This window comes from Bemisia tabaci, chromosome 2 (assembly GCF_918797505.1).
Source record: "Bemisia tabaci chromosome 2, PGI_BMITA_v3".
Lineage (NCBI taxonomy): Eukaryota > Metazoa > Arthropoda > Insecta > Hemiptera > Aleyrodidae > Bemisia > Bemisia tabaci.
In genome coordinates this window covers 45,080,502-45,223,105 of record NC_092794.1, presented here as the reverse complement: position 1 = coordinate 45,223,105, position 142,604 = coordinate 45,080,502, and the positions used below count along the sequence as shown (strand labels likewise).

General features: G+C 37.3%; 9 protein-coding genes across 22 annotated transcripts in view; 5 read left to right on the top strand and 4 right to left on the bottom strand.

The window, feature by feature from the left end:
• The window catches only part of ChT (choline transporter), a 70,732-nt gene extending 34,972 nt beyond the window's left edge, over positions 1–35,760 (bottom strand). For 2 of the 3 annotated variants that reach the window (XR_011899378.1, XM_072297394.1), the window contains exons 1-6: positions 35,625–35,760; positions 22,707–23,224; positions 16,514–16,682; positions 8,404–8,511; positions 2,934–3,089; positions 688–836 (exon numbers count right to left, since the gene is read on the bottom strand). Coding sequence is in view for 2 of the 3 variants with exons in the window: in XM_072297394.1 (XP_072153495.1) it covers positions 688–836; positions 2,934–3,089; positions 8,404–8,511; positions 16,514–16,679 (579 nt within the window). In the remaining variant the exon portion in view is untranslated. The remainder of the gene's footprint in view (positions 1–687; positions 837–2,933; positions 3,090–8,403; positions 8,512–16,513; positions 16,683–22,706; positions 23,225–35,624) is intronic. The other variant, XM_019055842.2, reaches the window with a different exon arrangement.
• A 3,640-nt stretch (positions 35,761–39,400) lies between these two features.
• LOC109039989 (uncharacterized) lies at positions 39,401–49,055 on the top strand. Of its 3 annotated transcripts, none has more exons than XM_019055736.2 (4): positions 39,401–39,658; positions 43,597–43,821; positions 46,006–46,088; positions 48,749–49,055. In XM_019055736.2, the coding sequence occupies exons 1-4, from the start codon at positions 39,566–39,568 to the stop codon at positions 48,909–48,911; spliced, it is 564 nt and encodes a 187-aa protein (XP_018911281.1). In that variant the 5' UTR covers positions 39,401–39,565; the 3' UTR covers positions 48,912–49,055. The 3 variants fall into 3 exon arrangements, with proteins under 3 accessions (XP_018911281.1, XP_018911282.1, XP_018911280.1); XM_019055737.2 differs by having other exon boundaries at positions 39,409–39,658; positions 46,006–46,179; positions 48,749–49,000; XM_019055735.2 differs by having other exon boundaries at positions 39,424–39,658; positions 46,006–46,238.
• A 3,541-nt stretch (positions 49,056–52,596) lies between these two features.
• On the top strand, positions 52,597–76,785 carry sqd (RNA-binding protein squid). Of its 4 annotated transcripts, XR_002009786.2 has the most exons (9): positions 52,597–52,828; positions 61,960–62,000; positions 62,482–62,609; positions 63,261–63,407; positions 65,144–65,420; positions 68,169–68,267; positions 70,103–70,174; positions 73,431–73,558; positions 76,303–76,785. XR_002009786.2 is itself a non-coding variant. In XM_019055831.2 (8 exons), exons 1-8 carry the CDS (start codon positions 52,704–52,706, stop codon positions 76,323–76,325), a joined length of 912 nt encoding a protein of 303 aa, XP_018911376.1. In that variant the 5' UTR covers positions 52,597–52,703; the 3' UTR covers positions 76,326–76,785. The 4 variants fall into 4 exon arrangements, 2 of the variants coding, with proteins under 2 accessions (XP_018911376.1, XP_018911378.1); XR_002009787.2 differs by lacking the exon at positions 70,103–70,174; XM_019055831.2 differs by lacking the exon at positions 73,431–73,558.
• Positions 76,786–80,100: 3,315 nt separating this feature from the next.
• On the top strand, positions 80,101–96,662 carry Gart (trifunctional purine biosynthetic protein adenosine-3 Gart). 2 transcript variants are annotated; one of them, XM_072297391.1, is made up of 17 exons: positions 80,101–80,125; positions 81,070–81,225; positions 82,323–82,412; positions 82,914–83,161; positions 84,026–84,209; positions 84,924–85,134; positions 85,648–85,902; positions 86,846–87,065; positions 87,592–87,814; positions 88,458–88,656; positions 89,629–89,877; positions 91,001–91,204; positions 91,612–91,752; positions 92,497–92,642; positions 93,971–94,087; positions 95,018–95,275; positions 96,187–96,662. In XM_072297391.1, exons 2-17 carry the CDS (start codon positions 81,127–81,129, stop codon positions 96,370–96,372), a joined length of 3,030 nt encoding a protein of 1,009 aa, XP_072153492.1. In that variant the 5' UTR covers positions 80,101–80,125; positions 81,070–81,126; the 3' UTR covers positions 96,373–96,662. The 2 variants fall into 2 exon arrangements, with proteins under 2 accessions (XP_072153492.1, XP_018911336.1); XM_019055791.2 differs by lacking the exon at positions 80,101–80,125 and adding an exon at positions 80,246–80,515.
• Positions 95,929–102,481, bottom strand: LOC109040030 (dnaJ homolog subfamily C member 28). 2 transcript variants are annotated; one of them, XM_019055793.2, is made up of 7 exons: positions 102,216–102,481; positions 100,867–101,255; positions 99,657–99,874; positions 98,752–98,899; positions 97,484–97,685; positions 96,695–96,914; positions 95,929–96,090 (listed from the first exon to the last, which is right to left on the bottom strand). In XM_019055793.2, exons 2-6 carry the CDS (start codon positions 101,239–101,241, stop codon positions 96,703–96,705), a joined length of 1,155 nt encoding a protein of 384 aa, XP_018911338.1. In that variant the 5' UTR covers positions 101,242–101,255; positions 102,216–102,481; the 3' UTR covers positions 95,929–96,090; positions 96,695–96,702. The 2 variants fall into 2 exon arrangements, with proteins under 2 accessions (XP_018911338.1, XP_018911337.1); XM_019055792.2 differs by lacking the exon at positions 95,929–96,090 and having other exon boundaries at positions 96,522–96,914.
• A 187-nt stretch (positions 102,482–102,668) lies between these two features.
• Positions 102,669–113,222, top strand: Trp1 (translocation protein 1). Of its 2 annotated transcripts, none has more exons than XM_019055794.2 (9): positions 102,669–102,829; positions 104,611–104,743; positions 105,222–105,327; positions 106,330–106,498; positions 107,339–107,529; positions 108,166–108,352; positions 109,445–109,569; positions 110,397–110,558; positions 111,037–113,222. In XM_019055794.2, the coding sequence occupies exons 1-8, from the start codon at positions 102,791–102,793 to the stop codon at positions 110,533–110,535; spliced, it is 1,089 nt and encodes a 362-aa protein (XP_018911339.1). In that variant the 5' UTR covers positions 102,669–102,790; the 3' UTR covers positions 110,536–110,558; positions 111,037–113,222. The 2 variants fall into 2 exon arrangements, with proteins under 2 accessions (XP_018911339.1, XP_072153494.1); XM_072297393.1 differs by lacking the exon at positions 102,669–102,829 and adding an exon at positions 103,063–103,083.
• Positions 113,223–113,576: 354 nt separating this feature from the next.
• LOC109040118 (tetratricopeptide repeat protein 36 homolog) lies at positions 113,577–116,874 on the bottom strand. Its single transcript, XM_019055927.2, has 4 exons — positions 116,590–116,874; positions 115,624–115,812; positions 114,587–114,759; positions 113,577–114,100 (listed from the first exon to the last, which is right to left on the bottom strand). The coding sequence occupies exons 1-4, from the start codon at positions 116,696–116,698 to the stop codon at positions 114,011–114,013; spliced, it is 561 nt and encodes a 186-aa protein (XP_018911472.2). The 5' UTR covers positions 116,699–116,874; the 3' UTR covers positions 113,577–114,010.
• Positions 116,875–118,084: 1,210 nt separating this feature from the next.
• On the top strand, positions 118,085–123,717 carry LOC109040117 (SUZ RNA-binding domain-containing). Of its 4 annotated transcripts, none has more exons than XM_019055922.2 (5): positions 118,085–118,238; positions 118,925–118,989; positions 120,379–120,580; positions 121,913–121,998; positions 123,146–123,717. In XM_019055922.2, exons 1-5 carry the CDS (start codon positions 118,182–118,184, stop codon positions 123,483–123,485), a joined length of 750 nt encoding a protein of 249 aa, XP_018911467.2. In that variant the 5' UTR covers positions 118,085–118,181; the 3' UTR covers positions 123,486–123,717. The 4 variants fall into 4 exon arrangements, with proteins under 4 accessions (XP_018911467.2, XP_018911471.2, XP_018911469.2 ...); XM_019055926.2 differs by lacking the exon at positions 118,085–118,238 and adding an exon at positions 118,310–118,397; XM_019055924.2 differs by lacking the exon at positions 118,085–118,238 and adding an exon at positions 118,424–118,641.
• A 346-nt stretch (positions 123,718–124,063) lies between these two features.
• LOC109040116 (neurobeachin-like protein 1) lies at positions 124,064–142,388 on the bottom strand. The gene is made up of 17 exons (XM_072297392.1): positions 142,239–142,388; positions 140,535–140,661; positions 139,405–139,585; positions 137,561–137,674; positions 136,485–136,637; positions 135,991–136,192; positions 135,295–135,409; positions 134,772–134,903; positions 134,042–134,150; positions 133,540–133,649; positions 132,398–132,620; positions 131,140–131,339; positions 129,789–129,961; positions 128,791–128,990; positions 127,788–127,931; positions 126,480–126,631; positions 124,064–125,829 (listed from the first exon to the last, which is right to left on the bottom strand). Exons 1-17 carry the CDS (start codon positions 142,309–142,311, stop codon positions 125,688–125,690), a joined length of 2,550 nt encoding a protein of 849 aa, XP_072153493.1. The 5' UTR covers positions 142,312–142,388; the 3' UTR covers positions 124,064–125,687.
• Positions 142,389–142,604: the final 216 nt, after the last annotated feature.

Here is a 142,604-nt window from a genome sequence, read left to right as displayed (position 1 = left end):
AACGTCTAGAAATGATGAAATTTCAACTTTTTTTTTTTTTTTTTTTTGGAGGATGACAATACTTCCTCTCTACCCTATGGGAGCGAGAAAGTAAAATGCGACCCTTTTACTTTTCTTCAGATATATTGAAAATTAAAGCTTACTGATACGTTGGGGTTGATGAGTAACATATGTATAGATCAGTATATAGGTGAGTACCTAAGATCTATACCTTCTCCGTGGGAAAAATAATTATGATAATCACCCCATATCCCCTTTTAATTCTGGTTTTTTCATCTCAAAGAGAGTGTCATTTTGAAAGTCTGAAAAACAAATGTCAGCGAGAGACGAAATTGAGACCGAAGAAGCAGTCATGGTTAGTGCTTTTTCTTGGAGGGATGGGGTGAGAATAGTTAAAAAACTTAGCAAGGAGGAGGATCCTATATAGGAGAAAACTTTTCAAAATCATAAAAAATTACGTTTATTGAAAAAAAATGTCGGGCATGGGCGGAGATTCTAGACCCCAGTCCTTCCCTCTGCCTCCCTCCTGGGGTTGAAAAATCGTTCTCATAGAAGAGAGAAGTCATTTTGCATTAACTTATTCTACTTTTGCTTAAAATGTTGATTAACTAGAGTTGCTTAGAATTTCTGTTTCCTTCAATCAGATAGTATAAAACTGACGTCTTAAGGGTGAAAATAGCCACTTACCAAACCTATAAAAATGCAAAATAGTTGAATGACGTCTGTGTAGGCGACGCTGTACAAGCCACCGAAAAGAGTGTAGAATACTGCGATGCAGGCTGAGAGTATGACGCTGGTTTTCTGATCCATGTCGATAATAACGCTCAACGTCGCTCCTGCAATATAAAGAAATGTGTCTCTCAGGTAAGTAAATTAACTGCACTTGAGAGGTGTTTGACATGCGAACCTTTGGAGGGAGACAGCACCTTTAATTAGTCGAGTCAAGAGAGAAACCAAACACACAATTTGGCCTGGAACGGCGCGACTTAGGGAGAAATGATGACGAGGACTTGAGATGAAAAGGAGAAGCCCTCGGCGCGGCAATCGGCAAGTAACACATATTGGCGCCTACAAGACTGCACGAATACTTCACGCATTGCATCAAACACAGTGCGGTCAGCGTGAAACGCATAGCGCCTACAACTGCGTGAAAACTACACGCATTGCGCCAAACACAGTGCGGTCGGCGCGGCGGCGGAAGTTAAAATCATTAAACCAAATGTTGTGTTTGTTCTTTCATAATTTTTTCGTTCATTTTTTATGAATGGAGGGCCTTGTCTATTAGAGATAGGTTTACGAAACTTGACTTTCGCGCAAAGTTCCGTGACTTTTGCTAGTAGTGTTGACAGGGCTTTCCCAAATAATGTGTTCAACACGAGTAAACGCGTCTTATGCACCCCTCCCCCGCTGGCACGTTCACGTGATGGTTTTTATTGATGTTTCAAAACGAATGAGAAGGGGGCGGCAAAATACAGGCGGCCCTTGGGCGGCAAGTAGGAAAATCCGGCCCTGTTCTCTGTAATATTTTTTAGAAATATTAATACATATAAGTTACTAGTTTAGTTAGGTACTTCACATTTTTCCTCTCGCTCTCCATTCACAACACTCTCATTCATATATTGCAGATATCTACTTACAAACTAAATATTAATGGGAGTTCAAAAGTCTCCCCCTTTTTAAACTTTTCCACAGAAATTGTACCATCCAAGACGTTTAAAATCTCTTCTTCCATAATATCGTGTTATTTTACATACATTTCAGACGTCGGATTGTGATGTTAGGGTCACTCACTCCGCTTCGGTGAAGGAGTCAGAGTTTCGATCGAACCGCATCCAACTCCTACCGATGGAATACATGCACGCCTTTGCTTCAGGAAGATCAATAGGACGACGACGGTGGAAGGAAAGGCGTAAGTCACCCTCCGCGTTATCCTAATGGGAGACGTTTGGTTTTACACCGCCCACGATCGGATATAACTTTTTTCCGCCCGACATGACCGCTCTCGTTATTTTTATCCCAATCAAGTCGCCCACTCAATCTCCTTTCAAAACCACCCCCTTCCTCATCCCCTATCGCTCCTTCCCCCGCTTCTCCTATCCTTACCTGCCTCCTCCGACGAGCCTCATAAATTACCCGCGGCTTAATTTGTTTGCACTTGATTTCGAGTCACGTAGTCAGTCTCCGAATTTTCGCCCGGGCGAGAATTCAATGAACCACAATGAACACATTTTCGGGCCGTTCTTATAATACATAACGCTTAAAATCAATTTTTTTTTTTTTTTTTTTTTTTTTTTTTTTTTTTTTTTTTTTTTTTAACCTTTTACTCTTCCTCTCCTTTGTATTGAGCCCTAAACACAGTTCTGCACTCTCCTAAAAAAAATTCCGTAACACTTTGCTCGACATCTCTCCTCAAATTAGTGTTTTGTGATTAATTTTGGATGAAAATTTAACACTCCGCGTTGATTTTTCACCTTCAACTCTCTGAACGAAAATTGGTTTTATGCAACTCTGACCGAACAAGGTGGAGAAATGGTGCTGGGTTCGCACCATTTCGTGGGGAAAACAAAGCCAAGACGGAGTCTCAAGAACTCTGACCCGATTTATGATGTTTCAATTGGATGTCTTTATGCTGAAAGGAACTATTTCGCAGTCCCTATAAACATAGTTCCTTTTAGCATAAGTAGATTCAATTATCCCTCTCTTCTTAGAAGGACTTCTTTTTCTGTTTTTTCAGAAAAATTGAAAACAAATAGCTTTCAAACTATTTGTATATAGACGCGCATCGACTCAAAATGTAAAACTTTCAGATTTCTGGGTTTGTAACTGACATTTAACTCTGCTGTAATAATTTCCTGAGTCAGCCAAGTACCATATTTCCCACGATATTTTGGGATAATTTTTCTTTTTTTCTGGAAGAATGGAAGCATATTTACCAAGAGCGGCGAGGATGCCAGCAGCCCAAAAAACTTCACCGCAAAGAGCTGGCAGGAACAAAAGCCCTCCCATCCTTTCTCCGAAGGAATTTTGTAGAGGATCCAGCATCGTTACGTAGCCTTGCTTCCTCATAGGACTGGCGAAGAAGATGCCACCTGTAATTGAAATTAGTTGATATTTTAGTATTTAACACATTGCTTTAAGACGTTTGCATTTTGTATAAAGTAGTGCCTTCCCTCGCGAAAATTATTGCACCCTGCTGTTGCATTAATATTGATGAAAAACTCAAAAATAATAATGATGAAAAAAAAAATTGTGAAATTTAAAAAATAACGTTACACCTAACTCAGACATTGAAAATTTACCGTTAGTTATCATCTGATTCATTTCTCTTATCTTTTTTTTTAGCTAAAAACAACAACATTATCGCACTAATGAAAAATAATTGTTTTTTGGTCTTGTATAAGTACTCCCCAGTAAAGTAAATAAAGCTTTAAAGTCTGGAGAGGTTGACATATTCACCATTAAAATTTGAGTATGTATAGTAGCCATTTGATTTTTATGTACGAATAATTCCCTCTGGTGAATATGATTCGAATCTTGAGAGATTCGCCAAAAAAAAAGGATCTCTCTCAAGTGTACAGGATTAGGACGTTTTTTGACTTTGCTCAGGAAATACGTATGTGCAAAAACGTCAGAATTCTGTCACGCGATCGGCACTGATTGACATGAGCGTGTTCGTGTAGTGATGACGGTAGCTGTTCAAATTTTACGTATGACTCACGCTCGATTCCATGATCGAGACTAAAAAGTAAAGAAAAAAAGGCGCCGAAAAAAGATATTTTGAAAAATATATAAGTCGAATATTTCATTAAATATTCCATTGCCCCAGTTTGTAACTGACTAAGTTTGAGACTATGCAACTGTCTGATCAAAGGGTGAAAAAAAGGTCGGTCTCAATAATTGATCCACGAACACGTAATTCTAATTGAACAGCAATCACTGTTACGCGGACGAGCTAGAGAGGGGAGGGGTGGGGGCAGAGTTGCATAAACTCATAACAATAATTAGGCTGGCGGGAGAATCGATCGCGTGACACAAAACAACCCCAAGTCGATCCAACGACCCGGTCAGGGAAGGCATTCCCTATTCGTCCTCGTACTTGTCCTGATTTCCTAGTCGACGTTCGCCTTAAGATGTTCCGAGTTTTTTAAGCGAATGAACCGATGCGTGAAATCACAGTGCTCTTCGGCAGGAGTACGATAAAATTCTTTTACGAAAACGTATTTTTATTTAGAGCTCCCGAATAGAATTTGTGTCTGCGTTCGGGGGCGGATTTGAATGAAGGTAGGAAAGAGGGGCTGTTCAAGTATTAAGTAAGTTTGACTACGTAAGTTTAGTAAGTTGAAAAGTAATTTTTGACCCTCTCTTCCCCTTCTTCTTTTTGAAGTATTCGTAAGATAGCCTTTCAATCCCTGTCCTTTTGAATTCCGAAAGATTGGGCCTTTTAAAATACGATGTTTGTATCCCCGCATAGTGGGTGTGGAAACTTGCAAGGTGTATGTATCTCCGTTAATTTTTGCAAATTAAAAAATAAAAAGGGATTGAGGGTCATATTCATTGTTGATCCTTAAGCAGTTTATTTCCTTAGGATACTTCGTCTGGTTTAAATTGTGCTCAAGAAAGGTTTGAGGAAATATTTTTTTGCCAAACGCGAGTTAATTACCTCAGGAGTACAACTTTGGAAATGGATGTTTGCAATTGATTACAATGGTACTTCTGTAGTATCGTCACCTTCCGGCCAAAGTAACACATGCGCCATGCAACGTTTCAAAATTTCCGCCGCCATTTCATTTTTTACAGAGAAATTTTTGGTTGAATCTGTTTGAAAATTTCACTGAATTTTATCGATAGTACAAAGGAAATTCAGTGAAATATTTGGACAGCTTCGTTGAACAACTTCTCTGTAAAAAAATACAATGGCGGCGAAAATTTTGAAACGTCGCATGGCGCTTGTGATACTTTGGTTAGGTGGAGACTATGTACCGTTTGTTTGCTCCATTTAAATCCAATAATACTGAATGAAATTCGCATACGACCATAATTTATGATACTGCGTTTTTGCACATTAAAACTCGTCTAATTATTCTTAACGCATTTCTGATCAACTCAAGCCTCATTTACTTCCATTCCTCTTTTGTTCCTCGCGTGCGCGTTAAATATTTTGGGAATGCATTTCTTGCCCGACAACTGCTTTTACTCATCATTAGCGAAGTGTATGCAATGGAAAAACACGGGTTTTGCCCGCTTAATTTGTGGCACTAGGGCATCGGAGCTGCTGTACGAGTTTATTGCGTGTAGTGCGGTAATCACTGCGACCTCAGTCACCCATTTTTCTTCCCTAATTTTTTATTTGCAAGGCACTTACTTACACATAAATCGTGTGCTCCTCTAACTTTGACCGTTAAAATTAAGGCGATATGGCGTATAACTTCCGTATGAAAGAGTATCGCTCTTACCTCGAAGCGGAATTGGATGGGAGGGAGAGGGGAATCTAAGCGGTCGTTGACATTAAAGCCTAAAAAAGGAACCGTACGTCAACTCAGAAAAACTTTATTCGTTTTATGAAGCTTGTATGGCGGTCCTTTGTGAACTACTGTGATATTATAATAGTTTTACCGAAAAAAATTAATTATTTCACCATGTCCCTCTGGAGGTGAAGAAATGCTCAAGAAATGACTAGAATATAGCAGTAATATAACTTCTTGAATATGTTAAAATCAGTAATATAACCATGAGATAACAACACTGTGCCGTTCAGCCATAAACATAAGTATTGGTATATTGATAATTTTACCATATCAATGGCTAAAATAAGAGGGAAGAAATAGTATAAGAAGAAAAGAAGTAAAGGAAAGAAGAAGAAGAATAAGAAGAGAAAATGAGGAAGTGAAGAATTTATTTTTTCTCGGCTTTCACCGCTTGTTCCGCTTTTTCTATACCTATTTTTCCTCTTCTTCCAATTCTCCTTCATTTTCTTCTTCCTCCACTTATCCTTCTTATTGAGAAGGAAGATCATCTGAAGGAGAAAAACAAGAGGAGGAAGAAGAAGACGAGGAAGAATAAGAGGCTGAAAGGTAACACTATTAATTTATTCTGCTTCGTATATCCTCCCTCTTCCCCCTCTTTCTCTTTCTTCTCTGATCCGTCTTTTTTCACATCCTCCTGCTGTACTTTTCCCCCATTTCTTTGAATTTCTATGTTTAATGAGACCCAATCTAACTTATGCTAGGGATCCTAAGCTATTTCACACATGTGTTTTTCCCCCTTTTTTTATGCCAAACATCTCATGCACCTGGGTATGACCCTATTGCAATTTTCCATCATCTCATGGGAAGACTCGGGTATGAAAGACTTCAGTCTATGGTAATAGGTCACCGATAAAATTTCACCAATTTATATGATTAAGGATTCTACAAGAGGCGATGTATCCGAGATTCGGAAGTATGAGTGAAAATTCCTGCTCCTTAGACTGAAGTAAGGTCCGATTCCGGTCTCTCACGCTGAGAGCCATACTAACGCATTACAGCACAGGTGATAAAACCCATCGGAGTGGAAAGAGCGTGGGCCTATTGTCGCTGCGATCAATTCGGTAATCATTTCGGGATTACACCACCGATTCAATGAGCGAGAGCCAGTGCGCGGGATTAAAGACAAACAGGATTCAATAATCATGCGTGAGACAGGCGTAAAAACATCCGCGGAGTATAGTGCGGCCAAGAAGTCCATTTCCCACTTCCGTCCCCAAAAATCTCAATAATTGAATCGGTTTCTAGTAGGAGAGTGCAAGTTCAAGCTTTTCTATTCCTTTCATTTGTTTTTTAAAGCATTTTTGTCCCTCTTAACGGTATTATCTACGCATTGTCTAAGATTTTTTTATTGATTTATATAATTTGGGAAAGAGGAGCGATGCCTTCAAATTTCTGCCCTCGCCTCAGGGTTATACCTACGCAAGGGGTAATAATGTTTCTTCAATGTATCTTCCTCAAAATCTCAAAAAAGATATGAAAATGTGTTTATGATGAGACCTAGATCTGAGGGGACTGGGAGAGGAGGAGGATTTGGAGGGGGATTTGGAGGGGAAGGGGGGCAGTTTATGGATGGAAAGAGAATTTGGGACCTTAGATATAGGAGACGAAGTATGAAAATCATAAAATTCTTAACAAAAAACACAGAAAAAAGCATCGCAGCTATCAAATAGCCATATATTCTCAATATGAGCCTCGCAGGCCCAGGATAGGCATTCGTGTAGGTAAAAACGGTTAGTCATCTAAGGGTTGTGTGGAACACTCAATCAAAGAAAGGGACGACTCCTATATTCCACATCCATCTATGAGTTTATTTAATAATACTAGGTTAGGAATACATCAGCTGATGAGTTAACATACTCCCCCTCCTTGAGGTTTCCTCAATTGAACACATTACATTAGGACATTAGCATTATCTTAATTATGACATTATTTTGTTATTTTATTATTATTTTAACCAATTTTAAACTTTAATTTGTTAGTTCTTGTTTTCCTTCGTAATAAAGTGTATAAAATAGTGCATCCTAATTGTTCACTTGGCTGTGATCTTGAAGCCACGTCCCTAGGGTAAACGCCGTATTGATTCTTCTTGTCTGCAGGAACTTGCAAGCATTTTCGAGAGGAGTCAGAAGCGCTGCCGTTACGCAATGAGGTTCTTAAGGGTCAAATTGAAATTCCATTAAAAAGTAGACAAATTCCAGTTGTCGTTACATCTGTTGACGTTTAAAAATTTGATGAATTTGGGACGCATCATTTGCTGTATTTTTCTCAATACTTCAAGTAAAATGAGACTTTGAATTGGACTTCACGAATCACGTCGGGGTCACCATTATGTGGAACACTCAATCAAAGAAAGGGACGACTCCTATATTCCACATTCATCTATGAGTTTATTTAATAATACTAGGTTAGGAATACATCAGCTGATGAGTTAACAGGTTGAATTATATAATAAGGGGTTTACTTAAATTTTACTTAAAATAAAAAACTCAAACGGGTTTCCGGTGAAATAACTTTTGAACAGTTCTTCGGCAAGACCATTACTACTAGGGCACTGAAATACTTAATAATTTCGCCACCTTCCGGCCAAAGTATCACAAGCGCCATGCAACGTCTCAGAACTTCCGCCGCCATTTTTTGTCGGTTGAGTCTGTTTGGAAATTTCACGGAATTCAATTGGCAGAACAAAGAAAATTTAGTAAATTTTTCGGACAGCTTCGCCGAAAAATTTCTCTGAAAAAAAGTAAAATGGAGGCGGAAATTTTGAAACATCGCATGGCGCTTGTGATACTTCTGCCGGAAGATGACGCCTTGCTGGTTTTTCTGAAATATTTCAATTAGACGTATTTGATGGGCACACAGTGAATGCATGTATACGCACCGAAAACCAAGCTGAGCGCGTAGCCGAACGGCGCTTGACACCAGATTAGTCCGGACGTGTAAATTGCCTCTGCCGTGCCGTTGATGTAGCCGCCTCCGACCCAAGTGGCTGCAAACAGAAGAGAAAGATATGGAAATCCGTTCGCTAAACCTGAGGAAGTGGCCGAGCTTGTTTCAAGAAGTTTCTATTGATAGAATTGGCACTTCTGAAGCGAGTGCTGTGCTGAGTCACTGTCCTCACCCAACATGCGTATGAGCCGAGTTGAATGAGACGCCAGCTATGATTATTATTGATGAATCTAGTTTTTATCGTCCGAGTTGCGTCCCTCCTGTATCCTCATGCGTTTCGAGGTGGATGCCCTGACGAATTCCTTACGATAAACTGTCAGTGAAGCACCGTAGCATGAAGGCCTGCAATGCCGCAGTACTAAGGAAAAACGCCGTATGAACCTTTAGACGTTGCTAAATTTCATTTGATAAAACACGAATTTTTTGGTAAATTTGTGAATATTTTTCTTCCAATTTTTCGGATAATTTTGCTCGCAATTTCACCTAAGTTTCCAAAAAAAATCAAGGAAAATATTCTTTACTTCCTAAACAATAAAGTTTTTATCGGAGGAAATTTGGCAACTCTCGAATTTTAGAACGGCGTTATTCCTTAGCACGGTAGAATGGAACTTTTGCACGATTCATAATATCGTGTGTTGACTGTCGAATCAAAAACATTTGCAAAAAGTTATTAGATCTGACGAAACACCTTTCTACGATCAAGACATCGTAGTAAAATTGCGTACATCATACGCAAACGCGTCAAGAGATGTCATCCTTCACGTTGGTGCAACATGAACAAATTTAATAAGAATCAGCCTAACGATATCCGACGTTGTCAAATTTTTTCCGTCGGCAATCAGCATCGCCTGCAATTTTCAAGAGACAGTTCATAAATTGCGTAACATTGTAAAGCGGAAGGTCGAGGAAAATGTTACGTCATTTTGTTTTTCGGGACCAGGACCGGGTTTAGGGGGTGGCCAAATGGGCCGCGGCCCAGGGCGGCAAATTTAGGGAGCGGCGAATTTTGCAATGTTTTTAAAATGTAGATATAACAAAAATCGGATTCAGAAGAAAATTAAAAACAAGAAAAGGCGACAAAATATCTCATTTCCTGGGAGCATAGTAATTTCTAATATTGTCGTCTTTCGGTGATACAAAAGACTGCGCACCTTTAATTAGTTGAGTTAAGAGAGAAACCAAACACGTGATTGGGCCTGGAGCGGCGCGGCGGCGCGGCGCAGAGAGCAATGATGACGAGGACTTGAGAAGAAAAGGAGAAGCCCTCGGCGCGGCGATCGGCATGTAACACATATTAGCGCCTACAAGACTGCACGAATACTTCACGCATTGCATCAAACACGGTGCGTTCATTGCGGACGGCGTGAAACGGATAGCGCCTACAAGCCTGCATGAATACTTCACGCATTGCGTCAAACACAGTGCGGTCAGCGTGAAACGCGAGGCACTTACAAGACTGCATGAATATTGCACGCATTGCGGTCAATGCGGCGCGGCGGCGGAAGTTAAAATTATTGAACCACATTTATGTTTGTTCTTTCATAATTTTTTGGTTCATTTCTTCCAAATGAAAGGCCTTGTCCGTACAGAAATAGGTTTGCGAAACTGAACTTTCGCTAGTAGTGTTGACAGGGCTTACGCAAAAAATTGTCCAACACTAGTGAACGCATCTTATGTACCCTTCCCCTTCCGGCACGTTCCCTTGATGGTTTTTTTGGATGTTTCAAAACGAATAAGAAGGGGGCGGCAAAATACAGGCGGCCCATGGGCGGAAAGTTGGTAAATGCGGCCCTGTTCGTTACGTAGGGTGCATTAATTCTTCCTCGCTAAATCAAAAGTCTGTGAGAATTAAGAATCGCTAACTCTCGAATTCACAAAACGACCGTTTCGGTAAAACTTATTTTTCCCGGGGATTCCGTGATTTGCACTTATCATCGAACAAAAATAACAGCTAGATTCCACGAAGGAAATGTTGGTATTTAGAAAGGTTTCTTCCCCGATGCAATTAAAGAGAGAGGTTGCAATGCTTATCGAATTAGTGATCCTTCGAGGGAAGCAAGCTTTTGCGGAACTTTAAATGTCTGAACAGCGAACTTAACTGGAAAGTGCAGGATTGCTTGGTTTTCTTTCCGTATACTGGAATCAGAGGCTCTTTCTTGTTCCTCACACAAGCGCATAAAAGTGCCTGTGCAATTCGGATTTCCTAAACCTAAAGTTGTGCTTTTTATACGCCAAGATTTTGCTCTCAAAGAGAGAGAGAGATATCAGTCTAGTACAGAACGCTCTTGACTGAATGGCTGTAATTGTTGTTAGGCAGTGAACGCTCCTTAATTTCGGTGACTATGCAATTTGAGCTACTGCAGCGTTGATATAATTGTATCACGCCTGCTGCTTCGCTCTGTACCCAATGTCTATGATGGATGACCTCATAGACCGTGTTTTTCGATCAGCGATGAAATAAAAAATAAAAGGGCATCAACAAAAAAGCTCAACTTGTCGCTGCCATTCGATTCACATCAGAGTCAGATTTCATTAAATATAGGTATAACTACCTCCTTTTCATACAGACTGTCAGTGAAGCTTATATGGAACTAGACACTTGATTGGGGGTGGAGGGAGGTCCGGGGAACCTTTCCCAGAAAATTTTCGGAATTTTAGAGCATGTAATGTGCAGTTTGAGATAATTCTGTCATGAATAAGACGCAAATATAAGCGTTCTTCCTTCATCTTTCTTCCGTTCCGTATTTCTTGCTTGCTTCCTTTTTTCATCCTCCTTATTTCTTCCTCCTTTTTCCTTCCTCTTTTGTTCTTCCTCATTTTTTCTTCCTCCTTTAATCTTCCTTCCTTTTTCCTTTTCCTCTTACTCCTTATTTCTTCTTCATTTCTCCTTCTTCATTTCTTCCTCCTCTTTTTTCCTCCGTTTTTCTTCCTCCGTTTTTTTCCTTCGTTTTCTTCCTCCTTTTTTCCTCCTTTTTTTGAGAGTGGGGCGTACGTCCCTCACACCCTCTCCCATGATCCGCCTATTAATTGGGGGCTATTTTCCCCTCATATCTTAAATTTTATTCCTCCCGCTTTGTATCTGATCTCTGGATGTAGATTATGCCCATTCTGAAATATGCGATTCATCTCTCACTGGAAAAAAAAACACATTGGATCTAGCGTCCAGACTCTCAAAAACATCGACAAGAAAATATACTCTTGATTCAATCAGATTTAAGCTGAAATCAAGAACCAAGCCTCTTAATTTGAGCGGATTTCCTTTCGATTTAAGCTTGAAGCTGATTGAATCAAGAGTCCTTTTTCTTGTCAATGTTTTCAAGAGTCTGGGCTCTAGATCCAATGTGTTTTTTTTTTCCCAGTGCTGCGTGAGTACGTCCTTTAGTCCAAAATTAAGTCTATCAGGTAACCGAGGTGTCAAAAACTTCTGAGGGACCCGGAGAAGAGGATGATCTCATCGAGGCGAGACCGAGTGAGCGCGACTGCGTGGACCCGATCGGTCGCGTAACCGCGCGAATATGCGTCCGTGCATGGATGCTGCATGTGTCCGTGATGATGGCACGATGTGTGAATGTGTGAATGTGACTGTGTCTGTTGCGATTGGGTGCCCCGGTCACACCTGTCTCAAATCACCCGTCACGTCGACGTCCATCCGACGTCCCCGTCCCACGGCGGAGGACATAACTCAGCCGATCAAATAGAAAGTACACGATGTTTGATGTTGGTGCTGCAACGTCGGAAAACTTTCAAACGCCATTGTTCGCCGTTCATTTGTATGAATCTAATTTAAAATGATCTCTCTCGCGTCTGCGCGCTGCCGTTGCTCTTGCTCCTGCCGCTGCCCCGCGCCCGCCGCGATGGGCCCTCCCCCGCGTACCGTACCCGCGGACCGCGACGCATCTTCCTTTCGCCGTTGCCACGTTACTGGTGGCTAGATTACTTTGCAGAAAAAAAGTTACCGGCTGTATAGATATATACAGTCCGTTCTGGGCTCAGAGGCTGAAGGTTCAATTGCTCCGGGTGCTACGACCGGAACTTTCGGACTCTGAGTCCGGGACGCGGATGGTATGTCTATACAGCCCGTAAGTACGGCTTCCATGGCCGGAGTTTTTTTTTTTTTTTTTTTTCTTTCTTTTCAGTGTATCTGGATAGGAAATGTGTGAGCCACGCAAATTGTGCGTTGAGGGGTGGATTTTGTACTCTTTTTTTGTGTTCATCATAAAATCCAGACGATTGGACATGTACGTGATTTTGAAGGTTATGTTTGATCAGGTCTTCAGACCAAAAAAGGCAGCCGACTTATGAGCTCAAATTAGCCAGAATTTCATATTGTTACACTTTTTTCTATAGTTAGTTAGTTAGTATAATTTTAAGACATTCAGCGTCTCAGGACCGTCGTTTCAAAAATTATAAGGGCATGTATTTGACTTTGCCTTTTGCCTAAATTTCCTCAGCTTTGTTGAAGGACGCTCACGCTGGAAAAAAACCTCCGTACGTGAAAACCGTACAAAGTACTTACAGAGTGTATTGGTGCACCGGGTCTGTTCCAGGTTCAGAAGTCGAAAGTTGCGGATGTAGCACCCGTTACAACGAATTCTGAGTCTGAAGCAGTCGAAGCTACGGCTCCAGCATCCAAAACTTGCGGTCTCCGTAAGTGCGACCTCCACCCCTGGAGGTTTTTTTCAGTGCATTTATTAACAGAATTAGCCATTTTGGTTTGACGTTCAAATAAGAAGGTTGGCAGCCAAAATTTTCGAGGGATTTTCTTGTGGGCAGATTGGCTGCCATTTTGGCCGATGAGCTCCATGTTTTGACGTGTACAATTGTACATACTCTTCAGTATCCGGGTACTCTATTCGTGGCGAGTTTTCTTCAGAGTACCTAAATTGGAAGAGTATGGAAGGGTTAACCGCTCTTTTGAAACCTGCTCTTTTTTCACTATTTTGGGCCTCCACGAAAAAGTCCGTCCATACTTGCCCAATTCAGGTTCTTCAACTCAGCTCCTCTCCGAATCAATAGACTAACTTTACAGGCAGAGTAAGGCTATTAGAGCGCAATAGTAGCGCAAGCCCACCCCCCTCCTCTCTTTTGAGTGTTACATATTTTATGAACGGCCCTTAATGGGCCTCTACACGAGGTACATGAATAGAGCACCGCGCAACTTGTTTACTCTCCAAAATTTTACGAGAAACACAACGAGAAGTCTGGAGATCAACTCCTGAACAAGATATGAGAATGTATACGGTTGGAATTCATTTTGCAATTAAGATCAACAGTTTCTGGCTCAGTTCAAAAACAACTTATGTGCCATTAGTTTCCTTATAGACACATGAGACCTTATATGTAACAATGGCGGAGGCGAAAAATTACCTTTTCGAAACACGCTTATAAAAATGTTTTGTTCACACAAAAATTTAATATGTTTGACTCTAGCATAATGTACAGATCTCGAAGATCACATCTCAAGTATTTTCTAAAATTTTCTCGATGCCAAAACAGTTTTTTGAATGTGTTTCGAGAGGGCAATTTTTCACATCCGCCTTTGTTACGTATAAGTCCTCATATGTGTTTTTAAGCCGGAAACCATAGTTCCTTATCGGAAAATGTATGAACCAACTAACATTGGTTAAAAGGCAAACGCACTAATGACGCCAATGAGGCTTCTAATTTCCGTTTAATCTGTGATAAAACTCATATTTTATAATATTAAATCATAAGAATAACGCATAACGCCTCAGGCGCGAAGCGGTTGGGGGGGAGGGGGGAGGTTAGACCGCGCAGCGGTCAGGGGGCGTACCCCCCAGTAATTGTTAATGTCTCATTTAGGATTTTAGGAGTCTAATTCAGGATAATTTCCGAGCATCCCGTTGTGTGAATCGGCTCCTACGTAAGGTTTTGAAGAGAAACCACGTGATGAATCTTCCTAGTTAAGACCTTCTTCAGCGGCCCATTGAGGCCGCGTGGGAGAAGAACCAGCATCTCGGCAACATCGATTGTACAATTGCTTCAATCGTGACTCCGATGGACCGTAAATCAAATTTTGTCTCGCGTCTCCCTTTGACACTTGGCGCACTCTTTGAGGACGAGGTGCTAATTCTCATTTCCGACTGGTAATCCATTTCCTTGCTTATGGCTCTGGGCAAGTGTCTTATCCCCGGCCTTTCTTCTCCCTGTGCGCTATTGTAGTGCGGCTAAGTTAGTGTGTCAGCCATTTCGTAATCCGATGAGACGGAGACCATGATGACCGCCGCGCCTCGCGAGTCAGACTTCGATATGGACATCAATCGTTCCACATAATCCCTCTTCTAGAGTCGATCGTTTTAACCTATTTTCTCGATCCGCGTCCCTATATATCGATGGGCAAAGTACAAAATTACGTATCTCCCTTTGCGACGTTGCAGATTTTCTGTCATACTTTACTTTTTCTTTAGAAAACCAGTCCCTGGAATTTCTTGAAAAGTTCCAACTTGATTTTTCTTCTCTATCAGCGGAGAGATCTGTATAAGGGCCGATTGTAAGACCTCAGCGGGGCGATTATTGAAATTTTTTGTTTGTCGGATCGACATAGATGACATAGGTTAAAAGGCGGAGCGTGTTTGGTCGGCTATGTCTTATCGCTGCTTTATCGTGCCTTTGTCAGGTGGAATGATCGACAAGCTAATGGCACCTCTTAAGTTTCCGACAGTATGTCGATCATTCCACCTGACAAAGGCACGACAAAGCAGCGATGAGACATAGCCGACCAAACACGCTCCGCCTTTTAACCTATGTCATCTATGTCGATCCGACAAACAAAACATTTCAATAATCGCCCCGCTGGTCAGGTGCTTGTTAAAGTGGTGATTTGAGCTGACCAGAGTTTGACCAGAGGTAGGTGTGTATGACTCTCGGTTTTCTTCAGGTCAAGTCCCGGTCAGCCTTTGTTCCTTCTAGCAAACCAGTAGTTACGCTGATAAGCAGATTGGTTGCTGCTCAAGTCTGACCACTGGTTTGGTAACCAGACATTAACAAGAAATCCTAGAAACAAACCTAAACAAGCTATGAAACGAGAAAGCAACATTATATAAAGTAACGCATAACGTCTAAGGCGCAAAACGTCTCGGAAAGCTGGACCGCAAAGGGGTCAAAAAGCGTACCCCTAAAAGTTATTTAAATACAAACCTTTTACAACCTTTTCTAGTTATAAATAGCTTGGCCCTGAGGATGGGGCAAATCTGCCGCGAAACGTCGGCCATAGTTACCTAACTCACAAGTTTCTTAAATGTAAATAAAATTGTTGAAACAACTCGTGAATTTGTGTTCAGTTACCTATTACAAACCTTTCGTGCGTCGGAAAGAGTTCTAAGATTATAATACAAACTTTCTGGCACAACAACATTCACCGAACTGTGTTTAGAAACAGAGGACCGTTGGCAAGCATCGCGAGCTTTAAAAGGACATCTGGTCGCTACATATATATAGATTTTTAGCTGATTCAACGACAATTTCTGTGGGAAAATTTCTGAGAGTCATGATGGTTGCATTCTAAAAGTATACAGGGGAACTTTTAAGACTACAGGTAGATACCAGGGTAGATTATAGAGAGAAACGTGGCATTTTATTTTCATGTAAGATCAATATTATTTTAGCCTCATTCGACATAGAGACTGTCCATTGGATCTCTTCTTTTCTTATCGAGACGCAATCATGCAAACATGCTATTATGCCTAAAATGTAAAATAATATGAAAAAGGCCTTTTTTGTAGTTGCGACTAAAATTCGAACAAAATCTATTTTTTTTTTTTTTTTTTTTTTTTTTTTTTTTTTTTTTTGGATGATATTTGACAGTTTCCCAAGGGACGGAAGATGTGTTCCATAAAATTCACTCTGAAGCTGCTCGGTCCATTTTTTCCTCTTTTATGCATGTAATTTCCTTTTTAGGTACACATACAATGCTGTCAGAATACAGTGCCTGTTTCACGAGTCTTTTATCGGTAGATCGTTGAATTCAACCAAGGGTTTTCTTGACTAAAACTGTGAAAAGACTTATAGCGGAGTGGAATTACCTGTCATGGTGAAAATGCCGACGAAGAGCCCGATGTTCCTGCCGGCGAGCATGACCTCCTCCTCGGAGTCGTTGCCCTCCTCCTTCTTGCGCCCGGCCCATATTCCGACGGCCAAGATTAAAAGGTAGAACAGCACGATCGATATCACGCCCCATAGGTTCAGCATCTTCTGCCAACATACGAAAATACCCCCAAATCAGCACATGCCATCAAATAGACTCGTATCATGAAATGGGTCTCTGGCATAGAGTACATAGAGTCGTAATGTAAATGGGAGAGCTGGCGCCATGTTCTGCTCGACGAATTCCGAGCCCGGTGCGCGCCGAGTTCGGGTCGCTTTTTCGATACATTTTCGATCCCAAATGGCGGTGTGGAATACGTGGTAATTCCTATCTCCGTTGTTGTTGTTGTTGTTGTTCTTGTCATCGGATGGCCGGGTACCCGTGTATCGCAAACAATCGATTATGTATCGAAAAAGTGACCCGGCGTCACACAGGAGTCTCGGAATTCGGGACATGGAAAATGCTTAAAAGTGGCGCCAGCTCTCCCAATTACATTACGACTCTATGTACTCTATGGTCTCTGGCGCACCGAAGATACATCCAACTGAATACCTTCACTCTTTATCAATAAAATTCCAAGAAAAGCGAAGTAGACGGATTTTACCGAAATCAGCCTCCAGACTCATTGTTAAAATTGGATTGCATTTGCAAAAAGGAACCAAGAGTATTCCAATGTTGCTAAGATTGGGCAACTTTTTTTAACTTGCAAATATGAACTGATCATCTAAACAAGTTACATCTGTTCTCCCAAGTAATTATGACTTCAAGACGAAAATTACCTTTATAAATTTAATTTTGTCCATGATTTCAGTACTTTTATGCAAAGAATGTAAGTTTCAAAATTGTAGCAACGCTGGAATGCTCTTGGTTCCTTTTGGCAAAATGCAATCCAATTGATAGGCAAATCGATAGACAAAGAAGACATACGGAAAATGGAGCTATCATTTTACTAGAAGCGGGTGGTTGCAATTCATAGAGAGAAAAAAGGAGGTGTTTGCATTTTGAGGATTTTTTACCTCGTGACGTAGGTCGGTGCATGTACTCAAGCCAAATTTGCAATTCGAAGTATGAAAAATGGACCATAATGTCCGATTTTTTTGCTTGAATTAACTCATGATATAATTTCAAGCACTTTATGTAGAATGATTTTTTTCCATAAACTACACCATTTCCAAGAAAATAGATGGTAAAAATCATCCACACCTACCTACGTCATCAACAAAATCCAAGATGCCCGAAATGCAAACACCTCCTTTTTTTCTCAATGGTTCTCTGGCACATCAAAGATACACCCACCTGAATGCCCCCACATGCTTTATGAGTAAAATTCCAAGGAATGCGAATTAGACGGATTTTACCAAAATCAGCTTGCAGAGTGTTTGTTAAAATTGATAGACAAATCTATAGACAAAGAAGACATAGGAAAAATGAAGCGATCCTATTAGTAGAAGCGGGTGGTTGCAATTGACAAAGAAGGTAAGTAATAGACTATTTAATAGCAGCTCATGAGAGACATTATGGTTTCTGTCATTTTGTCTCAAGTTCATGATTTCCCTCTTAGTCTATGACAACCAACCGTTTCAACTAAAAGGATCACTTGATTTTCTTTTTGTCTATTGTTTTGTCTATCAATTTAAAAAATCAACCCGCAGTCCGCGAAACTCAATACTTTGCCGGAAGAACGTTGGCAAGCCTCAAATGGACTATACATATTTTGCTACATCAGGAACTACAATTTCTGTCTCAGCTTAGAAACATCATATCTATCATTAGTCTCCCTATGCATATAAGTATTTTTACATATGAGCTAAATTGTAAATTGTAAATAGTTCTCAATTGCGAAAGGTAGTCCAAATGTTCACGGCGCGACTGCAACTATTCGAGCCTAGTGGATATGCGTGATGCCTATACAATAAATGAAGGCGCTATAGCTTTCGTGTGCCGTCCGCAACATTCCCGTGACGGATCTTCGACACACAACTCGGCGGGTTTGTGTTCTTATTAAGGTTAGGTCTATTCGCGTCCTTCTCTGACATCGAATCCGTGATCTCCTGCCACACTGAAAAAAAAGCTCGATGTATTTACTAAGAAAAAGGTAAAATTACCAAGAATTCAGGGTTCTATTTGATCCCAGTTTTTTCTTGGTAAAATTACCATTCATGGAATTAGTAATTTTACCAAGAAATCTCGGTAAAATTATTGAACTTTCTCGGTAATTTTACTGAACCTTGGTAAAAACGCCAATATTTTTTATCGACTGTGGTAGAATTACCGAGATAAAATGGCAAAGTTACCGGGAATTGATTATCAATGAAAGTGGTATTTTTACCTGAAAAAAACAGTAAAAATACCGATTTTTAGGTAATCTTACCAGTCTCTCTTGATAAAATTACCAATAATTGGTAAAAAAAAGTGAGATGGTAAAGGTACCAACGGATCTTGGTAAAAACACCGAGAATTTTTTTTCAGTGCATCGAAAAATTACTCATTTGAACCGAAAATTTAACGACTCACAGTTTAAAAATTATTGCTCCGCGTCATTGATTTTCTGGGCTGCACATTGGCACACGCAACTGGACTGTCCTCTCTGACCCGAATAAAAGAGATTTTGCTCTGGATCGAGGGGAATTTGGCGCACTTTCATAAAAATTCGAAGTTTGGCACAGCGGACCCTAGAATTTCACCTGAAGTTAAAAAGTTGGAAGCTTTTCACTAATCTCCGAGACGTGCCCATAAAACTTTCATCGACAATGCTCTATATAAAAGTTAAAGTTACTGTAAGTCGATCATCCGTCCCATCCTCCCTGCTTTCTATCTCGAAGTCTCCCTTCTATGCAATGACACTGGAATATTGAGTTTCGGACTAGTTTGCGCTTCAAAATAGGACAATTTTCGTCCAGGAGACATTTATACGATTTTCTCACGCAAAAAAAAAGAAGCAGCACATTCTCTTGCTAACGAGGCACGAAATAGTATTTTTCCTTGTAATTGAAACTGAATAGTTGAAATTTTGATGTGTGGGTACAAAGTATAAAAACGGAGGCTATTCTTGGTTTTATTCAAACTGTAAAATTATCAACGATGGAACTCCCAAACCACGTATCTCATTTGCGATGTTTAAAATTGTCTTCTCTCGTTTTATTTTTTCAAAGGAGGAAAAATCAAAATCATTCCTCGCAGTTCTCAGAAAATTTTCTTCGTGCAGAGAAGAAAAGTCGGAGAAGTTTTTAAGAATTGACATTGGGTAGTTTTCCTTAAAAAAAAATTAAGAATGACAGGAAGTCCAAGAACCGAGATACGTGTTTTGGAAGGTCTACCGTCGATTTATAAAATATCCCCAACATCTAAGCTTACTCCTTTTAGCTTGTTCGTGAATGATCAGCTTTTGTGATCACTCTTCAAATCTTTGATCTAATCAGTATTTACAACAGTTAGCAGCTTGGAGCTCTGCGGTTTACCCCCAGAAAGTATTCATTTGGGTGTTGTAACCTGCAATTTTGTGAATAAGGCTACAGAAGCAAGTCTCGCCTTGTGAAAGAAAAGTAGAAGAAAATTTGTCAGTCCAAAAAAATTGTATGAATGAACAGGATCTGTTTGCTCGAATGAGATACCTATCACTAAGTCCCACTTTTTTATATCTTTCGCGCGGCTCTATCATTTGGACGTATTTCTATCAAATGGAACTATGTGCATTAAGACATGAGCCTTGAGACCCATAAGAATATGTGCATAACAGGGCTCACGTCATAATGCACATAGTTCCGTTTGATAGAAATCCGTCCATTTCAAGACCTGGGGCCACTGAAATGCTAATACTCTTTTTGTCACATTCTGGAGGAAGTCAGTGAGAATACAACGTCTTGAAGCTGCAGCTTTCTCTAGCTGAGATCTCGGCAAAGTTTCTGCACTCGTATTTATCTTATCTCCTCATAAAAGTTTTTGAACTGACATTTTCAAAATGGTCATAGTGACGGCGGAAATAGATAGGACAAGTTTTCGCTCGCCGAGTAAAATGTTTAGAAAAAGTTCATACAGAGGGGAAAGCGAGGGATGGAACCCTCCAAAGGCGAACCGCAACATTATGAACACTTTTCATGTGCTCTTGAATAGAAACTCACAAAACCGAGTTTGAAAATCAAGAATGGAATCACCACAAACTAATACATCACTTTCTCTGACTTTCGAATCACTTTGGACAAATCATTCAGAGTCCTGACCTATCTCCTTGTTGGCTGTTGAGTGACGTACTGAGCAGTTTCTTTTTTGCAAAAATCCTGTTTTAATTATTTCTTGCGATCAAAATGAGCCTATTCACCCCCACCTCTCCAACGTCTTAAAATAATGAAAAATAGAATATTTTAAATCTTACTTTTAGTCCCGTTTACTTTCCCAATTTATTCCAAACATTTTCCTTTTAGCTGTTTTACTTACTCCTTTACTTGAGTTCTAATAAAAAAACTAATTCATTTAGTATAATACAACATGCTCTCTATTTCGTTTAAATTTCCCTATAGTAAATACGTTGCCAAACAGTGAATTGAGCGCAAACTTTATCTGTACGCAAATGACATCCGCGGTGGACGTGCGCAAGCGTTGTACGGAAAATGTGCGGAAACGTTATGTTGACGCTCCGCCATGACTGCTCATAAGGAATATTAAATCCTTGTGAGCAGGAATTTTTAACTATAGCCAAGAGGTGAGGTTAGTGGAACAGGAACTCTAGTTGTCGAATCGTCTTTGGAGAGGATGGGCCTGGTTCACTTGAGCTCTCCATTGCAGAGCCTTCAAACTAAATGGAAACCATTTGCAATACACCTTTACTCCCAGAAACCAAAATAATAGCGTTAATACTCAATGGACCGTATGTGGCTTTAAATACATGTTTTCTGGTACGAGTAGTTACATGTATCCGTTGTGCATCTCTGGATCAGGTCCACGCTAAGCTTGATTCCAGACAGCACAAGATTAAATTAATTTTACAAAATGATTGGTCCTATTAATTGAGATAAATGAATGTCATGGAGCCAGCAACGAAGGCCCTTCAAGTGGAAACTCAAATATTGGACAACATTTTGCGAAGACTAAACATACTAGTATTACTAGTTTCCCTATGTAGATAGATAATTGAATGGATAAGCCAGGAAATTTGGTCCCTTGATTTATTAATCAGTTTCTGTTTTTCTTTTTAACATCATATATCTTCACCCTCATTTACCTCAGAGCTTTCCGGAGACTATAAGATTAAAACGAAGTATAGTTGATGAGATGTTTCAAAAGGAGGATGAAATCTTGAACGTTGATACCTCTTCACCTCAAAGGGCTATTTGTTTTATATAGCACTCTAATTTTTTCTAAAAACAGGTCAAAATAATGAAAATTTCCAGATTTACAAAATTATTGCTAAGCCAGTGCTATTCTCGGGACACATAAACAATCAAAACTAACATTGTCTAATTGTTTAAATTACAAAACCAATCTCCTCATTAATAACTAGGAATACCCTCCGTAAAAGAAACGGTAGCTCAAAAATTTTGACCAGTAAATGCTTTCATCTAAAAGCTAGAGAATATTTTCCTCTGCCGTGATAAATTATTGCAGATCCATATGGGATGGCAGTGTTTTTTCATTAGACCAGTCCGCAGCGACACAACGGAGCTATCGGAAGCTTGCCGCCATTTGTCTCAATAAAGTTGAGGGTCCATGGAAAAATGTCTCATGTTGTCAAACAAATGCCTAAATTATTGCGATCGTCTGTGAACATTTCTCAATGATGAAATGAAAAATAACCCCTAAAAGGGGAGCCACACTCTGATATTACTGAATAATTCTTCTTGAAGCAATATCACCGGACACTAACATCATTTCACCAAAACCGGGGGGGGGGGGGGGGGGGGGCAACAAGTGACCTTCCATGACCCTTATCATGAAACCTAAGTAAAGAAAAAACAATAAGTTTTTAGCAATGCGATCAATTTTTTTTCGTTTATTTTAGCTTTTTGAACAAGGGAGGGGGGGGGGCAACAGTTTCCCCCCATGCTCCCACCAAATGACCAAATGACGCTACTGTCACCGGACGATAGGAAAAGGCTAAAGTGTGGCTAAGGTTAAGAGCATTTAGAAAAAATAAAAACTTACTTGTTCTGAGATGCTGATCCGACTGATGAACTTGTTGTTGCGGAGGGCGCCTTATTTAATCAAAGTAAAAAAAGCTTAATTTTAATAGACAACAATTAACAACAATAAAAAACGGATAACGTCTCACTAGGGAACATTCTCTACCGTGATTATAAATGTAAACATTGTAGAAAACAAAATATTTGATAACAAATTTCCTAAGGTAGTAGTGTAACAAATTACGTTTTGCCCTTGTTTAAAAATCGTAGGTAACAAAAAATTCAACTATGGAAAGTGTTGGAATCGCCCGACGCGGTGTGGATTATAATCGGGAGTTGGCGCGGGTCAAACAGCAGTCCCCCCAACGAAGGGAAGTTTTTTGTGAAGGACTATTGCGTGTTCTAAAGCCTAGGCTGCACATGAGGTCCGAATTTTGGTAAAACCATCAAAATGTCGATATGACGCCCAGATTTGGAGGTGTTGTTCTCTCGGATTCCGGTTTCTTTTCACGCCACTGCTCGAATCATCTGGTCATCTGGAAAAAAGAGAAACAGAAAATAAAGCATTACTTTCTATATTGCGAAGTAATACCATACAATATTAGAATCCGTTTCAGATACTTGCCCTCTTTCGCTGTATGTGCGGAATAGGAAATTTCCTGTTTTCCGCATACAGGGGTCGTGTATTGCAAATTACGTAGCTCTCAGGGGCCGTCCCGAAAATTACGTGACGGTCAGGGGACGTTTGAAGGGACTCGACCCTCAAACTGGCAACAGCACGGGAAAATTTCAACAGCGATTTTCCCAACTTTTCTGCGTTTTTCGTTCTTAAACTTTAAATCGTTCTCAATATGGCAATTTTAAGGTGTTTATTGAGTCAAATTGTGCAGAAATGAATCCTCACCGTGGTGCAATCATCTTATGTCCCCTTGCTCTTTATGGCCCATTTTGCCCCAGCACAGGGGAGAATAAATCATGTAGCTGTCTCGTAGCATTGTTGCAACGGTCCGGTAATTCAATTTCAAAGCAGTGTAGATTTTGTAAATCAATGGCATCGTCGAATTTTAGTAAATACCCATGTAGCGGAATTTCGAGATTGACAGTGATGAATGAGCTATTTATAGTCATTTAATTATCTGTTTATTGCTATGGAACTTCTACTAAATAGCAATGTTAACATACATGTGAAATACAAACTTGCTATAAATATTCATGTTCGATTTTTGAATACGAAATAGCTATAAAATCGCAATTTATCCCTAATTTATTGTGATATTAGTATGGGCAGATCTAATTGTGTTTCACTGACCTATGATATGAAATCATAAAGATATTATTACTACGGGTTCCTCAAACAAGGAACAGAAGCTAGAAATAGTCTTAAATAGAAAAAAAAACATGATTCTGTGACTTGGGAAACGGAATCATTCTTCAGAGGAAGCCTTTTTAAAACGAGATCGTTAGAACCTCGGCCGTATAAAAAAGAATTACGCAATGTTGTCATAGAACATCTACATTTTCCCTCTTTCTACTAATCCTTTTTTTTTCTTTTCTTTTTTTTCTTTGTGCATCAACTGACCGTCAAGCGTAAGCAGTGACGTCAAGGAGTAACCACCTTCCTCTTCTTCCTTCCAAAACGACAGGGAGCGCTGGAGAAAAACTCGGAAATAGAGGGAGGAGAATTGCATACTGCCCTTACTACACGCTAAAGTCTAATGTCACCCCAGATTCAAACAAACTGTTGTTCAGAATACCGTGTGCATTAACATAACTGACTTTTGTCGAGCGGAATAAAGTCTCTCTATCCTCGAAGAGTACACGGAAACCCTTTTTGTGAAGACCGTACAGAAAACTGTGTCAACACTACTAAATAATTCTAACTTGCGCTTTTCCACGATGCGTATAACGGTGAAAAATAATTTCTTTTTTTTTAATGATAATAAATAAATAAATAAAAAGCTTCGCAAGGATGTACCGTCAGTGTTTTTATTTTGTCTTCAAACTCCATTAATTCCTTTTTCCCCGTTCCACCGTCTCTCATCATTAAAGAGCTTCACCTCTTGCAGTCATAATTCAGTAAGTGCTTTGCATCGTTGAGAGACTATGCAACTTTTATTTCAAATTACAGTGAGCTCCGATTAAGGTAGGATCGATCAAATTTTTAAAAATTATACAGATTATACGCGAATGTTGGATACACGGATCGAAATAAACCCCTGTCAACTGGAAGGACAAGAAAAGTCGGAACGCCTTCATGTGTTTGGGTATACGACACGCACATCCCTAAAGCAAGAATAGTTGTATCTCTGCAGGCGTTATTTTCATCGCCGCATCATGGCCAAATCCCATTGATTGAGATACTCGAGTGTTCACTGTGCAACCACATTTTCTCATAGTGGGCGGCAGAGTGAGATAACATTACTGCTATATTGATTTGTATGCATGATTTTAAAGGTAAACTCAAGACGGCCGATCTTTCGTCTCATTCTGAAGGCCGACCAAAACATTAGACAAGAACTCCAAGTAATACGAAACAAATGCACAGTTGGCGACTTGAGACAAAAAAATGTTGGACCATTCTTGCAAAATTGCTATGAATTTAGTCTCTGAAGCATTACTTTTTATCATTTCTGTTCTCCAACTTGAAAAGTTACCATGTAAGTATGACTATGCTCTTAATACAGTTGCTCTCAACTTACTAATACAAAAAAAAGCATACATGTTTGCCATTAAATGTAGCAGAGGTGGATTGCCACGTTGAAAAATATCACTGGAGCACACAAAAAATTGAAAAACCGACCCTGCTCGAATAGAATTGATATCTTCCATTCACACCACGTTTCATCCATTTCCTTGCTTCTCTTTTTTATTATTCTCGGCCTACTCTCGACTTGAATTTTCCCAAGCACGAATTACCAAGGATGGTAGAATTTCTGAAAGTTTTCTCATAAAAAACAATGAGCAAGCCTCGCGATTGAATATCTTGTGCAAACGTTCCTCCGATATCGTGTAGGCGTTCCCGCAAGAAAAACAATGTTGCTCCAAGTGAATCGCCAATAGGGACTGCATTTATGAATCCAAATATGCCCGCTCGAATATATATATTTTTTCACCCTACTTCACGACAATTTATCGAACTAATTGATCTGGAAACCAGAAATAAAAAAATTAAAATGAAACCATTTCAATGTTTGTCCTTCTTTTTCCTGCTTAACTTTTACCCCTTGAAGAGAATCCATCCACTTAATTTTCTCTGCGGTCTGATACACAAACCCTCAAAAGGCGTCAAGAAAAAATCAGCACATTTGAAGAGCCATTCCATCATGAAAATCATACAGAAAATTCTCCTTACTCAGGTTTTAAACTTGAGTGCCAAATCCCCAAATCGTAATGTAAGTTGGTTAACTTGTTATTGTTCCTATTGGCCATCCTCTTCAAGCACTGGGGAAGATGCATCAGTAAAGTGCATACTCTTCTACCAGCTCGGTTCTCAATTCAAGCTCCGTAGATTTACAAAATGACACCGTCAAATTTTTAGTAAACATATCAGGATTAAAACTATGTCCCTGTATATGAACGATAATACTTAAAAAATAAAAAAAAACTGAAAGTGAGTATGTTGCGGGTTTGCGGTAAAATGCCGAAAAATTCGCCTTTTCCGCCGAAATCGACCCTCGGCCTCGGACCCATATTTAGGGCAGTATATTAGAACCAATTAGAGACTGGATATGACCAAATTATGATTCAGTTCGTAAAATATATAGATTTTCAATGAGCAAAAAATGTTAAAGTTGAGGAAATTCAGTCCGGCCGGCCCAAAAACAACCCTTATCGATACCTCTGCCTTGGCCTCACGTCTTTCAACCGAAAACGAATTAAATTGAGATGGGAAGGAAGGAAAAACCTTGGGTAGCCAATTTTGTAGGAAAAATAATCCACTTTACATCCGTTTTGACGAGAAGGTCTTCAGTTTGGCAACGAGGGGAGACTCACTACTCCAGTTTCAGGGTGCTCCGAGCTGCGTCGGTATCCAGTGCGAACTGGAATCGCGGGCCACTCAAAGCCGCCCCTGCGTGCGCGTAACCCGCAACCCGCCACGCACAACTCCACCCTACCGGTGCCCGCCTCCCTCCCTTATTTTCCCTCTTCCGCCCCCCGAAATTCTCACTTTTCCCAGACGAAGGTCAAGCTGTTCGCCGTCCGCTTACCGTGCCCCGCTTTCGGTGGTTGAATGCTTCACAGCGTTGCCAACTTTCCACGCTGGGTCAGTTTCTTTAACGGTCAACCACAATGGTGGAGGTGAGTTCCGATATTGAACACGCTTTTTCGTACGTCGGAGACAGTGACATTATACCGACTCGACCCCAACTTTGACGAGAACCGATTAAAAACTCTCTTTACACCCCAAGTAGCACAATGCAACGGCAACGTACGTATCAGTGGCGTGGCGTGCTTTGCGATATATCGATTGTTATGCCATTTAAACCTATGGAAAAGGATCGATAAACAGGGTGTTCGCAGCGAACACCTTAATAATCGATTCTTTGCCATATGTTTAAATGGCATAACAATCGATACATCGCAATTCACGCCACGCCACTGGTACGTATTGTAGTAATTTTGCAATTCAATGCTGTAATATTTTTGCCGTAGAATGAAATATTTTTACATAATTTTGTCAATAAATGCTGTTTTTTAACGATCAATAAAGTAAGTTCCATGTTTGATTAGGCCTGATAAGCAATTTTTAAGACCAAAAATTGTGACTTACTTTAATTTATTGCAATTAATTACAATTAGAGGAGCCCTTTTACGGGGTGAATAGACAACTTACACAATATTCTGATATAAAAGCAACAATTTTGCCGTGTAATTACAATTTTTCGCACCCTGGCCTACTAGAAATTAAATTTTTTTAGGGAATCGAGGTTTTATCATTTGCATATCTAAGCATTTCAATATGACTGGGATACCGGGAATATTTTAACAGGGCTTTTTTTCTCAATAAAAAACTCCATATCCCGTTTCAATTTTCAAATCAGTCAAAATATTATCAGGTAAATTGGACTAAATTTTGCCATGAGAAACCACTATTTCTGGCTCATTTTTGGAATACCGTATGTGCCATTGGTTTTCTCATACAGATGGGTGCTTTTATGGATGAGCGGAAAAGAGTAGTTCCTTATTGCAAAAGGTAGCTCAGGTGCTCTTGAGGTTTCAAAAAAAAGAAGAAGAAGAAAAAAAATTAAATAACATTTTTAAAAAGACCGTAAATGTGTGTTTACCTTTCCCGACTGTGTTTCCTATTTATCGATGTATTTTTCCTCTTTAATGTTTAATAAAATGGAATAAGTCTCAAGATAATCGACAACACTGTATTGCAGAGAACTCCGATCAGATAAAAGCACTTTTTATCTCGTTCGTTTTTTTGAGTCTTCCTGGCATCTTTCGCTCGTTTACCGCAGCTTTATCCTGCAATTCACAAGTTAGGCAACTGTTCTGTCAAATCGACAGCTTTATCAGTCTCCCGCATGCCGCGAGGCAAGTTCAACCATAACATTTTACCGATGTTTTAAGCTTTGTTGAAATCATCCTTTTGGATAGCACGACCCTCCAGGATAAGAATTGTTGCTTTTGATTATATCTCACCCAAATTTAATCAATGATTGCGCAGCAGGAAATTGCGATCAAAATCCACCATTACACACTGCTGTGTAACCTTGGTTGTTATCGTCAATTTCACACGTGCATTCGGGTGTGGTTAAATTGCTCTGATGAGATTTTGAATTTAATTGATGATCATTTCTGGTGCCTTACATCAACCACCATTTATTTCATTAATTTTTTTTTAACAATTTGTATCCCTAGGGAAAATAGCATTATGCCGAAAAATGTGTCGAAATCGAATTAAATCATTTCATTCTCAACGCTTTGGCTGAATTTATGTCCGATCTTGTAATGAGTATTGCTCTTCTCTGAAAACTTTTGAATCATTATTGAACTTAAAAGACTCCATCCATCAATGTCTTTGAATGATTACCACGAATAAACAGAGGGTGGATGAGTAATCTTACTATTGAAGCTGCACCTTATGTGGCAAAATTACATTAACTATATTTTCTGTATTTAAACTAATTAAAATTAAAAATATTATACGCATTCCATGAGAAAAATAAATTCATTCAGATAACAAACAAATTGTATTAAAAAGAAAAAACAATTGATTTATTTTCGATATGTACGTGATAGAAACGAGACTATTGAAAATAACTACTTGAATGATACATTTTATAATATCCATAAAATGTTTCTTCAATTTCCCAAACAATTTGCCGAAAAGTTGCCGAACGATTTCCATAGGAAAAATGCAAAACTCCATTGGCGCTCCTCTCTTCGTGGATCTTTTTAATTTCGCACCTCAGCTAAATTAAACTCTCACTCGCTCACTCTCCACCATAAAACTTCAAAACGAGAAAAGCTAGAAATAAAACCAACAGTGCTCACTGCGAGCAAGAATGAATTTTTCGCTTTTATGGGCAACAACGGTACCGTGAGCTGCACCAGCAATAAAAATGAAAATGGCGAAAAACACAACATTGAGAGAAACTCATATATTTTCAAGGGGTTTTTCATATCACACCATACCATACAAATTTATTCAGACATTTACTTACAAAACAGCGCAAATGAAAACGACCCTCCAATGCAGCTTAGGCCGGCTTTTTCTTTAGTTTGTGATTTTATCCGTGAAGGGAATCAAGAGTTTCATGAATTTTACAACAACTGGATGGAGAGCTAATCTGTCCCACAATGGTTGCCGAAACGTTACTTTAGGCAGCGGTCAAAACGTTACGTGCTTTGCGATATATAGATTGATCTGTCAGTTAAACTTATGGAAAAGGATCAATAAACAGGGTGTTCGCAACGAACACCTTAATAATCGATTCTTTACCATAGCTTCAAATGGGAGAATATCGGAAATAAATCATTAAGGTCTCGCCACTCGTCACATATAACTTTTCTGCAACCTTTTCAGCAACCAGTGACGGGCGAGAAATCAGCATCGATGACTTTTTCCCTGACAAACGTATGCTCTCCGAGAAATGTAGGTTGCATCTGATAGGAACAAGCTTTCTAATCTATAAGTGAATAGCGCATTTTGAGAGCACCCTCTTGCGCTAAAATATTTATTTCAACCCGACCGGGAATCATATACTCGGTAAAAAAAACTGAAAATTGTCCTTTAAAAAGTGGCAAAGCAGCTACACACACATACACACTCCCACGCAAAAGCTGGAACCTCCGTTCCGACCACAGAGCATGAGCTATAATCCACGGCTTTGTAGAAGTCGCTGACGCGTATTGTGTCCACGACAACCGCAAAAAAATGCCTTCAAAATAGCTGAATACCAACCACACGACAGCGGAAGTGCGGCCGGTGATAAAGCTTCCGCCCCTTTCACCTCTCGTGCTCTCGATGAAGTCAACTCTGGCTGTTCCAGGAAATGGGTCTCGTCTTCCAGGAGAGAGGACATAAAAATAAGATAAAAATAAATATTTCCGGGAATATTATTTTCTTGTTCACTCTCATTGGGAGGTCTTTCATTTTTTGACAAGTGACGAAAGCATAATTATTAGGGTAGTGCTCGTACTAAAAGAGAGTCGAGTGATAAAGACTTAGACAAAAATGGGTGTGATGTTTCATCCTTTCATGGCGATATTGAAAAAGCAGTAGAACTTCATAATAAGGTCTGCATAATGTAAAAAAAAAATAAACTCCAAGACTAAGTTTGGCATATTAAATACTTTCTGCAGTAATTTGATTCTCTGCAGGAAAAGAAAGGGCTCTAGATAAGCTCAGAACTATCTTCTTTTTTGCTATTTTTCTTTTTTTTTAAACCTCGTCATTTTTGCCTTTGATAGAAACCGCCCATTTTGCCCTCTGAAATGGGATTGTGCGTGAGCGATTTTTTGTTATGAATAATTCCATGGAAGAAATTAAGAGCGTCTATCCTAGAATAGAGAGATGTTAGATTAGGTATACTTTCAATGGATTTGAATGAGGGAAAAACAGTGTTGCCATTTTGGAAAATCACCACTGCTTATCAGATGAAGGAGTATTCTGCCGTGCTAAGGAAGAATGCCGTATGAACATTCGAGAGCTGCCAAATTTCCTTCGATAAAATGTTTATTTTTGAGGCATTTTATGAATATTTTCCCTCGGAATTTTCAGAAACTATACGTGAAAATGCGAACAAAATTATATGAAAAATTGGAAGAAAAATATTCATATGTTTATCAGGAAATTCGTGTTTTATTGAAGAAAATTTGGCAACGCCTGAAGGTTCATACGGTGTTTTTTCCTTAGCACGGCAGAATTAAATTAAGCACACGCGAATATAATCGATACCTAACAGATCCGAGGGAAATTGCTGTTACGAAAGATCCAACAAATGTACCGAGGAGTTCAACCGTCTTTCCACCCTAGAGTACCTGTATAGCGAGAGTATGGACACATCGCTTCATGGAGGGCTTAGGGCCCAAAAGTGCAGCCACCCTTCTAACCAACTTCTAACGCACAAAATTTCACTGCCAGTCTGTAGATTCCAATTCTAACGAAGATGGCTAAGAAAGTACATAAATGAGCGTTCTCCACAAAAATGAGTAAATTTATGCAAAAACTAAGTCAAATACGTGCTTTATAAACGATGGTTCGTAACAATTGTATTTATAAATCGCTCTGGATAATTGAAATTCATAGGTTGGCTGCATTTCTGGGCCCTAACTTTATTCGCGGAGGCATTGGTGAAGGCCTGATGGATTTTCGGAGTTTGTCTATACTCTCGCTATACAGGCACTCTATTCCACCCTTGATGTTTCTGATAAACTTGTACTTAGCGGGAAACTCCTCGCTCGTATTAGATACCTAATCAGATTAATGGATCGGCCGTTGATAAAGGTCGGAGAGCAAAGAGGTGTCTCGTCGATTAGGCGTGAAAGTTAGATGAAATCATCATTAATTTCGCTCCTCTCTCGAGACCTAACTGCGTCATAATTTGAGGCCGCTTCATTTCTTTTAAAGTTCATTGTAAGCTCCGTCGGTCTCAAATTACTCCCTTAAAAGACGCGCGCGAAACTCCGATACCCCTGCTCGTCTCGACCGCAGAACTTTAATCGGCGGAAAGTGGATCACAAATGGAGCGCTTTTAACGCTTTAAACATTCATCAAATATTCAAAAATGATGAGTGAATTTTGCAAAATTCTCACGCTTAATGAAAGAGAACTTTTTCTCGAGCATCATGAGTACAGCTTTTTAGGCCGCTAACACACGTACACTCCGAATGTACATTCTGGCCTACTGCGCATGCGCGGGCATCGAGAATGTACACTCATCATTCTCTTGGAAAAGAATGTACAGTAGTTTGACGAGAAAAGAAGAAACCCGTGACGATCTTTTACTCATTCCTTTAACTTATAGTTGATCAAGAGAACAAAATGGGACATTCTCGATGCCGCGCACGCAGGGCCAGAATGTACATTCGGAGTGTACGTGTGTTAGCGACTTTAGAAAAATTCATCCTGTGGAGGTAGGCATAATGGATGTTACAAAAGAGACTCGAGTTTCACTGGGGTTTTTCCTTATACCGACACCGCTAAATGCATGAATCTTTTGAGTTTTTTCGATACTGAATGAATATTGGACCACATTTTGCATTAAAGAACTAGAGAAACAGAATTTGTGCAGTCAGTAATTCGTTTTTCTTGTGATATTGTGATGAAAAAAAGAAAACATGCTGAACTATTTTAAAGGGAAAGAGGGACCCAGAGGAGGATCCTCGAAGAATTTTAAAAATGTAGTGTGGCAGATTGAGTATAATTAGTATACTTTCCGTCCCTTTGCTTATTAAAAATGAAACGGAAAATTGAGGATAAAAGTCACGAATTCCCTCATTTTCCTAAGTCAGAAATGATTCTTTCTACATTCTAGCATTTTAATGGCCGTATTTGATAAACTGTGAAGTAAGCATCACTCCAATGTTCTAAAATAATACATATTGTACTTGCTATTGACGACTGTAAAAACTTAAAAATTCGAACTTTAGGCAGGCTAGTATTGTTCAGATTGTGATTTTTCCAGTTTGAGTGATAAAAATACTACCCATAAATTAAAAGTGGAAATTTGAGGAAGACATATAATTCCAAAGTAAAGGTAAATATGGCACGCAACGGGACCGATATCTATCAACTGGTTGAGAACGTCGTTTAATGGTCGAATTAAATCTCATGGAGCGATATAGTGAGTGTATTACGAAAATATGACGAAGAGCTATCTTCGGTATGTTTTTGCGTATGTAGCGAAATTGAAGGCGAAATTTAGATGGACGGTGCTTACCAATAGCTCAACAATACCGTTCATCGTTTTTGTCAAAGGTCATGGAGCGATACAAATGTATATTTTGCGAATAGGTAACTATTCGTATTTGTTGCCTAAGGCGCAAAATTGATGGCGGACAGAAAAAGGACAATATTTGCCAGTAATTACGCAATGCCTATTTGCTCTTGTAAATTTTATAGAGAGAGTCTCTCCGTTGCTCTTCATTTTTTAAACCCTCATTTTCCTCATCTTTTTTACTTTCCCTCTCGTTTAGCGTCTTTGTTATGATGGCGCCTATGCAATTATTGTTCTTCATGCGTCACACTTATTCGGGCTCTGTGGATTGTAATATTTGTTTGAGCACCAAAGAGTGATTATACCGGAGGGAATCGGCGAGTTAATTAATTGCCTACAACACATATTAGAACAGTCCGAAGCGCCGCGCCGGTACTGTACATTGTCGATTCTTGAAAATTGGCAGCACTGCCTACTTGAATTTGTTTTAAAATAATCGATTTCCATCACCTCAGATCGATCATTTATAATCGAGTTAAATGCGGAAGGATGGACAGGGTTGTCAACGTGCAAGAGGTGCGCAGCCAAGGCACAATTTAAAACGTCCCTCTGCCACGTCGCACGCCTACCGTGCCGGCGCTGTTCTGATGCTACCGTCATACACCCCCTGTCTCTTCCTCCCCCCCGCCATTTTTTTTTTTTTTTTTGGACTCTGCTAATGGTAAAAAGAATGGCTTGATTCAAATAGGGATATTGTTGAACTAGCCACCAAGAGGACATTCGTCTCAAATCCAAAAGAGAATATGCTGAAATCAATTAAGAAGAATGTCTCTTATATTAAGCAGAGACCTGCTTGATTCAAGGGATCCTATTCTCGACTCTGAGGAAAATCCAGCGGTATGTTCAAGTCACTTTGTATTTCACTTGAATGTTTTTTAACCTTCAAGGTTGGCGGATCTTGTCAATAGACAGCATTGGAATCCGTCCCATTTAAATGTATGTAGAACAATCGATTCTACGCGAGCCACGGTCGATGTTTATAATATATTTAAGTGGCGCAAAAACGGCGTTGCAAACTTACATGGATAACCAGGGTAAAAAAAACAGAGGGAGGGATATAGAGCCTTCTCTTTTCCTGAAACTTATTTAACCGACAATTGGCATCGTCAAAGAATAACGCTAAAACTGAAGCTCGAACGCGAAAGGATGTCGAGTTTCAAAAAATCGTTGATTCTTTTTAATGACTTTAACTTTCCCTTCATTTGTTAACCCGTGATTTTAATTTACTTGTGAAAAAATTGATCCGGTTAGACTGGAGGGAACCAACCAAGCCTTCTTTCGGGGGGAAAGGGAGTTATTTTGAGCTTGATTAATGTTACATATTTTCCTCTGCCATGAATTATTCTGAGTCGCAAAATAATATTTCGAATGTGAAAATAGAGGTTCAGCTTCATCCTTGAGATGGGTTTTCAGCATTTTAGATAATTTCTGGATTATAGGAGATGTCTTTAAAATCTCCGAGCATGACATCACTGTGCAGTCCGACGAGTATCTGTAAACAAAATTTGACCGAGACACACTTTGGAATAACTCCGAAAGTATACCCCCAAGAGAATACCGCAAATAGTCTTCCCCATTGATTCGTGTTGTAGTTTAAAAGCTATTTAAAAGTTTTTTTGATGACAAATGCCTGATGGGCTGCAACGTGATGTGATGCGCGAAAAAATCCTCTAAAATACAGAAATTATCAATTAATCGATCGATTATCGATTCCGTTTCCCAAAGTGCTGAAGATCCGCCCTTACATTGAGTCTCATGAAGGAGTAAAACTGCATGCAGACCTCTTTTTCTCTGCTCCAATTGATTGCCACTCGCGATGCCTCTCTGCAGAACTCCGTTCGTGTAATTAATCTCAATTTTGCAAAAAGAATAATAAAAGTAGAGAGTTTACTCAGCCATCAAGAGCTTTATGAGTATAATTTCCTACTCTAGCATGCGTCCTCAATACGCTGAAACTCAAAAAATAAATGGGTTCTTCCTCCAAGCCGAAGACCTGCGGAAATCGATTTTTGTTCTGGAATAAATTAACAACCAAGAATAATAACTATGATATAGCCTCCCTCTCCCCCTCGTAACTTATAATTATCGTCGGTTTCATCTATAAGCAGAATTTTTAACTGAAAGTCCAATTAACTTTAGATCAAAAGTGAGTCATAGCAGCACATTCTTTAAGGAGTTCTTGCATAACCTAGAAATTTCGTTACGTGCAACTATGCAGGTACCGTGCTCGATTTTATTCCCCCCATTTTATTTTGGTTACTCTCGCTCTATCACGTTTCTAAAATACACGCCAGTCGATAAAATTGGATTTGAAGTTAGAAGAAAGTTTCCTTAGCAGATAGCGCTGCGCGCGCTGATTAACCTATAGGCACCGCACGCGACCTCCCTCGATCGAAATCGGATTATTTCTTCCGTGGGCCCATCGATTCACATTTCTGATGATTTTACATCGAATAGGCTTTTTGAATTGACAGAGTGCACCTACCTAGTGTCCTGGCGAATCGAGCCCGAGCGTCACATTCACAGAACCGCGAACAACGCCTTGCATCGTGCCGATAGGTGACCCGCGTCACAGAGAGAGCCCACAACGAGTCTACACTGACGGGCGAAAACACGGCCGAACCGGGCTCTCCCGGTTATTGATCACGCTCTCTCTCCGACCCCCCCGGGAAACCCCCAACTCCCCTCATTCTCTCCGACGCCCCCACCACCGAGGGTTTCCATCCCACCCCCGCACAGAGGCTACAACTCATTCATCGCCCCCCGAGCCCGCTCCTCATTGGCTACAAACGCGCTGACGTCACAGATACATAATATACGCTGTATTGGCCCGGGTAAGGGTCTTAAATTTATAAGTTTTACCAGTCAAGAGTTTCGATTCATGTCTTCTAATCGAGGCTCGGTGCCTTCGTGCACTAATTCATTACGGCTCGAGGCTTGGCGATGTACCACTCCCTCCACTTTTGGAAGTTCAAAGTTCTGTGACTAGAGGAAAAAGGACAGATCCTTCGCCTTAGACAATCACTCTTTCTCTCCTTGGTTTTCTCTTGGAGGCGGAGTGATACGGTTTCATGCATCCAACTAAATCAATCGAAGACATGAAAAAGTGCACTGCGAATGACTAAACTTTTACTCTTTCACTATTTAAAGTGCACTCTGATGAGTAAAAAAGTCATTATGATTTTTGAGCCTACTTCAACACAGCGCCATTGCTCTGTTTGCCCTAATTACTCAATAATCATTGACGGCTGGAAGTATTAATACCACATAGAACTTTGCAAAATGAATTAAATAAGAAGTAAATATATGAGGACTTATATGTAACAATGGCGGATGTGAAAAATTACCTTTTCGTAACACATTCAAAAAGCTGTTTTGGCATCGAGAAAATTTTGAGAAAATACTTGAGATGTGATCTTCGAGATCTGTACATTATGCCAGAGCCAAACATATTAAATTTTTGTGTGAGCAAAACAGTTTTTTAAGCGTGTTTCCCGTTTCGACAAGGTAATTTTTCACATCCGCCATTGTTACATATAAGGCCTCGTGTGCATACACGGCATGCAGAATGGTGTTTTTAACTGATTTAAAGAGACAGAATGCATACTTTTGAGATTCTACAGCATGGATCTTCAGAATTTTAGACAACTACTCGATAATCAAGCCATCGATTGATAATTTTTAAGTTTCATGATTTTTGTTACCAAAAATCCTCGAATTATACAATACGTTGCAGCTTGACAGGTTCGTGTATACAAGATTTAATCGCGAAGTATTTTAAAATAACTTCAAAACCTACGTCCCGAATAAAAATTGCAAATCGAGAGAAAAAACAATTTGAAACATTCGCTTCTTTGCGTACAGCACTACGCATTTTCAGAAGTTTAATACAGAAAGTTTTTCGGTAAAAGTTTTCGTTCGAATACCTAACATACTTCTACGGGATAGACCTTTTTTTTTTTTTTTTTTTTTTTTTTAATGCCCTCCGCCATCTACTCCAGAGATAATCGTTCCATCATCAAATCAACTTCATTTTCCGATTATAGGAACTATATAATTTCTGGCTCATCCGTAAAAAAACCTATGTACGTGGAGAAACTAAAGGTACATACGTTGTTTCTCAACTGGGCCGGAAATTGTGGTCCCAAATTTCGAAATGTAGCCCAAATCGCTCTCTAAAGTGCTATATAACCACCCTCCAATACTAATGCTGTTCAACAATATTGTAGTGCCGCATAATGCCAGTGAAGCTGCAAAAACGCATATTTTGGTTTGCGACGCTGCAGAATTCGTGTTCATAATATTTATTTTTGGAATAGAGAAATAACCTTCGACATTTTTTGAAAATTTCCCTGAACTTCCTCTATGTTTGTGAAGAGAATTTCGTGAAAAGTTCAAGCAATAGCGTTAGCTCGTTCCGTTTTAATTATACATATGGACGCATTTCTACCAAACGGAACTATGTGCATTAAGACATGAGCCCTGAGACCCATAAGAATACATGCAAAACAGGGCTCACGTTATTATGCACATAGTTCCGTTTGGCAGAAATACGTACATATAATAATGAGAGTGGGGATTTTGAAACACTGCAACGGAGACAGGCTTTGAATTTCGATATGTAAATGCATATGTACATCCAATAGATGATCCTGTAGGCATTTCCTGCAATATCATTATAATTATAACTGCACGGGGATTGCGTTACCTATGACCTATACAACGTTTCTGCCGGGGAACCTGTCCCAATTTTCGCTCCCCGTCAGTGGCGTGGCGTGGATTGCGATAAATCGATTGTCATGCCATTTAAATCTATGGAAAAGAATCGATAAACAGGGTTTTCGCAGCGAACACCTTAATAATCGATTCTTTACCATAGGTTTAAATGGCAAAACAATCGATACATCGCAATTCACGCCACGCCACTGCTCCCCGTGCTGGAGCAACCCGAGCGCGCATCACTAATTCAGCACACCTCTTGATATCAGGAACTCCCTCGAACAAAATCGTTCAGAGTTTGAAACCGACAAACTTTTCTACGGGTAGTCGATTTAAACAATCGAAAGAAACCTTGTAAATTCCGGGTATATTCTTCGCGCGAGCATCCCTCAGCGATCGGTAACTTTTTGAGCCTTGCCGTGTTCTGGAGACGGCGTGAAAGAGTGGCAACCAAAAATTGCTTCAATAAAATAAAATCTCTGCGGGTTTCCTTTAATTTCGAAAAAAAATCAATCAAAAGTTGAACTGAGAAATTATGTTTCGTCTCTGGAAAAGAGGGACATTCTAATGGTTTTCTTTCTTGTTTCTTTCCTCTTTCAAATAAATTCTACCGCTAACTACTACTACTACTACTACTACTACTACAAATACTACTATTTACTACTACTTCTGGTGCTAGTGCTGCTAATTCTAGTGCTAGTGCTGCTACTATGTTTTATCTTATTTATATACTACTACCGTCTTTCAGTACCCACTCAAATATCTTAAACTAAAATTAAAATTCAATAAAATAAGGGAGTCTTACTTTCATACGCATGTTGTACACCTTTCCACTTTTTTCAACTTGCTCCGATGTGTACGCTGCCCTCTACTGGACCATCTTGGTATCAAACACAGTATTTTTTAAGATTTAGATAATACCTATATCTCGATAAATATGCGATTATACTTGCTGAGGTTTTGAATTTTTAAGTTTCTAATTGTTTTTATTTGTATTATTTAAACTCTTTCAAATACTATAACAGCGTCGTGATACTTTTTGGCTTAATTTGTGATTTTTCCATAGTATATTATGGTAATGTGTGTTGACGCGATGGGCTTGTAGTTCAAATAGTGCATTTACTGCACTAATAAGCGACAAAAACATGCGTTTACAGACAATATTATTATTTATAACTCGCAAAATGCGCTACTTCGATTATTCCTTGAATTTTATTATTCGATCATTTCCACGTAAATCAGCGAATATTATATCGCCTGCTGCCTCGTATTTATTCTAACGAAATTTTAAAATCCCGACAAATAATTAAAATATAGGGCTCGTATTCTAACGCGCGACCGTTAGGGGACTGCCTAGGCAATATTTTGAAGGCGACTTTTACCTCAAGGAACGATTACTTATAATAATTCGGCAAATGAGTAATTACATGACAGTTTTCTTATTCTTTTACGTGGGGATGCTATCATCTGTAAGATAAGGCACACGTTTGCGCTCTCTCACTTTCTCTTTATTAATTGAACACCTTATCAAAATTGGTTTCGTCGCATCTGCCGCATCGCGTTATCAGCTTTATCTGATAAATTCAGCATCTGCTGTACGAATCTCATAATAAAGAGACTCAGGTGTGGAAATCGTTTGTTTGAATTAGTCATTATTCAACATTTGTGTGAGTTTTTCGATTTCGTTAATTAATTATTGCAGTGGAAATGGCGGATTTCCGTCCTGACATGATCTACTTTGATGAGCGTGGTTACGAAAAACATCTCTATTCCATTGAAAACGTCTACCTTGATGACCTGGTTTGCATTTCCTTATTCTTCTATTTATTCATGTATTTCTTTATTGTTTCTCTTTGGCAACCCGGTCCACTAGAGCTCCAATTCGATGACTTTAAAGCAATCAATATTGTGAGACATTTTTTGCACAAGCTTTACATCCTGCCTCACCCGGTTCTAAACTGACCATAGATTGATGTGCATTTCAATCTGGGCCTTTTTTAAAAAAACAAATGCTGGAATGCTGCTTGAATAATTTACCCGAACTGTCCATGAAGCGACACTGTCGCATTCGTCGTTCGCGCTTAAAATTCAAGTTTTTTTCCAAAAGAAAAAAAAATAGAAAAGTCCAAACTATGCATTTTCAGGGAAACAAACAATGTTGCGATGAAAGTCAGGAACAGTTTAAATAGGTATCATGGGAATTCTCAAGGTTTGAAATAGCAGCAAGCAAAGCGCCTTAGTCTGGCGGCAACTATTCGAGCTCCACGGATGTGCGTGATGCATGCACATGCAAGTGAAGGCGTTTTGACTCTCAAGGCACTCACCTTTTCATCCGCAGCACTGCGCACATAAGGGACCAAGTCAATAGGAAAGGTCGGACAAAATTCGGAAACTTTAAACACTTATAACTCCGTTTATATACACCTTGCGGTTCTAAAAGTGATTCCGTTGGTTTCCTCGTGCAATTTACTGCTACAAGCACCCCTTGAAATTTAAAATGTGACCGATTAAACATCAAAATTTGCGGTTTTAGTCAAAAATGTTATGTCCAACCCTTCTGATTGACTCGATCTACCGTGCGGCTCGGCGGCAGGCAGCACAGCAAGGATCCATAAGACATAGCGCCTTTACTTCGACGTATATACATACTACAAAGACATCTCCGAAATAGGAGTATTTGCTCCACAGATCATGCTCAGCACATCATAGTATCAAAACTGAAGCACAAACACAAAGGATACTCAAATCCTACACCTGTTTGAAATCATTCGTGTCTATGAGATGTCTTTATAGTACAAACGAAAATCAGAAGCGCTTCGTCTTTTCCGATCCTCGCAGTATTGCCCGCCGCCGCGCGCCGCTGGATGAGAGGTGCCTGGAGAGTTAAAACGCCTTTACTTCCGTGCGTATGCAACATGCAACACGGACATCCGTGCCTGGGTCAGTTCATTCCCCAATTATTTTTTCCAGTTTCGCGTTAGGGTAGAAAAGTTGCGTTCATGTTTAAAATGAAAGGTTACCATAAAAAAAAAAATAAAAAAAAAATTATCGAAGGTACCGTTGGGTCGCTCACTAACTGTGTTGCCAAATGGCCCAAATATTGGTCAAAAATCGAGTTTTTTCGGCGTTTCGGCCCATGATTTCGCCCCACATTTAATGTAAAATACTGTAAGTAATTATTTCTTGTGCCTAGTGATATACTTTGACGGTGGAAATGGTTTACAGACGGCTATGAAGCTTTCTTTCAGCAATTTTCCGTGAAAAGACATGGAATTTTTGACAGTTTTGACAGTTTGAAGCAGTGCTGATCGCATTAGGGTGATCCTCAGTTTCAAATTTTTCGATTTTATATCGTTTGACTTCCTGAAAAGTTTTTAGTAGAGAACGGAGAAAGAATATTCTTTTTTTTTTTAAATTTTTATTAGTGGACGCGCCCGAGCTCTTGAGTGATGACGGTAAATCGCGCTTTTTAGCCGATCTCCATGTCTTTTTGAACACAATGCCTTCGCTCCAAATCCCTCATAATGCAGGCTCTAGAACACTTTTTTGCCTATTTTTACATGGTATTAATAGTTGTCCCTCCATATTTTTAGACAAAGATATATCTTTGCCGAAAAAGGGGCGAAAACGCAATTTTGACCGCAGCCGTGCCTGTCGCATTTTTTTCTGTGATGAGACTTCCTTTTCGGTAAGAAGCATGCGGTCTGAACTTGGTAAAATTCTGGTAATATTGGTATAAGAACTGCAATTAAATAATGGCAATAGCCGGTATTCCCCGTTCGTGCTAGCCCAATAGAATGTAACTTTAGAACGTCCTGGAATGTCGCCACAAAATGTCACCTTCACTCCTTCCGAAGGGAATCCGAAACCTGCTACCTACTTCTCCTTGATTAAACTCAATTTCCACTATGTGCGATTTTTGCTATTTTGCTCGTTCGCGTTGCCAGTCTCTACTTTGTGAACGTGTTTTTATTTTTTAAAATGAAAAAAGTGTTAGAGATCCTTCCAAATTGGCATCAATGGCTCAGGGATAAAACTAGAGTCTTGTTGCCTCAACGTATAATCACACAATCTCTCGACTTAAAACTTCTTTTCTTTTGTACATAGTTGCAAGACGGGTATTTTTAGGTTAAGTTCTTAAGTTTGTTTCCATTTTGTGCTCATCATTAAGGTAGATTCCGCCCCCCCCCGCCTCTCTCCCCCCTTTCGCCTGCCACCTTTCTCTTCACTACCAACTTTGAGACTACAGTGGGGCTAACTTCGCAACCCTTATAAATTACGTAAAACTGGTTTGACCCTTTCCCCGAATTTTTCAAGAAACAGCGGAGAGACCTTGAAAGTAGCTGAAAAAAGTATTTTTATTGATTTTTTTCAGTTGAATAAAAAAAAATGTAAATATAAAACATAAAAAAGTTTTCTCAGAGTACCTCGATAATTTGGGAGGAAATTGGGACGATGTGTAAACCTGTTCAATTTTCAAACAGACAGCTTTATTATTTCTCAAAACTCAGATAATTTTTTTCTTCGTCCTCATACTTGCGGTTTTTTTTTTTTGTTATTTTTTTTGTTTTTTGTTTGACTCCGGATTCTTGTGGCTTTTGATCGAATTTTTCAATAGACTTTCATAAGATAAAAAAATCTCTCCCAGTTCCTCCCAGCGATTCGAAGTTCAACAAATCAGGACCACTGCGCAACACAGTCCCAGGTGTACCGTATTTCTCCCTCATTAGACCACACGCCCTTTGCAACTCTGCTTCCTGAAGCTAAAATTGCACTTTAGGTATCATATTTACCGAATGTGCACTAAATACGATTTATCGAGCTAGATAATGGTTTACTTACCTACGTCGTTGCCAGCAAATACTGAGCAAAGATATTAATCTGCATCCTTCGAGTCCTCTTACTAAATGTAAACAATGATTTTTTTTTCTTTTCCTCGCCGCATTATTCCTAGGAAATTATAGGCAATTCTAAGAAATCAACGAGCATCTTCCGATTATTCTGACTCATGATATGCGTTCATTTTCGCTTTCTTTTTCTTTCAAAATTCCTTCTTGTCTTTTTCCTCCTTTAGAAGCATGTATTTTGTCTTTGAAATTTGAGACAAATACATGTTCCATTGCAATTGCACAATCAATGCATACGCAGACGAGGCATAAGTTTTTCGGGGTTCAATGGGTCCGTTGCGTGCGATGGATAAAGCCAAGTGGATATTTTTACCATACGTAAAATTACACAAAACCATTGGCGGATCCAGCAAATTGGCAACACTTTTTTTTTCTCCATTTAAACCTATGGAAATGTATCGATTCTTGGAGGGGTCAGGTGCCCCGACAAGAATCGATTGTTTAACATAGGTTTCAATGGGGAGAATCCGTTGTTGCCAAATTGCCGGATCCGCCCCTGCACAAAAATCACGATGGACACTTCAAATAAGTTTGAAAGATACTTGTCAGCGTCCATTCTGCGCAGTTTGTAAGATGCTTTTTCAAATCTCGAGAAATTTTTCCCCCAGCCTATGACTAACCAGTGGGTACCTCATTCAGGGGCGATTCTTGCAAGTTGACAAAACTATTTGTATTTCCCCCCACATAAATGTATGTAAAACCATCGATTCTAGATGAGGCAAGCTGTCTCGTCTAGAATCGATACTTTTAATTGGATTGAATGGAAGAAAAACAATGTTAGCGCCTTGCGAGGATTGTCAATACCTTGTGCTCTGCTAAATCTGTTGGCAGGATAAATTTCCAGCACTTGTTGATGAGCCGAGAGCCTCAAATGAAGAAGCGGATGAGGAACTGGCGTACGTTTACCGGAATGTTAGAGATGCTATTTATTATTACGAAGTCACGAGCGATTCTCCCTCTTTCTTACTGAAAGAAAAGACCGCGACGGTCAGGAAGGTGGTTTACAAAAATCTTGGAATACCAAAGGATCTTCGAACAACCAATTACAATAGCAGGGTTTGTATGTCATTCTTACAAATACCGATTGTTCTATTCTATTTAAACTTTGAGTCCTAAGGTTTTATTAACCTTTCTCGAGCTGATCTCAAGGTATATAAACCCCCTTCTAGATGACAGGCATTTGAAATTTAGCTAAGAAGCCGGATAGATGGTTTTTTTAAAACATCTTTTGGTCTACTTTAAACTGTCCAAATAGGTACTTTTTCCAACAACAAAAATTGACCCATTTCATGCTGACCAAATTTTTAAAATTTTGAGATTATTTTTTTTTTTTAAAAAAAAGGCATGAAATGGTTCTTCTAAAGAAATCTGAGGCTTTAAATTACTATAAAAGGTTCTTTAGTCCGAATCTTGTCATTCATATTGAAGACGTGTTATGATCAAGATAGGAAAAATGAATTGGATTTATACTTTCGAAACATACTTTTTATCGGTGGCAAAAAACTCGTGAAGCAGCGAAATAACTCCGAAATTTGCGGGGGAAAACGAAGGCATGGACAGCAAGTACAATAACGTGCTGAAAAGGACAACATCAAACAGATGCTGCGCTCTTTCAGTGGAAATTGGCCCAGAGTCTAGTGGAGTCTACAGCCCAGAATAGTGGCTTTAGATGAGCCAAAAATAGGTTCCTTGCCGTAAAATGAAATCCAGTTATATTAAAAAAAAACTTAGCCAGATTTTATAAATATATCTGAATAAATAACGATTAAAATGAAAATTGTGGGAAAGTTTTAAGGTTTCGATGATATTTTCTCTTTCATTTTTCTTTCTCTAGAAAACAATCTTTAAATATACTCAAATCTTTCCTCATGCGCCAGAAAATTGCATATCCCATCATGCATCCGCTAGAATCACTAATCTTAGCTCGCTGCATGGATAAAATATATGCTCTTTAAGATAAAAATAAAAACATAACTACATTTCTTTCAATGAGAACAGGAACGAAAGTTGAGCATCATCAAGCCAAATATTGCCAAACAAGCGGCACAATGCAACAACAACCACTGACGCTACTTAGATGGTAAAGCGAAGTTGCGTAGCGCCTGCATAGATGCAAGATGCAACTATTCGTGTTTGATGGATACGTATATTGCTTCCACTCAAAATGAAGGCGCTCAAGGACGCTCAAGCGTCCCCTTTCAAAGAAACTTGTAATTTGTCACTTTGCTCTGAGACGGCGGCCAAGTTCTTTTTCTACGAGCGAAAAAAGAGTCAGAGCAAGGAGTGATTTTTTTATCATCACTTTATTCTCGTGCGTATAAAAGTTAAACAACTTTATCGACTCAAAAGTATAATTAAAGAACAGCTTGAATCTGGTATTAAGATTGCAAAAATTAAGAGCCAGAAACTGAGATGTTTCGAAAAATGATACATCCATTTTCTTACAAAATGTTGCACAGACTAAGTTATCGAATCAACCCGGATGGAGAAGACTTTATTATTTGTAAAAATCGCATTTTATTTTAAAAATTATATTTTTTTGCTCTTGTCAAAATAATGATGATTTTGAACGTGAAATTTTGAGTGATTTCAACTGATCATTACATTTTTTGAATTTCATGTATACTTTACTATTCGCATTTGAGTATTAATTAATCTAAAATTTAAGTGAAAACGTCAGATCTTGGCATCAGCCTAAATGAAGCGTGTTCGATACATCAAACAGGTGAGACTGTATCGATATCGATTGGTTCAACATGTAAACATAGCTTCAAAATTCAATGTTCCCCTGAGGCTTCTTATCCAACTTCAACTAAATACTGTATCTGTAGATTGTTGTTATTTCACCCAATAAAAAATAAAAAAAAAATAACAAAATAAAAAAAAATTGAGTAATCTGAGGGAACGGGTTTTTTGTGATAGATTTTTAATTCTTATGAGTACAAAATGGCAATGAAAAGTGAAATTGCTAGGAATTTTCGCATTTTCAGCTTTTCCAACTTAAACTCTAAAATTTTTGTTTGAGATTATGTTCTATCGTTTGGTTCACAACAATAGAACATAACCCCAATTAATATTTTAATGGATTGCCAGTCACTAAAAAAAAAAAAAAAAAAAAAAAAAAAAAAAAAAAAAAAAAATCGCAGGAAAAGCTAAAACTGAGAAAATTCTTAAAATCAATACAATCTCACCGGTCGAATACGATCCATTCGAGCATTATCATTGAAACCTCTTTTCCAGGCATTTTTGGCGGCAAAAAAAATCCGCTCCCGTTTGCTTGTGGTGGGATACGTGGAAGCCCGCCCTGTCACCTCAGGCTCTTGGTACGTGCAGGATCCTGATTTCATGAATGACCCTTTACCGTGCGTGAGCGCAGAGCGTGTCGCAGTCAAGTGTGGTATCTCCGCCATTTGGGTAAAGCAAAGCTTCCGCAGGCGAAAAATCGCGACTACCCTTTTAAACTTGGTCAAAGAGTAAGCTGTCAAGTTTAAAATTTTAAATTTAAAATAGATCGTTGGTCAAAGTATGAAAACCACGCACGCTCCATTGCGACGTTTCGAGAAAAAAATATTTACAATTTTTCAAGTAAACTCATTTTTATCGAAGGAAATGTGGCAACGTCTGATGGCTCATACGGCGTTTTTTCATATTGCGACAGATGAAAGCTACACGGTATACAACCAGGCCCGCCACAAGGGGGGGGGGGCATACTGGGTCCCTGGTACCGGGGCCCGTGTTACCCGTGAAAAACCACAACGAATTCACATGCAACCCTTGTTTCGTAAGAAAAAGTGAAAAATTTACCCTAAAAATTTCGCAAAAGGTGAACAGATTTTCAGAAACACGCTGGGGCACTGTAGCTTTCTTCCTATATTTTCAAAGAAGTATACTTCTTGGAAAATTTCTATCTATTTTCAAGACTTTCAGTACAGAGGGATATTTTTAGTAACTGCGTTTCATTTTCTTCCGTCGTCAGATGCTAAGGGTCTCCAGTCTGGGCATCCTCGACTTCAATGGCTCATGGCTCAACTCCCTTGCCATAGACAAACGAAGGGGGAGTCCAGGGGGGCCTGGCCCTCATAGAACTGAAAATAGTATCATATGCCCCCCCCCCCAAAAAAAAATAAAAATTTCCAGATGTTTTGAATGCAACAATTCGCAAGTATTTTGTGCAGAAAGTATAAAAAAAAAACATAATTATTCCGCAGAAATTGATGGAAAAATTCTTTATGGAAGCTTCAAAATGCGTCCAATTAGTCGTATAAATTCTAAAATTTCTCGGGGGATGCCCTCCGGACCCCCCCCCCCTCCGTGCTTGGGGCCCGGACCTTAAAACTGGTACCAGGGCCCGAGATGGGATGTGGCGAGCAATCGAGCATGCATGAAGGCTTTTTCCATTTAAATCTTCCGTCACATTCTTACGGCGCAATGATACAAATATTTGAACTCTCCGGAATGCGTGAGGTATCACGCCCCATTTGAAGGCGTTTTCAAAACAGCCAAGTTCCGTTATCGGAATAATCGTTTTGCATAGTTCATATTATTTCGTTTCCATTTCTAACCACTTGTTAAATTATAATCCTCCCATAAAAACTACCCATTTGCTAAATACAATTCTAGCTGAAGCGCACTCAAGCGCATTCATGACTGTAAAAATGTTAACGGAAATCGAATAGGCCAGCGTTATATTCCGTAACCACTCGTTTCTTTTTGAATCCTCGTATAAAAACCACCCATTTGCTAAATACAACTCTAGCTGGAGCGCACTTCAGCTATGCATTCGTCAGCGCAAAAATGTCAAAGGAAATCGACACGCCCAGCGTGTATGAAGGCTTTTTCAATTGTAATCTTCCGTCGCATTTCTAAGGCGCAATGATACAACTATTCGTACTCTCCGGAATGCGCGAGGTATGACGCCGCATTTGAAGGCGTTTTCAAATCAGCCAAGTTCCGGTACCCGGATTATCGTTTATACTTCATATTCTTTTGTTACATTCCGTGCCACTTGTTTATTTTTAATCCTCGTAGAAAAACCACCCATTTGTAAATACAATTCTAGCTGAAGCGCACTTCAGCTATGCATTCACCACTGCAAAAATTTCAGAGGAAATCGACAAGCACAGCGTGCATGGAGGCTATCTCCATTTAAATCTTCCGTCACATTCTTACGGCGCAATGATACAACTATTTGAACTCTCCGGAATGCGTGAGGTATCACGCAGCATTTGAAGGCGTTTTCAAAACAGCCAAGTTCCGATACCTGGATTATCGTATTGCATAGTTCATATTCTTTTGTTATATTCCGTACCACTCGTTTATTTTTTAATCCTCGTAGAAAAACCACCCATTTGCTAAATACAATTCTAGCTGAAGCGCACTTAAGCGCATTCATGACTGCAAAAATGTTAACGGAAATCGAAAAGGCCAGCGTGCATGAAGGCTTTTTCAATTGTAATCTTCCGTCGCATTTGTAAGGCGCAAGGATACAACCATTCGTACTCTCCGGAATGCGCGAGGTATCACGCCGCATTTGAAGGCGTTTTCAAATCAGCCAAGTTCCGGTACCCGGATTATCGTTTATACTTCATATTCTTTTGTTATATTCCGTGCCACTTGTTTATTTTTAATCCTCGTAGAAAAACCACCCATTTGTAAGTACAATTCTAGCTGAAGCGCACTTCAGCTATGCATTCACCACAGTAAAAATGTCAAATCAATTAATTAAAGTTACTTAATTTTTTATTTACCAAAGAGATCACCCAAACTACCGTGCTAAGGAAAAACGCCGTATGAACATTCCAAGTGTTGCCAAATTTCCTCCAAAAAAATTTTCATTTTTTTGTGAATTATACTTTGTAAAAAATTCGAGCCATTAAAAATGAAGTAAAAGCATAGATTTTGAAACATCACGATCTATTCACGCAATATTGCAGTTTCGCTGTCGATTTGTGACTTCTAAAATTGTCCTTTTGATACCTTGCAGGCGTATGTTTGATGAAGAGCTCACTTGGCAGGACATCGCATTCGCTCACATCCACTTCTCCGGGAAGCGATTTGTCCAAAGTTTCTTCCTTAAACAAATGGATCCTGAAAAGGATGCGGACAAAAGATCGACTCCTGCAGAAAATGCGGAGAGAGAGAATTGATGCGAAATCAGTCGTTGATGGCTCCAGCCCAACGATCATGACAGAAAGAAAGTTTATGAAAAAGTCAAAAATAATGTTGATTTCGTGAATTAGCGACACCAGAGTATGATTATTTCAGTGCAAATAAAACAGTCTAAACCTGTATCAATCTTTAGGCCGCTTTCCATAATCAATACACCGCATAAAAATTTTCAGGTCATATTTTGGCTATCGGACTAAATCAATTTTTTTTCGATACCTACACTGAAATTAAGAAAAAGTTTTGTTCATAGGGCTCCTGTACTATCCTTTCTTACGGCTACAGAAGTTTCCGATATGAGGACAGAGAAATCTGTGTGCTCACGACCGAAGTTCTGTTCTTACAACAGTAAAGTTCTGTAAGTAAGCCAAAGAAAGTGCAGGGAGCCTGTGAACAAAAGGTTCTGTCATCAGTACAGCGACTACAGAATATTAAGTTGCGTGATGTGCTAAAATAGTCCAAAACTGCTCATATCACCTTCAGGAAAATTATCTGGTATACTCGGATGCCGGTATCTGGTAGCCAGCCAACAGCACCATCGCACAAGTAGCTCAATGCAATGAAAATATTGAAATAAAATTTCGATTCGATACCATGAGATTGAAATTTTTTCACCATGAAATTGCAATTTTAGTCAATAAATGCAGATTTTGAACGACCCATAAGACAAGCTACAAGTAACACTGAGGTGGGGATTTGCAATGCAAAGAGAAATTGCAACTTACTTTAATTTTATTGCATTACATTTCTATGCAAGGTGCCCCTTCAATTAGTAGATAGGCAACATACATAACACCCTGAATACTTTGATATTGTGCTTTTCCTCTCCGTCGGGTTTTTTGCGAAATTCAACGTACCTACGAGAGAGCACTTACGACACTTTGCGTGATACGTCCAAAATTCTTAAGGTGTGCAAGAGCTAAGTGCCGATTTTCAACTCGGCGGAGTAAAGATGTAAGTCGAATTTCACAAAAGACGAGAGACTAATTGCAGGTGTTGCAGGACGCATTTGGTTTGGCCAATAAGCGAACCGTCAGGATAAAGTAGGTATACGGTTTTGAGTGCCTATTTAGAATGTGCGACTGGATACATAGTGCCCTGGCTAACAATGTGAATATTAAAAATCGGCCAGATTTTGGCAAATCTCAAGCAAATTTTAGGCTCCGAATTTTTGAGTGCCTAGGTTAAAAGTAGCAGAACCTAGGTACTTAATGTAAAATAGGCTTTAACATTTACTTTCGGCCTAGGGATTGCGGATCCATTGAGATCCCTACTGCGACGGCTGTTAAATTTGTTTGTTTAAAAAAAAAAAAAAAAAAAAAAAAAAAAAAACTCTTATAGAAACTGTTACAACTTATAAAGAGAAAAATCCTTCTTCGGATTTTTTTAACGTATTATTTACGAGAGACAAGATGTAAGTAAAAAAAAGTGAAAAGTGTAATAGAAAAACTCTTTAATAACATTGCAGTTCTAAGAAAAAAAAAGGAAAAAAAAATCGAAGTAAAATTTGCTTAAAAAAGGGTTAAAAAACCAGCGCGAAAATGTTTTACCCTCCACAAACTGGATCCCGCGACTTTGTATGCGCCATTTCCACCTCGGTTTTGCGAGAAACACGCAAATATTCCGTTTTTGTGGAATTTGCGCAATGGTTATGCAATTGTGCACCAGCTTGTCAATTTTTTGAAATCCGTTTTTATGGGGCTGCCTCTCTATTTTTGCACGGGACCGATCGCAGCTTCTTATCCTCAAAATCTCATGCTCCCTCTCAAGGCGTTGCCCGTTTTTACATTATGAATGTAATACTCTTTTTATATTTTACGAATGGATATTTTTCTTGGTAAAATCGGAGCGAAATAATTAAGAAAAGAATATTCAACCATTTTTCATCGCTATAATGGAGGTGTTTATTTTCTAAAATTTAACAGAGGACGACCTTGGGAATATTCCATTACACCCCCCCCCCCCCCCTGCATGGTCGTGGACGGGCCCCGCATCCCCGCGTGTGTTCCGCACATTGGCGGATCCAGCGAATCAGCAACATCGTCTTTTCTCCATTTAAACCTATGGAAATGTATCGATTCTTGGAGGGACCATGTGCTACGACAAAAATCGATTATTTAGCATATATTTAAATGTGGAAATTCGGTGTTGCCAAATTGTTGGATCCGCCTCAAGCTCCGCACGGAATCACGATGAGAACTTACATACCTACAATAGGGAAGTTTTGAAAAAAGGGGGAAAAAAGAAGTCGATAAAAAACAATAACCAGAAAAGTACAGGCTCCTCTTTCCGAAACTATGTGTAGGGGCTACTAATGAATTGATTGACTATGGTTCTCAGAAATCAAATAAGTAACAAGGTGAGCGCATATGGGATCACTAAAATTTGAGCGAATTTCGACATGCGAATATTTTATTCCCACGATAAATGACGCGAAAAAACGATACGTGCATCGTTTTTTCTCGTCATTTATCGAAGTAGTACCGAGTAGTACCAAGAAAGTAACTCTGAAAATGAGAATGACGCAGCACAAATTGCATATCGAGCCCGTTTGAAATTACTCTTTCTCTTTTACTATAATATGCGCAGGATAGGGAATACAGCGCCCTGTCCCGTCCTGTGCATACAGCGAAAGAGGAAAAGTAATCCGAAACGGGCTTTAACTTCTCCGCAAATTTAAGACGCTCCCGTTTCCCGCCGAAACCAGGCACCAATCAGAAGCGAGTACGGGCCTCTGCGACCTCCGTCGAATGTCTTTCTACTCCGCGTAGTCGAAAACAATAGGGGAGCAGAAACTACGTCTTTAAAATCAATAGAATCTAATCTCATTTATGCTATTTGTAAATAACAAATAACAATTCTACATTAAAATTTGTTTTATTTTAAAGAACATTAGTGGAAAATGAGAGGAGATAGCGATTTGACCGCAGCAGTACTTCACTGCCATCATTTTCCCGCCATTCGGGCGCGTTTGAAATTCCTTGGAGGTTTTTGATTTTTCATAAGCGGTTTTCTCCAGGATTTTGGCCCTGAAAATACGCAGTAAATCACCGCAACTCACCCGATACTTACAGAATATTAAATAAAAAACACGAGGTTTAATGACCGCATAGCATACCGTACCTACTTAGTTGAGAAAATCGGAGGGCTGCCATGATATACCTACCTACCCAAAGTCTTGAAAATTCTGCATTATTTTCAGATAATTTAAAAACATGAAGCAACAGAAGTGCTGGAATATATTTCTCCTTACCCATACACATTATTATTCAATATGAATCTTCGTTGGGGAATTACTTATCTCAGCGTGCATATGCCCAACAGAGCTAATTCATGTTAACGGTCACGGTTTTCCCTTCATTATTTTCTCCGAAAAATCATGCTCGGCGCCACACATTTCCGTCTGAAGGCGAGCCTAATTTGAACACCGGCATTTTCTAACGATCTTGAGATCTTGAGAAGAAGGAAGAGAGAAAGACGATAGGTGTAAGTTCAATGGACGGACTTTCCCCGTTTTCTCCACGGTAATACGGGAATGCATCCCAGAGGGGGTCATCAATTTTGGAGGAGGGCTCGCGAACAAGATTTCATCCCTCTTTCGGTGCGCCTCCAAGCTGCGGAGCGAGTCTTGACCCCGGCTCTTAGACCCACAATGCATTGCGTTGCCGGTTTCCCCATGCGCAGCGTCGGTGCGCAGTAGTCTTCTCGCTCGCTAGGCCGGTGCCGTCGATTATTTCTAAGTGCTTCCTTTTTTGTGTGATTTTTAATTTACAATGGCTGATCAAGATCAGGAAATGGGAAATGGAGATGGTCAGCAAGAACAAACTGACTACATGAACGGTGGTGAAGGCGGAAATGGCGAAGCCACGGACGCATCCTCTGGAAAGGATGACGATAGGTAAGTTCTTTCAGACCAGAGCATCTTCTCTTGAGCATTTTCTCACTTTTCCCTCTCTAAGTTTTATCTTTTTCTTTCTTCCAAATTGTAGCATTTGATCATTCAAGACTGTTTTGATCCTATCCGATGAGTTCTAGTCGTTGCCAGGCTAATTTTTAGGTCTTGGTCCTCATTGCCGGCTCATCGATTTTCACAGCATCCATGATGGTGGACGCCGTATTTCCTATTATTTATCCATTTTCATCTCCTCCAGTAGCTTATCGTTAAAAATGTTCTTCATTTCTCGCTCTTCTTCATTCTCTGAGCTGGACTTCTAATGTATTCGGAGTGAAGTCCTTCATCTTTCTGGTTACCGAAATGCTTGTGGCTCTCGACGAGCCGCATTTTAAGCCTATTTTCACGGGTGACCTCGATTTTGTTTTACCTCATTTTCTCTTCCTTGCCGACTTGCGGTTTGATTTTGCATTGTCAGCTCATCTTCGAAATCAGTTCTATTAATATGTACTTCCAGCCGACCTGAGATTTTACACACCATCCCAAGCCCCACTCCGCCTTGCCCCCCGTCCGTAAAGTGCACTCAGTCACTTGAAGTAAGATGATAAACTTTCCTTACTCTGCCGTACAAGGACTTCTACTAGATCTCTCATTCATCTAACACCGCTGCAACAAGACACTGCTGTCTTCCGTTTAAAGTTCTTAAGTACGTAGCTAAATCCCCTCCCTCTGTAGGTGGGTTAGCAGCCTACGATACTCAGGGTTGAATTTTGCTGCTCTTGCATAGTACAAAGGTTCTGCATTTAACACGTCTCTCGTTACGGTATAACCAAAGAATCTCAAACTATGTATTTAGCTGCCAATCCATTGATCGCTGTGTAGACCCAACATACATTCGTTGAAAATTATTGAAAAGCACCTCCCCATGAAGCTCTGTCACTTTTCTATCGTCATGAATTGTAAGTTGCGAAGGCATGCAGGCCTGAATTTTGTTGGTTACCAGCCGCTTACAAATGGTGTAAACTTAACCTATTAGCGCAGAGTTAAATCCATTCCAAGAACTCAAGTGAGTCGTCCGGTTAGCTCTAGTTAGCTGAAACTTGCCTAGCTGGTCTTCAAATTAGACGGATTTAGTGCCCACATCAGAGTTCAATTGTAAACAAACTCATTACCGTGTCTCAAACTTGTGTCATAGTGGTAAAATTTGTGTAAACGTTCCTCCCTATCTATATTTCTCAGATCTAACCAGTCCTTAACCGATCCATGACCTGTCTATGAATAATTTGTAATTAATCAACTCAATTAATTTAGATAGATGTTGTACGTGAGGTCATGTTATCCGTTTCGGTTTGAACCACTGAGTTCTAAATTACATAGCACTTATGACATAGTCGCTCCATTAGTCTTGACCTTTGATTACCGAACTATCAGGCTGTATCCTCAGTCGTGCTTACAGTAAGTAGATAATCTCAGGGAGGCCCCACATGAATTACTTTTTTAATGAAGAAAGCCAATAAACCCAAGATTTTGTTACGGAACCATGATTAAATTATGCTGTTTTATTTTGATCGTTGAACCTGCAGCCTGATAGTTGAAATTTTGTGTTCGTCGAGTTGACATAGGTCAAAAGGAGGAGCGTCATTGGTTGGCTATGACTTACCGCTACTTTGTCGTGCCTATGTCAGGTTGAACTCATGACAAGCTAATGTCACCCATTAAGTTTTCGACAGTATGTCGTCCATTCCACCTGACATAATCACGATAAAGCGGGGATGAGACATAGCCTACCAATCGTGCTCCGCTGTTTAACCTATGTCATATATGTCGACCTGACAAACACAAGATTTCAACAATCAGGCTGCAGGTGAGAGATTCTAATGATAGAAATCGCAGAATATTCAATATGAAACATTTTCAAGAGCCTCAAGTTGAGTACCGAAGAAGGCTGAAGTAATTTGAGTCCTCTACAACCCGAATAGTAGCTTTACCATGCCAAGAAATTTCAAAGTCTGTCATTTTTTTCTTAGATATTTCACGTTTTCTGCACTTGAAAATTATTTTGATCTCTTGCAAGAATCTGTCACCGTAATCCTGCAGTTGGATTATTCTGAGGCTTGGAGATATCGTCTTTTATATGATGCTATGTTATTAAACCACTGAGAATGAAAGTGCACCAGCTTTAAAAAATGTTCCAGAGTCATAAATATAGAGAAACTATCATTTGAGAGAAGCTTATTGGTACCATAAGACAAATGCTTGACCCGTAACGGACCTTATCAAGTGCTCAGTTTTGCTTATGTGTAGATTTATCTACTTGTAAGCATTATTAAATGTTAATATAATGATTCCTTGAAAAGTAAAGGTAGGAGTTCATTCTCCCTGATGCTAGTACCTCCTTTATCACGAAGTAATTCATATGGAACCTCCCTTAGAAGAGGAGTTCTTTAAGGCATGACTATGTGATGTGACCGTAATGATAGTCTGGTGCTACAGCTCAGTTATCTTCCTCAAAAGTTACTGTTAGAGCGGACTCATCTAGCGGACTGTTGAGACAAAAGTCAAGTATTGTTTAGGTCACCGCTCATCAGTGGCGCCACCTGACTGACTGTATTAACCTGTTGAGTGGTGTTAATCCGGAGGTAATCAGAGATTGATATGTGTCTCAACATATGATGAGTCCACTCTAAACACTTGCAGCAAAAGATAACAGCATAACGAAAGTCAGGAAGGGTCTAGTAATGCCATGATGTGAAGCATGAACACGACCCTGACTCCTTTGAGGGGTTTCTTAAATTATTTTCAATTCCATTTTTATTTGATCGTTGTCAGTTAGGTGATGTTAGATGAGTTCAATACTAAAATCCTGTTTGTTTGGTCCCAATTCTTTTCATACTTGCTCCCTAATCTACCTTGTAGAATCATTTCCTCTGGGTGGAGATGGTAATGAGGCAATTATACTCATGACAAGGAGTTTTAATTGTCCCCAACTTGTGATTGTTACTGAACTCCTCTGTAATGCCCCCTGCTCTTCTTTTTAGTTTGCCAGAAATAAAAAACTGGGGATGGAAAAGAATAGATGAAGGTCACCTCAGATAATCGCACCATCCAACTGAACTACACAGCCAACTGATAATAATTTTTATCCATTCTTTCTTTCCCTTTCCCAGTTCTACCTATTCTCAATTTTGAAGTTGCAATTGTTTCCTGTCCAGTTTCTCCTTGCTATCAGTCCACTCTTGCGTGCCAAGGACACATACCTATCGGCTAGCTGTTGGTTGTTAGTTGATGACTTCCTTGTCCTACGTAAACTTGCCATGTCCTAGATCAATCCATGGCTTTTACTGCTGGTTGATGGTTGATTCAACAATTGATGTGCTTGAGGTCTCAATAAGTATTATTCTCTACAAGTTGCTAGTATCAGTCTAACATTGTGAGCTGACACTTTTGCAAACTCAGAAGTATGATCTACCTACTCATGAGAAACTATTGTCAATTTGTTCTTATGTTATGTCCGCTTAAGTAAGCTTCTTAGCTGGCTCATGTACTTCATCACCCAGTTCATCCCAGAGAAAACTTCATTGAGAACTCTGTGATTCTAGACCTCAACACAAAATATTCTTGTTGTGTTGCTTTCCATCTATATTTGGTCTCCCTCCCTAAGTGAGATACTATTATGTTAATGAGAATTTATGTATGAGCTGGTCTAAAATTGAGGCTTATTCCAAAGAAACTACTCATCAGTCTCACCTAAGCAATTCGTCTACCCATCTGCTTTCCTGGCCTGGCGATTTTTGTGTTCGTTCTTAAAAATCTTTATGAACCCTCAGTTATTTGATGATCAATTAATTGGGCTTGTCAACGCAATGCAAGCCTTGTATGGTATCAACATGTTCTGTACAATCTTGAAAAATTTGTGGTACGTTTATAGCGAGGTTTTTTTTTACTTTTTTATAATTTCGTTCTGGTGACTGCTCAAACCGAAGTGTGTTACCTTCTTTTCTTATTTCTCTTTCTCTCTCTTTAAGCAATAAGTCCATTGTTCAGTTTGCATGCCAATAATCTAAAAGTTAATTAGACTTTTCCTAGAATGAATTGTAAACTTTTTTACGAAGTACAAAGTGAAGACCCCATACACTCGTGTCTCCCTACTCACTCCAAGTCATATTTCCAAGAAGCCTTTAATTGTTGATAATTTCAAGTTCTCTCACTTCTTTCTTTCTATACCTATGTCTTTTATCAATGAGTAGTCAATAAATTTATCTAAGTTCATCTTCAGGCCTTTTGGGTGATGAAATTTCTCCGCTGAATGTAAAGTTGTACATCGCGATGCTTTATTCCGAACTCGCAGAAAGAGATCACTTCAGCCTGATGGTGAACTACCATTAACACAATTGAATTTTCGAGATTTTTATACATGGCTCAACTAGTAGACCTACCATTCTATGGCAGGATGTCCTTCCATGTATCTGTGAGATGGTCTCCGAGATCTGCTGCTAACTCAGTACTACTTAAAAAATCTGGTCATGTAATCACAGAGGAATCTTTTGCTTACAAATCCTCCTATGGCAGCAACATCCTTGTAATACATTCATTCCAGAGCCAAGATATGTGTTTTCTCTTGATTAGATTTTTTTAAATTGTATAACCGGAACATCTCCTAGACTGGGTTCTTAATTTAATAATGGATTTTTTCCCCTCTCTTCCTTATTGTTTCTCTCACTAAATGATTTTGCGCCGTGAGTGAATTTTTTCAATTCTCCTAAAACTTGCCAATGATGACATCATTAAAGCCACTTGCTGAGAGTCGGGAGAGAGTCTTAAAGAAAATTAGAAGTTGTTAACTTCCTGTTAATAGATGCGGGCACTCACAACCATCAGCTGATGAACGCCGCATTGATTCCTTTGAAAATACAATTTTTTATTGCACTGATGCACACATGAAAGTGCTACAATCCCAGAGAAAAATCTCTTGATGATGAATGTCCCAATACTTACAGTAATAGAAGTTAAGGCTATTAATCTTCCTGTTGATCTGAGATAAATCTCAGTTCAGTGACCTCTCTGTTAAAGAATGACTGTTAACTTATCTGAACACACGCTTTGAGAAGTAGATCCAAATTGTGGAAGTTAAAACTTCCTAACATCTTGAGCTAAACCTAGGGAAGATTTGTTTGCCACACCATTATCAATTGTCCTCCTTAAAGACTTCTAAAATTTTAAAATGTATTCTGGCATTTGGATTACATTTTGCAATGAGGAACTACCATCCCTCTCTCATTTATACAAGCACACACCTGCATAGGGAAAATTATCGCACATATCGATGGCCGAAGTGCAACATATTGTATCACCATAGGGGTCTCTGCTCTTTCTCAATTTTTCTAGAAGATATAAGCTGACTTTACAGCTTGGAGTGCATACTGAATATTTTGCTATCTGAGAAGAAAATTGACCGAAGTTTTCAAGGAATTGGGTTTACTATTTATCCATATGAAAAACAGTATGATTGGATGTCTGCAAAGATACTGGTGCACTATCCCTATCGATATGTTGTATCTGAAATGAGGCAGAAATTGTCGTTCCTCATTGCTAACTAAAGGAAATTTAATCAGCCGCATTAATCCATCCCATCCCTGGTATGTCAGCATATACTCTGTACAAATATTGTGTTTTCTTTTTTAATTTTTTTTTTTCAATACAAATAGTTGAAAGCATCCGTACAAGCAATTAATAGATTATAAATTATATTTTTACAACAGTGCTTGGATCCCTGTCTTAAAATTAAAATTAGGACCTATGGGTGCAATAAGGCTTATTCGTGTTTTGTCCAGGGTTGAGTGATAGAGATGATCTCTACCCAATGCAGTGTTAATTAAATGTTTGAGGAACTAGGTAGTTGTCAAATTTTTTCCAATTTACTACAGAATGAATTAACTGCAATACAAGATGAGATCTAGCATCATAACTTTGTAATTTTTCAGTTTTGCGCCCCACTTAATCACTACCGCTAGGTCCTCATTCAGATGAGTGAACTGACATTCAAGAGCTGAGAGGCAATCTGATGTTCTATCACCCCCACGATGAAGCTTTTCCCATCCCTGTTTCCTTGAACAGTTATTCGCTTTTCCATAGCAAGGTGTACAATTTCCTCAATTTCTTAATTCTTGATCTGTCCAACATCCATGCATGGGTACATCAGATGTCAGAGGAGCTTAGCTATTTTCTATTCGTTTTACTCTACGATCAAAATCTGTCTCAGCTCATTTGCGTTCACCAGTCTAATTCTGCACTTAATATTGATCAAGAAAATATCTCCTCATTTCCATCGAAGAAACATGGAAAGGATCGGATGTTGAATGTCTAACCAGTCAGTAGATAGGATGTAATTTTTGCTATTGTCACCAAGTGATCTGATGAGTTGTCAAGAAGAGTCTGTGAAAGGATGCGAGTTGTCAAGAAGAGTCTGTGAAAGGATGCGAGTTGTCAAGAAGAGTCTGTGAAAGAGCTGAAATGATACAAGCATCGGAATCCCTGGTAACCTTCAATCTCAAGGTCTGGTTAGTTACGTTTGAACGTACATAGAAAATATTACTGGAGCCCTTTTCAAACTTTGATCTTATCATTCTCACCTATTTCAGTACTGGGATATTCTTTGGATTTTGACCTTGAAGTAGTATGCAGTCATATAGAAATAAATGACTCATTGATCTGAAAACCCTGGTCAAACACGGTGTCTGATCAAATATCATAATGGAGATTGAGTCTTTAAGTCCAGTATGTTTTATGTATTGTCAAGTTTTTGCTTTGCACAGAACTTGAATTATAGAATCAAGCTAAAATTTTAAATGATTACCATGTGCGCTTCCTTGGATCTCCCAGTATTTTCAATTTGCTTAATCTGAAGTCCTGTTCCAAGTTTCTTGATTTTAATAACTAGATAATGATTCATTAAACCCATCATTAGATATACCGTGACACCAATACATTATCTTCTTCGATTTTATTTTAGAAGAAAAAAAGAAATAAAACATGCCCTCTTGGCATGTGATAAAGTTTCCAAACCTATTCTCAGTATTTTTTGAGTCGCAGCTTCTCATTCTGTTTTTTCATTTGTGCATGCTATTTTAATTTTCTGACATCATTATTCATCAGTTGGTGAAGATGAACCTCGGCCAAAGAGATTGGTTGTGAGTCTGAAACATATTTTATTGTTTCTATACCGCACACTAAGGATGGGCTAAGATCTTTTTGATTGAAATTTTTCAACACCATTTAGGGGTCCCTAAGTATAATTAGTCCACAAGACATATCTGTTTGAGTTTGATTTGAGATTTTTTCCTCAAGTTCTTAGGCCTAACGAGTGCTTTGTAGTCACCTGTCCGCTGAGCGGCTAGAATTTTTGTTGTGAAGCATACCTTGATCGGAAACAAACTTTTTGATTTCTTCTAATGTTGAACATACTACTTCATTGTGAAGCGAAGATTACCTCTTACAACTTAAATGCCCCTAAATTAAAAGTATTGTCCTCTCTGACCAATGAATGGTGATGTCCATGGCTCAAGTGCATTTTTATTTTATCGTTTCTAATATCAGTGTCACCAAACCAAGCTCGAAATTTGCATTAGTTACATCCATTACATTTAAAAGGTACAATTAATTCTACTATCATCTATCCTGTTTTTTAGATGATGACATGCAGAATTTCTTATCAATTCTTCACCGAGATAGCTTGTAGCGAGAGTTGATTTACATCAATTTTTACCCCTGGAAAATAAGATGCAAGTGCTTGACAGTCTTGCCCAGTTATCAGCGCCAGTCTTCGTAGATTCTCGGTCATTTCAAAGTTGAATTTCTAGTTTGGTTTGGTTTTTTTGGTCTTGTCTGAAGAGCAGTTTTTGATTCGCAAGGCAGTTCCATCTGTCTTAGTGTGAGTTGAGATAATAAGAAGTGAAGTGCCGATTTGATAAGGCTGCTCTTCAGACCCCTCTAAGTTTATGTCACAATGCCTACCTTCCTCTCAAATTGATCCCTTCCCCACCCAGTATTTTTTTCTAAAAATTATGCTATCATTATTTAAACTCATTAATTTTCAGTTTGATAAATTCTTTTTCAACTAATCAAGTTGCGTTCGAAATAGATTTTTGTATCCAAACTCTTAGAATACAATACTTAGCCCACTCATATTTTCGTGCTGATGATTAAACTTTTAATTCCAAAGTGTTGTAATTCTGTTAACTCGTTGGATTTTTTTTGTTAACTGTTGAAATCTTTTCAGATTATCTGGTTCCGAAACTTACAAGTTTGATGTAGCATTTCGATGATTAATGGTTGTCTTTGAATCTTGGTACTTGATACTGCATACGCAACGGACTTAAATAACAAATTGTTCCTCTTGAATTGATTGCTTCTGTTCTTGGTCATAACTTTTCCAAATTAGTCTTGCTGCAATTTGATGGGCGTCTTCTAAAGTAACTAGTTCCGATCTTAAAGCTCTTGCGAGTAAATGGTCCCCCTCTCCCCACCATTATCCTTTTTTCCTTGTATTGTCCCAGGATGTGTTGTATGTGCGTGCTCTAACACACGTTCGTTTCCCCCCAGGTGCCTTGCAAGGCCAAGCCAATCACACCGCCTGGACTGGTGACCGCTTTGCGCCGACCTATGGTATTTATCCTTACCAACCAAAGCTACTTTTAGATAATGAAAGACTATCTAAGCTCTCTGCAATTCATTTTGGATCTTAAGTCACAGTCAATTGTCACTTTTCTCAATATGTTTCCTTCTTATTTCGTTGAATTTTTAAGAGCAATCAAATTCCTTTTTTTGTGCTCTTCTTCTTTGTTTTGATAATTTACAGATTTGCAAATTCCGTTAAATTTGTTTTTGGATTCCATTTGCTGCCGATTGTAACCTGCTTGATTTTTCAAATTCAAGTCAAAATTTTTACCGTCAAGTATTGAACCTATGAAGTAAGATTTGCCTCTTCAACCGCTTCTTTGTTTATCTATTGTTAATTTTCCTTTCAATTATTTCAAGCAATGCTCACATTATTAGTTTTTTTCTCAGCAATATTTGTTCATTCTCTTTTTTACGTGATACAAAATATCATCAATTAATTCGCACCCTCTTTTTCATTACAGAAAATTATTTGTTGGTGGTCTCAGCTGGGAAACCTCAGACAGTAAGTGTTCTTTCTCCTTTGTTTTTCTGTTGCTGTGAAAGTCACAGTTATTCCTAACCTTTACACTATTAGAGTGTACATAACATTACTGTCTTTAAGTTATTTCCTGTCAAAGTATGAATAAAAATCTTAGTTCTTGATTCATAATTATTGAGAGAGTACTTCAGCTTCATCAAAATTTCCGAGTATTTGTGAGACATATAATTTGAATTGATTAGTATATCCATTAGAAATTACCCTACTATTCTTAGTAGAGATACAACTATTAAAGTTTTATTCATACAGTTAAGGCCCCTCTAATGCACTGTCAGGTGCTAAGGTTCCCATGGGTATACTTGGGTATTTTTTGTGCACTCAGACTAAATGACAAGATCTTTTACAAAGATTTGAAGTATCTATTGATGAACTGTTCAGCTATAAAAATCTAGGTTTGGTTATCTTTACCATTTTGACACTAATCTTGATTTTTTTCTGTTCACAGAGGAACTCCGAGAACACTTCAGCAAGTATGGTGAAATCGAAAATATCAATGTGAAAGTAGACCCTAACACCGGAAGGTCGAGAGGCTTCGCATTTATTGTATTTAAGGATGTAGCTGTAATAGATAAGGTATGATGTCCAAGATTCTGTTTGCCTCTCAAGTCTGGTTAACGCTCAGGGAACAACTTAAACAATTCTATCACTTCCCATAGTTTGACCAAAATTTCTTATACCTTCTGAAAGTTAGCGATCAAAAAGGGTTGTGTTGTCCTCATCATCCTGTGGCCCTGATGTAAGCTCTCATTAGGAAGTTCGAATAGTATTCTTTCTGCCTAGCTGCCACCTGATTCTTTGGCACAAATTGAGATATGATATTCATAGAAACCCATCTGTAGGCTTCTACTCCCTTCACAATTTAAATCATTGTAACATCTTCAGGATTTCTAAAACCTTGACAAGCAAAAATTTCCAGTAGAATCCCTCCTGAATATTCAAAAGCTGATTTTTTATCACATATTTTGTGAGGTGTAAGAGCGCTCAAGTATCATAAGACGCACTCTCAGGAAACATAAGTCAGATTTTATTCCCCCTCTTAAATAGCTTAATTTATTTTTTTTAGGAAGGGAGATTGTCTTTGAACAATATTTTCTTTTGTGTTTCTGTAATGGATAGATTTCTTTCTGAAACATTGATTAATCTTTAATAGCTCGATCTTGCTGTGCCAACCTTTTGAGTACCCTAAGTTTTTCGTCTTACTTCATGTGCTCTTTCATTTTCCAGGTAATCGCAGCTGGAGACCATGTCATCAATGGGAAGAAAATCGATCCCAAGAAAGCCAAAGCTAAGCTGGGTAAAATCTTTGTTGGTGGCCTATCCACAGACTTGACAGATGATGACATCAAAAACTACTTCGCTCAATATGGAACTGTAAGTAATCCTTTAATTCACTCTTGCCGAAGGGTTTTCAGTAGAACTAGTCAGCTGATTCTAAGTCAGTGAATAAGATTTTTGACAGTTTTGACAAACCAATTCAGGTCCAAACCGACAATGAATTTCATGAGTAGGCTGATATAGTAAGTAGTAGCTCTTCAAGAAATCATTTTAAGAATTAGGGTACGTATTTTCAATGATGATACTAAATCACTTTCGTCAGTTCTGCTTCTGATAGCGTTGATGAACAACCACATCTGAGGACTTATTGTAACCCTGTCGACTAACAATTTATTTCACCAATGTTACTAATTTGCCACATTATTGAGGTTCAGATCTGTGCTATGATGATATTCGTTTATCAACTTTCGTCAGTTCTGCTTCTGATAATATTGATGAACAACCACATCTGAGGACTTCTTGAAACCCTTCTGACTAGGTTCTGACAATTAAATTGAAAAATAGTAGTCTATCGCCTCATGAGGGAATTTTAGACTGTGCTGTGATGATATCTCTTAATCAACTTTCGTCAGTTCTGCTTCTGATAGTATTGATGAACAACCACATCTGAGGACTTTTTTAACCCCTCTAAAATATGTCCTGGTAATTCAATTTGCGACCCTCCCTCATTTTAGGCACAGAGTATAAGACGCTAGAACATGAGATTTATCAGCAATTACAATATTCCTGAGAAAATGAGAGAAATAACCAGTAATCAATTTTTAAAATTAGGAAGCCCCAGCAGTTATGGGAATCGTGTATGTTTTCTGGTTCCCTGCTAAAAATTATTGTTCATAGAAAATCAGGCCACATTAAATAAAGTTAGGCTCAATCCAGTCAAATCTGTCAGAATTATCTTTCTCTCTAAAGTTGTGGCATAACTTAAATAGATGAATGACCTACGTGATACAACCAGCTTTATCTCCCCGTCCAGTTCTTCTGTGATGAAACCTTTTTCAACAGTTCTGAGCAACTGAAATTATGTGATGCTAAGATTTTCCTGAGAAGACTATGATAGTCCTGGTAAAAGAAACCTGCAATTTTTTCTCCTCACTGACAAGGCATTCTTATGTGATAGATGGGAGGAAGTCAAAACACCTGCTTTGTTCCAGTCAAAAACATTGAATCATGTAGACCGTACATCCTGTGTCACAGAAGACGAGACAACTTTTAAAAATTCGCATGCCTATGAGTGGTGGCACCGACCCTCATGGATGAGTTCAGGTGTCCCAATTGCGCACGTCTGCTTATGCGCAGTAGTGCCTCCAGTGAATTTTTGTTGGATTGTGAGGCTTTTTTTCTCCGTTAAGAATTAGTTCAGAAAAATGAAACATTACTGTTCAATTGTAAAATTATATGTTCTAAAACTTTTCCTCTTGGGAATTTTGTCTGAAAATGGACTCTAAACTAGATATTAGTGGAAAATAAAACCAAACGCGCCAATGAATTCTCTATTGCCCCTCTGCAGTCTCTTCGAGTGTCTCTTCAGATGGAAGCTTCAGTGGGAAGCTTCCCTTCCCGGCCCGCCCCTCATGGGACTCGAAGAGACTAGTCTCGCTCTGGCTGTACTAAACCGAGCGTAGCACGGTCTACGTGATTCAATGTCTTTGGTGCCAGTGAACAGCAATATTTAGGGCATCTTCATTCATATACTTGTTAAAATAACTGATCATTGATCAGACCAGACTCTTGTTAACCGTCATTTACATTACTTACCTTAATCATTTTTTCAGATCGTTGAAACAGAAATGCCATTTGACAAAATCAAGAACCAAAGGAAGGGCTTCTGCTTTATCACATTCGAGTCTGAACAAGTAGTCACAGAATTATTGAAGAATGCCAAGCAGTCAATAAATGGCAAAGAAGTGGACGTCAAGCGAGCAACGCCTAAACCAGACGGCTTTGGTGGACGAGGCCGAGGTAGAGGAGGTGGCCGAGGCCGTGGTGGTCGAGGTGGAAAGATGGCAGGATATGGTGCTGGTGGCTATGCTAGTAGTTACCCCAGTTACGGTGAGTACCATTAACCATCACCATGTGGGAAGCAAATCTTCGATCCAAAACTTACCTATGACTAAAGATAGGAGAATTTGCACACTCAAATTTTATTTCTTCATCTGAGAATGCCTAATGAGCGGAGTTCGCAGTATTTTTCATTATTTTTTTCTGACATGGGAAATCTAGAAAAATCGATTTGAAAGTGAGATAATGTGCCGCCTTATGATGTCATCTGGCGGCATTTCCCATCTAAACGCATGTATTTTAGCAGATTAGGTTATTTTGTTATATTTTCTCCAACAATTTTCCAATTTAGAAATTAAGTATATCCTTGTACTCAGTTTTCTCAGCAGTATCATTTCTAACAAGGGGAACTTCCCAAGCTGCCGCCTCCGATCGGCTGAAAAAATTCATACGAACTCTTTGGATGAATTTATTTGACCCGTATTTTTTTGTTTTTTCCAACGCCCCCTAGAAACCCCCCAAAAAAATTCCGGAAAGTCTTGCTTTGAGCGCTCGAGCGTATATACGTAGTATGGCAACCAGTTCTTATCAGTCGGCGGTGGCTCTGCGGTAGCGCGCTTGCCCGGTGGATCAGCGGTCCCGGGTTCGAATCCCGGGCGCCGCGCCTACTTTTTACGACCGAATTTTATATTCTCACACATTTTCACATCGAATCCCATTTATTACAGTGGAACTTAAAACATCAATTAATTTACAACCATCATCAAACACAAATTGATCTACGATCAATAACTTCTTCAATTTGAAGTATAGATTTTTTTTGTGGATAATGACGGGAAAAATCATGACGCATACGGGTGATCGGGAGAAATATGTTGATGTGAGGGGGCGGAGCGGGTCGTCGGCTAATGTAAAAGTACAGTGATTGGCGAGATAATCGCGCGCGTATCCCCCCCCCCCCCTCCCAAAAAAAATCTATACTTCAAATTGAAGAAGTTATTGATCGTAGATCAATTTGTGTTTGATAATGGTTGTAAATTAATTGATGTTTTAAGTTCCACTGTAATAAATGGGATTCGATGTGAAAATGTGTGAGAATATAAAATTCGGTCGTAAAAAGTAGGCGCGGCGCCCGGGATTCGAACCCGGGACCGCTGATCCACCGGGCAAGCGCGCTACCGCAGAGCCACCGCCGACTGATAAGATCTGATTGCCATACTACGTATATACGCTCGAGCGCTCAAAGCAAGACTTTCCGGAATTTTTTTGGGGGGTTTCTAGGGGGCGTTGGAAAAAACAAAAAAATACGGGTCAAATAAATTCATCCAAAGAGTTCGTATGAATTTTTTCAGCCCGATCGGAGGCGGCAGCTTGGGAAGTTCCCCTTGTAAGATGAAATTCACAAAATTTTAAGACACCTGCAAATTCTCTAATGGGGAGAATCCGCCAATGTCAGAAATTTGATGTATATTTACAGATACTGCTGAATGAATCGAGCATGAAAATATTCTAGATATCTTATTAGAAGAATTTTTGGAGGTATTACTATCAGTGAGAACTTAAAAAACATTACAATTTGATGTGCTCCGAAAAATTGGTCAAGGATCAGGAAATTCGTAGTACATCTAGCATTTCCAACTACATACAGTCAGCTTATGCCGAAGTGAAATACCTTATTCAATTCATTAAATGTGACTGACTGTAAAATTTAATTACCTATTGTCAATTTGTTCGTCCAAATTATCCGGGAATTTCATTCCTAATATTAGGAAAATCCAGTGTGGGATTTTAGAAGACACCTTCAGTTATGAGAGAAATAGTAAACCTGTCATAGTACTTACAGGCATAAATTACTGAGCTTTGTACCTATGAGCATGAAAATGGTGCCCTGTAGTGTCCCAAGACTACCTTTTTCATTTTTGCAACTGAAAATAAATTTCAAGCTAAACTAGGTGATAGCAGGGTGTCTACCGGTCCCCAAAAGTCCCCAACGTCCTGATTTTGGAAGGATGTCCCTGCAAGTCCCCAATTTTCTTGTTCAGGTCCCCGAAAAATTTCAATAATTGTCCGCAGTATCAGCATTTTCAAATTTTCCTGCCAGCCGCGGCTGTGCGGTATAAGCAGGAATAGAAAAACTGAAGTGTTGCTTGGTTTTTCGTATGTTTTCTTAGGCTCAACATGACTTGTAAAATCAGTCATTTCAAGTACGCCGTTTACCCCTCTAACTAGCTCCTTTTCTCTTAATATCTGGAAGGGGGAATCCCCGATTTTTTTGACGGATCACCCGAAAGCCCCTAATTTTGGTTTTTTATAACTGGTAGACACCCTGGATAGAGAAAATTGCTTTCCACACTAAAGTTCATGATCTCGCGGTTGGGTAATAAAAATGATATTGAGTGGTATGTTCATAATTCAGAATTTAATATAATTATTTTAGCTATCGATCTTTTCAACCATGCTCAGAAACAGCTGTGTGTGTCTAATATATCCATGGTTTCCCATCAGGGATCCTGAAGTTCTCTTTTTCTCCAACTCGCATTACAAAACCCCCTTTTCCCCTTAATTTTCAAAGCTAGGACTTTTTTTTGTCCTCCAAGCAATTAATTGCTGTAATTTGATAAAATAATGCAAAGTTCACTTCAATTCTACTTAGAACACGCCAATTTTACCCTACCTTTCTGAGAAACACCACATTGAGAAGTTATTGAAAGGTGGCCCTTCCAATTATCTTAGCCCTCCAATTTTTCTCATAAGCAGCTGCCTTGATCATGCGTGATTATTTTCATCTTCTTTTTTCAGGCTATGGTGCTGGTTACGATTACTATGGCACAGCCTATGGCGGTGGCTATGGAACCGGCTATGACTCATATGGCTATGGTGGCTACGGCGGCTATGGTGGTAAGTGTTACTTTTAATTTCACCTATTATGTTGTAGGGTCTTCCACTGGGTCCTGTTACGAGTCTCGTTTTTCTGTCTTTTACTTGTGTTTCCATCAATTTCTTGAATATCTATCCAGCTCATCTTCTTTATTGTTTTCTTCTATATTTTTTCTTAGCTCTTCTCTACAGTTTTAACACTTTCACCTCCTCAAGCAGCTCCTTTTTTCCCATTATTATTCCGAAAATTGAGTCGGCATTAAGAAGAAAGACAGTTAACAGTGTTCCTTTCCTTGCTAGCCTTGACTTATCTTTGCGCCATGAATAAATAATTTCTAGATGTCGTGAGCCTGCCAGTTCACTCTCAGAAGGCGCAAACTCAGTCATGAGTTTTTTGCTGACAGAACTGAAAATTATGTGTGTGCCTTGTTGAAGTACACGGTGAACCCCATCTGAGTCTCTGGAACTACCAAATCATTAAAACTCGGCATTGGACTTAAATTCGTCCGTGCAAAAAGTGTTTCAATTATTTTCTCGTGAAAGCAGAACTGGCGTCAGCTAAATGAGATTTCGTATTCCGTCGTCCAATTTTGTGGATCCCCTCAAAAGTGGTGTTTGGAAAGGAGCAAGTGTTCAACTGGGCTTTCCTGTTTAATTAACGCTTCTATGAAGAATCCATCTGCGCAGTATGTGAATGTTTCTGCAGATGAAAGTCCTCTCTATTTAAAGAATATTTTGAATATGACTGAGAGTAAATGCGTAGTTGAAACAAAACACTCCGGCATTTGAAATTTTCCCTGCCTCTTTAATCTGTGTTCCTGCATTTTTATATTTTTGGTTAAATTCTCTGATGGTTCTTTGTGGTTTCCATTTTCCTTCTTCCTCCTTAGTTTCTTCAGTTCCTAGGATTAAACAGTGACCATTTTCTAAACATAATCCATCTCGCTCTAATCAGTGTGTTGCTTTCTCTCTGAGCCAATGTGCTGGGTAGCTTCTGCTTTGATAGGCTAGTAATCTTGAATTCTTTAATGTACATGCGTCACTTTTAAATTATGGAGTGTGAAATGAAGAATAATCTGAGAGCTAAAATATTTGTGACTGTCGAATATGAGCTTGAGTCAAATTATCATGCCTCTGATTGCACTAGACAAAGAAGTTCAGTTCCAGTTCTGAAAGAGATGCATATTTTCTACAATTCCCTAATATTCAATGAGAAATTTGGTCTTAAGTGAATATTTAAGTTTAAGCTACCGAACACATTCACAGTTTGTGCAGCTTTTTGATATGCTGAAATAGTGCCCGATTTTCAGAAAAAGAAGTTAAATTTAAAGTGTGATGCTTGTTGGGAGTCTAACCAACATGCTAGAGGCTTTTCAACAAGGGAAATTATGGTGATCAGGGCTTATTTCCTGAGTTCTTGACTTGCTGCCTGTGTGCGCGGATCTTTTGACGAGTTAAAATTAGTCTTATTCTCCACCTTCAAACATGCCGATAGGGCTGTAGAGTGCCAGGAGCTATGTTTTGCTCAAAGAAAAAGAAGGGAACTGCTATCTCAAACATTAAATTCAGGTGCTACATTTTGGAATGCTACATGTTCTTTATTAAATGATTTTAGCCTGTAAAGTTCACGTCATCAAAGAAGGATGAAAAAAAAAATTTGCAAGACATAAGGTAATGATCTGGAAGTGGAATTCAGGGAGGAATGCCTGTGACAAAGCTTATTGATTTTTGAGTGTGCAACATAATCCAGATAAATTTGCTCGGGTTTCTCGCTTGGTTTCTTAAGAGTAAGCTCACAAATTCTGAAAAGGTACCTTTTTAGAATTATCGACGGTGTGTTGTGGTTTTTTTTCCAGACTACGGATATGGTTACGACAGTGGCTATGCTGTAGGAGCTGGTGGTGGCGGCGGCCGAGGTCGTGGCAAAGGTATGGTTCTTCTAACCTCATTTTAATTTCATCAGTAGCATGTCAGTCTTAGAGCGGGGTCTCTTAGTTCATTCGGATTCGCTCCTCATCCTTTAGTACCTAACATGTTAGCCCCTTGATTAACAAGTTCTGAAAAGAGGAATATTAGAAAACGAGAAGATATGGAAATAAGAGGGGAGAGGTGGGTCGATTTGCAGAAAGATGTGATAATGTGAGCAAGCTCTTTAACGGGAAAGCCAAAATAATTCTGCCATGCCCTTGGAAATCCCGGCCCCAGAGACCAAGCATCCTTGTTGACTCATTAGCTGCTGGTGCTGTTGATTTGATCAGAATTGTCACACATTCCATGAGCCCACGGTGCCGGTGTGTGATCAATCGACTTGTACTGTAGAACCAATCATCCCTTTGAATTTTAGTGGACCACTCGCACTTAGCAATTATTCCCCTATTGCCCCTCGCCAGCTCTCCGAAGTCTGGACCGCCAAGAAATGTCCTTCGTGTGCTTTGGCCTACGGGAATTTTTTAATTCCATGATGTTAAATCTGTGCGAGCCCTCAGACTAAAAAGTTATGGAGGGTCCCTCGGTTTTCAAAGAATCAGTGGATTATAATTCATTAGATGTAGTGATAAGTTAAACTACTCCTTGTCACATCCAGCCAAAGGTTACCCGGTAACGTTCTTAACATCGGCATCCTGAACTAGCAGGTGCTTTAAGCATTAGTTTAATACTGACAGGAATTAATAGGTATTTTAAAGTTTGAATGAATCCACAAAATTAATTAAAGGATATGTAATTATGTCAAATATAATACTGTTGTAAAAATACATCACAATATGTCACATTAAGACCTCTATCCAATGGATTGCGTTTCGATGGATCGATTTGTTGTAATCCAATTGATCGAGGTCTTTATGTAATCCAAATTCTAATGTGATGAGTGAGCTGTTCAAGCTCCCCTCTACATGCACATCTTCACTGTAGGCATCAATGTTTTTACCCTCAATTGGAGACTTGTCAAATAGAAAATCATCAGGCATTATGGAATTAAAATATTCTTGAACCACGAGGGAAGGTAGTGGCTTTTTCATCTCAAAGATTTTATCATATGGAAGATATTCTTAGGTCTTTACTCGGTTGAATTAGTTTCTAGCTTTGTAAATGGGTCCTAATTAGACCTTTATTTAATTATCTTGGGATTGCTGCAACTTCCCTTTTTCTCTTTACCTGGGCACCTCTTATTCTTTCATAAAGGAATTACTGTAACCTCTTTGAGAATGCCATTTGCATTTGACGAAAGGGTACATGTTCATCTAGTGTTGCTAAGTTAGTGTAATATTGTCATACTTTTACTCCATTGAAATTTTCCTTAACTGAGCATTAAATATTTGAGGAAATCGCCCCCCCCCCCCCCCCCCCAAGACTTGATATTTTAAGATGGTGAACTTGTAACGCTAGACGCTTTTGCCTGAAACGAAATCTGCATTAAAGCAACATTAAATAGGCAAATTCCTTCCCTCCAAATAGCCCTTTTCTTTTATTTAGTTCAACTTTAAGCAGTTACAGACTATCAGACTTATTTAATAGTTTTCTAGAACAATAGTGTCGAATGATAATAAATTTATTTTCAGAACGTTCTAAATTCCAACTGCTGAAACAAAATGGATGAAATGAATAGAATTAGCTTATTCGCGGCAATCACATATCCTCTGCTTTTTCCTAAGTTCGGATGCATTAATTTTTATTCGAATAATTTGTGCTATTGAAAAGTCCTGCATCATACTGAATCAAAATGACAGATCACAAGACAAATTTTTCTGTTTTCAAGTTAATTCTAAGGTTTTGTCTCTACCGTGTCCTTGTTCATGTAACCACTGTCATCCTCTAACTCTCATCTACCATTTTAACAAGCTTTCGAACGGGTTTCTCAATGGAAGACAGCTCATTGTAGTGTCATTTGCATGCCTCATCGCATGGTTGGTTTTTGGTTAATCCATCAGTTTGACTTTTTAGATTCATTCTCAATATTGATATCAACTGACTCACAGTTAAAGCATGCCATATTGCTTTAAAACGCTCCCTCCTCTTTGTCATTCCATTGTGTTGGCAGACTCGATTAACTTGGCAAAAGGATTTTATTTTATACGTCATAAAACAGCAATTCTCATACTTTTCAAAGGCATACTCACCTGCTAAACCTGAAGCTTGATCCGAAGTGACTTTGCATCACCTTTTCTTTGATGTCTAGTAAAGCGAATACTGATGTCTTTTTAATTTTATATTATTACCAACTGCCCTCTAGAGTTCCTCCAATTTGATGTGACAGATCTATTCCAAAGGCAACCAGCACCGCATGTTATTTCAAAACTGTAACTGAAGGAAATGCCATCTTACCTCTCTGTAAATTCTTTAAATCGTTATCATAAGCACTGGCAAGTGCTCTTCGCTCAAATCCTCTTAAAAGACTGCAATTTATTACACCATCCCCTCTAAGAAATCTCAAATTAGATGAGTTTAAGAACGTAACTGACTCAGCAACTAGCCCAACTCCCAGTGCACCAATACCAAAAGAGAATTATTTTATGCATTTTAATTTTCTCATATTTTCTTCCAACTACGCTTTCCCAGCAACAAAAGGGTCAAAAAACTCCCTCTGCTTCAAAATGAAGAGAAGAAAGTAAATATGTCGCACAGTTCTGACACCCAATGCAGAATAGAGAAAATCAGAAATAGCTCAATTACAGCTCCTTTATTTAACCTTAGCTGCTTTCTTGTTAAGTTCGTACCCTAAGCTTTCTCCTTTTTGTTTGGTGTAATGTTTGTCAAAACCTAAAAAAATACTTGCTGCTGTCTTTGCATTTTCACCAAGTCTCTTGATGGACCCCCTTGGAAACGGTGTTGGTGCAGCTCTTTGAGAAATCCTTTCACATTGATTTGGAGCACTTTTTAAACTTGACATCTGTATTTTTATGTAATTACCTCTCATGGGCCTACTGAACTGTCGTACATTCCATCTTCTTACCTAGACAAATGATTACAAATAAGCTTCATGGTACAAAACTTTTTTTTCCTGTGTTCCTTTGTAAAATAAGTTCATTTTGCCAACCTTGCTAGCCACTACAGGATAGCTTTGTAATTTCAATTGTTCATCTAAAGTAAATCTTTTGAATTGTTGTTAATTTTTGATAGTTAATTTTAATGTAAAGCTAGCGTAATTTATTAAATGTCAATCACTACATTAATGGATTAATGTTGCAGGGGGTTATGGCGGTGGCAAGACAAGGGGAGGAGGGCGTGGTTCTAGACACGCTCCTTATTAAATCAATCTCACTTTAAATTCATCTTCTTAATATGTGTATCCTCATTTTAATTTTCTCTTTGATGAGGTAAGTGCCGTTTTGTGTTTATGTGCTACCTTTGTTTGTTCCTCTCCCAAACCTATCCAATTTCATGCCTTCTTCATTTTCATTCTCCTCAACCATTTCCCCTAACTTCTCTCATTCAAAACGCTTCAAAATCCTGACAGCACTTGAACACAATTGGGTGGGACTTTATCACATCATAGAATTCCCTTAAAATTGTTTAAGAGTTCTCATATGTCAACTGGTGCAACGTCCTTGCATTATCATGAAAATTATTGTTGCTTTTTTCTCATCCGAGTTTTTGGAGCCTGACCAATCGCTTTTGCTCGTTTCAAATAGTCCCTCTTTTTTTAACTTTGGTCAGCCATCCAATGCACAAATTCAATAGTTCATAGACTCAAGGCATGTCGCAACTAATCGGTAGGAAAATTTTGAACGCAATTATCTTACAATCTTGCCAACACACCAAATATCCTGTACCTAAACCGCAAACACTTGCACTGCAAGACTTCAAACGGCTAAGAAAATTGGTCATAACCCGGGCAAAGTTAGGAAGGAAAGAACAACTTGATGACCCATGAATCGGAAAAATAAGTAAATCATTAATTGAGAGAAATAGCGGGGTTTGGCCATGGTGCATCAAAAGTGATAAACACAAGTATGAAAAAGAATTACTTCAGTGATGAGGATTATGCTCTTCCGCGAATTATTCTCCCTCTCCCCCCCTGATTCATGATGTCGATGCAACACTAACTATGACAAACAGCTAATTTTTCTGAATTAAAATTATTCTTGGATGAGTTATTTTCCTCCATCCTGAGAATGTCCAATCATATATCAGATTTGACATGCTCAAGAGAAACTCGCCATCTCTGTGACCTTATGACTGCCGTGTGTAACCATATAATCCATCTAATTCATTAACCCTCCCCCTGTAGAGCGTTTCATCCCAACTCCAAAACCTAACTTCAAGCAAAGTCGTGAAAGTTGGAGAATTTGTCCGTAATTCCTACAACATTGAACAGCAGTTATCAGCTATCTTTTCATCTTTCTCAAGAAATAGGAGGTTTATATCACACTTTCAACTTGAAAGTTTCAAGCCAGAAATTACTTAGATCTATCATGTAATCTGCACCCACGTATCAAGTTTCTGCTGTCTCGGATGCTATCCAAATAATTAACTCTCGGGGAAAATTATGCTAAATTATGAAAAGAGATATCAATTTTCTGCAAATCCCTCTCTCCTTTTTTCAATAGTACTAAATCATTGTCTCTTCCTTTCCCTGCCCACCCCCTCCCTCCATTTCTGTGTGATACATGTGCATGCTGTAGACGAGGCTGTGAAATCCCATTATTGTTCTTGCATCAAGGGTATCCTCGGGACTCTCCTTTCCCACTCCTGACCCCTTCCTGGCTTTTGAATGTTAAAGTCACATTCCTCTTTTTGTAATCGAAATGAGCATTAAATTATGGCCACTTTCAACTGATGTGCTTATCCTAGATTTTGGAAATGCCAAGTCGGTTTGTTATGCTAACTACTTGCTCGGTGACTTAGTGACTAGTCAGTAACTCGAAATTTGTTCAGCTCAAGTAAAAAATCAATTTTTTTCCCCACAAGTTCAGCGTGTTTTGAGACTAAAAAACAGAAGGTACCCCAGTACAGAGGCCATCAAACTATTTTGGGTTTATTTTAGGTCAGTCGCCTACCGTAACCAGATTCTAAATCACTTACCCTTCAAGTTCTGAATAGATAATCATCCACCAATGTCAAGCTTGGAAATACTAGGATCCCCTGGAAGTAGGTAGAACCCAAAGGTTGCATTGGCAATTCTTTAATTTTGTCAACTTTTTTTTTGTTCCGGAAGAAACGATTGAGTTAATGAGTCAAAACTGGGCTTGAAGTACCTTCAGACTGTGTTACCGATGAAAAAAATTGATTCTATTTTGAAATAAGAAATTTACTTGACAGCTTGTGTGAATTTGGGGAAGAAATCTGATCAGTTCCCATTGTCATTGTTTGTGAGGTCTCAAATCCATTTTCGTCCACGTATTTTTAATGTAACTCATAAGTCACTGAAGTCACTCATGTACCTTATAAATAAGGAAATCAAATTTTTTGGAAATTATCATTTCTGCCTTCCTTTTTCAACATTAATCAGTCTTAAGGAACCATTTTTGATCAGAGGTGTAGTAGCTACCTCATCCCTCTCTCAAATTTTCTTGCATTAAGTGAACAGTGGAAGTAAGATGCAGGGATTTTAGAAAAAATTGACTTTCACAAAGCAAAATCTCTAACTTAATTACCTCCAAGTTTTAGTAAAATAACTTTCTGCTTGCACATTTTGTTGTCTCCCACACCAAGGATCAAATCTCGTCTGTGTTGTTGAAGTATCCCAATGGACATTTTATTTTTTCATGGGAGAACCGGAGCTTGAATTCGTCCAAAAATTTTAGTCTGTTCTCAGAAGTGTGCAGCAAAACTGTAGGAACTCCTGTAACGGTTCTCCTACAAGAAAATAATTTTTTTTATAATAATACTGAAACAGAGCAATTGACAAAAACAATCTGTACCGTAAAAGATGGCAATTTTTGCTAAACAAAAATGTCTCCTTAGTCACAGTTTTAAACTCAGCACACTTACAGATTTGTCGTGGATGTCTTCAGTCTTCTTTTTTTCTCAGTACAGATTCCTTGCTGATGTCTCAATTATTCATGCTTCTTTTTGTTTTTAAGTCAAGGCATTAACAAAATTTGTTTGTCTGTTGCAGGCCGTCATCCCTACAAATCCTAGCACGGGTCAACCCCGATGAAAGATTGATCAGTCACTTGCCTCATCAATCGCTCATTCCATGTAAAATTGAAAAGTAGGAAAGTAAAATACATCGGAGCCGTGACCTAGGAGGTCTGGAATGGTCTCAACGCCTAATGAAGGAGTGAACCTCTATCTCAAACAAATCAATGTACAGTTAAACTATTATTGATAAAGATGTAAAAAGAATTTTTTAAGTTTTGAATCAAGTCATAACCCTCAACATGATTCTGTGTGAAGTGTTTTAATGTGGACAGATGTGTACAATTCTCCCCTCCATATTTTGCTTTACAAACTTTTTATCTCATAAGTTAATATTTAATAGGTTTTATTTATTAACTTATTTTTTTTTTCTATTTTTTATCTTGTATGTATCGTGTTGTATTGGTTATGTCAGTTGATGAAAGCAATCAACACCAGAATAAACAATTAATTAGTGTAATTTAGTTTCTTTTCATTTCAATTTTTCAATCTGGCACCAACAATCTCATAGGCAAGTCTTACGATTTTTTTTAACACAAAAACTTTTTACTCTCATTCCTTGAAGTCCTCAAGGTTGTGGAGCGCAAGCTCGCATCCTCACGAAGCATCAACTGAAATGAACCATCTGAATTTTTGCATCTCATGTAGTTGCCCAAACTTCTCTCCCCCCAGTATGCCCTGTACACAGGGAGCTCAAGGAATTCGTTGCCAACCCCTCAGAAGTTGAGAACAATGAAAATTCCGAAGTAACTCGGACTGCTCAAGGGGATAGAGCAACCCCTTTCTTTGAAATTTTTACTCCTTATTGGGTGATGTAACAAATCAACACGAAAAACTAGCCAGCTTAAACATAGCTAGAAAAATTTGGCTCCGTGTTCGCTTTTTCTTGCGACTCCAGCTTTTCCAATTGTTCATCAAATCCTGAAGGTTGTAGACATTCTCTTGAACTCTCCGTATACAGGGTTATTCAAAATTTACGCACCACTGGTCATAACTTCAGTTCTAATTATGATATCGATTTGCGGTTTTTGACGTTTTTCCTCATATCGAAGGGGAAACTTTTTAGGTACTTTCCAGTTTTTAATCCCCTTGGGGGTGGAAGGCGGGCGGGGAAACTCAAAAATTTCTAATGGCCACCCCACTCCCCTTATGGCCAGTGGTGCGTGACTTTTGAATAACCCTGTATCTCAAACCCCCTGTCGGAAGATTCAAATTGAATTGCCTGCTTTGAGAAATTCTCAACTCCCAAGGAAACTAATATCCTGATGCAGAGACAAAACTGAACTGAGCTAAGAAATTATCGGAAAATTTCTTGGTGGGCCCAGTCCAGTTTCTTGAAATAGCTCCAACTATGAAACCCTGACAATCAGGTCCTTCAATTATGCCGCATGATAATTATTTAACCTTGGGAGGTGGGAACTTCTGGAACAGAATTCATGGTTAGTTTTCCTAGGAAAAATAAGGAGAGAAACTGAAGAGATGTGTGTAACATAAAAACCATTTTTTAAATGAAACTGAACTTTCACTTTTTCGAAGTCAGACATTCAATTCAGATCCACGCACTCTAAGTATGAGTAATAGTCTGAAGGGCCTCCATAGTTGAATGAGAATCATGAATTATACTACCGGAGAGATAATTAAGATCGCTGTTGAATGGCAATGCATCCTTGAAATATTCAATGCCCGGGATTCTAATTAATCTGTATTTTTCTTTCTTCTCACTGAATGCTGCGAAGCAGTTGAGAATTTCCCAATGACCCAAAAGCAATTGTCCTTGGGGAAAATCGATAAAAAAATTTATAGACCTAATGTCGCAGGATCATTCTGTTGAGCAAAAATATTTTGAAAACTTCAAATTCTATCCAAGATGACTGGGCGCTCTTGTCCCTCATCAGAACAATACGTCTGTCTGACGACAACTTTAGGAATCCAGCCACACTATGCCGATGACTTAGACAAGCCTTTTAAATTAATTGATGGGCTTGCTTCCTATAAACTGCCTAACTCCATTGCGAGAAGCCAAGTCTTCTTCATTAACTTTAATTTTTGTGGAGAATATTGAACATATGTAGGAAAGAACCATTTCGAAGTTACTTTTTTCATTCTCAAGGAAACAATTGAGCAATAATTAGGTGAATATCTGAAGTGACCTCCTTTTTATTGAAGAAAATAATTATTTATTTTTATTTGCGACACCTGAGTATGCAGGAAGCGCTGCTTTTGCAGGCTAAAGATACATGTCCGGTTTATAATCATTCATCAAGTATGTCTACTCACAAAAGATTTTAAATGCAAAGGGTTGTTTATTTTAATGGACTCATTTTCCAATGCATAGAAGATATTTTGTAACCAATGAAACCCTTTTTTAATATCATCAGAATTGAGCAGAGTTCAATAGAAATGCTCTGAGTTTTAAGAGATTAAGAGATGTGAAGTTCTATTTCTCCGTAACATTGAATATTAATCCTTGAATTGCTTGACTATTGTCACATTCAAAATATTCTTTCTTGTCTTGGAATTTTTGACAGCAGAAAATTTACCACTATTAGAATTTAAAGCTTATCTGAAATCATTTTTTTTTTTTTTATTCAAAATGCAAGCAGTGTGTTTTTGTCAAACTCAGCCCTAATGGTGCCACTGAATCGGAATTTTTATTTTCTCCCAATATCTTTTCAATATTAGTTCTTGTAATGAAAATATTGCCGTTGGAAAAATTTTAATTACTAAGTCATCACACAACAAGAATTGACAATGTCCATAAAGTTCAGAGATATTAAAATATCTGTTATTTCAGGAATTGACAGCTGGTAGTGCAAAATAAAACACCGATGTATCTCAAAAAGATTAATCACCTTTTTCTATGGTGCGTTGAGAACCTGACCAGAGAGAATGAATCAAACTCTCAGGTATGCAATGATTTATGTGGAGGATACTACATGCTGTTGATTTCTATACAGTGACATCAGTTTCTCCATATCATGGAGCATAGTTGCTTGGAAAATCAAATTTTTCTGGTAATGATGGGCTGATTTTTTTTCTTTTTTTTTTACATTGAACAATCGAAGTGATGGGCCCTCCTGTGCCACTTCATGATAAATGTTAAATTCCTCCCGGTTTGTTCTTACCTTCTTCAGTTAGAATATTCCTAAGTATTCCAAGAATAAACTTTGTACATATAAAGAATATTTTTCCAGAAAAGTAACCATTTTGAAGTGGAATTGAACAACCGGTTGGAGTTTTTCATGAGCTGAGCTTCAGAAGAAATTGCATCGAGTGAGCATGGGAAGTCCAATTATTGATGCGCTGGGTGCAGAAGGGGTACTTCTTGGTCATGGTTCTTTAGAATCTCCATTGCTAAATTGAATTTTCAAAGAAAACTGATTCGTGATTTCTCTGAAATTTTATTTGAAAAAATTGCAAATTCATGCAGACTATCCAGTAAAAATTTTGACGAAACGTTAGCATTTACTTTTCTTAAAATGGATGGAATGTTGGCAGATTCCAGAATCTCGAAAAATGCTCTACCTGCATCCTGAGCCTCAATTATTAATTCTTACCAGAGGAATGATATACTCCTCTAAGTACGGCAGTGTACTTGCATGGGTACTGATGCACATGCGTTATCTGCTTCTTTTTTTTTTAACTTTTTACTAATTTTAGGTGTGCTGATCTTGTTCCTTAATATCTCCTATACCAGTCCTTCCTGAGCTAGTTGTCAAGCAGAACATTAAGAACTGAATGAGATTCCTAAACCTGCTCCAGGTTGAGTTGTAAGAAGGAATCTAAGTTAAGAGTCACAGGTATAATTATCTAATATCTTACTGCCATAACTTTCAATCTCACACAGTGTCTGACCAAGGCTTACTTGTTTTCAACATTAAGAGCAATGTGTTACGTCACTGGAGCTGATTATGATAAACAGTTCAGCGATAATATTTACTCGAGATGGCATCTAGAGAAAGGGTTTATTCATTAGCTGAGGTGGTAAATAAAATAATCAGTTATCAACTTGAGATAACACATATTTGCTCCCTGGCACTTTCTGTAACATGATTACCCAACAAATAAGTAATATGATCGTTTGAAACATGTGGCAAATACCTTCATAGTGATATCTGGTTGCCTTACTCGTGCCACGTGCTCTGGTAGGGTTTATTTAACCCTAAGCTTTTCTTCTTATATTTTTTTAGGTGGGTTGAAATTTACTTACCTATTGTGTGGTGAATCTTTACGGATAAGTGGATTTTTCTCTTATGTTTTGATTTAACCAACATCTACATCAGATGGTGTCTAATTTTCTCTGATATTCTATTTTTTTAGGGAGAACACTAAGCAACAATGAAACTTAAAATTTTATGAGCACCTGTATTTAGATGGATTCACAAAAATTTTATAGATGTTAAGTAGTTTAGTTCTCCGTTGAGAAATAAAACATGGTAGGAAAGTAGGCAAGGTAAAGTGTAATTAGGCTGCAATTCCAGTTGAATCTGTTAATGTCAATGTCATGCTTGGAGAGACAGTTCAGAAGAATTTACCAAGCAAGTCCTATCATCTAACTAATGTGACAGACCTCTTACGCCCAGCAGCATACTGAATTTTTCCCAATCAATTCAGGTATTTTTATCTACCTTAAACTTTGCCCTCAGAGTATGGTCCCAGAATTTGTTGTTCAGTCTTAAATGTAAGTTCATAGATTTTGCATTTATGTTAAAACAGAATAAAAATGGACATTACTTTCTTCTAGCTCCCAGTGGTGAAGGTGTAACATTTCAAAGTCCTAGAACTGTACAGAGATTTAACAATGGGAGGGAATCTGGTCGATAAGCCAATGTCCGTGTTGGTAATTGGTAATGGTGGTCGTGAACACACCATCTGCTGGAAGCTGAATCAATCTCCTCTGGTATGTAAAATCATTCTCAATGAGTGCTATCTATAAAGTCTTCTCTGACTCATTACCAAGTGCTAGTGAAACTGCAAGAATGGATATTATAATTTGCGATGTTGAAGACTTCTCATCATACTTCACTTATCTTTTCAATGGAAAAATATTCAACGTCATTTTCTTGAAAACGTTGGTGATTTCCCTCATCGACGTTGGGAATATCTGAGAAAATTTCAAGCATGACTTCAATTTGCTATTCTTTGATCAAATGAAATGAGAGCAAAGATTTTGAAACACTGCAAACGATATACATGCTCTTGCAGTTTCATCGAGAGGTCATACATCCTGTGTCTCTCCTTACAAAAAAATATGAAAGATGGAAAAATTCTGAATTCAACTCAATAAAGCTTATTTCTGCAAAGTTATGACAGTAGGTACCAATAGTGGTTTTTGTTTTTAAGCAAGTGGCCACCTGTATTCTACATGTATCAATTTCTATAGCTACCTACCTCAGGAACATTTTTAAAAATTGCATAATGCATGACAATTAAATTTTATTTACCCATCTTTCTGGTTAAAATTAAGAAAACCAATTTAGGATGATCAAAAACAAATAGTAAAAAAATTGTTCACTAGGAGTTTGGTCATCAGTGCAATCATCAGAAGCATAGTAAAATTTAACTACAGAAACTACAAAAAACTAACGCATCAGTGCAACTTTTACGCTGCAAGTCACATGCTATGAGAAATAGCACGATAAGTAAAAAGAGAAGTCGATCAATCCAGTGCATTACTTACAAATCTAGCCATTCGAAATGAAAGGGATATTAATTTTTTTCTCATTGCTCATTGATTTGCATGTACTGCACTATACTAGTTTATTTGACTTAGTTTTTGTTTCTAAAGAATTGCGCACATAATACCAATAAATTCGGTGCTCGCAATATTTCAATATTTTTTTATATATTCCTCATGGCCTCATCTCATAATGCAGCATTGCTAATTGAAACATTGATTTCAACTGCATAAATTCAACATCAGAGCTCAAGTAATAATTCTCATAATGGAATTTTTGGTTAACCTCTACCAACAAAAATTTCCTTTTTATTCCTTAGGTTGAAAACATTTTCATAACTCCAGCCAATGTTGGAGCAGACTCATTGCACAAAGTGGGATCAGTATCTCTGAATGTAGGTGATAATCAGGTAAGCAAGAATACAGCACATTCAGTATTCATGTCAAACGACAAAGTTTGACCTCCTCAAAAACTGTCCTCTCGTTTCTGAATGATGCCAATGTTGCATCCCTTTCTCCAACTTGTATGGTTGTAGCTGTACAGGAGCCAAGGGAAGGCCTCCTCCCCCTGTTGGAACATTGAACCTCTAATATTACCCTAAATTTCTTTGCTTTGCAATACACAATGAGAGGAAAAGAAGACAAATTTAATGAAATCACAAAATCCTCAAATTTTCTAATGAAAGATTACGTTGATACAGTCTCACAATGCATCTAAAATTCAGACAATTTTTCCAAATATTCCAGGAGAGCTAGGCCCCATGCACCCATTTTTGTACAAAGAGGGTATTCTATAACCCAGAGAGCGGTGGTGAGGTTGGTAATGGTTGGGTATTAATTTTCTAGAAGGACCAGAACCCCCCCTAGGTAAATGATTCAATTACGTGTCTCATCATTCTATCTTTTTACAGGAAGTGACTAAATGGGCAAAAGATAATAAAATTTCGTTGGTCATTGTTGGACCAGAAGTTCCTTTGGCAGCAGGAATCAGCGATGTCTTAGCTCAAAATGGAATCAAATGTTTTGGCCCATCTCAAAAAGCAGCTCGTCTTGAGTATGACAAAAACTGGGCCAAGGAAGTTATGAAGAACCTGAACATTCCGACTGGGCGGTGGAAAGAATTCAGCAATGCATCAGATGCTAAAAAGTTCATTGAAAGGTTAGAACTATTAATATTCAGAGCTTACACAGAAAACATTACCGTGACAAAGTTATGACATATTGCCAACTCAACCATGTTTCAAATTAAGAACTCTTTTAAGTGTCGATATTATGTATCCTCATTACTTTTGAAAAAATTAAAAGGTACACTTCCTTTATAAATACCTCGTGTATTTACCTTTTCAGCACTCATACAAAACAACAAAATAAAAATCGAAGAAATACACTTTTTAGTTCGGTTTTTCTCAAGATTTGCACGTAGGAAGTTTGATTTTAAAAGCTCTGAAGGCTGCAAAGAATATCATACCAAGTAACATAGAGTGCGTCATATCATAGAAGTCGAGAAAAACATCGTGTTCAATGTCATGACCGAACAGCTTGTCTGGTACGGTCATGTTAATAGGATGACGGAAGAAAGCCTGCCGAAGAAGATGCTTGATTGGGTTCCTCCTGGGAGGAGACGAAGGGGACGCCCAGTGAGAGGGTGGCGACAGGTGGTTTTAGATGAGATGAGGGAGTGTCGACTCCCTGATGGATTGTGGGAGGACCAAGCCTTGTGGCGGTTAGGTGTCGCAGAGCGCCAGAGAGTGCTGTGAGAGCGACTCTCATGTATGGATGAAATATAGAAAATTAGCCTGTGCCAAATGTCCTGGTATTCCGTGCAAAGTCCTTTCCCTCTCAATCACAAGTTTCAGGACTTTAAATTCGTTTTCATAACGTAAAATCATCCAGTCAGATACCTGTGAAAATCGAAACTCTCTGATTTATTTAATTTAAAACGCTAAATTATTTTGAGGTTGAATTCTGTATGATGTAAGTTTCAGCTTCAATTGTTTCTATTTTTTTCTGATCTCATTTCTAGAGGTGCTGATTTTAATGCATTAGTAATCAAAGCTAATGGCCTGGCAGCTGGTAAAGGCGTTGTTGTTGCCACAAACAAGGAGGAGGCCTCTAAAGCTGCAACTGATATGTTCCAATCCACATCCTTTGGATCTGCTGCAGAAACAATTATTGTCGAAGAGTTTCTAGAGGGAGTAGAAGTTTCTGTAAGTAACTTTTCCCTGTTCTACAAGAATTAGAGATTATTCGGACCTAGTTTAATAGAAACGCACCATGTCACATTTTGAAATAAAACGAGTTAGAAGTAGTCTTAAATTTAAGCACATAGTCATAAATTGTTTCCTGTTAAAAATTCTGAGTAGAGAGAAAAAAGTTTTAATATGATAATAGTCATGAAAATTGAGTCTTGTGCGGCAATTAAGTACTTTAAAAGGTCTGTCATTTGAAACAAATAATAAACTTAATGTTAAAATCTAGCCCTACAAAGGAATAAACCAAATCTCCTTTTTTTTCAGTTCAAATTTGAGTTCAGTTTGGGTTTCTGTTAAATTTTGTCCATTAATTGTGGATTTAAAATTTGAAACTGAAAATATCATTTCAATGATGTTTTTGATGTACTCATATGAATATGTATAATTTAGAACTGCAATTAGTCACCAATCAAAGTATTAAAACTCTCTCATAATTTGGTGGTTGAATTTTTAGTCCATAAGTTACAACTCACTGGGAGAAAAAAGTGCTTTTCTCAGCAATACAAATATCACATTTCCAGTTATGTGAGAAAACGGAGAAGCGGGTATATACATTTGTCTAAAAAAAGCTCTCACCTCTAAAAGTCTACACTTTTTCAAACAACTAAATCACTTGACTAGAATAAAACTTTTCATGAGTTGATTCCTCTATTTTCTTTCCAATTTCAGGTTCTAGCATTTTGTGATGGTACCTCTGTGAAATTGATGCCCCCATCCCAAGATCATAAGCGTGCGTATGATGGTGATCGAGGTGGGAACACTGGAGGAATGGGTGCATTTTGTCCCGCACCTTTCATTTCTGAGCAGCAGCTTTTGCAAGTAGAAAATGATTTATTGAAGATCATCACATGGATGAAAAAGAATGGAACTCCATTCGTGGGTAATTTCGTTTCTGTTAAATAGTAATTACTAAAAATGCACAAGGCTTGGTAATTAAGAGAAAGAAAATGAGGGTCCTCAAAATCCTCATTTCCTTTTCCCCTATTGATAGAAAAAGTTGTATGTCTTTAATATAATAATATGTCATTAAATATAGTTTTTAGATGTTTGTTCTATCAAGCGAGTTATACATAACTCCGTTTATGAATAACTTACTCAATGAATTTTTCCTTAAAAAATTGATTTACCTTATTTTTGGCAAGAAAAGCGCACAACTGTCATGCAGCTTTCCATGTTTCTTGTAATATTTTAGAGTCCTTGCTTTGAGCCTCCAGTACTTATTGATCAACCATGAAAACCTTTTTTGATGTTTCATGCTGCGCACAATTATTGTCCTTTTATTGAAATAAGCAGGCTTTTTCCCTCACTTTTTAGCTCTATGATCACCTAGTTGAGTGTGTCTAGGCGACTTAATAATCAATTAATAATTAACAGGAAATGATTTTGTGCTCAGGTGTTCTTTACGCCGGTCTGATGCTTACTAAAGATGGGCCCAAAGTGCTGGAGTTTAACTGTCGGTTTGGCGATCCTGAAACACAAGTCATTCTACCGCTTCTTGAAACAGACTTGGCAGAAATCATGATGGCATGTTGTTGCGGGAATCTTGGATCGATAAATATTCAATGGAAAAGTGGCTTCCATGCAGTGGGAGTTGTCATGGCTAGTGCAGGATATCCTGAATCATCGCGCAAAGGCGATAAAATTTCTGGTACAAACTTCACTCGATCTTCATGTGCTTTTTGACATAAAGTCACACCTAATACTCATCAACTAAGACTTACCTTGATTATCATAACTCTGATTTTTATATCCAAGTATCGACTCATTTTTTATTGTACCAGCCATCATCGTTCTTGGCAGAGGGTATTTTTCAAAGGGAATTATCCCGTCCGGCAACGGCCAAAAATAACATTGTCACAACGTTGCTGCAACATTATTTTTGGCAGTTACATTGTGACAACATTTCCGCATCTACTTCAGGCAACCACTTGCCGGGCGGGATATTGATTGCATTTACTGTGCCTTTTCCATCAAATTATCATTATTTACAGTTAAAATTTGAGTAAATTTAATAAATTTTTAATAATGTAATTAATTCATCAAAGTAAAAATAGAAGTATCACTGTGCACCCTGATGAGGAAAAGCAAACATCAAGAAATTACTTTGCTCTTAATGATTGCTCAGAAATTATGTGCTTTCACTCAAAAGAGGTCTATTTACATTAAGAATCTTTAGAATATACTCATGCCTTTTAGTTTCCTGTTAACTTTATGTATCAGATAGAGTTATAGTAGAGTTTTGAAGGGCTAGAAGAATGATTCCTTGTGCAGCACTGAATCAAATGGCTGAAACCACTATTGTTTAGTGCCGTTAGGGGATTTTTATTTTCTTGCAAATGAACCGCATTCTAAGTAACAAAATTCTCACTTGGTCAGCCTCAGTGAAACTTTATCCACATGAAAAACCCAAGCACACACAAGCATGGAAAAGTTCTTTTTGCTCAAGTTGAAGCATTGTCCTTCGAATAGAGTTCTCTCCTGACAGCAGGACTGAAGCACTAGGAATCTATCTAACTCCAATTTCAGTCTTACGGTTGTTTGCCGACAAAAGCTCAATTAATTATTCAATTTCTGCTTTTCTTTCCTCTCAGGTCTAGAAAAATTGAGCAATCTTGATGATGTGATTGTTTTTCACATGGGGACAGCTTTGAAAAACTCATCTATTGTAACTAATGGTGGAAGAGTTTTAACAATAGTAGCAGTGGATAATCAGCTGTTAAAAGCAGTTTCAAAAGCAACTCTTTTGTGCTCGTCAGTTTCATTTGACGGCGCACACTACCGCAAAGATATCGGGCAGAAAGGAGTTTCAAGGTAATCCTTGTCATTTTTTCCTAGTGCCTTCACTTTTTTCAATACAGATGAGGTTTTTTCCAATTTTCTACATAGATGGTGAAACTGAAAAGCCATTCGGATGTTTCAAAATTTGTTCTCCCATTTTATTCATTAAAAAAAAGCTACCGATTCTGAATATGAGAGAATGCATTCGGAGAATATTTCCAGTACGCAAAGTAAAATCACTTAAATTTTTTCAGATAGAAATACTAGATCAACCTTATGTTTACTCATGCCATAAAATATTTTTCTAATCAAGCTTTTGAAATGAAAGAGAAATGTCCTGAAACTTATTAAAAAGGGGCAACGTCTTGAGTTCCTTAAGGTCCCTTATCATAAAAAGAATAAAAAAGAAAGTTCCTAGCTCTCCTTTTTTTGTTAGAAAATGTACACTTCCTTCTCTTCCCGGTATTTTTTTTCACCTCTCTGTCACCCCCTATTTTTTTTCAACTATTTTTAATGTGTTTTCATTCAGTTTTAACGTGTATTTCTCATGCTTACGCAGGTGGATTCTGGAACATGGAAATGCAACCTACAAGTCTAGTGGTGTCGATATTAGTGCTGGTAATGATCTAATTGACTTATTGAAACCTGCAATCAAAGCAACTAAAGTCAAAGGAGTGCTAGGGAGTGTTGGAGGTTTTGGAGCATTATTTGAACTTAAACCATACAATTTAAAAGATCCTATCTTGGTATCTGGAACTGATGGAGTCGGAACTAAACTGAAGGTGAGTTAGACTGAGTTAAATATAAATGTATAAAGTCCATTTTGGAAAAAAAGGAAGTTGGGTGAATTTTTCAATCCTTTTAGTTTCAAATATTCTTCTGTCACAAAAGCACTCACATAACATCACTTTCTGCTCATCAGGCTGACAGCTCCAAACTGACATCAGATATCGATATGTCCGTCAACTGACAACAAGCTGACTTTGACAGTCCATCAGAGACTTGATGACGACTGGGCGCAAATTTTGAGCTACATTTATAAATACTTTTTACGCAGGATCTAGAGTTACAATTTTTCACCAAAGGTTGGTTACCTTTCCATTAAAAATTTTCTGGCATCATAGGAATGAATTTGTAAAAAATAGGTAGATAAAGAGCAAGGTTGAACATACCAGTAGTCAGTGTAGATATAGGTTCATTTATTTGTGACCGCCTATGGAAATAGTGACCTCAGTTCACAAAAACTTTCTTTATGCCAGTACCTAGAAGACTACTCTACGAACATTTTGAGATAAAATACTCAGACATTTCAAGCTAAGGCACACTGATGCCTCTTGAGTATTTTGTCACCCTTTGATACCTGCAACCTTTTTTTTAACAATAATTTTTGCACGGATTGACAATTTTGATCTTTCTGATTTTCAGATAGCTTTGACCTGTAACAAACATTCTACCATTGGAATAGATCTAGTCGCAATGTGTGTGAATGACCTTTTAGCTCAAGGCGCTGCACCGCTTTTCTTCCTTGACTATTATGCAACAAGCCATCTAGATTTAAAAATTGCGCAACAGGTGATTCAAAGTATTTCTGATGGTTGCTCCATAGCAAAATGCGCTCTTGTTGGTAAGTATTTTAGTTTTACTTTGAAAAAATTACAGGAATTCCGGCTGTTATTATGAGTGAATCAATGGTGCACTAGACAGGGTCTCAGTTTTTGCATCATATTACGTGACTCCTCATCAAAATTTCGTTCTGAAAACAATTCTCACAATGATAATGTCATGAGTTAACCTGTTGGTGTGTGAGATACTTTTTTTTTTTTAATTTTTAATTTTTCTAATTTTTTATTTTCTTTTCTTTTCTTTTTTTGAGGCTCAAATTTGAAGGTCTTGCTCTTTGAAAACCTGAGCGTACTTATTTTAAAGACATGCACTTCGCAAATATCAAAAATTTTTACCCTGAGTTTTCTTTTAAATGAAAATTCTTCTGTGTTTGTTGTTCACAATGAATAATAGCTCTTATTTTGTCGGGTATTTTGAGTCGGTGTCAACCCACATGCTATACAATAACTCACTAAAAAGTGCTGTTCTGTTATCAATTCTTGGTCATAATTTATCTTTTAAAAAAATCGTTAAAACAGTAAGTACGAGCAGCAATGAAAAACTGCACAAAACTCATGAGCATGAAAAAACAATGCTCAATGCTAAAACCTTGCAAATTGTTCCCTTTTACCATTCATTCATAGAGCTTTTCATCTTTACTACAATTATGTTCTCAGTTTTACACAGAACCAAAAAGACTGACATCAAGTTAGATGCTCCCCTGCTCTGTCTAATGATGAATAAAACAATGATGATAAAAGAGCATCGGAAAACTATTCGGCAATTATAAGCGAGAATAATTGTATATTAAAAAACTGTAGACAGCATTAATTAATTTTTTAGGACACCCTACAATTAACGCACTGATAAAAAAGGAAAACCAACAAGAACAGTATCACAAGCCATAGAAGGTGCAAAGAGTAAAGAAGAATACACCTAGCAGAATAACACTTATTAGTCTTTATTTGATCCATTTTTTTAAAAATTACTTTAGGTGGTGAAACAGCAGAAATGCCAGGACTGTACAAAGACGGTGATTACGATATAGCTGGATTTGCAGTGGGTGTTGTTGAAAAATCAAAGATGCTACCCAAGCCCAACGTAAAAGAAGGAGATAAAGTCATAGCTCTAGCTTCAAGTGGACTCCACAGCAATGGATTCAGTTTAGTTCGAAAAATAATGGAAGTTAATTCCTTGGACTATTCAGACAGAGCTCCATTCAGCGAAAGCCGCTGCTCATATGGTAATTATTTGTCAAATTCAATCGGCTTTTCTTTATTTTATTTCTTGTATCCTCATGGTGTGGCAATCAGAAGCCTCTGGAGGTTTTTCACATACCGCATATTGATTGTGAAACTCCCAAACAAGGTATCTCAGTTTGCAGTATTGCAGACTCGTCATTTTTCAACACTGCAAACAAGATACATAGTTTGAGAGTTTCACAGTCGTTATCTATGAAGAACTAGTAAAATAAACGTATTTCTTAAGGCAATATCTACCGGGACTTGACAGGGAACCTTGATTTTTGGAAAGATCTTATCATTTTTTGCTGATGCATAATCTGAAATCAATGAAGCACGATATTGTGGCAGACACAACTGACCCATTGCTCTTCTTGCAAGCTCCTGGATTACGTGAATTTGCCTTTGTTCCTGAGTCAGACTGAAAATTGTGCAGTAATTTCAGCAATGGTAAACAACCGATAAATCATATTGTTATTTTTCTCATTCAAATTATTACACCCCTGTCTTACAAAAGTATGTGATCAAGTGTTGCATTATAAATTTGACGATCGTATTTGTCAGGGAAGAAAGCAGAACAATTGAGAAATTTTTAATTTCACATAAAAATTTAAGGATTTAGGCGCGAAAACTGCCAATTATTCTAAAAAGGTGTCATCTTTATGTCAGTCTTCTCCCCACTTTTGCTCCAGTCATCATTGAAATTTCTAGATTTGCCCTGGATACAATCATTGCCATCACACGCAATTTATAAAACTTTGACCCTCACAATTTTACTATCTCATTGCTCTTCAAACAGTTTAATGCTCTCCGTAAAATTTCAAAAAAAGTGAAGATGACCCTTTTTTAAAATTATTGCTTTATTTTATGCCCTTTTTTTAAGCTCTCCATGAGTTCAGAAAAGTAAAAGAAAGTGGAATTTTGGAAGCACTTGAAAAACGCACTGTGGAAGTGAATATCTGACATTTTGTCAGTTTGTCACCCGGAAAGATATGCAACCCTCATTGCAACAAAAATTTCGCAAAAGCATTGCTTTGTTACAAATTTTTACGAAAAATTATGTAGATAGATCAACAATTTCACGGAATATCTTGATTTCCTCAAGTTCATTTTTTCTCCTCCTAGGTGAAGAATTTCTTATCCCAACCTCAATTTATGTTCAACAACTGGTGCCGTGTTTCGAAAAGGAACAAGTTAAAGCATTTGCTCACATCACTGGTGGTGGACTAGTCGAAAATATTCCTAGAATCTTGCCTGATAATTGTAAAGTGGTGCTGGATAGCACAAAATGGAGAATCCAGCCAATCTATGGTTGGATAGCGGCAGTAGGTAAGTTATGAGTTGTCTGTTGACTGATTATCAATTTATTTATTAATTAATTGCAAAACTTTATTATTCCAATAGAATAAGCTGTAATGTTTATCCTGGACAAAGAACATTTTTAACAATAATGAATGCCTTTGAAACCGAAAAAATCGAGATCATCTGGAGTGAAATCATTCCTGTAACTCCTTGAACGAAGGGACCTTTTCTGAAGTTGGCAGGGTGAAACATACAGGAGGGAAGGCAGTTGCATACTCACGGCATGTCTCCTCCTTACTTCATCATTCATGATTCACTCCTCTTTTTGTTTACGTTAACTGTGGTTAATTAACAAGAGGAATAAGTTAAGATTTTGGATTTCGTACTATCTTAAAAAAATCAATTTTTAACAAGTCGCTTGTTTTTTCTAACAGGTAATGTTTCTGAGTCAGAAATGGTACGAACTTTCAACTGTGGAGTAGGTGGCGTTTTAATTGTCGATTCGAGTCAAGCAAATGAAATTTCAAGAATTGTGGATGGAACAATAATTGGAACCATTGAAAAAAGGGTAGCTGGTGAGTGCTTGGTCTCAATCATTCTTTGCCTTTTGTTACCTCTATTATTACCCTTTATCTCCGATCATGAATATTTTATATTCGGGAGAAAAGAAGATGAAGGTCTATAAGTATGATGTAATATAGATTATTTAGAAAATTTTGGAAGAGTTTTCTTGCATCATTTTCCCATTTTACTCCAATTTTTTAACCCATCGACTTACAATTTAATGAGACCCTGCCGCACCTAGAATTAATATTTTGAGTTCCAAATTTTCAGGAACTTTGAACATTCACAATTAGTCCTAAACTCGTTTCCTAAGATTGATAATTGAAATATGAAGCATTAAGTTCTTAGAAAGAGTAGGAAGAAAAATTTGATGTCCTTAAATATTGTTTATTTATTGCTGTCTAAATCACAAGTATCCCAAAAATCAATTACATTTGAGGCAGCATAATGTCTCATAGTACATAGTACAAAAATAACGCAAGAAAGCATTAAATTACGGTACTAAAGCTTTAAGTAAGTGAGAATAGTCATGACAAGAACGCAGTCCTCTGTCAAAATATCCGCTCTGAGCTGTCAGTTGTTGGTCCAGATTTGGCCAAGTGCAGCGCAGACAGCCCAGAGCCATCGCTTTTGGTTAATGGAAAGATTTTTCTACTAGAAGTATTCTACTCGCTAAGGGCTTTTGGGAAGAATTTTTAAGGGCTCTTGTAAACTCACTGTCAAAGCGTTCCTTGACACTTCTTTTCAATTTACAGGTGAAAAACAAGTTGAAGTTAAACATTTTGCAACATCAATAATGCCACTGATGTTACCTCATCTCCGAGAAAAACTCATTACTCAAATTAGTATAAAGAAACCAAAAATTGCTGTTCTTATCTCGGGCAGTGGGACGAATCTTCAGGTAACTTTTCTTATCAATCATTTTTCAGTTAAGGTCCAAATTTAAAAATGCTAACATTTCTACACTTCAAAATTTCATGTAAAAAATGATAAACACAACACTAACAGGAAGTATGGTAATCGATTCCTGAACAAGATACATACGAAGTAGTATTTTTAACACCGGTCTAATGAAAGTTAGGTTTCATAAGTGACATCATTTGTACTTTTACTGTTTTAGCATTGTCAATCATAAACGCTTATATCTTGTTTAGGAGTTAATTTCCTGACCTCCTATCGTGTGATTCGTTCTCTTTGTTAAATTTTGAAGGAAAAAAACTTGCAAAGAGCTTTACTTTGTTCCTTGCCTATAGAGGCCTATCGATTAAACAAGTGGCAAAATTTCATGTTCAAAATGTATGTATTCTGTGAATCTTCAAGAAACAAAGCTTGTTTCTATTTGCAGGATAACAGATTGTTGAAAAATTAAATTTCAGTTCTTTTTATTTTTTCAGTTCCCGTGTTTATCAAACACGGAGTACTGTAAAGAAGATGTAAAAGACTACATTGTATTTTTTTGTAAAGTAAGCAAAAAAATATTTAAGGTTATGATGGCCTTATAAGCATATTTAAATGACACTTCAAATATTTGGCAAAGCATTAAAGCTGAAAGTAAGACCATCACTAGGCACAGAAGAAATCTTGAGCAGATGACGTAAATTTCAATGAGTAATCTTTACCATCAAGTTGAGTTTCATATTAAAGTCTAAATGGAGTTCTTGCATGTGTGAGGGATCAACGATTTAAGCACTTCCCCCTCCGTAAAATTTTGAGAGAAACACAATGGTGGCACTGGTTTTCTCTGAAATCAACTTCCAAGCTCAAAAAAAGCTCTCAAAGTTGAGGCTGTAATGGAGGGGACATCCGACGCTACGTTAAGAGACCAGTCCACCTCTTTATCTAGTCAAACTATATAGAGAGCAAATACATTAGCAGGGCTGCAGTGGTTTCGGTCTTGGAGTCTCCAAACAAAATGGTAATTCTGCAAATTTATTTGCTCTCTATCTATGCATGGATAGTTTGACTAGATAAAGAGGTGGACTGGACTCTTAACATAGCGTGGGATGTCCCTTCCATCGCGGCCTCAACTTCCAGAGCTTTTTATGAGCTTGGAAATTTATTTCAGAGAAAACCAGTGGCACCATAGTGTTTCTCTCAAAATTTTACATGATCGTTGATCCCTTACACATGCAAGAACTCCATTGTACAGTTCGTTTTAGTATGACAATATCTTACTTACCTCTCATTGACTTACCTATTTAATCCATATTTACTTTTTATGTTTCACAGAGTCTTATTGATGCAACATCAAGTGGTTTTGTCCCCGCTGAGATCGTAATTGTGATATCAAATGTAGGCAAAGCGTACGGATTGACACGAGCCAAACAAGCTGCGATTAAAACTCTAGTAAGTGTTTTCCTAATTTATTCGTCTCCATTCTTATCAGGTTTATTCTCCTGTTTTTTTATACAAAATAATTCTCGGGCTCAGCTTTGCTGTGAGACTGGTTTCAAGTCGGAGGATGCGCAGTTACCCAAGGTTGTAATTTGGGAAGGAGGGGGAGTTTCTTAAAAATGAAATTAAATCCTCGGATTGAAACTTTTGTCAGCGATTCAAGGAGATGAGAAAATTGAGCTTTGTGTAACAGAAGTAATTTTGAAGGTAAGTAACTTAGGACTCTCTCCGATTATTAAGTTAATAATTTGGATTGGATGCTCATGAAGGCACAGTCGCCTCATCATCGCATGGAGAGAAAAAGATAAATGCAATAGTTTTCATCAGAAAGCGCTTTCTAAATCTAAAATCAACAAAGATATCACCCTTCGTAAAACACAGTGTTTGACATCATCTACGCGGTAGCACATACCATGGTTTCCCTCATCTTTGTTCATCAGTTACTGACACTCACACTTGTTTCTTCACATAAAACACGGATGAGACCAAGGTGGAAAAAACCATGGTATGCATTACTGCGGAGGTTAACATCATAAGCTGCGTTTTCTGAAGAGTGATATCTCGGATAATGTTGGACATCAAAACTTGCTGTTTGAGCAGATCTGATTTTTTTTTCTCATCTCTAATCTGGAATCATAAAAACTTGATTCTGTGGTTAGCGTAATTGACCCATTTTCCTTTCCAAGAATGAAGCACTACTTTAAGGATTTGTTAACGTAGATCCAATGAAAACTAACATGCCATTATTGCTCACTTTCGTTTTATTTGTTTAAAATTGAACCACGGTTCAGTTGGTTTCATTATTTATCTTAAGCCTATACTAATGAACAGGTTGTCGAAATGATCATATTTTTCTCTAAAATTCCTTTCTTGTCATTTTAGGTCATAAGGCATTCCAGCTACCAAACAAGGCAGTTGTTCGACAATGCCTTACATGAGGCACTCGTGGAGGCAGAGGTGGATGTTGTATGTTTAGCAGGGTTTATGAGAATACTGACCGAAGATTTTGTAAATAAGTGGCGAGGAAAACTCATCAATATACATCCTGCTCTCTTACCTGCGTTCAAAGGAACTCATGCTCAAAGGCAGGCAATAGAAGCAGGAGTAACAGTTGCAGGCTGCACTGTACATTTTGTTGAGGTAAGGACTTGTGTAATGGACCCTTATTGATGTGCTGCTGTGTCAAAAAAGAACGCTGTTTGAACCTTCAGACGTTACCAAATTTATTTCGATAAAATACGAATTTTCAAGAAAACCCGTGAATATTTTTTCTCCAATTTTTTTAGATGATTTCTTCCTCAATCAAATCTAAATTATATGAAAATTTCAAGAAAAATTCTTCATAACTCTTTAAAAAAAAAAAACTGTTTACTGAAGGAAAGGCAACTTCAAATGTTCATACAGCGTTTTTCCTCTCAGCATTGCAGTGTAGTCAGACGAGTCTAATTTCTTGTAATTGTGATTGGAAGCATCCCTTTATTTCTGCAATGTTGAGCTTATGTATTCTAAGTGATTCCTTTAAATTAAGAAAATCATCTGAATGCTAGATATGACAAGATCCTTTCTAATCAATGGACAAAGTTAAAAAAGATGCGCATTTCTGTTTCCTTCATTGCAAATGTCCGCTCATGTTTCATTCTTTTAAAAGAAAACTAAACCAAAGTTTCAGGGTTCTGCCAGATCATACCTATGTTGAATTATCAAAAATTAATAATTTCAATAAAAATCTGCTTGAGGAAGTTAACAATTTAAATCTGCACTTTTGTAGTCTGAAAATTAATTGAAAGAAAAAATTAAAATTTTATACACTTTACTAAAATTTGAGAAAAGTTTAACATAAAGAGATTCAACTGACTTAACTTTCAAAAGCTCATCCGATGGATTTCATCTGATATTGCCTGTCCACAGTTTAATAGAATGGAGGGATCTTTAAGCATAGAAACAAAAATCTGAATCTGAGAAAGAGAGGTAAGATATAAATTAAATCTTATCGATCATTAATTTTATTTCCATTTCATTTTTCTTATAAAACGAATTTTTCTCTGTTACAGCCTGAAATCGACAATGGAGCAATCATCACTCAAGAGACTGTCCATGTATCACCAGATGACACTGAGGAGACTCTAATTGAAAAAATTAAAACTGTAGAGCATGTAGCGTACCCCAAAGCCCTAAAATTATTGGTAACAAATAAAATTACTCTGGATCTAAAAAGTGGGAAACTTAGAAGGAACTAAATATGTTTCAAAAATGTAAATCTTGCTGTAGAGCAACAGTAAGTACCGACTTTTTACTGACTTATTGCTACTGGACTAAGAATTTTTTGGTCAGTTTCGTAAGAGAATAGAAAGGGAAAAAGGTGCCAAGGAAAGGAGTCTCCCCATAGTAAAAAATTTGGAAAACAATTTTTAATGAATATAACTTAACCACACATAACTGCAAAAACATGAATCGAGAATGTTGAGGATGTATCATTTGAGAGAAATACATTCCGCTCTTGGAGTAGCACCATAAAAATGATCAAAGAGACGTAAAATAATAATAAAAAAAGGTACATACGAAGGAAATTACTGTCTGGAAACTCTTCGTAACACAATATTTATCAGATCAGAGATTGCACTTGTCCCCTCTTTATTCTGTATCTCCTCTGTTTTTGCTGGGCAAGAGCTGGTTGAAGAAACCGCCGACTCGCCCTCAATGAGTATTTTATTAGCTTCTTTCATAATATCAAACTGTAACATCTGTTTTTTCATGATTGGAACGACCAAATTAAATCTTCCTGTAAAAGTAAAAAAGACATCATAAATTTTTTTCTTAAGTTGAAATATATCAAGTTGATCTCACTATTAAATATTTCATCTAAGGAATCCCTTTTCTTCATTCTTTTTTCCCTGTACCATGAATCCCATTACTGTAATTTGTTAAAGAAATGAGTTCATTTCCCACTTGCAGTCTAACTAATCTTGTGGAAAACCTTGCCGAAAGCCCAACAACGAAGAACTTCACAACAGGTGTCCAGGAAGTTCCAAGCTTTTCCCCAAATTCAATCAAAATGTCCCATTTTTATTAACCAAAATTCATGATCATCACTTACTGAAGACTTTAAAAAAATAAACCCCCCCCCCCCCCCCAAAGATCAAATTCTTTCTTTGCTAAAACGCTGTATTTCACAGAGGGTTTCCCTGACATGTTAAAATGGGAATTCCCACTTTACGTGACCCGACCCACGATCATCGGTAAGGTTCTGCACCCCTGCCTCACAATTTCTTCTCAAAATCCCACAATAGAAAATATTTGGAAACCGAACATCATAAAATACCAAAATAAATATATTTGAAACTGACTTACCTATTTTCTTGTTAACTTTCACAACATTGTCTCCCAATTTTTCAATACTTCCCAACCACAAATATTCATCTTCTTGTGATATTGGATGAGGACCATATTTAGCTCGCTCCTTGGCCAGAGTAGATTTGATGTAGTCGATTTCTTCTCTAATTTCTTTTTGCAAGGTTATCCATGCAGGCATATAGCCGTTGTCAATCATGATCTGTAGAGTAAAAATTCTGTGTTGAATTTATGCAAAAAAATAATGTAAGGGAAAGTACTGAATTATGTGCCTAAGTTTTAAGTCCTTCGTTGAAACCCTGAAATGAAAATTAAAGTGAATGGACGTGTCTCTTCTGGATGTTGAAATTCCGAGAAAGTAATGCCTCGAAATTGGTGAAAGATACATTACCAGCAACCTTATGCATGAAGGTAATTTTTTGGGGCAGGAAAATGTCCACTCGTAATTGAAAAAAGGTATCCAAACCAGATCACCTCCTCAGAGCAGGACTTCTTATTTCAGTCTCAAAATAGACGATTTTAGTGGTGACGTCACGAAGCGATATTGGTGGTTCGATATCTCGAAAGTCGAAATGTGCCCCAACAAACAAACATAACCTACAAAATGAACAATTGACGAAATAAGCTAAAACTAGCCTGAAACCAAACAATTAATCCATGAGACTTTAAAATTATGAAAGCTACTCATTTATCAAAACGTTTGAGATCACAATCACAAGAATTTATTGTAAAATAAGATCGTAATATCATAGACAGTCATCGAGCGAATACCCCTACCCCCCCTGCCTATATCCCGCAGATTCCTCCATGTTCGTTTGTTGGGGCACGTTTCGACTTTTGAGGTATCGAAATTATAACGAGATGTGACGTCACACTAAAATCGTCTATTGGAATCAGCAGTTCTTTTTGAGAAATTTTGCATTCCTTTATCCATATCGCAACCTTTATTTTCTGAAAATTTGCGAAGTAAAACTTAAATAGCATACCTATTGTAATTAACTGTAGAAATAGTCGCAAATTTGCATACAATTTACTTTCTCTTTTTCCAGCTTTGCCTGCCCTCCCTTTAAAATATATTGTTTTTGTGCTTATGAATTGAACTGTGATTAATTGAATCCTAAAATAATGCAATGATTAAAAAAAGATGATTCTCATTACTCTTTTGGTCCCTCTCTCTTCCATCCTGCGCTAAATCCTTTTATCATATACTTTATTAAAATTTCAATTAAAATTAAGGATTAATTTTTAAATACTTTGAGTATTATTACTTGGTTCATTTTGTGCGTTGTAAAATCTACATATGGATTATATTCATTATACTGCCTTAAAGGCTTGCCAACTCCTTGCAAATTATCAAATTCACCACGGGCCATTGATTCTTGAATCAGATCTTCAACAAGACGCTCCATGCCATACCTAGACAAAAAATTATACTTAGTGAAACCAAGATAAACCATGCGACTTATGAGAATGCTGTAATATTGACAGTTCTCGCAAATATTTTCACTTATTTTGCTTGAGTTGTTTTTAATAGCAAGAGAAAAATTAATCACGTTCTTTCATGGTCCATTTTTGAAACCCAATTTCAAAAACCCTGAATTGAAACTTAATCATGTTGTTCAAAAACCGCTAATGTCTATTATTCCAGTTTTCAGTTTTTTGTTAGTTTCAATGTCATTTCTCAAGAGCTGATACAATCATGGCAGTAGTGTAATCACTCGTTTTGGGATTATGATGACTCTAAAACGAGTATTAACACCTCTTCCAGAGTTGAATCTGATTACGAAAAGTGCAACATACAAACTGTCACACCATACATCTTTGATTAAGCAGGGAATTTTAAAATTACAAGAATCCTTCCACTTGGAAGAACACACCTCTGTTACAGATTTTTTATTTTTTTGCTGTTCTTGGCTCAACGTAGCATTTCTGAGACGTATCTCATGAGGATAATTTTTTAATATATTGGGTCATTATTTTTTTCAACGAATTTCCTACAGGGTCCACGAGTAGAGATAATACTTATGATTGTAGATAAGAAAATGCTAGGAAGGTATTATTTTAGCTGCAGGGCTATCCATTCATTTCTTCTCTCTCACTTTGTCACAAAAATTTAATACTAAAATAGCAAATTAGTCTCTTTTGCACCTAAGTATAAAACATTGCTACAAACCTAGTCTTTATGTCTTTAGATTTCTTTTTGTCCTTAATGATCAGTGAATCCTCTTTACTGAGCGATTCATTTGATTGAAGTTTGGCTATCCTGTGGCTGTAAACATTTTCTACGGCAGTTGCTGCTCTCAACTTTTGGTGCTGTTTTTGTCTTTCGGAAGGAGTACCAATGCCTTGTCCATCGTATGAGAGGTATTGTCGATGCTGCGGTGCTGTGTGCTAAAATCAAACACATTATTACACGAAAGAGAACCCAAAAATGGTTGGACGACCTTCGGCCTGGCAGCTAGTTTAGTACACTAAACCTCTGATTATTCAAATAAATGTGGCGGTCAGCCAATTTCAATAGTGGAAAGTTCTATTTATGTGGAGATCCCAGAGATAAGCTTAATTTGACTTGTTACATTTGTAATAGGAGTCTACTTAAACACCACTTTAAAATAAAATGATGTGTTAAATACTTACAATTGAAATATACAATAAAATTGACCATATAAAGTAATCAATATTTAGGTTCCTTGTAACATTGTACAAAACCTGCTTTCACTCACTACAAAAAAATAAAATAATTTGCACACATTTCAGTGTTAATGGACTGTAACATGAGTGATAGATGTTTTTTTCGGTCAGAGGAAAATTCATTTTTAAAAAAATCAAAAACTCCTTTTTAAATTTCCCCTTGCAGTTGGTAAATCAGATCAAATTTTTCTTTGACTGTACACAATATACCTACACACACGCACTTTCCAGTCGGAATGTCGCTTAGATTCCTGCTAAAAATAAGACCTAAAAGAAAATCAATCAGGCAACATCTGATGTAGTCGGGCTAATTGAACCGATTATTTTTCAAATCACGCAAGTGCTTAAATTGCGAATTCGAGAAAATCCGTTTTATTCGCTTTGTTTACAATCTTTGAATTACAAAAAACGTAGGTTCTTTTAGAGGGCTATTTTGAAATCAGTCATGTTCGATTATATTAGAGGAAACAAAGAAACCCCTCTACCACCGAAATAGAGAGTGGCGCTTACGTTTTATGGAAAATAATCAGTTCAATTCTGATTTACATCTGGTTTCAGAACAAAATTCTGTGCTAATGAATTATGAGGACAGCTTCATAATTTTCATTAGTCCCCAACTAGCTTTGTTTGCTGGACCCTCTATTAGGTTCTGAAAGAAAGGCACTGTTACTTTTCTTAAAAACAAAACCTACCTTAATATCAAATTCTTTCACTTGACTGTTCTCTTTCCCTTTTTTCTCTTCGTAGTAAAGACCATACTCTCCTTCGCAACTTTTGCTATGCCTATCTTTGGCAAATTTATTTTGCAGCATTCGATAAGCATGTTCAATTTCTCGAAATTTCTCAGTATCAGCTCCTGGCGAATCACTGTCCGGGTGGTACTTCTTAACCAGGCTCACGAAAGCACGTCGAACATCTTCTTGATCGCACCCGTCTTTCACACCCAATACAGAATAGTATTTTTTGTAATCTTCTCTTGGAATAGACCGGAATCCTCGAATGGTAACATAAAGGTTGTGCTTTGGTGGAAGTCTGTAAGCTGTTGAAGACACCCGATTCAAAACCATCTGCACTTCTCCACCTGCGACATTTGAAATCCGATCAAACAATAAGTACCTAATCTGATCGTTTTTTGAATGGACAATTAAACCTGAATTTACGTATTTGCCGCTACCCAGGGGTAACATAAAAATTGCTGCCGGTCCCAACTTGCGTGAAATGTGACAGCATTGAGGGGGTGGGGGAATTTTTGTCAGAAGCAGAGGGTCTGGGAACCCTCTCTTGGAAATTTCTGAGATAATGACTGCCCACCAAAGAAAAATTAGCCCTTTACAACCAGAATATTTCAAACATTAAGACCTTAATTTTCACGTTATTTCCACATAGTTTTGCTTTGTTCTTTGGTGCGGTTTTTACCCTCTTTCAAGAACCTTGGAATTTGCTGCAGGGGACAGCTGCTCCTCCTGCCCCATAAAAAATCCAAGCCTGTGAGCAATTGAAATTGGACAAACCGCCTCAAAATAAGTAAGTACTTACTTGAGACTCACGTAAAAGACATGGTAGAGAAGATAGTAAGACTAATCTGTAAGCAGTAATTACAGCACTTTACATGGGAATGACTCACCCATTATAATTAAAAGTGTCGTTTATCTTTATTAGTAATAATACCACGTCGCATGTGACAAGAAAATAAATAATCTTAGAAATAATCGAAAAGATTCAAATGTTCGCTTCGAAGTGTTTGAAATCGCTAAATTCGATTTCTCAAATAATGGGGATCAAAAAGTTTTAAACATTCGAGTAATCGCATTTGAATTCGATGATCGTCCATCCCTCTTAAGTAAGGCAGAGAGATGGCATTGAAGAACATTGCCAAAGAATGGGCTGCTCAGCGAAACAGAGCCCTGCCGGCGAGTCTGAAATTTAGTGGTTAGTTGACTGACAGCACAACTAATGTCGTCTGAAAAGAAGGAAATTTTTTGGTAGGAACACTACGGTCACTGGCTTGTGAATTACGTGTTGAAAAGGTATTAAAACTTACTTAAATGTATTAGAATAAAAAAAGACAGGACAGGTTCAATGTCGAATTTGGCTGCACGCACTGACAATAGCAACTGCTTACGTAATTAACATTAAATGAGATTTTATTCCTGCTGGTGGTAACATATCGTAAAAGTATTAAAATAAATGTATCATTATGTTCGTCGTCAAAGCGTTGTAAAGATGAATATAACACAGTGGTAAACCGTTTTCTGCACGAGTGATAAGAGATAACACAGTATGTACCGCAACAACAAGGCGATCAGCTGATCTCTATCAAAACAAATTCGACCTTGGCCATGACGTGAAACTCCTCTCTGTGAAATCAGATACCAAATTATTCTTTCTAAAATAATTTTGAGCCACTAATTTCTTATTCAATAAGCAATTATTGAATAATAAATCGCTTTAATTGCGGTTGAGGTTCAAAAATATTTTTCTGACTCCTGATTCATCCTCAAAATTTTAGGGTCGAAACTTGACTTGCGTAGAGTACTTACGTACTGTAACAACAAGACAACAAGTGCAGTTACGTTGTTCATTACAGTTTACGGTACACATAGTACAGTCGTCAACATGGCGGAGAAAAGGAAAGGCAGGAAACGTCGTGAAGAGGTAAATCTTGTTGTATTTCTTAGTTTTCGCGTGTGTCATTTCTCTTCGATGTTCGGTTAATTTAAAGGTTTTCGGATTTGTTTCGTACGGGTGTCCATCTACCCGCTCTCGTCGTGCACTGCCGTGTAGGTGACGTGTGTTCTCATTCTGGTCTGCTATCCTATTTCTTTGTTTTTCCTTTTCTTCCAATCCCAATCCCTCTTTATTTTACCACGTCTCCACCTTCCACCTATAAGACTCAACAACACGTCTGTGTAAGTATGTCATCCTTGTCCAAGTTTTGAGGAGTAAATAATGAATTCACTTCGGATGTGGAGGCGCTGTAGAACAGGAATCCGCAACAAAGGCTAACCTAGAAAAATGATGTAATTTCAAAATTAACCATTGCAGAATTGATGAACAGGTCAGTTAGAAGATCATAGTGGCATGTATTAATGTCAGAATTACATACCTTATAGGACATGAATTTATGAGGCGTCTCATTAAATGGAGCCTGGTTAAACCAACGCACAGTTCCAGGATGTTTCTGTCGCATGAATCACTGAATGCGCTTTACTTGCTGCTAGTATATGGTAACTTTGGTTGGGCAACTGATTTCTCTTACACAACTATGTGTTTTGCCGGTCATGCTATTCTTAAATTGACGCTAGAGGTGGATTGCAAGTACTTAGAGTAAGTTGTGGTCTCTACATGGTTGAGCTTTTCATGCAAATGTCGTAATAATACATAGGAATGTTTTTTTCTCTTTCAACTGAAGGAGCATCAACCAAGTTCATGACTCCCAGAAGTGAAGCATAGTTGGCTGATCACTTTCATAATCATCAATCGTTGCTATGAATGTGACCCTGTTTCTAACGAAAACATTGCTTCTCCAGACTTTCAGGATGTAACCTCATCAGAAATGCGATAAGCAATAGAATGGAAGCTTATCTAGTCTTCATGTATGTTCATGAAGTTTGATTGAAATGTAATTAGGGCCCTTCAATTCTAACGTCCACTCTTGGAAGAATCTTACTCTATAGTATAAAATCATAAGCGCACCGTGTCATGCTAAGGGTGTCATGCTGAGGGTGTCACGCTAATTAGTAACGCTCGGTTTCTCCTCCACTCCCCGCTCCCCTCCCGCGCGCGCGCTCACATGCCTCCTGCCGTCTCCAAACCGGGTTTTCCCCAACCCTTAATGATCTTTTAACGATCTCACAATATCTGCTTATTAGAGGCGCGAAGCGCCTCTGGGGGGTTGGACCGCAGAGCGGCCAGGGGGCGCAGCCCCCTAGTACTGCTTAATTGTGGATCAGAGAGTAGAGCTTGATCAAGAAGTGTTTAGCATACAAACTGAGCCATTTTTAGCCATGCTTAAATGCAATATGAGGAAATTTCCCTGAAATGCTCCTGCAGAAATTAAGAAGCCTTCAAGTTCCCGTTACAGGTGGTGAAAGGGCTCAAAAGGGTCAGTGTCTCCACTTTTATGTGACTTCAGAAAACATGAACATGGAAATGCATGAGGACATTTTTCCATGAAATACGCTATATTCTGAGCAAGAATGAGACGAAAAAAAAAAAAAACAAGAACTAGAAAATTATGCTGAATCTTCACTTTAGAAATTAAACCAAATACTAACAAGGACTTCAAAATAATGATGATGAATCTCCTATTTCACTTTTAAAGACGGCTAACTCATTTTATACTTCATATAATAATCTGTATGGTCTTCATTTAGCAGATAAATTCTCTTTTCAATCTCATCTACATATTCAGTCAATTCTGTTCTCTGTTTTAGGATGATTTACTTCCCAAAAAAGAGGTGAAAGAGAAACCGTTGAAAACAGAATATGAGGTGGCAAAGTGGCTCAGGAGTAATCTGCAAACCAAGAAGACGAAGTTTCTCAACCACAATGTTGAATACTTCACGGGTAAGCACTTAAATTTTTGGCTTAGAAAAACACTTTTTTCATTTTTTATATTGTTTTTACAGTATAAGTCCACCACTGTGAAACTAACTCTCACAGGAAGTAAGCACTCTCTATTTATTAATTGTCTCGATTTTTTGTTTTGGACCATTAAAGTGAATTCGGTTAAGTCTCTCATCCTTAAATATGAATTTGTGCTCCAAAAATTCAGTCATTATTTTATCAACCTTTGAAGTCTATTTGTTTGAAGTACCTATCAGAATTTTCATTAATTTTTTTCAGTTGATAATATCAAAGGAGCAAAACCATGGTCCGAACTTGGTTAGTGCGGGTGCTTTTGAGACTTCGCTTTTTTATTTATTTAGAAACTGTTACGTTAGTTCACATCAATTTGAAAGGTGACTCCCTCTCTTTTCCCTAAGATGTTTTTCTCGAATCAGCTTTAATGATCATCCCTGTTGTTTTCTTTCCTGTTTTCCAGGGTCAAAGGCAGTGGATGCCCTTCTTGAGTCCAATTTTGCCAAAACGGTGAAAGGGAAACCTCCTCTCTTCTCCAAGAGGGAAGAAGTTGTTTGGTTTTTGAATGAGTGAGTATGACTCCTTGAAGTTATAAAGTATTTTGCCTGATGGCATAAATTTGAAGAAAATAGACTTCTGCAACTTAACCATGCAGTGTATTCAAAAAGTTTCTGAGAATTTCTCTCCTCCGAAAGATAGCATCTAGTAAAGTAATGCCTGTCTAATACAAGCTTTTAAACCTTTAGCTTTAAACTTCCAACACCTTAAGTTTAAAAACTTCTACTGGGAAGTCTTTTTATTTGTAGTCCATCTATGGAGGACGATCTGAACTAGGTATAACTTTAAGTTTAGACACTTCTGGGCAGAGTGTGCTCCAATTTGTTTTATAGCCTTCCCATTTTTAAACTGGTCTTCCCATCTTAAAAACTCCTTTTTCCTTCAAATTTCTGTTATGACCTTTCATTTTTCCTCTACTCACTGATTGCCTAGATTTTGCCTAAATTAAATAAAAAAGAGAAGAAAAAACCTTGCAAATTTGACTGTGGTTTCAAAGACACGTGTAATTTCAATGCTATTATGTGTTAGCCTTACCAATTTTTACATACCTCCCGTTTTTTAATGTAAGTGGCCACGATGTCACAATCGCATAATCAAGAAGACTCTACACCCCAGAAGTTCTGTAAGGGCCCCTCTCAAGTGATGAAAAATAGTTGCCAACTATGAAACCAAATACCTCAGTGTGGTCCTTCCAGATTTCATAGCTATTCTTTTCCATTTTATTAGGGCATTACCTACATTGTTATTCTTACATGAAATTTTGTACAAAAATAACAAATTATGATCTTTTAAAAAAGCGAAAATATATAAACAAACAAAAATGGAACCCACTAGTTTCGTTCTTTGACAGTCAAAAAGCTGAACGTCTAGTTAATTTTGTTGATTCGATAAGCGCTCCCCTGCCTTCACGCTGCCTATTCTCTGAATACTTCTATAGTTCAATTCTTACGAAAGAAGATAGTTTTATGACAATTTTTCATCTGTGTCTCAAGTAGTTTTAATGTAATTTTTAGCATGCTGAGGCACAATTTCTTTCATCGTGCAAAGAAGATCCCAGTCTCCGAACAGGAGTTGAAAGCAAAGCTTTCCAAAAAGAAGGAGAAGAAGGTTGAGGATGACAAGAAAAAAGAAGAAGAAAATGCTGAAAGTAGCCAAGCAGAAGGAAAAAAGCCAGAGTCGGAGGTTAGTAAACTTTTCATGAATTGTTAACCTCCAGGCTGATGGTTTTCACAATGATACCTCAAAGTGATACGCAAAAACCCACTTTGATTTACACACAGCCACAAATCACATCAATAACCAAACACGTTCCTCACACCACTTTTCAACCACCATAACCTCAAAATTAATTTTTTAATTATTACTTCTAAATACCAACTCCACCGGGTGGTCTATAAGCAGGAGGCCTAGATTCAATACCCAGCCAGGCAATTCAAAGTTGATGTTCTCAAAAAATGGTGGTCTGGAGGTTGTCGTTGAGTAGGTACTGAAGGGGAATGGGACCACATTTTAAAGCGCAGGATTACCTCCTCAGAGGTCTTTGAAGTGTGTTTAAAAAAAAAGCCAAGTATCTCAGACTCATTCCTTTTAAGCACACATCATGCTTAAGGAATCCAATAGCACTTGCGTTATTTTTAAAATGAGCCAAAAGTACTTTATAGTTATTTTTATACATATTAATTTGCAGATTGCTGAATGAAATACTTGTGAGGCATTTCTTGCAGAGAATATTTAAAGAATAAAAACAAAATGTCTAATTTCCACTAAACTTCATTCCATATTAGTAATTTTGTAACACACACATAATTATTCCCATTTCAAAGTCATCTCTAAAAGTCTCTTACAGAAGCATTCATCATGGGTGTGCAAAGCAGACAAAGATATAAAAGTTGAATTCAGCTTTTAACTTCCTATTTTGGTATTATCAGAGCAAGAACAGGGAGGGGTCTCCCGCTAATTATCTTCTCTCTAGAAGTTTGCAATTTCTCTTTGTCTCATTCCTCTCTATTTTGTTTCAACCAGACGGAACAGCAGCAGAAAAAGAAGTACAAGATTCGTTTGGACATGCATTACGAACAAGTCTTTAAGGACAACCTAGACGCGTATGTTTGGATTTATGAACACAAACCCTTGTATTACTGGATTTGTGGAGCTTTGATTGTTCTAGGAACTATTGGTATCTGTCTCTTCCCTCTGTGGCCACTGTCGTTCAGGTAAGATCAGCATTAAGTTGGCACTGTGTCCATTCTCTGTTGAGGGAGTTGAAAATGAGTTAATCAATTTTTTTTTGTCTCTGGCAACGGAGAAAAATTGCTCGTGTAACGAGTATCTGTCAACACTCAGTTGAAAAGACAGGGTATCTTCTAGTGGTCTAAAGAACTTCAATAATCAGAAAGTTTTAGATGACTTGGAAAGTCGGGGAATTTGGCAAGTAGTGCATCGGCTCAGCGACTTTACAGCCATTTAAGGGAGCCTGAACAAATTCAGAGTGCCTTTTTCCCTCAGTGTGAATCTCCTGAAGTAGAAATTTTTTCTGTAGCTAAGCGAAAGTAAGCACAATCAAAAGAAGGAAAATCCAATATAATTTTTGATTGAAGATCAGGGAAAATTCTGATAATTGGAAAATGAACAAATCATAAAACTAAAATAATAAGAGAGGAAAAAAAAAAAAAAAAAAAAAAAAAAAAAAAAATGAACAAAAATCAAACACAATTAGTTAATGAAGGTATATGTGGAGAAACAGGAGACTACTGTCTGTGTTCATAAATCATAAATAATGCAAAAAGGAGAAAACTTGGAAAAACTGCATCTCTGTTTATTATTTTGTTTCTTTTCTTTCTGTTGATTAGACTGTGCGTGCAATATTTAAGTATAGCTGCAGCTGGTTTCTTAGTATTGATTATACTTCTGACTCTATTCCGATTAGTAATCTTCAGCATTCTTTGGCTTCTAACTGTGGGTCGCCTCCAGTTCTGGTTATTCCCCAATTTAACAGAAGATGTTGGGTTCTTCGCTTCTTTCTGGCCGATTTACCAGGTTTGTCCATTTGAACTTTGCAAGTTTGCAACTAGACCTAATGCCCTGCAATGGATTTGTCACATAAAAGTGATACAGCCAACTAAAAATGTTTTCAGGTACAGAAATCGTGCTAAGCTTAGCAGAAACGCCTTAAATAAGGTCTAAAATGCATTTTCAAATTTATCGGCCCTTGGGCATCTTCTTTTAAATCCCAGCAATCAAGCTAGTCCATGATGTAAAATGTAAGAAGTACCTTCCTTAAACAAACGAACAACATGACAAAATGTTATCATTCCCCCTCACGTGCAATTTCAGTGGTTTGAAAGAATTGTTTTTCGCTTCTTTCTGAATAGGGAGAAAACAAATTATTGAAAGCAATTAAAATCTTACAGAATAAGGATTGATGACACTTAGCAAACTTTTTTGTTTACTTAAGGTAAGCTTCCTTACATCTCCTGGTTACCAAACCATATTGCTGAAAAGTAAGAAAAAAGTGCTCATGAATGAGATAAATTTGAAAATGCCTGACACAGACCGTGAAAATTGTGCATTCTGCGTTTCTGGTGTACTCTGTTAGATTTATGTGCGATTTAATCCTGAAATATGTACATAAATGGCCGTATTTCTTGTGTGCAATAGACTTATTGTGAAAGGTGCGTATGCAATTTCCAGAATGAAACTGGCTAAACTCTCAAAATGTGTTCTAAGTTTCTACAAAATTCCAGTCATAATGTGTTATTTTCTTCAAAAATACACATAGGCAAATGTTGCAAATGCTTAAATGTATAAAATTCAATTAAATATTTTTAATTTAGTTCCTATGATACCTTCAATAGAAGTTGTGGGGTACACTTCAGGACAGTATCGACCAACGTTTCACCAATAAATCTGTTGAGCCACCGGTTGCTTAAAGTGTGTGTGAAAATTTCTCTGCTCAGCAACCAATGACATCGCATTGCTTCTTATACAACACATTTGTTCAAAATAATTTTACGGTTTTTGTATCTTTCAAACTTAAAGTAAAAATTCTAAGATTAATGTGAGAAAATACAATTTTTTTCAAAAATCACGTATTTATTGACGTTAATGTTAAATTTATTTCTATTTTAGTATACTCTTGTGCCGAAGGCTGGTGACAAAGCCAAGAAAAAAGAAAAAGAGAAGAATTCAGATGATGAAAGGGATTCGGACAAAAATGAATCAAGTAAAGAAAAAGATAATGAAAATAGTGAAAGGTAAGGAATCCTCTACTATCAGCATGATTCGGTAATTTTTGGTACATTCTTCAGCTCTTTTCTACAAGTTTACTTTTTTACTCCAGCTGAAATGTCAAAAGTTCGGATCCAAAGATTTACTGCTAGCTACAAGACTTCTAAATGCTTTTCACCAAACATTGCATATTTTAAAATTCAGTTGATTCTCAGTAAACTTTTCACAACTCAACATTTTTCAAGATCTGTCCAATCTTGCATTAGAAACTGTGTGCAACTTTTTTAGGTTTGCTGTCTCTTGTATATGTTGTGTTCCAATTAGGTACATTATTCGGAAATTTTGGCCCTACATTACCAAAACTGGTTGTTCAGATGTTTTAAAAATTGTGATTGGGGACTTTTTTCTTCTCAAGCTAAAAACAATGATTTTACAGTGTTATTATTAAGATATTTCCTCAATTTTCCAAACTCATTTTTGAATTAAGGAACCATCTGGCATTCAATTATTAGGAGCCATCAAAGATTTCTTCGGAGCCAAACTGAATCTTTGCATGCATATACCAACTGATTGGTCGCAAAATCGGTTGTGCTGTAAGTGCAACTGCCTTTACTACGAGTTCACTTCAGTACTGATAAATGTAAAATCACCGATACAAACGAATTAAGATTGCAGCAATTTTTTAAAGGCCACTTATCGCCAAAGTTTGAAGGCTAAAACTGAAGGTATTAGGGGCTAGTTGGCCAATTTTTTAGGAAAATTTGGCACAATGGCATCTGTGGGTTTGAAATGCTGATCAAATTCAGTGAAATCAGTAGGTAGTTAACATTTAATGTTTCCTTTTTGTTTGCAGTGAAAGTGAAGACAAAAGCCAAGAAAAGCAAGATGGCTCCGAGACTGAATCAGAGTCAAGCAGCCAGCAGTCGCAGACTGGAAAAGATTTTGAGATTGTGGATAAAGAAGATGCCGAGGACGATAAAAAGAGCTCCTAATACTTAAAGACAGACTTGTTGTGGTGAGTGACTTCTTGTTATTATATTTTAAATTTTTTCTGGTCACCTTTTAAAATATGCATCTAAAGATTAATGGAAGCGAGGTAGCATTACTTCATTGCAAATGAGATGATATGCTTTGCCATGCTATGCTAGCCAACAAAATCCAAAATAGCCTTAAATACAAAAGCAACAGATGCAACATAAAATATTCAGCTTTTTTGCACTTGATATGTATAATTGTATGCAAGATCCGAAAGAAAAATTTATAAGGATGTGAGGACAGAACGGAAAAAAGAACATTCCAAATACAGAAAGATCTTAAAACCTTATTGATGAAGATAATTTTTTTTTCCATTTTTAGCTTCAGCCCCAAGATGAATTGATGTAAGGCATCTATTAAATTTTTGTCGAATTTTTATCAAAAGCCATTTGCCAGTTCTTAATAATTGTACGTCGTTTCGGAGGAGTATCTAATTTTTCGAATTTGGTATGTTCCAGAATGTTCGTGTGGTGTTCGCATCTTGGTGTTTTCACCGGCATGATATGATAAAAGATTCTCGGACACCGCAGCCTTTTCATACTGCTCTATTGTCTGCTTTTATGCATTGATGTATTTTTTTGCAAACTGGACAAAAAATTTCTCTCACCTAGACTTTATTCAGAAAAGGTTTTTTTAATTTTCTTTTTTAATTTTTATCAAGTACAGTTAATGCTTGAGGCATACGCTACAGCACACGGTCAAGACTTGCCTGTTGTTAGCTGGAACTTCATTGAAGTTTCTCTTGTATTTCCTTCAACATGCATGCCCTTAATGATTCATTTTGATTTATCAGCACAGCAAAGTTTAATTTCATTACCAAGAATGGCATTTCCAGTTCAATAGCATTTAGTATCGTATGGACAAAAATCAAAGGGTTTTCAGGATACCTCTAAAAGTGCAGAAATGATGACAGGACTGCAAATATCTCTCTAAAGTCTTGTAAGGTTTTTTTTTATTTTCTTAAGAAGTATGACTTTTTAGACTTTTACGGTTTCGAATCAAATTCACAAGCCGTGCCAATTTGTTGATAGCACTCCATTTTGTTAATATGAGCCTCAAGTACAAGATTTCACATGTCGTAAAATATGCCTGTGCAAAAAATTTACTTAAATTGAAATTTAATGCAACTTCTCCTTTCCATGGATGGAAAGAGATTTTTTCAACTAAAGGAGAGGTAGTTTTTCTTAAAGACCTACTAAAAAGTCATGATGCATGAGTTACAAATTCATGGGTCCAAGATTTTAGGATGGATAGGAAGACTATCTAATAAATCTTTTCAACTTTAATTTGAGTTACTTTGTTATATATTGGATTGTAAAAAGTTACTATCCAAATGACCTGGTTACAAGATTTAAAAAAATTTGTGTCAGCGTTCCTTTGCTCTGCATTCCTTCAATTGTTTTATATGATTGAATATTGGGTCATTAATAAATCAATACCATTTTAAATTTCTAGCTTACTTTTGGATAGCCGGTGAAACGATAAATTCTGGAAGCTATACCAACATTTCCTTACATTATACTATGCTTGAGTAGCTAGTGTCCATACAACTAAGCTTGAAGTCTTATTTTTCTAATTCCATACTGTGGAGTTGAGGATCTAGATTAATTTTGAAGAAAATTTAAAAAATGGTGAGACGACTCATAGATTGTGGAATCTGAAGGTTCTATCAACTGGATTAAGCTTAAGCTCTCCTCCCTCTCCCCCTCCCTCCCCTAGGAAAAAAAATATAATGATAAAAAGATAACAACTTAAAGTGATTTGATTATGATGGTTTGACAATTATCCCTTCTTCTCTAACGATTGATCCAAGAAAAATGACACAAAACCTCCAATCTATTCCAGTGTTTAATTCATTACATGAATGCATACATCTGGCACATGCCGTAAGTAATCAAAGTTCTCATTTTAAGAGTACACTTTTATGAAAAGGCTTTTGGTCACTTTTTCTCTTTTTTTCTTGGAACATGTCTCTCTTTTCTGTTCATGAAAGAATAGAAACATTTTGTAGCCATTTATCCTCTTCAATCGAATAGATTTGAACAAAGTCTCGCCATTTTGTCACCATTGTGTGACCTCTTTCATAAAGATCAGTGTTGCTGAAATCTGCTCCTGCTGTCCTTTTATCTAAGCAAAGAACAGAGATAATGATTGATCAGAAGGATTGTATCTCATTCCAATCGTGCATCTCTTTCTCCTCTTTGATATTTTTCACGACTAAGTATTCTAGCTGTTTAACTTTAAAATAAGTCTGGAAATATTGGTGATAAAGATAAAAAACTTAAATTTGGACAATACTTTTTTTGATGTCCGTACAGACTCAAGCAACGAGTACCCTGGAAGTCTTCCGCAATGATCTCGAAGGTTTCTCAGTCAGATACACTTTTGGGAAAATTTGACCCATTAAAATTTTCTCTTTGTGATGGCCAACTAGGAAATTTATTCTTCGTGGCACCATATTATTTATGTTTTAAAGTTTTTTCTGTAGTTGTGTTGAATTCCCTGTTAATCAACAGTTTTAAGATTTTAATCAAGTATTGTATTTATTTTTACTGTTTTATTTAATCTTTACTTATTTCAGTCAAGTCATCAATTCAATGTATGTATTTAAATATTTATAATAAATTATCCTAGAACAATTTTACTTCGGAATACTATTCCTCCAATCTTACATCTAGTACCAATGAAGTTAACTGTCCGACCGTGTTTAACAGAAAAGCACTAAGTCGCATTTTGGAGAAAAAATGAACCAGAAGAGGTTTTAAATGTAACTACTCAGTCGTAAATGTTCTCCTATCAAAAACCCGAAGTTGAAAAAAAAAATTTTTAACTAGAAAATTAGTCATTAAACTTCGTCCTTAACATTGAGTCTTTTGGAGGAATGAAACCTCTAACCTCTTTTTTTCGGTTCAAACTTGATGCAACATTAGTGCATTTTTGTCAAACTGTGTTGACAAACGGGGTGCTTTACTCATGTGAAATGATGTCAGTTCTAAAGTTTTCAACAACAACAAATTTTTATTATTTTATTTTCCACACTAAATTTCTTTATAAATTAAATTTGACGAATATCAATCCATCAGTGTGACAAGTTCTACCTATTTAAGTCAGACAATTTGACTTGATTGTAAAGAGATCGGAAACATTTCAAAATGAATGGATAATACACTAATATAAACTCAATGAGCTATGAATGAAAAGAATATTCACTAATTCCTAACTCAGAAAGAGTCTCTTCGTTTTATTCTTTTTTAAATTGTGTTCAACTCACATTTTTGAAGAGAAACCTTGGAACCAATTACTCGCGCTTAAATAAATTGAATTTAAACAATTATTTCAATGTTAATCTCTCATAAGAGTAGTCAGCTTTGATACTGCTCACGTCTACTATGTGAAAACACCCTTGGTTCTACGATGCTGTACCAAGAGTCATCATTCTTGTGAAGGTGGAAAAAATTGCATTTGAACTATTTGATGCAACATCTGATTGCACATTGCAGCGTATGGATTCATTTGCACAAGCTGAAACACAAGAAAAGAAAGTATATTGCCAAAAGTGGGAATGCATATTAGGAAAAGAAAAGCTAAAGACAGAGATTTTTTAAATTAATAAGGTTTGATTGGAACAACATCATTTTAATTTGTAAATTTGAAAGAGAACCAAGGTGTTGTATGGAATATTTATTATTACTGAGGCAGGAGGCACCTTTCTGCTTACGCCATCTTCGGAGTACATATTCATCGGAACATAAATATATCACCGTTACTGTTAAGCTTGTGACAACTAGTGTAAAGTAACTGTGATATATTTATGTTCCGATGAATATGTACTCCGAAGATGGCGTAAGCCGAAAGGTGCCTCAGTAATAATAAATATTCCATACAACACCTTGGTTCTCTTTCAAATTTACAAAGAGATTTTTTGTCACAGATGAGTGGCAGGAAAGAGTCCTAGAATCAGTCAATAAACATCAAAAAGTAAGAATTTAATGTATTGAAGACCCATACCTGAGTTTTGGCAAACTGACTTCCAAGCTTTGCTGCAGATTCAAAATCCTGTTTGGCCAGAGAATCTTTGCCTTGACAGAGGTACAAAATCCCTCTTTGACAGAATGCCTGGCAGCCTGCACGCCCAGTTCCTTTACTCAAATCTATTGCAGTTCTCAGATCCTGCATTGCCGCTTTGTAGACAAAAAAAAATTAAACATTTTTGAAGGGAATACACCTCACTTATTAGACCATTCCAAGCACCATACAGAAATTTAAAAGTACAAAAGTATCAAATAAAACTTGATCAGTTGTGTAAAAATGAGTTTTGCACTGAAAGGTACTCATTAGAGTTCAAATTTCAGAATCTAATGGAAATTTTCAGAACTTTCTCGGCCGTGTTTTCCTGGTAAAATAGTATGAACTTTCAAGAAATCTTTGGTTTTATTACATATTTTTTAGTTCAATAAATTTTAATGGGAAATGAAATGAACAAAATCAATGTTGTTAGATGAAATCTGGATTCAATTAAATTTTAATTATTTTCATTCCACCACCTTGTTACTTACAGTTCGGGCCACATTTTTACTGCTTTTTCTTATCAATAGCATAAATTAGACTAGGAGAAGAATAGATGAGATGGTCTCAGTCTGAATACTCTTATGTACTTTTACTGGTAGAGAATAGGGAGAAAAGCTTGCTAGAATTATTCTAAACATATCCAACTCTTACACCTTGAAGATACAGCTTTTTCATTAGAAATTTAGCACTAACTCTTGCTGATTATGTAATTTTCCTTCTCAGTAAATGAGCATGTAGAAACAGCAGAATAATTTTACCCTTCATCTGAACTGGTAAGTGATTCGTTTAATTCAGTGGCAGATTTCGGTAAAGGGGTATTGTTTACTTTCTTTTTCTTTTTCGCTTTTAAATCTTATCATGCTGTAATGAAAGTAAAACCACACAAAATGGAACAGCCAATACAAATAGTTTAAAAAGAATTTTAAGAATCTAGTAGTTGGAATTCTTTTTATGGCCTTGCATCCATCATTACTTACCAGATGTATCTCCTTTTAATCGATGAACTTGGGCCCTATTGTTAAATGCCGAAGCTCTGGATGCAATATCAATGGATTCGGTTAGCAGTCTGATTGAATCATCAAGCTCACCCATTTCGGCTTTTTTTATTCCTTCTAGTTCTCTTTCTTTTGCCTCACATATTGAAGGTGTCAGTTGCTCGCTTTCGCCTTGAACATAAAAAACACCAAGCTTTCCTCAAATTCCGTCAGACACGTCAGGAAAAAAAAAACTTGAAAAAGAAAAAAAAATACCCATCAACAATATCAAGATGTAAGCGTTTGTATTTTTTGAATTAAAAAATATTCCCTCGGGAATACTGGCAAAAATTAGTGTATTAATACACTAATTTTTGCACAAAATCCTTTTATTTTTAACTCTCAACTCACGATGCTAAAAAAAGGTGGGGGGGGGGAGGTTAGGGGAACCCACATTGTTAATTTTGTGAGAGGGGGAGGTGGGTGGGTAATTTTTGTTTCTGTTGGTTCATTCAGACTATCAAATATGTTGTTTGAGGTCATCAGACATTCTGATTTAAGCAACACCTTTTGAATTAGATATTAAAGAAATATGGAAGCATCAATCACCTTTTAAATATAAGCATGTAGCACCCACGATCCACGTGCTCTGAGAAAAAAGTGTGCCCATTCTCATGCCCCTCTCGCTCAAAAATAAATGAATTGAATAAAATGGAAAATAGTCTAAAAATGTATTATTGAAATTCAAGTACATATCGACACGCCCTGAGGTGTCCCCATATACCTCGCGCATACCACCAAAATTACGGAAAACTCGCAACTCCTTTTGACTCTCTTTTGCGGGGCAAGTTCTGTTTTTTTAGGGGGCGGTGACCCCTGCAAACTGTGTGCTAAGATAAGGGATTAAAGCTGAAGCTAACATGTAAAATGAATGATAATTATGACATTGAAAAATGCCAATTTACTCACTGGTGTCTCTTAACATAAGTTCCTCGTCGTTCGGTGTTGACATAGGTAGGTTCGGATTTAATATGGCGTTGAGGACGGCTCTGTCATTGTCACTAATTCCTGTCGTCATTTTTCCGACAAAACTGGACGGCACTGAGCAAATTTTCAAACCTGAGTCAATTGAGAAACTTAAATGATTTCAAAACCGCGGACGAAGCACAAAGGTTCAAGAAGGTAGGTACGTCGCTTGTTGCTACAGCCAGCACAGTTAAATCATGCACTTCTGATATGCCCATCTGATTCAATTTGGACGTTTTCCAACAAATAAAACCGGTCCTCCTGGCATGGGATCGATCCGGTAGAGGCGCTGATTCCACTTGTTTGTCTCCTTTTTTCTCTCTTTTCTTACTGTCCACGACCTTGTCATCGCGGTAGCCGAGGGCTGTTTGGATATTTTTAAACACAAGGTGCTTCTAAAATCAACCGATTTCAATCACACAAGTCATATGGGCGGAGAGGTAAGTAGTCAAGTCTAAGAAAACCTATATTGTTCCCTATGAAATTTCCGCTGAAAAGTAAGGATCCAAGTTTCTAAATCTCCGCTGTCGGTTTCTTAATTTTTTTTTTTTTTTATTATTTTAAAGAAAAACCAATGAATATTATTTCTTGGAATTTTCTGAGAATTTCTGATCCAGAATGAAAAAAAAAAAAAATACGAATGCCAAGAGATAGTGTGTGATTTTAATGTGAAAATATAAAATTTAAGAAGAAATCTGCAACGGCGCTAGTTGAAATGCTTTTTTTGCGACTTCCATCGCTATGACGTGCAGTTATTCACCCGTATTAGGTATAGCGAGGCTCTGATATGTGAGAGGGGAGGGGGGACAGAAACGGAACAGCAATTTAGATTTTCAACTTCTTTCTCAACAGGGGAGGGAGGATTATTTTTAGTGTCATTTTTTAAATTATCAGCTAAAACATGTCAAAGTAAAAAACTTTGTCATTTTGTAAAACTTACGGTGCTTGTATTATGATCGTTTCATCCGCACTTTTGATCTTCAGGAGATATTAGTTAACGAGCAACAGCCGTCGTTATATATCAATATTTTCATAAAATATCCCTCAGAAAGACAATCATAATAATTCAAGCCTTAAATAACCATTGGCAACTGTTTAATGCATGTATTTGCATTTGAGAACGGACGTGTATTGCCGTCACGACACCGCGCCGCGCCACACAGAATGACGGACTTTTTTTGCAAGTCCGCATTTTTAAAATTTCCCGCTGTCTCGAAGCAAAACTTCATGTATCAGGTTTGCAAACCTAATCTTATTTCTAATCAAATTCTTGCCAATTCAAATATCTCGAAATATGCTCTCACTAAAATTCTTTTACGCCAAATCAAATAAGTCAAATTCTGAATATTGATAATGCATCTTTATTAATGATTTGTTCTGTTAAAAGAGAGAATCGAAGAGGATGACTCAAACTTATTCTCAGGGACTTTTCAAAATGTTAGGAGGACATTTGCACTGTCAGGTGTGTCGATAGGATAACAATTACAATCATCATATCACAAGAAATCGAATTCGAAATTTCGAAAGTGACCAAAATGGCATCCAGCGAAAAGCCCGTCGTATTTGATAACTGGGAGGAATTGGAACCTGAAGTGAGTAATCATTATTCAGTCATTTTAAATTAATCATCAAGAAATATTGAACCGTTTCTCTCCATCTGTGTTATGCTGCGGGGCACATCATTCCCTGAAAACATCATGGCCTATTTTGACTAGGTTATTGTTATTCTTCATGTGACTGCAAATTTTAAAGTGAGCCTCAGCCTCTAAATTCTGAACTATCATTTATTTCTTCTCTCAGGTCAAGTGTGAGCCTATTATTTTTCATCCTGGGCAAATTCTAGACCGGTTTATCAGCTGTAAATTTGTCTACCTGAGCTACATCTGTTGACCGCAGTACTCCTTGCGAATATGTCGCTTAATAGAATGTCTTCATCTACATTTATCCTACATCTCTCTCTTGATGGTACAGCCTTCCTATTTCAGTGCTTCAAAGGTTGTAATCATCGCCCTCCTCATTGTTTATGTCTCGTCTAGGTCTAGATAATGTTGTGACTCAACCCTTGGCTGATTGAAGTGTTCAGTTTGGTACTTATTTAAACAATATAAATTTGCCACTCATCAGTTGAAGCTATCAATTTGAGAACAAGAGCGTCAATGGTTAAACTCAAACCTGCATTTCTGGAGTTGATACAGTAGAGAATGCGTTGATTGTTTTCATGCATGGTCCTCATCAAAGTGATCTGATCCAAGATTACCTATTTCTCTTTTTGTTCCAGGCTCTCAAAGAACAGCTGGCATCTAGAGTTCAGGCAAGCTCCGCAATGAATGGAGAAGTTGCAACGTATGTAAACATTTTATTCATTTTTTCTCTTCATAAGGAAATAAACTACTTTGACCCATATCGACGGTGAAACTACCAAACCACGTATCTCGTTTGCGGTGTTTAAAAATCTACGCTCGCATTTTATTTTTTTGAAGTAGACCAAATCAATATCATTCCTTGAAATTTTCACAAAATTTTCTCCGCACGATGAGGAAAAATCACAAAAATTTTCGAGACTGGACGTTGAGTAGTTTTTCATTTAAAAAATAAAGTATGACAGGAAGTCTGCGACGTCGCAAACCGAGATACGTGGTTTGGTAGTTTCACCGTCGATATGTCTTTTGCTGAACAGATTTTAAATGAACTAGATCAGGATTGAGCTGAAACTGAAAATCGTAGAGATGTTTCTAAACAAGAACAGCTACGTTTTCCAGCAGAAGAATTCAATTTTTTATAAACTGTACCTAATCGCAAGTGAGTTGCCATTGTCACTGCAAGAGACTAATGATGCACGGACATTGCATTGCATAGAAAGCTCATTAATTCACAGGTTCTCAGGTTTCTCAGACTTCATCCCTCTTAATGCTGGCGCATGATATGTTGAGATAAACGTCCATCTCCGATTAGCTCTGAATTCGCACCACTCAACAGGTTAATGCATGCAGTTAGGCAGCACCACTGGTGAATGGTGACGTAAACAATACTTTGATGTTTGTCTCAACATACGATGCGCAAGCTCTAATTAGTATTTTGTGATTAAATAAGTCAGTTGAAGTATTATTCACTCAACTCAATGAGTTTTGCTCTTAAAAGGTACAGGTAGCTGAGAAGCCGTTTGGAATGTAGACTTGAGTGAAAATCTTGTCCAGTGCATCAGAAATGTCAAAAATCCTTCCTTCAAGTTCATGTTGCGTGTTTTATTTCACTCACTCTCCACCTGGCCGCAAGAACAGGCACTTTTTTCCTAATCGCTGGCAATCAGGTTTATTCTGAAAGATATGTACTTTAGGAAACTTAACCTATTAAAGTCAACAAACAATCTCAAAAGCTGTCGCACATCTTTCTTATTTATTATTTCAATCGTTTTATACAATCTATTTTTGCTACGCAATGAAATCTGAAGAACAAAAATATGTGGAATTTATTTAAATCGTACAAGAGGAAAATTTGCAAGATACACAGATTATTCTATATTGCTGATATTTCATCTCGCTTTTGCTAAAAAGCTTGCTTTTTGGAAGCACTGGAAATAGATGAAAATTTGTGATCCGTTTTCCTCTTTTTTCTTTCCAAGTTTTTTTTTTGCAATTTTCATTTGAGGATTGTCAATGCTCTTATCTCATTGCACTTAAATTTCATTGAAGATTTTTCCAGCGATTTAATGTATTCTATTTTTATTTTTAACAGATGTCCAATTCCTTCCCAAGGCCCTGATGATGTACAGATGTCTGAAGAAGCCAGAGCACGGTGTGGAATCCCTCCTGTACCTATAGTCAAAATTTTGAAGCGCCCCTCCCAGCGGCAGAACTCTTCAATGGGTGGGGGAGATGGCCTTTTACTTAATGGTGATACCTCAAAACCTAGATTTCCTATTAAAACCCTTCAACAGGTAAGCCCTCTTCTCTCACAATCTCTTTTCTTTAAGTATTATACTTAATATTAAGTTAAAGACCCTTTCATCTTACTTAACCATTTGATAGACATCTCACCTGCTCTGTCTAGGATATCATTATTGAAAACCTTAGTAGTTGAAGTAGTTGAAGTAGTTCCTTTTTTTAAACTGATTTAATTACCAGGGCTAAGGGAATAATGAGGTACTTTTGGTACTTACCTACCTTAAGAAACCAAGTTGGTTGAGTTTGATTCATTTAGATTTATGATCTTCATAATTTAGGTAATAAAAAGATTTTTTTGTAGAAAAATTTTAAGTGAAGCAAAGTGAATAATTTTCAAAATTATAAGTAAATCAAAATTCAAATTTTAACAAAGACTCTTTGTAAACTTATACCTAAATTTACAATTTATATCAGAAAGTTTTATAAGAAAGGATTTATGAGTAAATGAAGTGAAATTTTTACTATATAATTTTTTACTGTTAAAAACGAAATCTGGTTTACAGATAACTGAACGTATACCGCATTAACATTTTCAGCCAAGTAAAACCGAAATATTGGTGCTGCTTAATTGGGGGTGCTTACAGGACTGAGACATTCCATTCAACACCGACAGTGAAATTTCTTTTGTTTATTCCAAATTACTTTTGAGACTAAATCTGCAGGAGCTTAACACCCCGTCCTGTACAGATGGTCTATGTGGTCTTTTTCCAAAAACTTTTGATATTTATCATTGTTGTGATCTCTTTTGATGCAGTCGTAATGCTGATTTTATATATATTCTATGCTTTGTACAAAGTTTCAATTTTTTGGTTGCGTAAATTCTATTGCACTGACCAGCAAGTAAAGACAACATCAAAGGCGCTTGTAGGCGATTATAATCAGGCGCTCAAAACAGAGAATCTGTAAAACTGTCTAAAAATTCAGGGGCTTGAAGGACAAGGCGCACAAGTGCAGTTTTTGCTAGTTTGAAAAATATGTGTTTGAAGTTTCGAAATTACACGGATCCTTATGGCGGAAAGAAAGGTCCAACTGTGTTTTTGATGCTTTTAAATTGTAATTTGGCAGCAAATTTTTCTCGGAGTATGCGTTAAGACTAGATTTACTTGAAATCATTAATACCTACGTGAATTTTTTCAAAAACTGCTCCTATGCGCCGTGTCTGCCAAGTCCCTCAATTGTCCTCTAGTTATAAAACTGGCTGTCTTGAGTGCCTTTTGTAGCACTCTTTACAGCCGCTCAATTATGTTTTTCAAATTTTATAACCTTTCTATTTTCCGTGTTTTATCATCCAGTGAAAGTTTAAAAATAAATTGTCTTTTTTCCAGCGAGAGGAAGCGTATGCTCAGGCTCGGTTACGGATCCTAGGTGAAGCTCAAAGTCCAGATGAAGATCTCCCTCAAGATGAAGAAAAGTAAGTTCGTTTAAAGTAGTTTTTGGCTAGGACTCTCTGTCAATTTACAGCATATTAATGCAGAAAAGAAAAAAAAATCAGAATAAAAAATTAACTTAATTTTTTGTTTAACTTTATTTTCTTTAAGGAATTTGGCTATAATTTTATTTATCTTAGGGTCCGGAAACCCCAAGAGTCCAATTTTCCAGACTAGAATCCTTAACAAGTCTGCTAGTTTGTTCCATTGGTAAATAAAACATACAGGCATAACATCAAAAATGGTTCAAATAAATTATTTCTAGTTGCAGGAAGTTTCGACGAGCCTTTGTACCATGTGGAATCAATGCTCCGCCTTAAACTTTGCACTATCAGTCGCTTGTCTAGAAATTTTTTTCTGTGCAAAATCAAGAAAAATCAACAGCATGGAGTTAATCCTCTGGACTCAAAAATCAAAAGTTCCAACAGAGTCAAAAGCAAGCAAATTGCTTGTGAAAATGACTCAAGGAGTCAGATTTTCTATTCTAAAATGCTTCACGAGTCTGCTGGTTAGCGTGATCAGTGAGTAAGGTTCGGAGCTGTCTACATCTCTAAAATTTCATAGATTTGTGCTTGGTTCGCGCAAGTTGCTTACCTCAATTCTTCTCAACTCCCAAACTGTTTTTATCTGTGGAACTCACAACCACTCATTAGACATGGGAGTGATATAGTCAACTTGTGTAAGCGGTTTTGGTGCAGTTAAGAAATCAACATCTCTAAGTTTTCATGCTTTTAAAATCATTTCTCGTTTTCTTAACCTGAAATAATTTACGAAACACTGCCTAAAAATCATACAGGATTTCCTGCCCTGGAATCTTAACGTGGTCTTTTTCAGTTTATTTTAAGCAAACACTACAATTCTGGGGGGTTTTTTTTCCTGTTGTTATTGTTTTGGAGGCATGAAATTTCTAACGTTGACCCCTTCCTTGAGTCATTTTACAAGCAGCTACTTCGATTTTCGAGCCCAGACTTCTACTCCATGTCGTTGACTTTCATCAGTTTGGGGATTCAGGAGGCTGAAAATTTGGGGAGAGAAAAACTCAAGTATAAAGTTTTTTTTTTTTTGTTTCCACCTGAAACCATTTTGCATCGCAACCTAATTAATATCTTGCCTTTCTTTTCTCTGTTTCAGAATAATTTCGATTGCTAGAATTTTGAACAAAGTAGAATTAGGCACACCAAATTCGAGGTTAAACAACGAAGAAGGACAAGATTCAGGAGATAAAGTTGCAGTAGACATGTGGGAATCCAGTATACCTAGTAATAATACAATTTCTAATTTAAGTAGTTCTGAATTTCCTCCTTTGCCGACAGATAACACTGCAGCATGTTCTAGCAACTTATACAATGTCAACTCTTTAATTCAGTCCAAGAATGAGGAGACAACACAGTCTACTCGTGTTAGTGAATCAAATATTATTCGACAACCTAGGGGCCCCAGCGAAACGAATGGCTTTTCATTGCAAAGATAACACCATTTCTCTCATTGCTTCTTCCCACGTCCATCATTTTCTCTCAGTCTATTTTATCTTTTCAAGTATATTTTTTCGGCGACAAAATTAATTAACCTCATATCTGTTTGTGTATCCGTGTATATTGTACAAGGTTATTTTCTTTCTTTTTTTCTTGAATATATGTGTAAGTTTTTATTACTTTATCATGTTTTTGATTTAACTGTAATAAACTAAATTATTTATTTTGTTACTTGCCGGGAGTATTTCTTTTGTCACTATTTTTGGTACCTTTTCAAGGACTGGTATATCTTCGAAAATCTTCAACCCAACATTTAAGTATAAACAAACCTACAATTTTCTTTCGAATTTCAATGGATGCAAGATGCCTGTTGTACAGAAAAAGTATGGATTCACTGAAAAAACACAGATAACTCATCTATTACATAAGAAATTGTTGCTGTGAATGGTTCATAACCATTGTTTGAATGTTTTCACGTTTATTTTTATCACTGCCAGAATGAAAATCAGTTCATAACATTGCATTCTGTTCAGCAGGATTGGAGATTGGAAGGCCGAGAAAAAAAGAACTCTTCGAAAACAGTAAATAATCATTTTCCTTTATTATTCATCCACTTAAAATTTTGTGATAACATATTAGATACAAAATTTTGCAGAATGTCATGAATTAATTCATCATTAAATTTAAAAAAATGTCTTAAAAAGTTCAAGGAGCAGCGCAAACAATTTTCTCACATACGAATCCTTTAAAAGAATACGAAAAAATACTCAATAATGAGAGTGATTCGCTATTTCATTAATTTTTGGCAAATATTGCTTTCTCCTTTTTCAGGGTACATATGCCTGTTGAATATCATTGCTGCAACAGGAGAATCTAGGTTATATCTCTGTGATGTTCGAAACATTGATATGTGACTTTTCAAGTGATAAGATGGAAATAGGGAATCAGGGGAAATGAGACACCGTTGGACAGAGGAGACACTATTCATGTGCCACAATTGTTTTTTGCATTGTGAGTGTTCATTTCACAAGCTTGTTTTAAAATATTGAAAATCAGGATAAAAAGAGGTATAAGATTAAAATACATTTGGCATTTTAATGTGAACAGTCAAGATAGCTTCCTCATCTGTGCATGTCATGATTCTGACATTTTTCCCTCATTTTGGCATTGTAAGCTCACCTAAATTGTTTCTGTCACTCAATTTTTCTTTTTAAATCATGTCTAAACAACTTCACATTAATGTAAACAAAAAGGGAACTCTAAGGTGCCATTGCAATAAAAAAAAAACAAAACAAAAAACGCAATGTTACAACTTAAGGTTAACTGTAAAAAACTTTCTACAAAAAAAGATGGACAATCCAAAACTTAAGTTATTATTTTCTTGTATAAATTATTTTCAATTTCAAAAATAGGGACAACGAATGAAAAAGAAAGGGTTTATCATCACCTCAGGTCCTCAGGCTTATCCAAGGAATAATGAATGATAAATGCAAATAAAACAGCTCCAAATTTCAAAGTGGAATGACTAGGACACAATTCGATGACACTATAAAACCAATAAAATACTTACAATGATTTATAAAGGACTCTTACAAATTGACTATTAAAAACAATTGATAATTAGCTTTGAGAGAAGGATCTCATCGTGCATCAAAGATACATGAAGACTTATCATCGCTTAGGCTATGTGCCAAAAAATCGAAAATTAATTTGAACCGGACGTTTTGTTATAAGCACCAAACAATGTGCTACATAACAGGACAAATGCCAACAACAAAAGGGTAGTGCTTATAATGTCTGAAAGATAGCGTTGGTACTATGTTTTGCAGCAGTTTTCCAAACTAAAAATGTGAAGATATAACTTGAAATCAACTTTTTGGCACTAAGCTTATTGATAATTATAAGCCAATCCTCGAGACAACCTCGAGAAATATGAAGCATTTCTGAGTAACGAGCAACAGTAAACTGTTAGCATGACGACCCTGATGGAAAGAAGTCACTCAGAAGCTTGAACAATGTCTAAAAATAGGTACATAAACAGGTACCTAAAAATTGCATGACTAAACCACACCATACTGCTTGTTTAAATGCTTCAAGTGATCAAAATAACTAAGATAGATAGAGAAATAAATAACAAACTTTCGAATGGTGGTAGTTTAAGATATGGGGCCATTCAGGTAGTGATGCTGTTCTTCCAAGTGCTAGGGTTTTTGAATTGTGTTAGGAAGACCAATAACAGCCAAGTTACCATCTCTCAGTGGGATCAGCATGTGAGTGTTGGCACTGGTTACAACAATGCCTTGGACAGGCACATGAAGAGGCACATCATATACAGGATGCAACCTATTACCAAAGAAAAATCCGATCATCACATTAGAGAAAAAACCACCAATTCGAGTACCTAACACAGTGCAATGAAAATATTGGGATGAAATTGTAATTTTTTAACATAACATTGCAATATTTTTAAATCATTTCAATACTTAAATGCCAATTTGAAATTGTCAACACTCTCAATTTTTTTTTAATATTCATTTTTCCAGTTTATAAAAGTCCATTTTTCGATCTCAAGTCCTCTTTACATCCTATCATTCAGTTCATTTCCATTACTTTTTATTACTAGACTTGCAACTGATAGCTACATAGATTATAGCCAGCCAATGACGCATAGACTCACCACTTGTGACGTCAGCATGTCTATACAAAGCATGCGCTGCTCAGGATGCAACATCATGATCATCGAGGTCCTTTACCATCCTAGACTCGGTGGGAAAACATGTAAAGCCTTTTCAGCCCTTCAGGCGTATTTTCATCAAGTGTCAACTAGTAAAAGTGCATCATAGTGTGGAAATATAGCTTTAAAATACATCATAAAAGTACAGCAGCCACATTGTAGTATGCAGATAACTTTGAAGTTGAAAGAGATTTAACTCCTGATTAAACTCCAGTATTGGCTATCATTTCTACTAAGAGAGTAAGAAAAATGTAATTACCCCAAGAGGCGGCTCATTGTCAAATCTCCTGCGTCATCCACCACAACCAAACAGTGGCTGACAGTGGCAAGTCCTGTCACTCGACCAGAAACAAGCTTGGAACCGAGATTCTCACCATTTACACTGTAAACGTGCACCGAGTCTCCACTTGACTGAAAAACATAATTAACTTTAGTAAAAGGGACGTACTTAATGATGGAAAAGATACTACAACGGCTAGAAATTTATTGATCTGAAAACAAACCTTCCACCTTCTTGACAGAAGTAAAACCAATCAACTTTGTTGGAGCATTGTTTCACTGAAGATAAATAAGCTTACGACCAAGTAAACCTAAACCAATAGAAACCATTTTCACTTTAGCTACAGAATTCTTTACAACAAGAAAATAGCAGGCAATTTTTCCAGCAACGGATCGATAGTATCAAGTTTTGGCTTTTAAAGCTGCCTTTTTGAGACATGAACGAGTTTCTAAACAAAAAAAGAGTTTATTAATAGGTATCTTCTGTAATACAAAAAGTAAAGAAAAATCTTCTTTGGCTGTCAAAAGTATTCAAAAAGAAAGAAGGAAGAGCTTTCGTCATTATTTTTTTCATTCTTCAAAAATACGCTCTTATTCTTTCTCTCTGAATGCTGACAACCAAAGTAAATTTTTATTGCTATTTTTTGTGATACAGACGAGATTAATAAACTTTCATTTTGTTTAAAGATCTTTCATGTCTCACAAATATACCTTTAAAAGCCTCTGGTCCATTTTCAAAAAGAGGGCTTATAGTGGAAATTTTAAAAATTCCTCACACAACATTCTAGGAAGTGCAAGTTTAGCAACGGTCGTTATTCATTCTAGGATGCACTATGCACTTTGCTCTAAGAGTCTAAGTTCCGATGTAAGTCACTGTTAATGGCCAGAGAGAAACAATGAAAGTGTCAATTACGATTTTTCAATGTGAGCCCTTTTTCCAGAAAGCTCTTCAATTGCAAAGATACATTATGTTCAGTTTTCCTTGTAGAAAATAAAACATAATTGGATCTTTTTAAATGTTACAATTAAAATTAGCTTTTAGCCGTAGATATAAGAAAATCTGTAATTTTTTTAGCTTTAATTACCTAATTTCAAGCTTTTAAATTACCCCTGACTTTCCTCTATTTTTGCCTTTTTTGCAGCAAGGAGTCTCTATTTCCATATTCGTTAAAAAAGCCCCTCCCCCCCTCTCTGTTTGAGACCCGCACATGCTTGCTTGAAGCTGAAAGTAAATTGCAAAAGTGGAAGTTCATTTGATGAAGGTGATGTAGGAATGATTGATTCTTACCGAATCTCGTGCTGAGAAAGCAAGATGTCCTTGAAAAGAGAGACCAACAAAGGTCACTTTCGTTGTCTTAGGATTGCAACCAATAGGCCAAATACTCCTAATGAACTGTCCTCCATGGATAGTGTAGACATTGACTGTTCCATCCTAAATATTTCAAGAATACAAACGATTACAATATTTGTAATTAATAAAAGAGAAAAGTAACTCGAGTGGTAACTGCTGCTTGAACGTGTCATACACTCCTGAGTATGAAATCAGTCTGCAACATTTGGTCATGGTGCAAATTAAAACAGAATGACTTACGTATTAGAAAGAATTATAATGCTCTACGGTAGAATAGGAGCTAATAAAATATCGGAAAAAACGTTTTATGAAAAACATCAGATATGGACGAATGTTACTTCTTTTTCCCTTTGTTTATAGAAGTTCTGGAAGAATATTGACTCATTAAATTTGCTAATTTTCACACTGAAATTTCCCTAGTCCCAGATACTTGTTATCACTTCATTAAGTAACAAACCATACTATCCAAAGCAATATATGCATCAGATGTCCCAATATATTATGTTGCGTTTTCTTAGGTTATTAGGGGACTCCAAAATTCTGACCAAAATTTAATTTTCTCCAAATTTCAAGTATTCTCAGATCAGTAAAGGCTTCTTACAGGAATCAGGGAAGGACAACAGAATCGAGTCTAGCAGAAACACAACAAATCACATTTTATTTCAAATAAAATGAGTTTGAAGTATGGTTTAGAATTCAACTAATCGAGTCATTATCTCCTATCAAAAAATCAAAATCAAGGAAAAATATTTTCAATGTGAAAATAGTCACTCAACTTTGTCTTTCACATTGAGTTTAAGTAATGGAGAAATTAAATTTCAAATTTTTTCATCTCGGTCCAAACTTGATACAATTTGTCGCATTTCTGTCAATTTTGATTCGAAATTCCTTGCAAAATTTCTTCTTAATGAGCAAATGAAATTTCGCAAAATTTACTAACCTCCGAGCCTGACACTACCATATCCAACTCAGTGGAGACAGCCACTGAAGTGATGGGTTGATCATGGCCGCATAGAGTTGCAATGGCTTTAGGTGTCACAGAGGGCATTTGATGTATGTCCCAAATCACAGTTGTACAATCTTTGGAGCCACTTACTAAGTACCAACCACAAGCATCTAGCGCTAAACATGTCACTATATCTACAAAAAGAAAATACTCTAAATGTAAGTTGATCAAAACTAGAGAGGGCATACCTATTGATAAGAAAATTAGCCTCCACGTGGTTATGAAATTTTTTGTCATGTGTATTTATTTTGTAAATATTGCTCTCGTTGCACTGAATTTTTTGTTTAAAAAAAAAACTCGCAAACTTCAAAAAAAAAATTGTTAAAAATCGAAATTAGGAAACTATTTTTGTCGCTTTTTATAGACAAATTCTCCATGCATTTGAGCTTTTGTAATCACATTATTTTGGTAAATTATAACATAAATTTTAGTTTTTAATGTTGCATATGTTGCTGTACATTTTTTGTTTGGTATCAACATGAGTGGCTTCAAGACTTTAACAAGATTTTGATGCCAATTTTTTTTCACAACTTTTCTTTGGGTAGATTTCACATCAATTTTACTTTTTAACAGAGAATAGGAAGGGTTTCCGAACTCTACAATTGAGCAACTTTTTTACGGTCCAAATTTAGCAGTGAGTGCTACTGGGGTTTTACCCCACATATCCTCGGGGGAGCTAAAAGTTTCTTTCTTCCAATTCAGCCAATCCTTAACACGAAAAAACTTGTAGATGACTGAGTTCCTTGCTTATTCATGCCTCTAATTCGATCCCTACGACAATATTGGGTGGGCTGAATCCTTTGAATCAGTTAACGTGGATAAATAAATTCTTGTCGATCGATCCAGGGAAGTTTAATTGAAAATTAGCAGTTTTTGGTACCTTTCCTGAAAAAACAAAGCGAAATTCAACAGATATCTCGAGTAAGAATTACCTTGATGATGGGTGAGAGATATCACAGTTTTTCCTTTAATTAAACTAAAAACTTTAATACTGGAGTCCCAATGTCCACTACTCAGGAGGTACTTGGCATCATGTGACACAGCAAACATCTGATTATTTAATGTAACACTGGGATGAAAAGAACCAGATATACTTCTACACAACCTGTGACAAGAGAATCAAAGACATTAACCAAAACTGAATCTTCATCTGAAAACTCAGAAGTAAAATTGGAAAAAAGTGTTTCAAATACAAGATGATTTGAAATGGGTACAATTTTTGTGAGCAAAGAATTTCTTGGAGAAAAAATAGAAATTAAAATAATTCACCTCAATTATTATTAATAAAAAACATTGATACTGATAATGTATCATTTTGCGGGCTAATAAAGGACTTCTTAATCTCAAAATACCCGCTAACAATTCATCCATTATAAGGAATACAAATGCATATGTTTCGTTGAGACTTTCACTGAAAATTCTCCATAATTTTGCAATATTCTGTACAAAAAATTCTAGAAAAATTACCCATCAAGTACATCCTCTCTAAAATTTAAAGTAGCTGCAGATATTCTGAAACACTACAACTAAGAAAAACCCTTCTTGCACCTACATAGGCGCCTTCATTTGCACGGACAGTAAACATTTTTCAACTGCCCAATTTCGCAAGCCTAGTAGCACTAGTACAACATTTACACTAGTCAAACATTTTGTGCCTCCTTTCATGAACTGAGCAGCCTTTACCCATACAGTAACTTTTCTCTGGTTCATTCTGAACTACATAAAAACATCCTCGTGTAGATTTCCTTAGGTCTTAAAAGAATATATTGGAATTATATATGTATTGATATAAATATATTGGAGAATATGTTGGTTTAAATGAATTATCATTTTTGAGTTTTCACTGAAACAGTGCCTGACCCAATATAATTGTATAAGCTACTTCAAACACATCAAACACCCCATTAGTGTCATTAACAATGGGAGCAATTACATCACCAAAACTACCAAAAGGAATTAAAGGTAAATCTCTTCTTAAAAACCTAGCTTGAGGAGATTGGAATATTGAATGAGGTTAAAGCAATTACAATTTACAGGAAAAATAAAAATTCTCTGGTGCACCATGACATCGATGCCAAAACGTCTTACTTCTAAAGTATCTGTTTTTCATCGTCTCATCCTATACCTTGGAAAAACCCATTCGGCAGGAAACATGATGGATGCTGTAAACTATCGGTAAAATTTGAAAAAATCGATGGATAGAAAATTTGCAGTCCAATTGGTGACATGAAGTGAAAATTGTATTTTAGGAAAAGAAAATTTTAGCTATGAGTAAAAAATTACTTTGGATTTGAAAGGGATGAATCGATGTCCAATGCAAAACCTTTGGCAGAATGTTTTTCATAAGGAAGCCAAGAGTGTTGGCCAATCAGTCCGCTTTTAGAAATGGTGACCAAACAGTCAGCTATGACATTTTGGAAGAGTCCACGAGGTGGAGACCTTGGTACACTTACAAATACCAAAGAATCTCTTTCAGTAGTTACCTGTAAGCAAAAGTTTGGGACCATAACACAATGAACAGCAAATTTTTACAAATCAGAATCAGAATGTAATAAATCAGAATTTCTGTATATTGTTGATAAAATGATTGGGAAAATTATCTGCTACAAATATTTTAAGCTCAAATTTTTATTCAGTTTTCGTTTTCTTCCGTATTCATTATGTGTCATCAACTGCAGGTATCAAAAAACACTGCAACCCTCCCCCAACTCTCCTAAAAATTAACGATTTTTTTTTTTTTTTTTTTTTTTTTTTTTTTTTTAAAAAAGAAATTTTATTTAAATATATCGTAACTACTACAAGTGTTTCTTGTATCTATCTACGTGGCTTAAAACTAAAACTTAACAAACTGCATTAATTTTATATGTTAACGTTAGATAATACTATGATTACCGATTTAACAAGAAAAATGGTACACAAATAGGATCAACATGTTTTTACTAAAATTTCATTCGATCAGATTCTGTTGGTGCCAGATATATAAATGAGTATAATGAGTGTAAATGAGTTTGAGGAAATCATTAGATTTAGAGCTATCCTGAGAAATTTGGAGGGAAAAAGTCTCCGTAACTCTGACAGCTTAGTTCAAAGTGGCGCTCAGTTTGAAATGGTGGAGTCAACGCCAAATAAGGGTACACACTTTGAGAGTGCAACAGCAAATTGAAAAAAGTAGAGAATCACCAAAATCATGAAACACTATTAAATATGAATAAAATAAAAATGACAACAACCAAATTTAATTAATCATTATTCAATAAGAAGTATTTTACACGCCTTAAAAATATAAGAATAGAGATGGCACATCTTCTGTCGCACACTGAAAGTGCATGAACTTATTTATTTGGCATGGACTTTTGGAAAGTACTATTGATGAAAATACGCCAAAATAATCCCAAATCCCTACAGCTTTGTCTTTAGGGTTTATGTGATTTACTGAGCTGAATAGAAAAAAAAAGATCCAGAAAAGGTTAGAGGTTTTATCGTCAAAGCTAGTAATTATGCTTGGAAAATTTAGAAATAAGACTAGAGAAGTTCAACTTACAGGAATGTGAAAAGTAGCTAATTTATCTAGGAACATAGTCAGATCCGGTTTTTTAAGGTCAGAGCGAAGCATTTTGGCGAGAGCATCACTTGCTGGCAGACGCTGCGGATGAGGCTCACGCAGGAGCTGAGTTGGCGTTTGACCAAAATTATTGATCATTCCTTCAACAGCCTCTCTTTCCAATGGATCACTAATGGCATCTAAGTCAACGGCACCCTCATAACTGGACACGGAAACACAAGATACAGACTTTCAACTATTTAAGGAGTGATCTGGCCTGAGTTTAAGCAATTTAAGCTACAGATCAATTTTAAAACGTAGATATGTGTTCAGAGAAAAGAAAAGGACAAACTATTGCCACATTCCATCATGTTTTCATCATGGATTTTCGAAAATCAGCGCTTTTTTGCCCATTCTAACTTTATACGTCATAGCCCAACCCTCATTCCCCCAGTGAGGCACTCATAAAGAAAGGTTCAAATCACCCTTACCCTTTGGGCATTACATGATTAATGAATGGTCTCCACCCTTAAATACCAACACTGTGCCAAAAGAACAGAGATTGGTGCTGTAAATTTTAAACTAAAACAGCTACTTAAAGAGCTGATTTTGGTTGTGTTTGATGGAACAACTCATTCTTTACAGATTGATACCATGTTCATTTTAATTGCTCAAAAATTTGACAAGTTGTAAAGGTTTTAAAATAATTTTCTTTTACTCCAGAGCATGGATTTTTCTGTTTGTTCTGCAGATTCATGTTCGTTTGATTTTGGTATAGATAGCATAATGGACATTGTTTCTATTCAAGAGTATTCTGTTGCTCTTTTGGTTGCTTGGACTAGCAAGGTGCAGCACTTGCAGCGGGCAAAAAAATGCTAGTACCCAAATGGCTTAATCTTGGTCTAAATAACCCCATGAATAAATAAGGCAATTATTTGGACAGTCACTGGGGCAGTTGCGCATGCATTCAAGGATACATTGCTTCTTGACAACACTCCAGATTTTAAAATCACTTAGTATAATATTAGTGTGTTCTAGGTCTCAAGAAAGTCGGGAGAAACCCTGTGAGCTTATTTTGATATCTTCTGACTAATAAACATGGGAGCAAAAATTCTTGGTAGAATAATCGAGATGACTTTTACCTGCAGTAAAAAAATACATTTAGGGCATCAACAGCAGCCGGACCTTTCTGTTTGAAACCAAAAATTAAGTCAATCCACTTGTGAAGATTTGCAGAAACATATTCTGATTCCTGAAATGATTAAATGATATGATTAATGAATATGAAGGTCAAATATAAAAACAGATTATAAAAAGGGTGAAAAATTGAAAAAACATAAATGTTGTAGATGGGAATGACACCGGAATTTTATAAAACACCGAAATTGCTCTGAGACATGACAAACAAGCCTGCTCATCGTACACACATATTTTTTTAATGCCATCTTTTTAAAGCAACTTCCAGAAAAATTTGACAAGTGACGATACAAAAAATACATTACCATGATATTTTTTGTGACTCATATGCATGGTTTTAAATTGATATTGCACGGTAAGTCCTTCAGTATATTTTGTGATTCATCACATAGGTACAAATAAAATGGAACAAAATGAGGATCAAAATGAGGATGAAAAATGACTTACTAGAGCTTTACGATGTTTGAATATGAAATCCTCCGCTGATGTTGCCCAATTAGGTAGGATGACATCGTCAACTCTTTCCTTTGAGCCCTGTAGATGACCCAAATCAAACCTGAAAAATAGGGTTCACATCAACAATACGTAAGGAACTCTTGAGGATGGAAAAACAAAAATATAACGTGGACTCACTGCCTCAGTAATGACATAGAGACTAGAAAAAGAAATTAAAGAAAGCTTTGAAATTATGTCTTGAATGTACATTGCAAATTGAAAGGCAAAACAATTTTCGATTCTCACTCGGGACATACTCTTGGAGTTATTTCAATGTGTGTATCAGATAATCTTCTGGGTGTCTACTAAAATTTCTTTTTGATTTTTCTGATACTTTCTTGATATTTTAAATGAAATTTCCTGATTTTTCGCATAAGTAAATTGATATTCATTAGATTTAACAATTCAAAATACAATGAATTGATTCAAATGTTTGATAAATGCTTGAGGCATTCAGAATTATTGATCCATGGCTCATTTTCCTGATTTTTTCCCATGACGTCAACTTTCCTGACATATATTTACCGGTTTTTACTGATAGTAGACATCCTGACCTTGTATACACATGCCTGACTGACTACAGTGTGATGTGAGCAGAGATTTTTGAAGGAATTTCCTAAAATCTAGAAATTATTAATTGATCAATCAACTGCTGAAGATCCATCTTCAAGCTTTTGCTCACCCATTCATGTTTTTAAGAAACTCTGGAAAGTAGAAAAATTCAGGAATAAGCTCTTTGACATCATTTGGACTATCCATCAAAAGTTTCCAAGTTTGAGGTATTGAATGGAATTGTCTGTCTGCAACGTCAAATCTGAAAACAAAATATTGTACCGACTTAAATTACAATATAAACACATAGAAACTGTTAAAAAAAAGCAACAAAGGATTGAAACTGGGATTTTTTCAGACTTCTGATTCATATGAAGAGATTTCCTTTTAAGTTCATACGCTTAGATTTTACATATAGATTCCAATACCAGGTGTTTTATTGCCAACCAAAAATTAACTTCCTGAATCCCACTCTACTGTAATTTTAAAAGGACAGGCACCAAGGATATACTTGAACTTCTTTCTGGCATTAATAGAGCAAAACAAGAAACGAAAGTTATTTTCTGAATGACCCTTATAATCTTCGCAATTTTTTTTTAAAACATTACTTCCATATATTAGTTTATAGTGATAGCAAGCGTAACATCACTGACCGTCCACTTTGCAGTTCGATATGTAAGGAGGTGAATGGCTCCACACGCACTAAGTAATGTAAGACACCAGCAGAATTGGAATAATGAGTTCCATAATGGAACTTGGCGATAGTACCTGAAATGTAATTCAAAAAGATTAGATAGGTATATATTTTCAGAAAGTTTGAATGAAAATAAAGAATATTAGGAGAAAGAGCCTATTGATTTTCATTATGGTATGATTTGAAAAGCAAAATTTGAAAGTTTTTGGGGGGTCAAATTTTTGAAGCGTCCCTCATTGGGAAGATGTGGTGGTATAAAATAGTGAGTTCTATCATCCATTGAAGCAAAATAAGATAAAAAGATACATTTTTTGGTGGAAACCGCAGATCTGTTCATTGCCTCTATCAAACGGCTTCAAATTTTAACTTTAAGAATTTGATCTCAACACACAATAAGTTAATACCACATAAGGATTAGATATCAGACGGATGTAGCCCTCGTTTTTCCATTAAAAAGTTTGTTTGAACATTCTCTCTGGGGCTATGTTATTAGGTGAGGTTCTTGAAAGAAGAACATAATGCCTCTAATATTGGCAATCTACATAAGTTGGAAAAAGACTATGGCTCATAAAAATCGAGCTTGATGCGCCACATGGCTCCTGAAACTCCAAAGTGAGTTTCTAGAAAGCTATAGAAGAGGAGTTGAAGAACATACCAGTTGGATCTTCAAAGTTTTCATATTTTGACCGTACTTCTGCTTCATTGCGTTTGTTGACTACACCAATGGGCAGCGATAAATCTCTGAAAGTAGCAGGATTTGTCAGGTCTAAAAAGTCAGATGTGTAGTCAGCTAAAATCCATGGGAAAATAGGATACTGTGATAGGTCATTGTACGTTCTCCCAGCGATTGTGTTTAGCTGAAAATGAAAAAAATAAAATTACTTAAAAGAATAAAAGAGAATAAGAGATGGAACATGAGTGAAACCTGCATGAAACAGATGAATGCTAAAGATAACATTCTGGCATCATTGTAATTACTATTTTACGGGTTTCAATCATCAGAACAGAATACTAATATTGATGGTTTGTGTATTATCTCAATCTGACTAGAATAAGCATGTGGCATGCACTTATTTTGTCCAATAACAAACTTTTTCAGGGATCAATCTGAAACCTTCTTGTTTCCTATTTGGTTAGGAGTCAACTTACTTGCATAAGGTAGTCAAAATTTGAAATTTCACGGTTCACCCACTTCTGAGTCAAACCAGAGATACGTAACAAATCCGATGGTGGCCTTGTGCTGTGATAGGATAGATTTGGTGGCCTCAAACTCAATAAGCGGCTAACTACTCTATTTCTGATCTGAAAGTATAAAACAAAGATCTAAATGTGCAGCAGAGAGTGTAGCCTCAGAGGGCAAAGCGATGTAGTGCACAGCGTGCAAAGAAAAATTTTGCCAATTACAACACATAGGAACATAAAATTGAGTACCTAAGTAATAAATAATTAATGTCATTGGTAATCTGTCATTGTTCTAATTAAACGACATTGATAGAATTTCAGCTTTGGCGTTTGATGATAATGAAATTTAAAAAAATTGTTGAGCTCATCAGTGACATTAAAAATTGACCTGTACTGCAAAAAAAAGGGTTAAAACTTGCTCTTCCAGCAGGCCGATTATTGAAAGTTTAAAGCAGCGCGATAAGACATCAAATTGCGATATATTGCATGGTTAAGACTATGTCTTGTTGTGTCAGGCTGACATAGTTTCAGTAATCGGGCTGCAGCCCGCAGTAGGTCTTGATCGTGTTGAGGTCTGACCGAGCAACTATCCAACCAGCAGGGGAATTTGTGCAATATGGCTGTTCTAATGTTCTTACTTTGTGACATTTCATGTCACTGATGAAATAAAATGTTTCTATGATTACTACGTGAAAGAGGTACTTTATAAGCATTAATCTGCAAAATTCGAAAAAGTATTCCTAGAGTGTAGAAAATAGAGAAAATGTTGCTGAAAAAATGTGCTGCAGCAATGTTACTGCTCGGTTCAGTCTCATAAATTTTACATTGGCAACTTGGTCACATCTTTGCCACACAATACTACCACAATCCTGGGCAATACTGCCAAAAGATTGTCACATAGTAGGCTTGCAAGAGGTGTAGTCTTACCATAAGTACACTCAGTAAAAACATGACCCGTGTAAGCTTGGCAAATAGCTTGAGACTGAAAAATTAGCCAAAAATGAAAATATCTTTAAAACTTAACACCAGAGCGAAAGGCTTACCTTCGGCGTAAAATTTAGAAAGTAATTCGTTTGATCAGTGAGAAAGAATTCCAATGCACTTCTGCGAAGGTTGTATCTCCGGAGAAAGACTTCTCTCAATTTTGAAAGAGACCACTGGAACAACAAAGGCACACATTTTCTTAAAAATATCAGTGCTAATCTAGCACATCATTTGAATGGTTGAGCAGAATAAAATAAATATTTCATTGATTATCGTTCACTCGTTTCTGGACCAAAGACTTGTTTCGGACACATGTGAAAAGTGAGGTTAAAACTGCGAAAGTAAACATAGAAAAGAATGGCGGGAAAATGGACTGTTCTCATTGGTTAATGCACAAATGCTCCTCAGAAAAGTGCGCGAATATATAAATGTGACCGCGAGTTTTTAAATTAGCGCTCTTTTTCAACTCGAGCGACAGAGCACAGGGGAGCATTTCATGAGCCGCCCTGAGCCGCGCCGTCCGCAGCGCGCATGGCGCACGACCTGCCTTTATTCATCTAGCGTTGAGAATTCACTTATTACTTCACACGACCAGTGTGTAATTTTGAAAGTTGAAAATTAAAAAAAAAAAAAAAAAAAAATACACGACATACGATTTTCTCGGCCAGGGAGCTCTCCTCGCAATCGTTCACCACCCGCCGCAGTCAGGAGCGCCGCGCCGCGGCCTGCGTGCTGCCGGCGCGAAACGCGCAATAACGCCTACAAACCTAAGGGGCTACTTCACGCATTGCGCAATGCTTGAAGTATCCCTCTAGGTTTGTAGGCGCCAGTGTGCATTTCGAGCTGGCAGCACGCCGCGCCGCAGCCGGCAGCGTGCCATAAACCTGATTACAAGTAATGGATCAGGGTGTTAAAATAAAATATAGGCAATTTGACATCAAATTCGAAATTAGCGACTCAGAAAAACATCAAGCACGAAACTTCGTAATCTTCAGTCACTATCCGACTTACTTATTTCTTCCTATCCTTGAGTTTTAAATCGATTTTTGTGGAGTTGGATTTTTAGAATTGGGATTTTCGCAAGCAATTCTATTAGGCTTCTGAGATAAAATTCCGGAAGGAAAAATTTTGGGGAAAAACCTTTCCAGCGTTGTCAAATTAACGTTGAAAACGCCCCGAGAATTTTTTCCCCCGAACAAGTCGTGGTATTTTTGCAGTATTTGAGGACCCGCGGAGGATTAAGTTGCAAATTTTCAATCCGGCAAGGGTTGGAAAAGGTCAAAACCATCCCATATCGTTAGAATAAACCTTTGACTTGCCCCTAATTTCAATTTCAAGCGCAAAAGTTACGCGGGGAATTTTTGATTCCAAGCGCGGAGTCAAATATTCCCCGCGTAGTTTTATGCAAACGTACGCACTTGAAATTACAGTAAGGTAAGAGTTCGTACTGCAGAGGGTAGTTTCAACCCCTGTCAATCCCTGCAAAACGAGAAATTAACAATTCAAATACCTGCATTAGCTCTAAAATATACTATCTCTTCCTATATTCAATGTACTTGTTCCTAGAGATCACGGAACGTGCCGTGCCGTTATTTTCTGCCGTGCTGAGGGAAAACGCCGTATGAACCTTGAGGCGATGCCAAATTTCCTTCGATAAAACACGAATTTCTAGATGAGCTTATCAATATTTCTCTAACACTTTTTATGTAATTTTGTTCGCAATTTATTCTAAAGTTCCTGAAAATATTAAGAAGAAAAATTCATATTTTCCCACAAAAATAAACATCGCACGGCAGGAAATTTGGCAACTCCTGAATGTTTATACTGCATTTTTCCTTAGGACGGCAGTATTGGTGCCCTTAAGTGCGATTCAGACAGTAAGATTTTAATATCTTAAGAATACCTTAAAATCGTGGCGGTCTATGTCCTCTCTGACAGGACTCAGGTCGTGGAAGTAAAGGTTCATGGTTGATATGTCCAGTCGACCTTTGACGACATGCATCAGTGTCACCAGCTCGCATTCTTGCGACATCAGCAGTTTTTCCTTCCCCGTGTCTTCACCCACATCAAACTCGGCGTCAGCACTACAACAACAACAACAACAAATCGACCATCACGCTTTTCCTACGCACTATATAGGTGAACACACACCGGAATTAAACGAACATCGAGATAAAAGACTTTTGATAAATCACTTATGTCAATTAACATTTTTGACAAAAAAGAATCTACCTATATCCTAAAAGCACACCAAAAATCAAGTTTGTTTTAAAAGCGTTTCATCTCAGTCTTTTTAGGAGTTTGTTTCCAAAAATGGGCCGTCGAATTTGTATGCCCACTAATGTATTTGTTTGCTAGTAGGTTAAGTCCAGTTTTGATTAGATTAGATTAGATAAATTCCTAAAATAAGTGCGTAAATGAAAAATGGATTTCCAAGTGCTTTATAAGAGTCTTCTACTCCGATGAATTGAATTTCAGTGTAGTTAAAATCTTTCACGGTTATGAAAAGCTCAATCCAAAACGATCCAATACGAGGTGGACGTACTTATGCTAAAAGGAACCAGAGACGGATGAGAAAGAAGGTGTGTGGTCGTTAGTTGAGGGTCGTAAAAATGAATGGGAATTATAAAGCGCCAGTGACGTCAGCGGCGACGACAATCCGAGTCTTTAATTCCATGAGCCCTGTCCACAACGCTCTTGTCACATGCCCATGGCTCATGAGTTAGCATATTTTGGCGTTTAGTTACTTTCGATTTAATGTAAAATCCCTTTTTTCCATTTTGCCTAAAAGAATCACGCCCAGTTTTACATTCTTTCTAATGCAGCTTTTACGAGCACACCCCATCTTTCCCACACATCTGTAGTTCTTTTTAGCATAAATGCATCCAGGTGAGGGATGATCGAAGCTTGTGGTGATTTTCAATTTCAACATTCGTAGGTCCTAAGGGAACAATTCGAGAGATCTACCTCGAATTATTGCGAAAATTCATGTTAGTGATCACTTATTATAAAGCATATATTATATATACTTACTCTTGTTGCGGGAGGCTAATCAAATCCTCGTCAGCATGTTCCGAGTCGTCAGCACCTCTTCTGACGGCAGCCTGCGAGATATTAAGGGAGAGAGGTACGTCTCCTGACGACTTGCGACTCTGCCAACCTGCAAGTAATAATAATATAATAAACGAACATCCATCATATTCTTTTTATGACTTACTAAATTGAAGTAATATGTATTCTATCAAAAGCTGCAGGCATCATAGGATTTATAAGGATACCCGAGAGAATTGACCCATCCGCGATCTAAAATTTCCAAATCGTCAGGGGTTTAGACCGAAAGAGATCTGTTTCAGCCGAATTTCTTGTCAATTTCGTGAAAATTTGTCGCCACCAAGCTTCGAACTTGGGACGTATTGACCTGAGTCAAATGTGTTGACCACAAGGCGAATCTGGCCGGTAGAAATTAGCGCAAGGAGATAGATAGGTAAGGTATCTTGTGAACGGTTACATGTTAATAAATACCACTTGGGGGGGTGGCTTAGGGGTCATGCTTTAAGATACGAGGAAAGTGAGGAAGTGGGGCAGCAAATAATCTTCACATTTAGAGTAAGCTTTTGAATGCACTAAAGATCATGCCGCAAAAAAGCACAATTTTTAAACGTGCAGGATCCATGACGACTTTCCTTTATGGGACCCCAGGTTTTAAGTCAAATATATTCTGTCGTAAATTGGAAAGGAAATCCACGAAGAGAACACCATGCTGTTTCTTTAACATGCTCTGAATTCCAATGCATGCAATTTACCTGCGCTATTTTTCCTTGCTGCTTGAAAATCCCAGAATTTAAAAATCAGAACGTACTTATTGAAAATCAGTTAATAAGAAAATATCATTTCGGATCAAACATACTCCCTCGGAATTCCGATGGATACCGTCAACACAATTAATATAAATAACATCAACGAGAAAATATCTGATCACCTTCACTGCCACGCCAGGAGGAAACGCCATATAAACTTTGAGGCGTTGCCAAATTTTCTTTGATAAAATGCACTTTTATTTAGAACGCTGTAAATAATTGTCTTCCCATTTTTCAGACAGTATTGTTTGCAATTTAATCTAAAACATCTGAAAATTCCAAGGGAAAATAAGCATATAAGCTTCCTCCAAAATAAATTTTTATTCAGGAGAAATTTGGCGACATTAAAATGTTCAATAATTCATATGCGGCGTTTCCCCTTATCGCGGCAGGGTAAGGTCAGATTTTACTCAGAGTGAGAATTCTTTTTCTTCTTCTTTCTTTATCCTGAAACGGTCATTATTTGACTATCTGGTAAGAGAAGGCTCAAGATTTTAAGCAAAAAATATTATGCACATTTTTCCAAAGAAAAAATGACATTTTTGAGAGCATGATTAACTTATTCACGCTTAGATTAATCCGCGCTGTGTAAGGGCATTTGCAGCGAGATATAACGTTTGAATAGACAACAATTCTCAATTGAATCAGCGAGAACGAAAACACAGTTTTGTGTTAATCTGCAGTTTTGTGTGCGTCTTGATTATTTTCATTTTTTCCGAGTTGGTGTGTTTTCGTTCTCACGGATTCAATTCGGAACTTCTGTTCCTGATTCATTGTAGAGACAGCATATCTGCCGTTCATTTTCCAGGGTGGATAGGTGTCTTTCCAGAGTAAGTCAAAAATATTAGTTCCTCATTTCAAAATTAATTCCGAATGTTACCTGTATTGTCGCGGAGGTTGCTAGCGTCTGTATGAGGATTGAACTCATAGTTTCGACAAAGCTTCAGCCTCATGCGTGAGAAGTTCTCGTAGTGTGACAGCTTCCAGTGACGTTTAGGCTCAGTTCTGAAACAAATTTTGACGACTTACGTTTAGAAACAAATCAACTAACGCAGACATACTTTCAGAAAAATGAATACGATTGGATCATAATGACTAGAGAGAAAAGAAAATAGACTGAAGCTCCGGAGATCTGTTTGATTTAAAGATAGCAATTTTGTGGAATTACAAATAATATTTGCACCGTTAGGGAAAATTAAACCAAATTGAAAGATTTCGAAAAATTAGTGGATCCTCCGTGAATTTA

Coding starts and splice junctions, on each gene's coding strand:
- Trp1 (XM_019055794.2), top strand. CDS start 102,791: ATGGCGGAGAAAAGGAAAGGCAGGAAACGTCGTGAAGAG. Junction 104,744..105,221: donor CAATGTTGAATACTTCACGG/GTAAGCACTTAA, acceptor CCTGTTTTCCAG/GGTCAAAGGCAGTGGATGCC. Junction 109,570..110,396: donor GATAATGAAAATAGTGAAAG/GTAAGGAATCCT, acceptor TTTTGTTTGCAG/TGAAAGTGAAGACAAAAGCC.
- LOC109039989 (XM_019055735.2), top strand. CDS start 39,566: ATGGCGGATTTCCGTCCTGACATGATCTACTTTGATGAGCGTGGTTAC. Junction 43,822..46,005: donor CAACCAATTACAATAGCAGG/GTTTGTATGTCA, acceptor CCTCTTTTCCAG/GCATTTTTGGCGGCAAAAAA. Junction 46,239..48,748: donor CTTTTAAACTTGGTCAAAGA/GTAAGCTGTCAA, acceptor GATACCTTGCAG/GCGTATGTTTGATGAAGAGC.
- LOC109040116 (XM_072297392.1), bottom strand. CDS start 142,311: ATGAGGCTGAAGCTTTGTCGAAACTATGAGTTCAATCCTCATACAGAC. Junction 139,586..140,534: donor ATTAGCCTCCCGCAACAAGA/GTAAGTATATAT, acceptor TTGTTGTTGTAG/TGCTGACGCCGAGTTTGATG. Junction 129,962..131,139: donor TCATCCCTTTCAAATCCAAA/GTAATTTTTTAC, acceptor CTCTTGTCACAG/GTTGTGTAGAAGTATATCTG.
- LOC109040118 (XM_019055927.2), bottom strand. CDS start 116,698: ATGACGACAGGAATTAGTGACAATGACAGAGCCGTCCTCAACGCCATA. Junction 114,760..115,623: donor ATTAAAAGGAGATACATCTG/GTAAGTAATGAT, acceptor TTGTCTACAAAG/CGGCAATGCAGGATCTGAGA. Junction 114,101..114,586: donor GTCAGTTTGCCAAAACTCAG/GTATGGGTCTTC, acceptor CTTGTGTTTCAG/CTTGTGCAAATGAATCCATA.
- Gart (XM_072297391.1), top strand. CDS start 81,127: ATGGGAGGGAATCTGGTCGATAAGCCAATGTCCGTGTTGGTAATTGGT. Junction 85,135..85,647: donor GAATGGAACTCCATTCGTGG/GTAATTTCGTTT, acceptor TTTTGTGCTCAG/GTGTTCTTTACGCCGGTCTG. Junction 87,066..87,591: donor GGGCAGAAAGGAGTTTCAAG/GTAATCCTTGTC, acceptor ATGCTTACGCAG/GTGGATTCTGGAACATGGAA.
- LOC109040030 (XM_019055793.2), bottom strand. CDS start 101,241: ATGGTTTTGAATCGGGTGTCTTCAACAGCTTACAGACTTCCACCAAAG. Junction 98,900..99,656: donor TCTAAAGACATAAAGACTAG/GTTTGTAGCAAT, acceptor TTTTTTGTCTAG/GTATGGCATGGAGCGTCTTG. Junction 97,686..98,751: donor CAACGCACAAAATGAACCAA/GTAATAATACTC, acceptor TTTACTCTACAG/ATCATGATTGACAACGGCTA.
- sqd (XM_019055831.2), top strand. CDS start 52,704: ATGGCTGATCAAGATCAGGAAATGGGAAATGGAGATGGTCAGCAAGAA. Junction 63,408..65,143: donor ACTTCGCTCAATATGGAACT/GTAAGTAATCCT, acceptor TCATTTTTTCAG/ATCGTTGAAACAGAAATGCC. Junction 68,268..70,102: donor TGGCTACGGCGGCTATGGTG/GTAAGTGTTACT, acceptor TTTTTTTTCCAG/ACTACGGATATGGTTACGAC.
- LOC109040117 (XM_019055922.2), top strand. CDS start 118,182: ATGGCATCCAGCGAAAAGCCCGTCGTATTTGATAACTGGGAGGAATTG. Junction 120,581..121,912: donor CTATTAAAACCCTTCAACAG/GTAAGCCCTCTT, acceptor TCTTTTTTCCAG/CGAGAGGAAGCGTATGCTCA. Junction 121,999..123,145: donor CTCCCTCAAGATGAAGAAAA/GTAAGTTCGTTT, acceptor TCTCTGTTTCAG/AATAATTTCGATTGCTAGAA.